Genomic DNA, 121896 nt, shown 5'->3' on the forward strand with positions numbered 1-121896 from the left:
TTATAATACATGTACAATTTCAATCCTTTTATATATGGGATGATAAATCTAAAATTTGTTTTGGAATATAGAAAAACATTTACATTAAAATATTTGTGAGGTGTTGCTAATTGCAGATTACTTATATTAAAACATTTATAGGTATTACTGAGTGCCTTGCTTCTGTAATTGGTCTCCGCTTTGTCAGTCTATTCTTTCCAAGACAGATAATTCATTTTCATAGTTATAACATTTTTTTCAATAAAACATTTATAGACGTTGGATCTGAACATTTGTACTCAAAATTTATTTTATCAAAAAGTTTGATTTAAGTTGCAGATTACTTTACCTTGTAACGTTGCAGATACCGCAGGTGGGTCTTAGGCCTAGGCAGGATCCTCGGGATTAGACATCAGGCTAAACTTTGCATTCGATGTCGATTTGTTTGTAATTGTCGGTACCATTGCCTAAACTTTCTCAGATCACCTTATTTTTTTAAGTGTCATATTTAATTAAGACGGTAACATCAGCTTTTCTTATAACACCACTACTGAACACAAAAAAACTCTTGAAGTAACTATAACACAAGGGAGTGAATTCTCTAAGAGGTGCCACGTGTATAGCTTTGTTGTGATCTTGAGAGGGAAGATGATAATATTTGTACGAGGATATTGCAGTCTGTGGTGCGTTCGTTAGGAATGGACATCCGTTATGATGTAATTAATTTTGTATTACTGAGTTAAACGGAGATCGAAGAAGTGATAACGACGTTCCTTCGATTATCGTTGAATTAGAAGTTTGAAAACATGCTTTACTTTAAGTTTTATTTAAGTACTTTGTTTTCTTTATTTGGCTAAGTTGTTTGCATAGGATTATCTTTTAATGTAGAAATCATATTTCTTTTATATGTTCTGGAGTTTAAAAAAAAAACCTTAAATGTTTGTAGTTAGGAGAATAGGATTTGCCATTCATAAAAGACTTGCTGCGCTACTTGTTGCACGCTTATCCTAATTATTTATAAAACTCGTTATCTTTATCAATAAAATTTCCACTATAAAAAAAAAAAAAAAAAAAAAAAAAAATATATATATATATATATATATATATATATATATATATATATATATATAAATATATATATATATATATATATATTTTTTTATTCAAGTTATAATATACTACAAAAAAAAATTTGAAAATTCTTGCAGAGAGGTTCTCTAACTTAGATAAAAAAATTCTAATGGTTCAGAAATATTTAGTTTTTGCAATCATCTTTTGACAATGATAAAAATTGTCAAACAAGTTGAATTTTTGTAGATATGTTTTTTATAGTTAGTTGATCATATCCACAAAAAATGAGTTTTTAAATCAGCGAGCATAGCCTTTAATGTTTGGGTTTTTTTCACTATTGTTGGTAAATATTTAGGTGCGACTTTAAACCCATCTCGAAAGTTTTATTTAATTTGTGATTTGAATACCTTAATATTATGGTTAGAATACATATATAATTTCAATCATTTTGTATATGGGATGATAGATCTTGAAATTATATAGGAATGAAGAATAATATTTACATTAAAATGTTTGTGAGGTGTTTCTAATTCTCGATTATTTACACAAAACATTTATGGGCATTACTGAATGCCTTGCTTCTGCAGGTGGGTCTTAGGCCTAGGCGGGATCCTCGGGATTTGACATCCGGCTAAACTTTTCATTCGGTGTTAGTTTGTTTCTAATTTCCAAAACCATTGCCAAACCTCTCTCTGATCACCTTACTTCTTTAAGTGTCACAATAAATCAAGACGATAATGCCAGCATCTCTGAAGTTGTTTTACATCAGCTTTTTTTTATAACACCACCATTGAAGAGAACAAAAAGTCTCTTGAAGTAACTATAACTCTAGGGAATTAATTCTCTTAAAGGTGCCACATGTATAACTTTGTTGTGATCTTGAGAGGGAAGATGACAATGTTTGAACGAGAATATTGTAGTCTGTGGTGCGTATGTTAAGAATGGACATCCGATGTAATTAATTTTGTAGTACTAAGTTAAATGGAGATCGAAGAAGAGATGACGACATTCCTTCGATTCCCGTTGAGTTAGAAGTTTGGAAATATGCTTTACTGTAAGTTTTATTTAAGTACTTTGTTTTCTTTATTTGGCTAAGTTGTTCACATGGGATTATCTTTCAATGTAGAAATCATATTTCTTTTATATGTTCTGGAGAAAAAAAATAAATAATAAAAAATAAATAAACATTTTCTTTTTTTCGAAGAGTATAACATACTACAAAAAAAAAATCCTTTTATTCGAAGAGTATAAATATACTTCAAAAAAAATGAGAGAATTCTTATATAGATGTTCTCTAACTTAGATAAAAATTGTTGTTCACTTTTGAAAAAATTTCTAATGGTCTAGAAATGTATAGTTTTTGCAATCATCTTTTGCCAAAGTTAAAAATTGTCAAACCAGTTGAATTTTTGTACAGATGTTCTTTATGGTTAGTTGATCATATCCATAAAAAATGAGGTTTTAAACCAGTGAGCATAGCTTTTAATATCTGGATTTCTTTTCCATAATGTTATTAAATTTTTAGGTGCGACTTTGTACCCCTCTTGAAAGTTTTATTTAATTTGTCATTTGAATACTTTAGGATTATTGTTAGAATACATGTACAATTTCAATCCATTTTGTATATGGGATGATAAATCTTAAAATTGTATTAGATTATAGAAAAACATTTACATTAAAATGTTTGTGAGGTGTTGCTTATTGCCGATTACTTATATTAAAACATTTATAGGTATTACTGAGTGCCTTGCTTCTGTAATTGGTCTCCGCTTTGTCAGTCTATTATTTCCAAGACAGATAATTCATTTACATAGTCATAATGTTTTTTTCAAGAAAACATTTCTAGACGTTGGATCGAACATTTGTACTCAATATTTATTTTATCAAAAAGTATGATTTAAATTGCGGATAACTTTACCATGTAACGTTGCAAATACCGCAGGTGGGTCTTAGGCCTAGGCGGGATCCTTGGGATTAGACATCAGGCTAAACTTTGCATTCAATGTCTGTTTGTTTATAATTGCCAGTACCATTGCTTAACCTTTCTCAGATCACCTTACTTATTTAAGTGTCATAATTAATCAAGACGATAATGCCAGCATCTCTGAAGTTGTTGTACATCAGCTTTTCTTATAACGCCACCACTGGACACAACAAAAAACCTCTTGAAGTAACTATAACTCAAGGGAATGAATTCTCTAAAAGGTGCCACGTGTATAGCTTTGTTATGATCTTGAGAAGGAAGATGACAATGTTTGTACGAGGATATTGCAGTTTGTGGTGCGTATGTTCGAATGGACATCCGATATGATGTAATTAATTTTGTAGTACTGAGTTAAATGGAGATCAAAGAAGAGATAACGACGTTCCTTCGATTCCCATTGAATTGGAAGTTTGGAAACATACTTTATTACAAGTTTTATTTAAGTACTTTGTTTTCTTTATTTGGCTAAGTTGTTCACATAAGATTATCTTTCAATGTAGAAATCATATTTCTTTTATATATTCTGGAGAAAAAAAAAAATAACATTTTCTTTTATTCGAAGAGTATAATATACTACAAAAAATTTTTTTTTTTTTTTTGAGAATTCTTGTAAAGAGGTTCTCTAACTTAGATAAAAATTGTTGTTCACCATTTAAAAAATTTCTAATGGTTCAAAAATGTTTAGTTTTTGCAATCATCTTTTGCAAATGTTAAAAATTGTCACACAAGTTGAAGTACACCACCACTGAAAAGAACAAAAAGACTGTTGAAGTAACTATAACTCTAGGGAATGAATTATCTTAAAGGTGCCACATGTATAGCTTTGTTGTGATCTTGAGAGGGAAGATGGCAATGTTTGAATGAAGATATTACAGTCTGTAGTGCGTGTGGAATAGACATCCGATATAATTGATTTTAAAGTACTAAGGTAAACGGAGATCGAAGAAAAGATGACGACTTTCCTTCTTTATTGTATGTTTTATTTAAGTATTTTGCCTTCTTTATTTGGCCAAGTTGTTCACATAAGATTATCTTTTAATAAAGAAATCATATTTTTTTTTACATGTTCTGGAGGAAAAAAAAAAAAAAATCAAAAAAAGCTCCATTAACGACCATCTTCTTCCTCACAACACCTGCACCACCTCCCATCACCCCCACCACCGTTGGACCAGCACTGCCACCACCACCATCATTCAACTTAAAGAACAGATCTATAACAACATTCACTGTTTACTCGTGCACCTCCCAGCGCCGCACCACTCGTGCAGCTCCTCCCCCCACCCCCTTCCAACAACACTCACTAGTTACTGCCTTCGCCACCACCAATCCCTCATGATTACCTGTTTCTCTCTACCACCACCTCCACCATTTCTTCACCGATCCCCACCGTTCTCCAAATCACACCACACCTCCACTGTTCGGAAACCACTCCAATCCCTCACCATGTATCACCTATGCTAAGAAGTTCCGATCGCCTCACAATCCCACCCCTTCTATCACCATTTGCTCAAACACCCACTCACCACCATCGACATCATCATTCACCCACCACCCATCCCGATTTTCACACCGCCAACACCACTATACCCAATGACCCAACCAACATTCCATGTAACCTGGTATAGACCCCTACCCGCGCCCTTCTACCTTTAGCAGTAGCAGCAACCAACCCCGCAAGCCAAAAGCCAAAAGCCATTTAAAAAAAAAAAAAAAATAAAAAATCCATTCCAGTATATATATTTTAATTCTTTTCCTTACTATTATTATTATTCTTATTATTATTAATTGTTTAGGACCTTTGAATTTTGTGGTATGAGTTTTGGGATTTGTTGAACTGTCGACGGGATTTGGTTGTGCCATTTGGGGATTTGGTTGTGCCGTTTGTATGATGGGATTTGTATGATGGGATCTGGTTTTGCCGATTTGGGGTTTGTTCTAAGGGAGTTGGGATTTGTCGATTTCGGGATTTGGGTTTTGTTCAACTTAATTTTTTGAGTTTTCGACGGGATTTGGCTATGAGAGGGAAGAAAAGTTTTGCCCTCTCGGTTGCTTCTTCTGGGTTCAGTGACCCCGCACCTAAGAAGCGTGTTCACTGTCCTTTTCAGGGTCGTCATGGATGCACTAATGGAGTAAACATCAATGGATTTACGGTTCCCTACATTTTCACACATTTCGATAAACAACACATGGATTGTCAGTTGAGTATCGACAGGGTACGGGATGAACTTAAGGAGGATCGTGAACTTTTTTTGTCACTAGAGGATTCCTTAAAGTCATTAGACAAATGGATTTGTGGCATTTGTCTTTGCATCCACGCATTTGGTATACCATGTCGTCATCCAGATGTTACCATACCACCACCTGTTTTGATGGAGAATGGGGAACCCGAATGTGTCATTGTGGGCATACCACAACCACACCCTAAGCCCAACACTATAGATCTTACACCCATAACAGAGAGGGGTGACGATAATACCCCTAATCCGTTTGTTGCTGCGTCCTCTCTTGATGAGACGTTACTTGATAGGGCATTCCGTATACCTTTTCATACTGTGAAAAGTATACCACGTGCTTGTCGTTTGGCTTTCTCTGGTGCACTGAAATCTGCTCTTTGGGATATTTCGGCGGATCCTGGTTCAATTATGCCTTGGGTTCGTCTCCTTCTTCTGCCACGCTGTACTATGCAAGTTTTTCAACCACAGAATCGTCAGGAACGTCGTTCTGGTACTAGAAAAAACTTTTAGCAGAAACAGGTTCTCCATGCTTTGACAACATGGAAGGAGCCTGGTGGGATGTTTCGTCTCTTGTCTGTAATAGAGCCTCCTTCAATCCAGCCACCACAGAGATCTGTCCCCTCTCAGAATGTGCGCCGATGCTTACAGAAAGTTGCTGATGGACATTTTGCTGCAGCGGTAAAAGTGTTGTCATCATCAGGAGTTGCCTCCAATACTGCGGAGACTATATGTGCATTAAAGGAGAAGCACCCAATGTGACAGCCACCTGTAAGACCATCTGCTCCTTTTGTTGAGCCTCCTTTAGTGGTAGAGAGAGACACCCTAATGTCATGTATCAGGTCATTTCCGAAAGGTACTTCTTGTGGTCATGATGGTCTTCGAGCTCAGCATTTGTTGGATGCCATGAGTGGTGTTGCAGCAGCTATATCGTTTGATTTGCTAGATGCATTGACCCCTGTGGTGAATCTTTGGTTACAGGGACGATGTCCACAGCCGTTAGCGGAATTCATTGCTAGTGCTCCGCTTACTCCACTTCTCAAGCCGGATAATAGTATTCGTCCTATAGTTGTGGGGATGGTTTGGCGTCGCTTGGTCTCCAAGATTGCAATGAAAGGAGTTTCCAAAGATGTGGTAGGGTACTTACAGGATTTTCAACATGGGGTTGGTGTTTCTGGTAGAGCATAAGCGATTTTGCACGCTGTCAACCGTATAGTTTATGCTAACAGGGACAGTACTTCTCTTTCGATGCTACTTGTAGATTTTCAAAATATTTTTAACATGGTTGATCGGACTACCATGTTAAGAGAGGGTCGTATCCATTGCCCAGCTATTGCCCCTTGGGTCGAGTACTTGTATTGTGAACCTGCAAGGTTATATTTAGAGGACGGCTACATATGGTCTGCTACTGGGGTCCAACAAGGCGATCCTTTGGGTCCCCTTCTCTTTGCATTAGTGTTGCATCCCCTGATTCTACGGATCCAGTCCAATTGTCAGTTATTACTACAGGCTTGGTACCTAGATGACGGGACTCTGATCGGAGATACAGAACAGGTGGCGACAGCTTTGGGTATTATTCAGGAAGAAGGACCTTCTTACGGGTTGGTTCTTAATGTGGCTAAAACTGAGATATTTTGGCCATCACCGGATCCACGTCGCTTCACTCCTGGTCTCTTTCCTTCAGATTTGTCTTAGCCTCAGCAGGGGGTCAAGTTGCTTGGAGGTGCGGTCAGCACTGATTCATCCTTTGTCATGGGCCTTGCTCGCAAGCGTGTTGAAAAGGCTATGAGTTTGATGGACCATTTAGCTATTTTGGAAGATCCACAGTGTGAGTTAAGCTCTTCTTAACTTGTCTTTGGGCTTTCTAAGTTGGTCTTTGCAATTCGTACTTGTCCACCAGCTCTTTTCAGATAGGCAGCTAAGACTTTTGATCGGCATCTCCGCAGTGTTCTCCAGGATATTGTGGTTTCTGCTGGTCCTGGCTTCGGTGATTTGCAGTGGCATCTATCGACACTCCCATTACGTCTGGGTGGGTTAGGTATTTATTGTGCCACTGATGTCTCTACTTTTGCTTTTGTGGCCTCTCGTTGTCAGACTTCTGAGCTTCAGAACCACATTCTTAGGAGTTGTGGCACAGTGCCTGTGGATGAGATTCTTGATGTTGCTAGCAGTGCATTGAGTCTCTCTCTACCCGATTTTGATGTTAACTCTCTTGCTGTGAATGCTACCGTCCCCTCAAAACCACAAAAAGTTTTGGCGGAAGTGTTTTACGGTAAGATGGTTGCTAGTCTTGAGAGGGAGTTTGTGTTATCTACTCGTCAAAAAGCAGTTATTGGATGTTTGCAGTCAAAACATGCAAAGGATTTTCTACTGGATATTCCGATGGAGGGACTTGGACAGCGTATGCCGCCGGTGGAGTATCGTTCTATTCTTCGGTACCGTCTCATAATTCCTTTGTACTCTGATGGTGGTCTATGCCCTGTTTGCAAAAAGAGTATACTAGATGCTTTCGGGGACCATGCAGCACATTGTAGGTATTTCCCAGGATTCAAATACCGACATTATCATGTCAGAGATATTTTATGTGATGCATTTTGGAAGGCTGGGGTACAAGTGAAGAAGGAAGCTCCTGTAAATTTTCTCACTGATCCCAATGAGGGAAGATCGACACTTCGGCCTGCAGATGTATTGGTCTACAGTTGGTCTGAGGGAAGGCATGCGTGTGTTGATGTAACTGGAGCCTCTCCGTTGGTAGGGCTTGGGAATGGAGTCTTTGAGGTGGGAGAAGCAGCTAATAGAGCATCGGCAGGGAAAATTGAGAAACACGAGGAGGCTTGTAGAGCTAACCAGCATTGTTTCATTCCTTTCAGTTTTGACACTTTTGGTTTCTTGGCCCAACAGTCTGTTGAGCTCCTTAAGAGATTGCAGAAAGTTATGGACTGCAATGTAATGACAGCTGGTTCCAACGAGTTTGTATTTAGGAAGATAGGATTTGCCATTCAGAAAGGACTTGCGGCGCAGCTTGTTGCACGCTTGTCCTAATTATTTGTAAAACTCGTTATCTTTATCAATAAAATTTCCACTTAAAAAATTTAAAAAAAAAAACTTTTTCTTTTATTCGAAACGTATAATATACCAAAAAAAAAAAAAAAAAGAGGGAATTCGTGTAAAGATTTCTCTAACTTAGATAAAAACTGCTGGCCACATTTAAAAAAAATATTTAATGGTCCAGAAATATCAAGTTTTTGAAATCATCTTTTGCCAATGTTAAAAATTGTCAAACAAATTGAATTTTTGTAGAGATGTTCTTTATGGTTAGTATAACATATCCACAAAAAATGTGGTTTGAAATCACTGGGCATACCCTTTAATGTCTGGATTTTTTTTCACTATTGTTGGTAAATATTTAGGTGCGACTTTAAACCCCTCTTGAAAGTTTTATTTAATTTGTCATTTGTATACCTAAAGATTATGGTTAGAATACATTTATAATTTCAATCTTTTTGTATATGCAATGATAGATCTTGAAATTGTATAGGAATAAAGAAAAATATTTACATTATAGTGTTTGTGAGGTGTTGCTAATTCTCGATTATTTTCGTACACTAAAACATTTGTGGGTATTGTTTAATGCCTTACTTCTGTAATTGGTCTCAACTTTGTCAGTCAATTATTTCCAAGACAAATGATTCATTAACATAGTCATAACGTTTCTTTCAAAGAAGCATTTCTAGATGTTGGATTGGAACATTTGTACTCAATATTTATTTTATCAAAAAGTTTGATTTAAGTTGCGGATAACTTTACCATGTTACGTTGCAAATGCCGCAGGGAAGTATTAGGCTTAGGCGGAATACTTGGGATTAGACATAAGGCTAAACTTTGCATTGAGTGTCAATTTGTTTCTAATTGCCAGTATCATTGCCTAACCTCTCTCATATCACTGTACCTTACTTCTTTAAGTGTCATAATTAACCAAGACGGCAATGTCAGCATCTCTGAAGTTGTTGTACATCAGCTTTTCTTATAACACCACCGTTGAAGACAACAAAAAAACACCTGAAGTAACTATAACTCAAGGGAATGAATTCTCTCAAAGGTGTCCACGTGTATAGCTTTGTTGTGATTTTGAGAGAGAAGATGACAAATATTTGAACGAGGATATTGCAGTCTGTAGTGCGTAAGGAATGGATATCCGATACAATTGATTTTTTAGTACAGAGTTAAACGGAGATCGAACAAGAGATGACTACTTTCCTTCAATTCCCGTTGAATTGGAAATTTTGAAACAAGCTTTACTATATGCTTTATTTAAGAACTTTACCTTCTTTATTTGGCCAAGTTGTTCACATAGGATTATCTTTTAATATAGAAATCATATTTTTTTATATATTCTAGAGAAAAAAAAACATTTTCTTTTATTCGAAGAGTATAATATACTTTAAAATAAATAAAAATAAAAATAAAATCTTGTAGAGATTTTCTTTAACTTAGATAAAAATTGTTGTCGACATTTGAAAAAATATTTAACGGTCCAGAAATGTCAAGTTTTTGAAATTATCTTTTGCCAATGTTAAAAATTGTCAAACAAGTTGAATTTTTGTAGAGATGTTCTTTATGGTTAGTAGATCATATCAACAAAAAATGTGGTTTTAAATCAATGAGCATAGCCTTTAATGTATGGATTTTTTTTTCACAATTGTTGGTAAATATTTAGGTGCGACTTTAAACCCCTCTTAAAAGTTTTATTTAATTTGTCATTTGAATACCTTAAGATTATGGTTAGATTACATGTATAATTTCAATCCTTTTGTATATGGGATGATAGATCTTGAAATTGTAAAGGAATAAAGAAAAATGTTTGTGAGGTGTTGCTAATTATCGATTATTTACACTAAAATATTTATGGGTATTACTGAATGCCTTGCTTCTGTAATTGGTCTCAACTTTTTCAGCCTAATCTTTCCAAGACAAATGATTAATTTACATAGTCATAACGTTTTTTTCAAAGAAGCATTTCTAGACGTTGGATTGGAACATTTGTACTCAATATTTATTTTATCAAAAAGTTTTATTTAAGTTGCGGATAACTTTACCATGTTACATTGCAAATGCCGCAGGTGAGTCTTAGGATTAGGCGGGATCCTTGGGATTAGACATCAGGCTAAACTTTGCATTGGGTGTTAGTTTGTTTCTAATTACCAATATCATTGCCTAATCTCTCTCATATCACCGTACCTTACTTCTTTAAGTGTCATAATTAATAAAGATGGCAATGCTAGCATCTCTGAAGTTGTACATCAGCTTTTCTTATAACACCACCACTGAAGACAACAAAAAAACTCTTGAAGTAACTATAACTCAAGGGAATGAATTCTCTCAAAGGTGCCACCTATATAGCTTTGTTGTGATCTTGGGAGGGAAGATGATAATGTTTGAACGAGGATATTGCAGTCTGTGGTGCGTAAGTTAGGAATGGACATCCGAAGTAACTAATTTTGTAGTACTGAGTTAAACGGAGATTTAATAAGTGACGACGACGTTCCTTCGATTCCTGTTGAATTGGAAGTTTGGAAACAGGATTTATTGTAAGTTTTATTTAAGTACTTTGTTTTCTTTATTTGGCTAAGTTGTTCATATAGATCTTTCAATGTAGAAATCATATTTCTTTTATATGTTATGGAGAAAAAAAAAACTTTTGAGGCTTGCAAACACAGATTTAGTCCCATGCTTGAAAAAGAAAAGTTAAACTTGAAAAAAAAAACAAAAACAAAAACGTTCCCATGAACTTGCTCTGTTTTCAGAGTATACCATTCAGAGCAACCTTAAAGCTTAAATCAAAACCCTGGCTTACTTGTGTGGGTTTTTTCTTTTAGGATTTGATGTGTGGGCTTTGCAGTCATGTCTATAATCTCTAGATTCAAAATTTTACCTAATTCCCATGAAAATTAAGTTACTTTCGCTAAGGTATTATATTATTTAACAATATTGTCTATCTTGAGTATACCTTTAAGCATTCTCATTATAAATGGTTTTCTTCACCTTCAGGCATGACTATATGAATGGTCAACGCTATGGATGAGTTACAAGATATTACCATATACTATCTGCTGATTGACATGGAGAGCTTGGTACGACATTGTTCCAGCGAAGCTTCACTTTTAATGGCCCAACGTACATTGTAATTGAGGCAATCTATGAACTTGAGCAAGTAGTATTATAAGTGAGAGCATAATTAAGGATTGTATATATTGAATTTTATCAAAGTCATGTGACATCACATTGCTAGTGAAATCTCACGCACTCATGGAAGGCCTCCTTCTAATTCACATATTTGATTTTTTTGGTAGAGCAGAATACTTGATTCTCACCACATCATGAAGAAACATGTTAATGTTTGGCAGTTGTTTAGTTTAATTATGGATATAGTTGGTAACTTACTGTGTGTGGACAAAAACGTGTAGTGTACTTTTATTTTGTTGTTAAGGTCTCCGTAGATACAGATTAGTATTGCTAGCTATCGACTTGAGAAGTTGAGAGACACGGGGCTTAAAACCAATAACTAGAATAAAAAAATTTGACTTATCTTAATTTTACTACTATTTTATTTATTTTATTTTCATCGATCAATTTAAATATTGTTTCAGAAATTACTTCAATAGCACTTCGTGCCTTCGGTAATACCTAGAATGTAAATATTGAACATGCAAGTTTTGAACATAGGCCACACATAGAACAACGTATAAATTAATCATTACTTAACCTCTCTCAGATCACCTTACTTCTTGTCTAACCTCTTTCCTTCGACCTTACTTCGATTCTCGTTGAATTAGAAGTTTGGAAACAAGTTTTACTATAAGTTTTATTTAAGTACTTTGTCTTCTTTTTTTGGCTAAGTTGTTCACATAAGATTTCAATGTAGAAATCACATTTCTTTTATATGTTCTGGAAAAAAAAACATTTTCTTTTATTCGAAGAGTATATACCACACCACACACACACACACACACACACATTTTCTTTTATTCAAAGAGTATATACTACTAAATAAAATAAAATAAAATAAAATAAATAAATAAAAACGAAGTTCCATGTACTCGCTCAGCTTTCAGAGTATACCATTCGGAGCAACCTTAAAGCTATTTGGCTTAATTCAAAATCCTAGCTTAGTTGTGTGGATTTTTTCATTTAGGTTTTGATGTGTGGGTTCTGCAGTCATGTCTATAATATCTAGATTCAAAATTTTACCTAATTCACAAGAAAATGCAGTTATCTCGCTAAGGTATTATATAATTTAACAATAAGTCTATCTTTAGTATACTGTTTTGCAGTCATGTTATATAATTTAACATGGAGAGCTCGGTACAACATTGTTCAGCGAAGCTTCACTTTGATGGCCCAACATGCATTGTAATTGAGGCAATCTATGAACTTGAGCAAGTAGTATAATAAGTGAGAGCATAATTAAGGATTGTATATATTGAATTTTATCAAAGCCATGTAACTTCGCATTACTGGTGACATCTTATGCACTCTTGGAAGGCCTCCTTCTAATTCACATATTTAATTTTTTTTGGTAGACCAGAATACTTAATTCTCACCACATCAAGAAAAAACATGTTAATGTTTGGCAATTGTTTAGTTTAATTATTGATATAGTTGGTAACTTATTATGTGTGGACGAAAACGTGTAGTGTACTTTTATTATGTTGTTAGGGTCTCCGTAGATACAGATTAGTACTGCTAGCTATCGACTTGAGAAATTGAGAGACACGGGGCTTAGAACAAATAACTAGAATAAAAAGATTTGACTTATCCTAATTTTATTACTATTTTATTTTATTTTTATTTTCTTTGATCAATTTAAATATTGTTTCAGAAATAACTTCAATTGCACTCCGTGCCTTCAGTAATACCTAGAGTGTAAATATTGAACATGCAAGTTTTGAACATAGGCCACACATACAACAACGTATAAATTAATCATTGCCTAACCTCTTTTCTTAGACTTTCTTTCGATTCTCGTTGAATTGGAAGTTTGGAAACAAGTTTTAGTGTAAGTTTTATTTAAGTACTTTGTCTTCTTTATTTTGCTAAGTTGTTCACATAGGATTATCTTTCAATGTAGAAATCATATTTCTTTTATATGTTCTGGCAAAAAAAAAACATTTTCTTTTATTCGAAGAGTATATAGTACAAAAACACAAAAAAAATACCAATAAAAAAAACACCAACACCAACAACATTTTCTTTTATTCGAAGAGTGTATACTACCAAAAATAAATAAATATATAAAAAATAACGAAGTTGTATGAACTCGCTCAGCTTCCAGAGTATACCATTTGCACCAACCTTAAAGCTATTTGGCTTATTTCAAAATCTTGGCTTAGTTATGTTGGTTTTTTCTTTTAGGTTTTGATGTGTGGGTTTTGCAGTCATGTATATAATATATAGATTCAAACCTTTACCTATTTCACAAGATAATGCAGTTACTTTCGCTAAGGTATTATATTATTTAATAATAAGTATATCTTGAGTATACCTTTAAGCATTCTCATTATAAATGGTTTTCTTAACTTTCAGGCATGGCTATATGAATGATCAACGCTAATGGTGAGTTATAAGATATTGTCATATACTATCTGATGATTGACATGGAGAGCTTGGTACGACATTGTTCCAGCGAAGCTTCACTTTTAATGGCCCAACGTACATTGTAATTGAGGCAATCTATGAACTTGAGCAAGTAGTATTATAAGTGAGAGCATAATTAAGGATTGTATATACTGAATTTTATCAAAGCCATGTAACATCGCATTGCTGGTGAAATCTCACGCACTCTTGGAAGTCCTCCTTCTAATTCACATATTTGATTTTTTTGGTAGACCAGAATACTTGATTCTAACCACATCAAGAAGAAACATGTTAATGTTTGGCAATTGTTTAGTTTAATTATGGATATAGTTGGTAACTTATTGTGTGTGGACAAAAATGTGTAGTGTACTTTTATTTTGTTGTTAGGGTCTCCGTAGATACATATTAGTATTACTAGCTATCGACTTGAGAAGTTGAGAGACACGGGGTTTAAAACCAATAACTAGAATAAAAAGATTTTACTTATCCTAATTTTACTACTATTTTATTTTTTTTATTTTCTTCGATCAAGGTGAGCGCTAAAATTATCTAGGTGAAATATTTAACTTTTAATGAGAGAAAATAGGAAAGAGTTAACTAGAGTTACCCAAAAAAAAAACCAAAGTTAACAAAGGTTGTAGTATGGGACACATGAGTGGTGCAGAGGCACTATGGACGGTTTTGCATCCTAAGCGCTATGGACCGAAGTTTTTCTCTACAACCTACAACACCACATCATTTTTTTGGTCTCATATACATTTCTTATTGATTCATTGAATACATTGACACATAAAACCTAAGAACGAAACTTTTGAATTTTATTATCTTACAAATTTTAACAAAATTATTAATTAAGTACATTAACTAAAGTCAAGATTGAAAACGCCTATTATTTGAACGTAATAATTAATTTATCGCGTATCAATTTAACAAGATTATAAAATAAATAAAGAGTTTAAGAGAACAATCAAACCTGGCCCTCTAGCCCGGCCTTCAAACTAGGCCTTCTGGCCGAGCTCTCAATTCTCTAAAGAGAGGGCTAAGGTTTCACAATTTTAGTATTGGCCCTCATAGGCCTACCCCTCATTACATGAGAGGCCCTGACCTTCAAATCATACAAGTTTTGAGCTCTCAATTCTCTAAAGAGAGGGCTAAGGTTTCCCTAGTCATTTAAAAAATTTTAGTATTGGCCCTCATAGGCCTACCCCTCACAAGTTTTTTTTTTTTAAATGATTAAATGTTGAAAAATAAAGGCCCGACCTTTAAATGGGTTTAAAATACTTAAGTCTAATGTAAATCAACTATTACACATTTTGTAATAAGTTTTTTGAGAATTATGGTAAATGATTTTCTTTATTTCGTATATGTGTATATTACCCATTTTACACCCCTAGTTTCGTGGTTTGAGAGCGGCCCGTTTTACACCCCTAGTTTTTAGCAAGCTAGAAAACCGGATTGTGTTGGAATTTCGAGCTCTCCAACAAAATTAGTGCATCAGTCAATTCGTGTGAGGCAATGAATTGGGCACGACTAACGAGGCTTTGACTCGAGTTTATTGGATTTCAAAGTTGTCAAAAGCTCGACGGCCGGTCAGTTATCATTAAAACAGCCATATTCAGCTTGTGTGACAAGGTTTAAAGTCAACTTCAAATCAACGAATCATGGTATGTTTTTTTGGCAAAATTCTACTAATTCTCAACTGTAGCATTCATTGCACGTACTTCTGCTGCCAATTGGTTCTTGTTTAACCAACTGAATAGTGAATACAAAATTTTAAGGTGCGAGTCCCGTCTGGTGGGACAGGGGATATTTAATTTTACAAACTAGATGCCCAATTGCTGTTAATTTTGGTCATTTTCTAGCAAATGACACGGTAAGGTTCTCACAAAAGAAAATCGGAATCTTATTCCTTCAGCTGGACAAAGGAAATCTTCTTTGTAGATTTTCGGTACAAGCAATATCCTACTTTTCCTTCCTAGGACAAAACCGCGTTGTCTTACTGGAGCAGCTTCTAAAGTTCTAAGTTTGTCAACCTTAATTATTTTCTTGTGGCAGCCAAGATCAAATTGTTGGCTTGTGCTAAAAAGGAAGGAATGTAGGTGGTAGCAGAACTAGGGGAGTAGCTTTTAATTTGTTTCCTTTTCCAAGATGGAAAGATGCACTCATAATGCACAGTGTTTCTGGTAAGCCGTAGAGAGTGAATGGGAAGAAAAACAAGAACTGAGTGTGGAACTGTGGAAGTTGTACACTTGTATTGACTACTGAAATCGTATTTATTCATCAACTAGTCAAACAGAGATGAAAATTGCCAAGAAAGTAAAACTTGAGAGTTTCTAGTACACAACAAAAGAGAAAATTGGTAAGATTGTAAGATCATTTCACGCGTGGTAAAAATATAGAAGAAAATTTTGCGGAATTGGCACATATATTTTGAAAGTTTAGAGGTTCATTCGGTACAAGATATTGAGATTTCACATTGGTGAATATATAGGGCACATTGCAATGCATCTCATCTTGAAATATAACCAAAATGACTCCTACACTTGTTAGGTGCACAAATATTACTTATATCGGGAGATTTTAGATAGCATGCTTATTACACCAAAACTCATGCAATGCACATTGGCCTAATTGATTTTCTGGATGTATATTACGCAAATTGGCCAATATTACACATTTACACATGCAACGCTGCCCTGTTTCTGCATATGTACCTATAAGGCTATAATATTATGAAAAAGGAAACACTGAAAATAAATTGAACAAACTAAAAAGTCCGGGTGACTACAGAATATGTAATTACTGTACTATGGATAAATACTAGAAAATGCATTCAAGAGAGTAAATGGTCTAAAGGAAAATGGCACGTAGCACATTATTGTTGGTAATGCAACCTCTAGTAATTACTGTTCTGTGAAAACAGGTGGAGGCAATTAATAATAAACATTCTGTTCTATATATACCTCCTTCTCACACTATCCTCAACCCTCTTCAAAGTTCAACCTCTCTATCTCCCCTCACTCTTAAGTCATATATTGCCACTGGCAGCTTCACCATGAGTCCAATTTTGTTTGTGTTGATGTTAGTATGGTTGAGTGTTTCAGGTCAAGGCATTGGTGATTTTGCGGTATCACCAGATGCTGGTGCAAGAAGAGAATTAGTTCCAGCTTTATTCATATTTGGAGATTCTCTTATTGACAATGGGAACAACAATAACCTCCCTTCTTTTGCCAAGGCTAATTATTACCCTTATGGTATTGATTTCAATGGTGGTCCGACTGGCCGCTTTTCTAATGGTCTTACCATGGTTGACGGAATTGGTAACTCCCTCTGTCTCATATAATTTCTTAATGTTTTCACACGTACTGTAGTATACATAAACTGATCATGAGGATGATTCAATGTGTTTATAACACTGTTGATTATTTGACATAGTGATGGTCATAGGCAATTAGGCACGTACACTAGACTGTTTCGACATTAAGATTTCTTACCTTCCATTGCCTTTTTGTTTCGACATATGATTGAGGACATCTTTAATATAGGCACTAGAGGCATTGTTAGTTGCTCAGAAAGAAAAAAAAAATAGTTAGAATGGAGATATGAATGATACTGAGTTGCTATACTGCAGCACAACTGCTGGGACTTCCACTCATTCCAGCTCACTCGCAGGCCTCGGGTGATGAAATGCTTCACGGTGTGAATTATGCATCCGCCGCTGCTGGAATCCTTGACATCACTGGGAGAAACTTTGTGAGCACATCACGCTTCTACATACTTCTAATTTCTATATTCTTAATAAACTGTTATTTCTGTTCTTTATTCATAGTTTCCAATTTTTATTCATTTTTTGGATCTGATATAAATCAAATGAAAATGATAAAATGTGGCACGGTATATAGTTGTTGTTGTTATTATCCCGTGACCAACTGATCCAATTTTTCATTACATTCATGATACGTTCATGCCTCCGTGATTTAATGCATTGGAGTCTATTTAAAGCTATTCGCCTATTCCTATATCGGAAAAAATAAAAGAGCCGAATTAAAGCTATGTCTTCGACTTGAATGAGGTCTTAGGGGAATATTGTATTTGCGTGGTCCCTTTTTAATTTAATTTGTTTTATTTTATTTTCTTCTAAAAGGATATTTGCGTACAAAAGAACAAAAAGATATTGGAGTTGACTGATATTAATTAAATGGATATATCTACCTTGTACATGGTAGCCACTGGGTAAATTGGTTTCTGTGTGCGCAAAGATATCCATCGATCGCGTTGTACGAAATTTGGACATATCTTCTGCTAAACGTACCTAAATTGCTAAAATGATCACAAACATACCGACCAATTTAAAATTCAGATCAGATGGTTAGTAGTATATGGCATTTTCTTAGTCTTACCTTCTAGCCTCCAAGTTCGTGGTCCACTTCAAAGTTCCTGATCACATTTATGGATTTGGACCATATTGTTAAAAATTCTACGTTAAGTACTTTGGTTCCTGTTACACATGATTTTGATGCAACAGCATATTTAATAAGCATTTTAAATTTTGGTATGAAATGTGTAGGACTATAAGTAATTGTTTTTTTTTCCCCGATAACTGTATATAGGTAATTTTGTGATAAATTTTCCATTCTGTATATTTTTACTCTATGTTTTTATCAGGTGGGACGCATACCCTTCAATCAACAGATAAAGAACTTTGAGAATACGTTGGATCAAATAACTGATAATCTAGGAGCCGATGATGCGGCACAGGCGATTGCACGGTGCTTATTCTTTATTGGCATGGGCAGCAATGACTACCTCAACAATTACCTTTTGCCAAATTACCCAACTCGCAACCAATACAATGGCCAACAGTACGCTAACCTATTGATTCAACAGTATACTCAGCAACTCACTGTAAGTAGGAACTTGGAAGTAGAACCCCAAGGCACATATATGCAGTAATTTGAGAACTAGGAATTGAAATTAAAATTTAGTCACTACTCACTATAATTAGGTAATTTACATCCAAACCATTTACTTAAGTTTTAGTAATACAAATTTGACCATTTAACATTTCAGAGGCTTTACAATCTTGGAGCTCGAAGATTTATTCTCTCAGGCCTTGGACTAATGGGTTGCATCCCAAGCATCTTAGCGCAGAGTCCTAACAGTCAGTGCTCACAAGAAGTTAATCAGCTTATTCTCCCATTCAATACAAACATCAAAGCAATGATGAACGACCTCAGTACAAGTCTCCCTGGCTCGAAATTCATTTACGTCGATATCTATCGCATGTTCAATGAGGACATTGTCAAGAACCCCGGTGCTTATGGTAAGTGCAATACCTTGTAAATTAGTTCTGGAGTCCCTATGGTCATTGTCTAGAACTAAACTGAGCTAAATCAATCTGGTCTTTATTAAATAGGTCTGCGTGTAATTGATCGAGGATGTTGTGGAATCGGTCGTAACAGTGGCCAGATAACATGTCTTCCCTTCCAAACACCATGCGCAAACCGCAAAGAGTACATGTTTTGGGATGCTTTCCACCCAACAGAAGTTGTTAATCTCGTACTGGCAGGAAAGGCTTTCAGTGGAGGTACAGATGTTGTGTATCCTATGAACATACAACAACTTGCAAGTCTTGATATTGAATCACCCCAGTAGCAAAAAATAAGTAGAGTTTCTTCGCTACTTTGGATATAAGACGTCCCTGTTTGTTTCTCATACTGCTGTGTGCTAGAATCTGCTGGTATTATTCTCGTTATGTAGCTAATATACGATCGATTAAGTACTTTTTGCTCTCCAAAAGCATATATGATTGTTTTGTCTTCATTTTAAGTTTTGAATTAATCTATGAATTCAGGTTTAATCACAGCCATTTGTATGGTTGATAAAATTATTTTTAAGTCATAGGTATGTAACAGATTGGATTATTTTGCAGTAACAACTCTTGGCAAAAGAAGCTACCAACAAGTAACTCGCAAAAGTAGTATAAACTATAAATGACCACAGTGATAGGAACATGTCAGTTTTTATTTTTTGGCAATACATTTTTGTCATGGTCCAAATAGCTAGCTAACTTCTGATCACTTTTTGAGAAATCAAACACAAAGCAGAAAGGGTATTTAGATCTTCTTTGTTGCTCATCCTGATCAGCTAGATTCCTACTGTGACAAACTTGGTTGGATGCCCAGATACAGTTGGCCATGTGATAGTCAATAATTCATATATAGCTCAAAATTATTGGTTGTTACTTCGAACTCAAAGACTAATTAAGTAATTCAAAAATATTTCATTGGCCAACTCAAATTATAACAGTACTAATAAGCTCTCTCCAAGCTGGCTTAGAGAAGTGCTTGCTGATGAATGTTAGTCTGGTACATATCAGATTTTGATTTCGAACTAACTGATACATTTTCCAGTTTGATGTTTGCAACTTCTGTGGGATGAAATGCCATCCCAAAATATGTACTCTTGCCATTAGGTACATGGTCTTTGCAAAGGAAGACAAGATATCTGTTCATTGTTTCTCCCCACCCGAAAGCATTCATTGTCCACCACCTCGAAGCCTGAAGTTATGTACTAATCAGTTATTAATGTGACTGCGGTGAAGATGAAGGCACTTAATTAAGTCTAGCAACATGCACATTAACTATCAAATATCTCAATTAAATAAATTACCATACGAAGCAGCATTCTCTATATGATCTTTGTGACTTTTGTATGTGTTCACATGTACAAACTTTGCTCCAGCGAACTTTCCAACATTGATCGATCTACAAGCTTTGAAGTTTGAAAGGCCTGAATTGATAAGATTAACGGTATCGTTGATTCCTTTACCTCCACCAGTGTATGCAACCAATCGGGCCCACTATAGGGCTGGGAATTCTTATTGGGCATATTGCAGCATCCGCTCTATGACACAATATTATCTTTCTTTGATTAAGGTACTAGGTTATTGGAACAAATGATCTTATATATGCGAATATATTGGAGAAAGATAATGGTAACATAGGAAGTATGTTATGCCATATCAGAATTTTAGTGAACAGGTACTTTGATGTGTTAAAAGTATACCTATTTTTAGGTTAGGGACCTTGTGGATAGTGATCTTGTGTTGCTATTTTAATAATGTAATTTCACCATTATGGTCTCGTACTCTCGTTAAAGGCTATGTGTTTCTAAGTTATGTTTATTTTTTCACATAATAATTGTAACTTTTGACATTAATGAACTTATAGAATGTATGGAAATACTATCTGGTAAAAAAAAAGGCTAAATACTCTGGGGTGATTAACCACAAGGCACAGTACTCAGGTTGAATTCAATGTATTTCCATACAACAAATTATGCCCAACTCCATTTTAAAGCAACTTAATAAATTTACCATTTCGATGTTTTGAACCTTGGTCCCATGAAATCGTGCCCATGACACCCAAAATGAGTGGACCCCGAGTAAGAGCCTCTATAGGTGGCAGTATAACTGTCAAAATCTTCATATTTGAATAAATAATTGGAAATTTTCCGAATTTCAATTTTAAGTGCCCTCAAATTCAGTCGCATCTCCTGTTTATTTGCATTCTTGTTCACAAATTTGACAATTTAGATGCGGATGCAGAGCGACATTGGTAATGTTGCCAATTTTTTTTTTTTTTACTTTGACCAACACTATGCGCTACTCCTAATGTCGCGTGGGGTTTTTTTTTAAAATTTTTGGAATGGTTGTGCGTCATTCCTAATGTCGCGTGGGTTGTTTTGGAATTATACATGCGACACTCTAACTGTCGCGCGCAACCGTGATAATAGTGATAATGTCGCGTGGGTTGTTTTTTGTTAATGAATTTGCGACCACCTAGAATTGGTTGATTTTCATTACCTCATTTACTGGCGAGTAATAATAAAGGGAAAAGATGAAGGGTACATATGGAAAGTCCAAAAATCAATCATTTCACTTCGGGGAAAAAAGAGGGAGGGAAATAACTAAATCTAGAACAGGGAGAAACAAAACCCGCAAAACTCTCTCTCTCTCTCTCCAGTTTTTTTAGGAGAAAAAAAATATAATTTCAATTCAATCCGTAGATGGCGAGGAGAGCGGACGAAGAGTACGATTACTTATTCAAGGTCGTATTAATCGGCGATTCAGGCGTTGGGAAATCGAATCTTCTTTCGAGATTCACTCGTAATGAGTTCTGCTTGGAATCCAAATCAACTATTGGTGTTGAATTTGCCACTCGTACTCTTCAGGTCTTATTTCTCTCTCTCTCATTCATTCAATAATAATAATAAGCTATTTTTTATGTTACAACTCTGCTGTTTAGATCTGACTAATTCCTTGTATACTTTAGATCTGGATTAGTATTATATGTTGAAGAAACTAGCATAGCCTATCTGAAAATGTAGCATAATAGTGTAATTGAACATGGCAAAGTTTTTAGTGGCAGCTGTTTAAGTTGTCTAAGATTGAGTGGTGTGGCATCGTTTGATATCGTTTTCTATTGCAAGATTAGAGTCAGTCCCCCCACCACCACTCTGTGCACTTTGCAGTTGCTTTTAACATATTCGCGAATAGGCTGAAATGTGGGAACAGAAGATGATCAAAGCCACCAATGAGATTTTAAAGTTAGATGCATCAATAATACAGTATGATGTTGGTAGCAATAAAACTCTGCTGAAAGTGGGACTCCATTTGGTTTTAGTGAGCTGAACAATGTCTGGATTTTATAATAATTTATATAGACCCTTTGGTTTTACCATACATTAAGATCTTGTTACGTGAGCACTCAAAAGAAGTTTCAGGTTATGATTATGGAGATCTCACTTGCAAGAAATGATTTTTCACATTGAGCTGAGTATTTTGTAGAAGATTGGTGAGGTATCCAGAAAAGGATTTGGCACTGTATATAGGGACCCACTATTGATTAACTTGAGTTTGTCTAAGCATATATACTTTCAAAACGTATTTTTTAAAGCTGATGATCTTTTTATAGTGTACTCCTTCACTTTCTTCTTGGTTTAGGTTGAGGGAAAAACTATAAAAGCACAAATATGGGATACAGCGGGTCAGGAACGATATAGAGCAATTACCAGTGCATACTATAGGGGTGCACTCGGTGCTCTTCTAGTTTATGATGTGACAAAACCAACAACTTTTGAAAATGTTAGCCGGTGGCTCAAGGAGCTTCGGGACCATGCTGACTCAAACATTGTGATTATGCTCATTGGGAATAAGACTGACCTGAAGCACCTCCGAGGGGTTGCAACAGAAGACGCTCAGAGTTATGCGGAGAAGGAAGGTCTGTCATTCATTGAGACATCTGCTCTTGAAGCGATCAACGTTGAGAAGGCTTTCCAGACTATCCTAGGAGAGATATATCGAATTATTAGTAAGAAGACTCTCTCTTCAGATGAGCCTGCACCGACCAGTATTAAGGAAGGGAAGACACTTGTTGTTGAAGGATCAGAGGCCAACACAAAGAAGCCATGCTGCTCGTCAACTTAAAGGTATTAATATATTGTGTTTTGAGGATTTATAATTTTAAGATATTTGTTTTGTACTCCGTCTCTTTTTTTGGGTTTTTTTTTTATAGATTCTTTGTTTGAGGTATTTACTTTGCTCAACTTCAATGTAACTTTATCTACGGTCTCGTGGATGGAGGAAACCAAGTTTTATAGATCGCCCAGTTGACCACAGATTAATGCTCTGATGCTCCGTTGTTTTGACTACTTGAAAACAGGAACTGAGTGGTTGTATTATATATATCAATATCTGGGTTCATTTCAGATTCATGTCCTTTTGATTTTTTTTTTTGAAAAGTTAAGCTAGGGTTAAGGCTAACCCACACTTGTTTTATTGATAATCAACTTGTTACATATGGAGTTCCTGGGGCATCATCCTCATACATACCTTCCCTAAGAGTATAGTCATTAGAAAGACGTTCGACAAAAACACAAGTTCTAAGGTCTCAAGCTTAACACCAAATCTATTCAAAGTACACCATTACTAGAAGTATCTCATTTCACGTATTTTCCTTTCGAGAATTGTTTTGCCAAGGCTGGATGATCTTTCGAAACATGCTTTTGGGCCTTATCAAACTCTCGGAAGAAGTTTCCACAATGGATGCAAGCAAATGTCTGACCCATTTGTTCATTCCAAATCTCTTTAATATAACCATCAAGATGCTTAACTTTTTTCCTGGCCAAAGAGAACTTTTTTCATCATGGCGAGAGTGGGATCATCAATTTCACCAAGAGATTGTTGAATGTGTTTTTTAGTTTTCTTTTTCTTTTTAATAGTTTTCCATTCATCTCCATTAATCAGAGGTGTTACTACCGAAATTTCAGAAGTAATCTCAACATAATCTCGAGGATGAGTGTCTTCAACTTGGTTTGTAGCAAGAATAATGTGGTTATTGAAAAACTTATTCTCTCTTGATTTGATTGCACTTATCCGTTGCCATATTTCTACTTTCTGTCCATGAAAACAATTATTTGAACTATATTAGAAATAAGACTTCCATCTCTCAAAAGTGACGACAAATTTTCCTGTGTAAAATGGATTTCATGTGTATGAAATTCTTCTTGTGCAGTTCCCTTTTTCTTAAGATGGGGCGGAGAGTGATATTGATTTATATTTAATTAGTTACATAAGACGATGAATTTTCTGTACACACGGAGGTCTTATTCTTCAGTTCTTGAGGAATCCACTTTACCAGGCTTATGGGAGTTCAATCGTATAGAAATTCTTGGCTTTAAAGTAGTGGGATCAATTAGTTGTGCACTATTGACTATTCAATCACAATAAGCAATCATTTTGGCCAACGAATGAGATATTTATAAAATGAATTGAGGGCTGATTATGTGTGAAGATAGTCTTCTCATTATAGAGAATCTTTCCACAAAAAATCAACCCAAACGAAAATGTTTAATTTTTCAAAAAATTGTTTCGAAATTTGAAAAATCTGAACCGTTAGATAATTTTATAACATTGTAAGGAAATTTCGATACGTCTAGATATTTTCAAATATGTTGATTTTTTCTAAAAATGATATATATTGTGGAGAGAATATCTCCACCAAAAATCAACTTCTAATTCATTATTTTTCATGGTGGAGTTTCTTTGGAGTTCATATAATAGATTGGAACTGCAATTGACATAAAGATTGGCGTTACTTCATGGACCAACATGCGTAATGCATGCCTTCAAATTGGCTGCCTAAATCGTATAGATATGTGAAATCAAGTTTATAGGGCCCCTCAGTTGATATATGTTTCGTTACTCAACACACGCATTTTGGAAGTGTTTCAGATTCATCTATATGCTACCATTGAAATCTTAAATTTTGGGGTATTCAAGTAAAGTTTTTTTTTTTTTTTTTTTTCTAGATAAATTGGTTGAGGTCTTATTTAAGTTCTTCGAAATAATGAAGTTTTAATCACGAATTTTCTAAGAAGTTTGTGTTTCAACCTTAGCAATAAATTTTGTTTGTGGTCTAAGGAAATCCTCATGCTAAATTCTCTCCTTTTTTGCTACTCGTTTTTCACTATTCATATTTTTCTGAAATTTCCCTCAATTATTCCCGGGTCTTGGACAACTCTTACAAAACCGTCGGCACCCATTTATACGGAGGACAGTCATTAACTTGCAACCCTGTCGTGGTCCGACATCCAAATTATAAAGGTGTGCTTTGTAAGTCAAGATCCCAAGATCCTCTACCTGATATCATCTTTGCACGAAACAGTAAGTTAAATTTGATCAACTCCGTAATGTCCAAATGTCTCTATAGATTTGCCCAAGAAAATGTCCAAATGCCCTTCTTGTAGTGGAATTGTGGAACAAGGTTGCATGGTGATGATTGAATGAAACACCATACCCAACCTTGTAGGGTTGCATCATCTCATCTTCAAATCCAATATCCAATGCAAAATGGCCAATTCATCTTAGGAAGTAAATTTCATTCATGGTCAGAGATGTCAATGTCGGCCAACAGAGCAGGTTAACCAAGACAATAGCATCAGTGCATCACCAATTCACCATACATCTATCATCTATAGAATTTCCAGATAATTTTTTTAATGAGGCCTTTCCATAAGAAGTAAAAATTGAAAGATGTTGGTCAGGCGTCAAATATCACATCCTATCGTATCAGTTTCTACGAAAATGGATATACAAATCATGAAGTATCAGTGTCATCTTTGCATATTTCAGACCAAGCTAAGGGTGCTTATAATTTTCCCAAAAGCATTTAAGCAGATCATCACTCTAAAACTTCGAAGTCTTCTCAGTTTCTGACAAACATTCTGCCTACCAAAATGTTTACATAAAGATACCCATTTGTCTAAACCTCTGAGTCATACAATGATACAACATAAATTTAAAATGTCCAAAGAAAAGCTAACCACAACAGTCGCTATTCTGCTGAATAGGTTGCTTGTCCCTTCATTTGAACAGTCTTTGCTGGTTTTTTGTTTGAACTTAGGCTGATTTCCCATTCTGCAATAGAAGAATAAATAAAACTAAACATGAGAGGTTATCAACTGCAGAAGAGAGGACATGTTAATGGAAGATAATAAGACTGTTCCGAATCATGAGTGCCTCAACTCATCCCTCGCTAAGACTACCTAATGCAGAACCTCGACACCACCACAATGACCATAGCTGGGATTCGGGGATTGCTTCCCATCTTAATTCTTAAATCAATGATCCAGAGCCTACCATAACGCGGACAGGTAACTTTTTGAATATTCATTGCTGAATGAAAATATCAGGCTTGAAGGAGCTACTCAACTCTTAACACGTCCACCTTTCCCCATGCTGCTCAAACCCCGTACTACACAAAATGATACTCAGGCACAGTTGAACATATAACTGAGTATTCTAATTAATTTAACCAACCACAGTTAAAAACTCAAGTTGGAAGTGGCTTTGAAGAGTACCAACTACCATGGGTTGGAACTTGGAACTAGTACTGGCTCAAGTTCATGAGAGTTTGGGTTGAGTACTAAGTCAAATTGAACTCATGATAACAAGATCCACGCACTGATGGGTGGCCAAGAATTGACAACAAAACCCAAACTGAGACAACGCATCCGGCACAGAGCACTCAGAATAGAGTACCCAATCATTTCAATTACCTTTTCTTAGCCATAGTTAAGAAAGCTTGCTCAGCATTGATAAAGTTTTTCGCACTAGTCTCAAGAAAAGGGATCCCAAGTTCGTCGGCGAACGCCTGCAGTCCATAAACCAAAAGACCAACAAAAATACGCAGATGTAACAATCTTACTTAATCATCAAGATCCAGTAAATTATATGATCAGTAAATTATATTAAAATTTGAAATTGTTTATATTCCATATTAACCAACAATAAATATATATATTTCAACAAACGTCAGAAGGTAGCTCTAGGAATATAAGTTCTATTCACCACAGACGAAGACAACACTAATGCACCAAAACCACAAGAAGTTAACAAGACACAAAAATTCTTCAAGCATGGCTTCTACCTATTGCAAGATCTTACCAATCATTCCTATTTATTTTGTCTGTTTTCTTCTTTTTATTTCTTCTGCTATTAGTCCTGTTTTTGCAAGGTCCATTACTTCAGAAACCAAGGCAAATAATCAAACGTTTCAACCAAGGGACGAGCTTCTCAAGAGAGTAAGAGCTCATCTAAGGAAGATTAACAAGCCTCCAGTCAAGACAATTCAGGTAGGCCTTTTTGTTTCTTAACATCCTTTTTTCTGCTTTGGCTCTAGAGAGTTGATTGATTTGCTGTTGCTGTAGAGTCCTGATGGCGATATAATAGATTGTGTTCTATCTCACCAACAACTAGCTTTTGATCACCCTCAGTTACAAGGACAGAAACCTTTGGTAATGGATATTGGTGCTTGGATTTTCTCTTAATGCAAGAAACATGGAAGAGAACATACTGTTATGAGCCTAAAGTTTTCTTTTATCTCTGTTTTGTAGGATCCACCGGAAAGACCAAATGGCCACAACGCGACGAATGTTAAGGCTGAAAGTTTGCAGTTATGGTCACTTTCTGGTGAATTATGTCCTGAAGGAACAATTCCCATTAGAAGAATAACAGAAGAAGATATATTAAGAGCAAGTTCTGTGCAAAGATTTGGAAGAAAATTAAGAAGGCCCATTAGACGTGATTCATCAAGCAGTGACCATGAGGTTAGTACATAAGAACTCAAGACATAGGAAGAATCTTTCATGAAGGTTTTTCCATGAAATTCAACCAAGCTCAATCACCAAATATGAACTCATGCATATTTTTCTATTTTTTATTTTATCTCTTGCATTATTATGTTCATACATTTCTTTAATTTTCAACCTTCCATTATTATGAGAAATTATTCAACCACTTCAATTAAATTCATTTTTTCTTAATGGCTGGAATGCTTTTGCTCATCAATTTTTAGTAACTTCCCACCCACAATGAAAGTGTACGTATCTCTTAAAAAACGTTTATAGGGTAATCCATTGAATGCAAATGTTCTGACTGAAAAATTGATTGGATAAGTTCCACTATCATATCATGAAATATAAGAAATTAAGCACAAAGATAACAGACACAAACAGAGAGAAAAAGAGAGTATGGTGATTGCTTTTTGAACACGATTACACGGTCATTGTGGTAGTTGAGTCTTCTGTACTTAATTTGTGAAATATTAATACCATTTGTATTTCTGCCAACGTACAAGAACTACAAACTCTCCATTTACAGTTTCAATATGAAGTATTGTGTCTAAGATTAAAGTGCTATTGCATAAGTGGTCTCTCTATCTATGCAAATGAAGCTTCCAACTGTGGCCTTCATTCTTCTGATTGATTTTAGCATGGAATTATATTACACTTACGTTTATGTAACTATGTTCATCTGATAATACAGCATGCAGTTGGGTATGTATTGGGACAACAGTACTACGGAGCAAAAGCAAGCTTAAACGTGTGGACACCACGCGTGGCAAATATGTATGAATTTAGCTTGTCACAAATATGGGTGATTTCGGGTTCATTCGGCAATGATCTTAACACAATCGAAGCTGGTTGGCAGGCATGTAATTTATCCAATTTGATACTACGTTTATCATTCAGTTAAAAGTAAAAAAATTTGAAAATGGAATTGGTACAAATTTTTTACTACTATTATCATGGAACATATCAGATGTATTGCCCTTATTTAAAGCATTTACAACTATTCAACTACCTATCAATTTCATTAATGTCTTTCGTTTATAGATATTAATTGTATTTCATTTAATTTTATCCAGGTGAGCCCAGAGCTCTATGGGGACAGCCACCCTAGGTTCTTTACTTATTGGACTGTAAGTATTTTGATATATTACGACTTCTCCTATGTTTTTAATTCCAATATTGTAATTAAGAAAGACTTACCACAGAATCCTTACAATATTCCGGCACAGCAGCAGTTGACAGTTCAATCTATTTTTTACGTACAGACTGATGCATATCAAGCAACGGGTTGCTATAATTTGCTATGCTCGGGCTTCATTCAAACTAACAACAAAATTGCAATTGGAGCGGCAATCTCCCCAACTTCTTCCTACAATGGTCGGCAATTCGACATCAGCATTTTGGTCTGGAAGGTAACATATATCAATGTATTAAACGCATAGATTTATTAAGTGATCTTTTTCTGTCAAAGTTAAACAAATACACATCTACCGTAGCCCGTAGGTACCCAATTTTGAGTGGTAAATCAGTACTTGAAACGTTCATATTTCAAAAAATTCTCCAGAAGTTTTGACACTTTAATTATATATAAATATATTGTACCAATGTATGTAACGTATATCAGCTTATATTGCAATATATAACTCGGTACTACTTCGCATAGAACTGTAAGAGGATTAATATTCTTCAGTTTCATATCTATGTTAGTGCGCCTGAATCCCGCGCCAGCAGATCCCATTAACTTGCTCGGCCAGCATAAAAAACCGTTAGTTTAGTTGCAAACTTGCAATGCTCGAAGACTAAAGTTAAAAGGTTCTTGTATCCGGAAAGATTTTTAGAATATAAAGTGGCAATAGTACCTTGGTCTTTTTATTTCTTTTCAAAAGATGCTCATGTCATGCGTAAGCCTGACCATCCACTTTTCTTTCTAATCACCTCATCATTACAATATTTTATACCTTACCATATTACCATTTAGTATTTTGTATAGCTCCTACTAATAGTCAAGGTACTCAGGTATATATATACACAATTTAAAAAGAAAATAACTTCATGTACTAAGTCGAAAAAGAAAATATTTTTTTTTTTTTATGTAGGACCCAAAGCGCGGGCATTGGTGGCTTGAATTTGGACATGGACTACTGGTTGGATATTGGCCTTCATTCATATTTAGTCACTTGAGGAACCATGCAAATATGATTCAATTTGGAGGAGAAGTGGTTAACACTCGGCCTTCCGGATTCCATACATATACGCAGATGGGCAGTGGTCAGTTTGCCGGACAAGGATTTGGAAAAGCGTCTTATTTTCGAAATATGCAAGTCGTTGATTGGGATAACAACTTACTTCCTACATCAAATATTCGGTTGTTAGCTGATCACTCGAGCTGCTACGACATTAGAGGAGGAAAAAATAATGCGTGGGGAAATTATTTTTACTATGGAGGTCCTGGAAGAAATGTGAGATGCCCATAGAGAGCCTTATAGGTGATTGGCCGGTATCAATTTTACTTGTGCAGTCCGGTTCCCTTTTTTTTTTTTTTTTTTTCTGTTTTCCTTTTAACAGGTTTATATCCATTAATTATACTGCCTCACAATGGCATTTATATGTAAATTTTGAAAAAAAAATTGAAATATATAGTGGTCGAATATACAATCTCATGTGATTTACTGATTCATACTGATTTTAGTTTTCAATGTGACTTTTGTTTTCATACATCGAAATGGATACGCAAAATGCCTAGAAAGAACTAAGCCAAAAAGTTATTAGCTAAAAAAAAAAACTAAGCAAAAGAGGGTAACCCATGGTCGTTCCAACAGAAGAGAATGGTTATTGAAATTAATTAAAGGTTCTGTCTTTTCTAGCAAATTAGATGTCAGTGATAGATTAAGCTTTAATGATCTAAAGACACCAGCTGTTGGAATCATTTTGGATATTGTATCTCTAACGTGGCGAATTAAAGTTGCAAGACCAGTTTAATTAACAAACTACGTACCCATCACCTTCTATTGCAAATGGGTACATTAATTCGCACAAAACATTGTTAGCTTCAAGGAACCTTTTAACAATAACAGGAGGAAACTAAACAAAGTTTGGAGGAATAATGGCTACAATATACGATGTGTGGTTGGCATGTGCATTAGTCAGAAAAGCCACTGAAGGAGTGGTGTATAGTATTGAGTACAGAGCCACTTTCAAGTGGACCAACTTTAGTGCACACTAGCTCATTGTCCGGCCATAAAGCATCATCTTCATATTCTTTACCAAAAATAAAGTATGGTCAAATAGATATGCTATGTGGAATCACTTTTGAGTTTTGATGAATGCGTTGACCATGGGCAATTCATTCATTTTATTAATTCAATTAATTTCTTATTTTTATTTCTCTTTTTTCTGTTTTTTTTTTTTTCGGTGGTACATATATGCAGTACATAGCTAAATTTGTGGACGGCAAAAATTATGTACGGAAATTATTTGTCAAAAATCCGAAAATTTGGATTTTAATTCGTTTAAAAATTCGGCTAAAAAAAAAAAAAAAAAATAAATATATAATTCGTATTTTATATGGGTATAATACGAAAAAATTCGGTCATATTTTGTTGCATTCATAGTTCGTGATTCCGAACTAAATTTCGGAATTCGGTCTGGAATTTCGGTTTTTCAAAAAAACGGAATTCCAAATACAGAGTCGAAATATCCGAAATTATCTGAAATTCGGAATGTGATAGGGTCGAAATTTAATGAATTTCGGATTTTGAATTTGTCAGAATTCCAAAAATTCTGAAATTCCAAACTATGGTTACATTATAAGTTTAGAAGGTAATATTTTGCCTAAATTGTAGTGTGTTTTTTTCATTTAAAAAAAGGACTTTATTATTCGGCAATTATAAGCCTGGATCATAGAATTTGAGTATTAATTCTTAGGTTTGAAACATTCGCCTTATTATTAGTATTATACGGAAAAACATATAAAACGTGTATAAAACAGAATATTACTAACTATGATACAGTATGCTGCATGTCATTCTCAGTGTAAACGCACCGGCATTCACATTTACATTTGTGCTCCTTAAGATATATATCATTTAGTACCATTTCTCAATGGGAAGGAGCTCGATGCCAGGAGACGGGGCAAGAAAAATCTTTCCTCCATACCCCTTTCTGATAATCATGCTGTCTTGCGCGCGTCTATATATATTATCCTTTTGATCCTACGGTACGCGTATTGAATACTCGATCATCATTACTAAGCCATGCGCATATCATCATATGTGTCTCTTAAGCTTTTTGCTATAGACTATTCTCAACATTTATGTAGTCTTTTTGCAAGTTGTCCGCAGCGAAATGGGACCATTTAATAGTTCGCATCTCGCATTCTCGCCTAGTTTCAATTCAGCAGCCAACTAGAAATAATAAAACCAGAAGTCCAGAACCGTTATGGTAATGCTATTGCAATTGAGTCTGGGCATTGGAGTCAAACCCTTGGTCTGTCCAAAATCCTAACGTGTGCGTGCCAACATATGAAGTTTTAGTGTTTTGCAGAACTTTGTTTTTATTATTGTTTTTTTCTATTTTGCGCCTTGCCAAATGCCAATATTACAATTAATGTCATTTTTATTTTATTTTTATTTTATTTTTTTAAACGGATTAAATTGTATTTTCATATTTATAAATTATTAAAAAAAAACTAAACTATAATCGGTGAAGTCTGCCACTTGGGGAAAAAAAAATTGGAATTTTTTTAAATTAATTACGTGGTGAAGTGGCGAAAACACGTACGCTAGTTGATATATATATTCTCTAATCATTGTGGACATCGGAAATTGTAATATTTATCAAAAAGAACAAAACTGGAAAGCCCAAAATACATGTCAATCTCTGACTCTTATAAAACCCATTAAAATATTTACTCCACGCTTACATGTTCCATAACCCATTAAATGAATACAAGTGTGTGGCACACTGGCACATGCACTTTTGCAAGTAATTTACACATCTTAAGCGTTGTTGAGATCGAAAAAAAAAAATCGTGGGACACTCAATTCCATAGTTAGCCATTACACGAATTTATTGTTTAATTCAGAAAACTTTTAAAAATATTGTATTTTTCAATGATACGGAATTTTTTGTTAATTACTAGCCATTTGGCCCGGCCTATGGCCGGACTTGCTACATAGATAGCTAATGACTCAAAAGCCTAAAGTCCACTTGAATAAATAATATATGTATATTGATAGCTAATGATTCATTGCATACTTTGTTTGCAGGGTTTATGTTTTTCTATTTTTTTTAAGAAATTGCAAGCTCTCAAACCTTGATCTAGTAAGTGTAATGTGTACATTTTTTCTGGATGATGCATAAGCAGTAGCGAAAGACAAATCGATGTCAATTTCAAATCTAGATGAATATCATGATATAGGTGACAATGAATTTTTATTTGTACACCATATTGCACCATTTGCAATATTGAAGTATTGAGACAAATAATAGTTATCACAACAAAAATGTAATTTCTTTAGATTCCCAAGTCAATTTGATTATTCAGGTTACCTGCTTTGGATATTGACATTTGCCCCATCAATTCCTTGTACTTAGGACTACTTCAGAAAACTGTTATACATGACAGTTGAATTCTATAGTCTTTCGAAGTAGATATAACTTTAAGAGCTTGTCCTTGAGGCAGTTATTTACTTATTTTTGAGACCGGGTTGGGCTAAGATAAGTCACATTCGATGTTATTAGCTATTTAGACCCATCATAACAAAAAAATAAAATAAAACAAACTAAACTTGTGAGCAAGCATTTTTTGCAACACTCTAACGACCTAAGCTCTCTGACAAAATGAATAAGATGGTCCTCATCCCATCCAGAGTAGTGCCCTGCATTCCAATCGAGTATACCGACAATATAACAGGAAGAATGCCATGTTTCAACATAAATACAAACTACATCAACGACTCTTAGGTTGGCTTCTTCAACTCAATATCATCAAATTAACCAATCTGGTTTTCTATTACCGACAGCAACACCTAAGTCAATCAGACTTGATAGTGATTATGTTTACCATTTTGATGATCCAATGTTAATGCAACCAATCAATAAAGAGGAAATCAATGTTGTCATTGCTTAAACTTTGTTATACACTAATTTCATTACCGAGTAAAGCCTCGTTAAAAACATTTACTTGGGAAAAAAATTCAAACTATTTTGAACCATCTAATAGCCGTAATCAAATTAAATTAATGACTGATAATTAGCAGTCATAGTTAAATTAATGAATCGATAGCATGCCCTCAAAGCTACAACTTATTCACTATTTTGAGTAGTTGCCCTTCCCTATCCTAAGTAGCTAGATGGTAGCTCTTCTTCTTTCTTGTCAGTCTAATGTAACTCAAGCTAAGATCAAAATGTATGATACGTTTAGAAGTTGGTGTGCTTCCCCTAGTGTCTTCTAGTCTTAGTAGTTTCCTTTCTTTATCCTATCAGCTAAATGGTATTAGCTATTCTTTTAAAAGTTGGTGTGCAAATTAGGGAGCTGGTTTAGAACTTAGTTGGATTTGCTTCCCCTAGTGTTTTCTAGTCCGAGTAGTTACCCTTCCCTATCCTAGCAACTACATGGTAGATTTTCTTTCTTCTTGTCGGTCCTAATGTAACTCTTGGTAGTTGAGTAAGGGTAGAGCAGCATTTCAGTCCCCTTTAAAAATAGGTTTCAATCCAGTGAGAAGAGAACCAATTAAGTGGCTATCCTAGTTTATTAGTCCGAAAGTAAGGCCCTACTTTGTTGCCCGATGAGGCAAGCTTTCTTTAAGCTTCTCCTTCATGTGTACAATATAAGTAAGTAGGATTCTCTTGTAGCTTTCTTCCCATCCCACAATGAAAATCAATATGAAAGTGGATTGATTGAGTGTTCTATTAGAAAAGGCCATTTGGTAGACACAATATCTATCGATTAGACTGTAATCTTGGGAGCGTAAGAAGAGCCAAGTGGCTATCCTAGCTTATTAGTCCGAAAAGTAAACCCCTACTTTGCTGCTCAGTGAGGCGAGTATTCTTTAAATAGCTTATCCTTCAGGTGTACAATATAAGTAAATAGGATTCTCTTGTAGCTTTCTTCCCAGCCCGTCAATGAAGCCCGTCAATGAAAGTGGATTGATTGAATGCTCTATTAGAAAAGGCCATTTGGTAGACCCAATATCTATCAATACTTGCGATATTGGGAGTACCCAGGGAAATCATAAGGCCTCTACATTGAGGAAAACCCTGTTCTCTGTGTCTAGCTCTGTCTATAGGTGCTACTCTTTAGTCTGTCTTGTAATCCCTACTCCTAAGATGGAATAACCTTTAGTCTGTCTTGTGATCCCTACTCCTAGGATGGAATAACTAATGTGGACGAAGGAGGAGCTATACATTATAACTTTTAGCAGTTGGTTTCCATTATATTTATACAATGTCTGATATCTCTTACTGTTTTCAAAGTTTTGAAATTCAATATTGAAATTAATATACGCACAATATAAGTATGAGTTGGTTTAAGGGAAAGACCAAGAGTCTGAAGACTCCACATTTAAAGTTGTGTGCCAATTTATTCATATCCAAAAAGCATAATGACAATACACTACGGGAAAAAAAAAACTGGATATCTATTATAAATGGTTACAGTAAGTTAGTAGGTAACGTGTTTAAATGAAACCAATTTCAGTTCACCAAGGAGCTGCAATGACACGATTAAACTCTCGTTCAGTTTCCAGAATTTCTTCCTCAAGCTCACGAAGTCTCTTTTGTAATGCAGCAATCACAAAGCCTCTGTTCTTCTTTTCCATCTCAACCATTCGTTGTTTCTTGTTAATGTCACTAACGGATTCTTGAAAGACTGTAAGTCTATCACTAATTTCATCTGCTACAGATTTGTTACAATGGTCTGCAATATTGCTATGTGCTTCGAAGCTCTCGGAGCACTTGGCCAAACAAAATGAATGTTGAACTTCTTGGCATTTCATTGATGCTTCAGTCAAGGTGATGTCCATGTTGGATTTGGGTTGTAAGGAGGCTATCAAGGTGAAATTCCTCATACATAATTGATCAAACAAAGTGGCTTCGACTAAAAGGAACTCATAAAAGTTACTTTAACTTCGCGATATCCATCCTAGTGGGAGATGACTCCTCAAAAACACAGTGAAGTTTGCACATCTTCAATAAAGTTGCATGTTTTTTCACCAAGATCTCGGATTCTTTAGCTGTTTGAGTAACATCGATGAATTTCTTAGCATCGAAGCTTTGTGTTTAGGATCTATAGAGTGCCAAACATATCAGCTTATAATCATATTTTGCTTTGATTAGGGAGTAACTAAAGACGGAGTGCAAAAGACTGTTAGGAGATAGATTGGGCATAACAGACACGGAAATCACAAAAATGGTGTCCTTTCAACAATTAGAATTTAACCCAGCATTGGTTAGGCCAGGCATGTTACATGCCAAATTGCCAATGTAAGACTCTGAACTACTACATACCTTTTACTGATGTTCCAGAAACCATTTTTTCGGATAGCCCACCTGTTCTTTCCAAAGTGGTAGTTGCATCTTTTCCGACCTCTTGTTTCTGTTGGTTGATCTCCTGTGTTGATAAAATTTCTGACATAATGAAAAGGTCATTCTGTTAATGAGAAACTTTTAAAAGGACGGAATGACTTACATCACCAACCAAGCTTGTTATCCAATGTGGTGTGTAGTCCAAATCAGGATTCTTTTATTGAGTTGTTCGTGAAGGGCACATTGCTCTCCTCCTTTGATTTTGGAAAGAGATGCAGTGTTAGAGTCAGAAATTTTTAGGACTGTATTTACACATAGGTTTAACATTCATTGGAGATCTTAAACAAACAGGCGATGTACATAAATCAGGACAGTAATTTTCTTTACTCAAATCAAATTCGGACCATCACCACACCCGACCGCATTGATGAAAAAGAATATTTAATCATTGTATCTCCATTATCAAATGCAGCATTGAATTTGATGATTCAATTAGAAGTTATAGTGTACATACACACTTACTGTTTTGGAAGCCGGCCTTAAGCGATTGTTCCTCAGTGTTACTTTCCTCTGCTATCTCTTTGTGGAATGGTTTAAGGAGATGATCAGAAGTATCACCATTGTATCATTCCACTTCATCCTCTGCCATGGTGACCCCCCTTTCTTCCCTCTACCTGGTTCACCATGCCCATCTACACCACCTTCAGTAAAACTGGGTTCATCCTCATCACTTGTCGTTGTCTTTGCCCTCTCCCCTTTATTTATTCCGCTATGGCCATCATCTGTTCACACTCGTGCATCCTCTCAACTGTGAGGGGAAAAGCATTGTGCATTGGTGGGTGAACCATTAATCCCTGCTGAGAATGCGGGTGCTGTTGTTGTTGATGATGAACGTGCATCGGCCCTTGCAAGTCTACAACTCCATAAGAAGAACTCGAAATCAAACTCCCCGTCGATAACTCAATAAACTTAATCACAACACATCTTCCACAATACCCTTTGGCATAAATCTAAAGATTCTGTGTCATTAAACACTTGGATAGTAAAATCTCTAAAATTTCAACTCAACAATAAAAAGGGGCATGCCAAGTCAGTTAATACACCTCACACAAAAGTTTAACTAACAAAATATGGAAACTTTGCTGGCAATAAATAAAAAATCACGCGAATTAACTTATCTGGAATTGATATCTTGACTATGGCGTTGAAGCTAATGCAGACATAAATAAACCCAAAGCTCGCTTCATTGCGAATAACTAACAAAGAATGAGATGAAAACTCACTAAGTAATAAAAGAAATAAAGAAAATGATGAATATCAAACCTGTTCCTTCATCCTGCAGCAACAACAGGTGCCGCTTCATAGTAGCAACTTAAGAATTAAGTGTAGGTCTACGGTAACTCAACTGTGGAAAGACAGAATCAACACTAATATTGGTAAAAATGGCTTCCAATTAGCAGTAAATATGGTTGCTTTCGATTGAGAAAGAATTTTGTTGGAGAGATGTGCGTGAATTTTTAGTCTCAGACTCTCAGTAAGGCTATAGAAGGATTGGCTAATAGTTTTTTTTTTGTCTTTCACGTTTGCTCATGTAATACGTGCGAGAGACACATACAGAAGTAGACACCTAGCTAGTCTTCACTTGAATCAAGACTGTAATTACTTCTTACCTCCTCTTGATGAGCAAGCAACTTTGTAAAGGGGACAAAGAAGGTACAGTCTACCTCTAATTTTAAAGCAGCTGGCCTTCCTAACCCTAACAAACTTGTAGCACTAAAAAGGAAAAGAAATACTTCCTGTCCAAAATTACCAAAGGATTTGGCTCTTGGTGTAGGATTTTACATGCACAACAGGTTTGCCAATCAGAGATGCACTCGATTATCATATAGTATCCAATTTATTTCTAGTACATAACTGAAAATTGATGCAACAGTTAGTAAACAAACGACTTACCCAATAAGTTCAATCAATATACACTGCTCACAAACTCATTGTTCCGTGACAAAAAAAAAAAAAAAAGTTTAATTTGGCTAATAATGAATTTAGAATAATAACATGTCTTAAAACCATGAAAATGGTAAAAAAAAAATCATTTAACATGTCTTAAAAACCATGAAAATGGAAAAAAAAGATTCATTTAAGAGATGGGGCTCGTCTTACAGTGAGTCTAGAAAGGACTTTGAAGGTGCAAACGATTAAATCAGGTTCAGTACATCTTGGATAAACGTTTTTTTAAGAACATTCAACTCATAGCTAAACTACTGCAGGTGTGCAATTTATGTTCATTCGTCTATAAGTCAACTCAAACACTCAAGAATATAAAAAAAAATCAACAAACCTGAAATGTAGGTTCACCATTAGCAGAATTCATGATACTCCAGCCTCCCATGAATGCAAAGAGAAATAACCTTCTCATGATTATTACAGGTAACGAAGTAGATTAATACACACTATCAAAAAGTATAGGCTCAGTGACTTCTGCCTGACTTCAGTCTCTTATGGACGAAATGATATAGAAGAGCAAATGATGGTTGGGGTCTAGAAGAACCTGAATTACTTTCAATGGACTCAGAAAGTACAAACTTCAAATTCGCACACTATGTTTTTTATTAGTCGTTGAAGTTTCAATCATGGTCATCACTCATCACGGCTCTGATACTTATTCTAGTGACGTATGCTATTCCTTTTTTTTTTTGCTTCTCGGACGTGATTGACAGTTCGTCAATTCATCATCTTCGGAAGAGTGAGTGAAGAGGAAATTAATCAAATTGATCTTAATTCTTAAGCCATGAAATCTAGAGGGGTAGGTGTGGTTTTTGCTGTAAGAAGAGGAAATTTAAAGAAGCCAGTCTCAAAGCCTTTGATCTGAAACACGGTACTAAAATGAAAAAGAACTTCTTGTTTTGTTTGGAGATAAGATTTAAGTACGGAGTAAGATAAAATTTAAGAATTGAGATAAGATTTAGGAAAGGTTTTTATCTACTTATCTATGGGCTACGAACAATTGAAATCGCAAAAAAAAGGCGTAAAAATGGGCGTAGAATTCATTTTTTTGGGTAAAATCTGATGTGTCATTCTGAGAGAAAAAAAGGGGGCTGACGTGGGTCACTGGGAGCATTCTCAACTACTCAGTATTAATGGTCTTTGATTAAATAATTAACTCCCGCATTGATTCTATAATTAGCAATTCGTGAATAATTATTTGCGAATTTATCGTATTTTCATTAGAAGTATGTTGTCAAATTTTCTCGTGTATATATATATACACTAGCCTCTTTTAACGTGTCTCCGCCACGTTAACAATTTCTGATTTTATTTTATTTTTCATTAATTTCTAGATGTGAAACTACCATTTTACCTCTGCAAAAGACAAAATAAAAAAAAATAAAACAAAAAAATAACATGAGTTGTAATATTTGTGTTTGGAAAGGGGCAAAATTGGAAAAAAAATTAATAGCGTGATGAATTCACTGTTGAAGCCCTCGTTTTCTTTAAAGAAGTTAGATATATTATTTTTAGCTTCGTATTATATTCGAATTACTTACAAACTGAATTTTTGCCATTTACGTTTTTTTTAATCCGAATTGAAAAAACGAATTCTTATCGAAACTCAAATTTTATTCGAATGCTTTTCTTATCGAATTCTTACTGCATTACGAATTGCTAACTATGCTCTATTCAGTTTATTGAGGGAAAAGTTATCATATATAAAATGCATTGAAAGAGAAAGAATAGATTACTTAGACCAAGTAGAAAGAAAAGGAGGACTAACTTGGGATTAGTATAGCGAACCCATCAGGCCTTTGATGTATTTTTACATCATTACGTCGTAAGAATGTTTAAATCTCAAGCCAAAGGGTTGCCCACTTGCCCACTGCAGGCCGACTCAATCCAAACATCCATTAGTCACTGCCCATTCAGCTCTCTGCACTATAGGCTATGGCACAACACTAATTAAGCTTGGTAGTTGGTTGTGTTATGAATTATGATAGATGCTCAAGGCCCCTAGAACATGACCTACATTATCCCTCTACACAACTGCAATGCCTGCAAGTTTTGGGTACAACACCCATCAGTGTTCATCTCTACACTCTACACTATATGATGTCCGACTCCTCCTAAAGAATAGGCAATTTGTAATTTTCTTATTTATCCAATTTAGAAACACTTTCCTCACTAAAATTAGAACAAGCTCCCCCTTTATTAAGAATTTTGAAGAACCCTTTCAGGTCATTTTAAAAAAATAAATAGAATAGTCTCCCTATATCACTGAAATTAAATAATTAGCCCCCATAGTTTTTATACCACTTCTTGAATTACAATTAGAATCCAAATTAAGAAGTAATGCTACCTATCGATCTCAAAAGACAGGTTTAAAGACTTAACGAAAACCGATGCATATAGTAGCGGAGCCAAGGGGCAGGGTACGTCCTGGCGCACCCTCAAATTTATTTAAAAATATATATACACTTTGCTTCAAACCTTTGCTTTGTTTGGTCAGTGAAAAAAAAGAAAGACCAACATCTATTTTAGCGATGTACAAATATATGTTTAAAACAAAAAAATACAAGAGCTAGCGTCTGAGTGAGAGTTGAGTTGGGCAGACCTGAACTGAACCTAATCGGGCCTCATTTTCTCATTGTGGAAGATGATGGTGACATCATCTTTCTTTAAATCAAGTCTTAAGCCCATTCAAGACTTGCGCCCATATATTTCAATTTCAACTCTTAAGCCAATACATTTGTTAAAATTCATAATTCACCCTACTAGAATGTAATTCCTTCTAGCCCACATAACTTTAAGTCATATTCGGGCCTTATTTCTTTTTGACCGACACTCAAGCCTACTAACTTTCCAACCCATTAACTGGAGTTTAAAAAAAAAACACAAACATACAAAAGAAAAAAGAAAAACAAACTCCAAAGACCAAAGTACAATACAAAATCTCGGCTCACACTTTAAGATTTGTTGGATTGTGAAAACAGAGTAAAATCTATATGTTGTCGATTTGGATTCTATCGTGACATTTACTCCTAGGAAAGTAGTTTTTTGATCTAACACTTCAAAATTTCAAAATTTTGGTACCTAAGCTATACTATAATTTTGATTTTTAAAAGTTGAAAACATATACTAAAAAAATTTGTTTGTTTGTAATTTTGTATAACAGTATTAAAAAAAATAAATAAATAAATAAAACAATAGACTAGACTAACAAATATTAAACTTATGAGAAAAAACAAGAAAAATGCGTGTACACTCTAATTGAGCTTGCACTGAAAACTTATAGAGCTAATCAGCTCACCCTGGAATAAATTGTTTGCTCCGCCTAATCGCCTATATATGCATACCATGATTTGTATAAAAAAAAAGAGAGAAGGTGGTAGCCATTTGCTTGGTTAAATAACTGGTGTAGGTGGGCGATTGAGCCTGTTCAATAAATAGTTATTGGGTTGTTCTTTTTTCCATCAAATTTAAGGCCCAAGCCCATGCCTAACTGAGAAGATATTAGATCAAGTGAATAGTGTTTGTGGTTCTACGTCACGCCCAGGGGTAAAATTGCCATTTTGCAATTTTTTTTATAATTTTAGATCCCTATACTTTATGTAAACTATAGAATAGTTCCTATTATTATAATAATTACGAAACATTCTCTATAACAGTCCCTATACTTGATCTAAATTACAAAATTAAAATTGCCCCTATATATTTTTTTTCAACAATATGTTTTGGTGTGATATTGCCATTTAATTGGCTTTATACTTATTATGTATCCCGTTTCTCTCTCTCCTAATCTATGCGAATAACTATTAATATTTTGGTTTTTGAGAAGAGATCGAATGTACTTTATCGTAATTACATGAAAATATATTGTTTATCAACATTAACCCATATCTAATTATCTTAACTATAGCTCCAAATTCACTGATTTTAGAAGATATATGATGAAATTGAAGATTAGTTTAGAAAAAAAATGATGAAATTGAAGGTGGTAGAGGGAAAATGGATATTATCATTTATCATAAATTTCGTTTTCGTCATCACCATCGATCAATTTCACCTTAACATCTACCATTGTTGCTTCACTTTAACAACCGTCCATTGTTATGTTAAGAAACCCTAAGTATAAACTCTTAAATTTAAGTTAATGGACAGTGATAAGATCTAAAATCGAACAATCAGGACGTATTCAATTGTTTTTAATACCTTGGAAATTTCAATACTATTATTGAAATTCCGACCGGAATTTAGATTTGTTAACATTTTAGAATTCCGCTAATTTCAAAAAAATAACTATATGCATACCATGCTCATATTTGTTATAGATAATAATTAAATATAGATAGTATTTTGTTATTAAATTCGAATGTTAAATTCATCTTACTTGTTTCATAGATTTTGACTTAGCTTCAAATTAAGGATTTTTATCTGATTTATTATCCAACCCTATCGTGATCTGACCTAGGCTGAAAATATCGGCAATATATTTCAGAATTTAGAGTACATGATATGAAAATATTTTGATATATTATATGGATATATTGACATAATTTTGAACCGATATATATATCCGATTTTATGAGATATTGATACATATCGACCGATATATATGATATATATCATTTGACTTTGTTGATTTTAGATCTTTTACCTATTTTTTATTAATATTTTCGATATGCATCATTATATATCAATATATACGATATTTTTTAATATATCGACATACACAAAATAATTTTGACCAATCAACAAAAAGATATGTATCTCAAATATTTCCAAAATATTGTCCAGCTTTGAAATTTTGGGCCTCGATCCGACCTACCAAATTTGACAGTGTCCTCTACCTGATATCGTTTTTGCCTGTAGATTTGCCCAAGAAAATGACCAAATGCCCATGGAACATGGAAGCAAGGTCTCTTACGGTTGGAACTTGCATGGTAATGATTGAGTGAAACACCATACTTAAAAATAAATGCATATATTGATGTAACTAGAGCCTTTCGGTTGGTAGGACATGGGAATGAGGACTTTGAGGTGAGAGAAATAACTAATAGAGCAACGACATAAAAATTGAGAAACATGAAAGAACTTGTAGGGCTAATCAACATTATTTTATTCCATTCAATTTCGCCACTTTCAATTTTTTAGCACAACAGTCAGTTGAACTCTTAAAAGATTGCATAAAGTTATAGATAATAATGTAATAATAGCTTGGTTCACACAAGTTTGTATTAAGGAGAATTGGTTTTGCCATTAAAGGACTTTCCACACAACTTAAAAATCATTATTAATAAAATTCCCACTTGATAAAAAACACACCCAACCAAACCTTGTAGGGTTGTATCATCTGATCATCTCATCTACAAATCCAATAGCCAGTGCAAAATGGCCAATTCATCTTTGGAAGTCATTTATCAATTATCATTCATGGTCTGAGATGTCAATGCCGGCCAATACAGCAGGATAACCAAAACAATGGTATCACCATACATCTATCACCTATGGCCTTTCCAAAAATAGTACAATTGACAGATGTAGGCCAGGCGTCAAATATCAAATATAAACACATCTCGGTCAAATATCATATCACTCTCGTATCAGCTTGTACAAATGGGAACAAAAATGGGTATACAAATCATGATATATCAGTGTCATTTTTGCATATTTCAAACCGGTGTAATTTTCCGAAAAGCATTTAAGCATATCATCACTTTAAAACTTCAGTCTTTTCGTTTCTGACAAGCATTCAGTCTACCAAAATGTTTAACCTAAAGAAACCCAGAAGACTATCACACATTTTCCATTTGTCTGATCCCCTGAGGCTTACAATGATACAACATTATTTAAAATGTCCAAAGAAAAGCTAACCACAACAGTTGCTATTCTGCTGAATAGGTTGCCCCTTCATTTGAACAGTGCTTGCTGGTTTTGTGTTTGAACTAGACTGATTTCCAATTCTGCAATAGAAAAACAAAAATAAAATAAAACTAAACATGACTGGTAATATCAACTGGGGAAGAGAGGAAATGTGAATGAAAGATAATAAGACTGTTCCGAATCATTAGTATCTCAAGAACCCTAGCTTAAATATAAGACTACCTAATGCAGAACCTCGACACCACCACAATGACCATAGCCGGGATTCAGGGATTGCTTCCCATCTTAAATCAATGATCCAGAGCCTACCCTACCGTGGACAGGTAACCTTTTGAATTTTCGTTGCTGAATAAAAATATCAGACTTGAAGGAGCTACTCAATTCTTAGCATGTCCACCTTTCCCCATGCTGCTCAAACCCCATAAATTCTCTACACAAAATGATACTCAGGCACACAGTTGAACATATAACCTGAGCATCCTAAGTAATTCAACCCACCACTGTTAAAAACTTGATTTGGAAGTCACTTGGAGGAGTACCATGGGTTGGAACTAGTACTAGCTCAAGTTCAGGAGAGTTTGGGTTGAGTGCTTAAGTCAAATTGAGCTCATCCAACTCATCCCTGGACTTTGAATAAAGACTGGTAGGATAACAAGATCCACGCACTGATTGGTTGCCAAAAATTGACAAAAAGAAATCAAACTAAGACAACACAGAGCACTCAGAATAGAGTACCCAATCATTTCAATTACCTTTTCTTAATCTCGCCAGCCATGGTCAAGAAAGCTTGCTCAACATTGATAGAGTCTTTCGCACTAGTCTCAAGAAAAGGGATCCCAAGTTCGTCTGCGAACGCCTGCAGTTCATAAAGCAAAAGACCAACAAAAATACGCAGATGTAACAATTTTACTTAATCATCAAGATCCAGTAAATTATATGATAAAAGCTGGATTCATAGTTGTCAAAACAATGATTACCTTTGCAGTTTGAGTGTCCACGACCTTGTTCTCAGCTAAATCGCATTTGTTTCCAACAAGAAGCTTGCACACGCTTTCATTTGCATATCTGTCTATCTCATTCAGCCACTGCTTGACATTGTTAAAGCTCTCCATCTCTGTAACATCATAAACAATCTGTTGCAAATTCAGAAGTCAGAACATCAGTTGACATATTAAATTTTAAAATTGTTAATATTCCATATTAACCAATAAATATATATATTTCAACCAACTGTCAGAAGGTATCTCTAGTCTCTTAAGCAAGAAAGATAACCATGAGAGAAGTACAATTTTTAGTAAGACATCATTATTTGTAACAAGTGAAATGATTCATCTAGAAACTCTGACTTTTTCTAGTCTAATCAATCTGCAGTCTGGGCAAGCGTAAGGAAATAGTGTCTTGGAACAACAACAACAATGACATATTAGCTGCATCAGAGTTTTTTTCTCTTAACACTAGCTTAAAAAGTTATAGGGCCATGTGTGTTGATAAGCTACTCTATTAGCAGATAGACTCCAACAAGAAATCTACTAAGTGGTAGACCATATCAACTATAAACTGCTCTTCTATCTCGCAAATCGCAGGTTGAGAGATTTTTTTTTCATCACCCAAAGGTTTTACCGACTTTGCTAGACTTCACCAATCAAAGAATAAAGATAACAGAAAAGTAAAAGTAAAATAAAAAATTGAGAACATTGATAGAAAGTACATACTCATGATTCAAGTGTATCAGATGAGGTATAATTTCTTACAATGATTCCATGCGCTCCTCGGTAGTAGCTGCTGGTTATTGTCCTGAATCGCTCCTGTCCTGCGGTATCCCACTAACACAAAAATATATATATACACTAGTAAACTGCATAGCAGTGGGGCGTGAGCGGAGAGGGAGAGGGAGATGTTTTGGGCCACCTTACCCCCACCCGGCCCAAGATCGTTCGCTCTGCTCACTTGATTAAATGACACATAAAACTTTTTTATTTTCTAATTTAAAGATTCTTACAATCTGTAGCTTCACTGTCTTTCCATCCAACTCCACAGTCCGAATTTTCTGAAATTAATTGAAAATTCATCTCATTGACTAATAAAAATAACACACACACACAACAACAGAATAATTTAAGTAGGAAAAACTTACGAAATCAACACCGATAGTGCTGACATAGCTATCAACATAAGAATCATCCTGAAATTTTTCCAAACAACAAGTAAATTAATCCATGATTTGACTAATGCCGAACAATTAAAAAAATTGAGACTAACAGCGAATCTGAGAAGAATGCATGATTTTCCAACTGAAGAATCTCCAATTAACAGCAGCTTGAAGAGATAATCACTGCAACATTTTCAAAAAACAAAAAAATGGTCAAGTGCATGTCAATAAGTAAAAATAATGTGAGAGAGAAAGAGAGAGAACTATTCGTTGGTGCTCATTTTGTAAGAGGAAATTTGGAAAGGCTGAGAGAGAGAGAGAGAGAGAGAGAGAGACTGGCTTTAATAGTTCTGTGTTTTTAAAGTCGCAATTGCTCACCACGAGCACTCAAGTAGTCAAAGAGACCAATTAGTCCACTACCTAAAAAAAACACCTAAAAATCGGTTTTCGAAACTAATTGTTCGAGGAACTATATGCGATTAATCGGTTAATTGGTGATTTAATCGGTTATATCAGATATATATATTTAATGTTTTTAAAATATATATTAGTATAATTATATCAAATATTTCTAAACAATAACCCGAGATACAACAAAAAATATCAAATTCTCATAATCACATCTAACTAGCTCAATTTTGGAGTACTACAGATATGTCAAACACAAAAATTACGTTAAATATTTAAAAGAATAAGATAATTGAGAAGCGATAATATTTATTATAGAGATAATATAATAATTTGTATATTTAACTTTCGTTAAAGAGGAGAAAATAAGTAAATTTTTAGCTTTGTGTATTGATTGGGTTATATTATTATTAATACGGTTTAAGAATCTAATTCGTTAATTTTACGTATTTTTTAGATGGGAACCGATATTTTCAATAGTTTTTTTTCTCGGTTTAGCGAGAAATCGGTCATTTCGGCTGATTAATCGGTCAATTCATTAATTAAATCGGTTCGGTGAGAAAAGTAAAAAAAAATCGGTAAAAACTAATCGGTTTACGAGCGATACGGGATTAATCAGCCAATTAATCCGATATTGATAGCATAGCTAAAAACAAACTCATTTCTTTTTAGATTTTATTTTTGGCTATATATTTATATGATTTTTCAATTACTTTAAACATTGTTGCAAAAAAATTATTTAAAATTTGAATTTGTATAAACCCATCAAATGTAGTCAACAAATTAAGAATTTGGTATTTGACAAGTTTAGAAATTTTTTGATTATTTACGATAATGTTTATAATAGTTAGAAAAAAAATTAACATAATCTAAAACTTATAAATACCTTAACGATTTTGAGTTTTTTTTACGTGTTTTCGTAAGATATGTTGTAGAATCTCTCTATTTTTTGTAAACAAAACTAGTATAGTGAACTAGTTACATACTGTGACTCAACTAGCATACTCGAACTTGTGACGAGAATTCATTACGATAGATTTTTACCATAGAACATTATAGAACATTGCAAAACTTTTTGTATCCCAAGTGTGAGAGTCGATTGTTCAATGCTACTTGTGCTTTCCAAACAAGTGTATGCTATTGTTTAGGTAAAAGCTGAACGCAAACAGTTCGAAGAAACCTACAAGCTCAACCAAACACTTCCTAAAAGCATTACTTTATAAAGGTTTTGTAGTGACTGATAATATAAATTTGTAAAAGCAAATACATGGTCCCGTAGCTCAGTTGGTTAGAGCGTTGGTCTTATGAGCCGAAGGTCGCGGGTTCGAGCCCCGCCGGGACCAGTTGAGAACTATAGATGATGAGTCTAATAATTTTTCACTAATTTTGTCAGCCACTAATTGCTTCTTCCCCACCTCTAAATTAATGGAAGCATCAAAGGTCAACCAGGTACAAAAACTGCTTAGTTTCTCCAAGCCCACCATTAGTCAATATTCCCCTACTAACACCCAAAGGTTTTCTCTCTCCTTTCATTTATTCCCCACTCTCTCACCCTATTCTTTTATTTGACATTTTGTTTTTATGTTCTTCCTCTTTCTCAGGTTCTTCTTCTTGGACTCCTTGGAGCACAATAAGAATTTATACAAAAAACATTTTCAAGTTCTCACTGAGGTACTCACTCAACTTTCATTTAGTTACTAGATAACTGCAAGCAGTGGGGCGTGAGCGGAGGTAGAGAAGAGAGAGGGAGAGATGGGTTTGTGGTGGGGAGAGAGAAAGTTGGGTTTGGTTGAGAAGGAAGGAGGGAGAGGGAGAGGGAGAGGGAGAGGGAGAGCGAGAGGAGAAATTGCTCGAGAATGAGGACAGACAGAAACCAACCAAAATACTTTTTGGGCCACATACCCCCTGTCGGCCCGTTCGTTTCCGCTCCGCTATCTTCACTAGTATGGAGCCATGAGCGGAGCTGCTTGGGAGAGAGAGAGTTTGGGTGAAGGGGGAGAGAGATGGGTGGGGAGAATTTGGGCGAAAAAAAAAAGAGAGAAGATGAGGACAGACAGACAAAACCAACCAAGTTGATTTTTGTTTTTCCCCGTTACCCTTCGCTCGATTATTTCATGACTGTAGGATATTTTCATCCAAGCAGTTAATTCACTCGATTATTTTATGATTGTAGGATATTTTCATCCAAGCAGTTAATACTATTGCTGAAAGTTATTTTTCTTTTTATATGAATTTAAGTTCCTAGAGTTCATTATTGATATACTAGAAATGGAAAGTCCGGGTTCAAGAACACTGGAAGGATCAACAATGTTCAAAACAGTTCATAGTTCATGTAGTCAAAGGGTATGTGAATTTATTTTTATATTATGCATTTGATGTTTGTATGTGGAGGCACTTGGTGCTGAGTAAATTAAAATGTACATTTTGTTTTGTAGGGGTGAAACTCTGACATCAATTTCAAGATTGTATGGGATGTCTGTGCACTCAATTGCTGCTGTTAATGAAAAACTATTTGATATCAATCTAGTTTTGGAAGGTCAGCGCCTTAATATTCCATCTTCCGGTGTCAGTAATACCAATAAGGTGAGTGCTTCGTTATGAATGTAATTTGGTTAATCTTGTTTTGCTAGATTTTATGATTGGTTTGGTTACTAGAATTATATTTAACTTACGACGAGTTGAGTTCACAAGAGATAAATTTCAACTGAGCATTTTATGTTATCATTTTGTATTTCTATTATTTTATCCAGTTACAATGCTCTATAAAATAAATCAACTTTTTTGTTAGGATTTGTCGTTCCAATTTTATAGAGGTAGGGGCATTTGACTACATAGCCAAGTAAGGAATTTGGATTGTTCAATCCGGTTGGTAAATGAAATTTTGATTAATTACTTGTTTGTTTGACACTTCGACCAGAACAACCACCCTAAAAATTACTGAAAATGCTTATGATAAAATTTTGGCCGCTTAAATATTTCAGGATTCCATGTGGAGAATTCGGTTGTATTGCATCAAAGCACGAGATAGATACCAGCATTCATTGACCACCTTTGTTGGAGCTGGAACTGGAGCTGGACATGGAAACCATAATGTCTTCACTGTGCTATATCCCCGAAATTTACCACCTGTAAGCACTTCCAAAGAGAATTTTTCTTGTAAAAGCTTTTTATATATCCATGTTGGTTCTTGATAGCTGATTTTTAGTTGGATGTGAAATGTATGAAACTAGCTTACCTACATAGGCCCTTCCTATCTCTTTATCAGGTTAGAACCACTGGTTATATTCTAGTTGTCGTTCCCCTCATAGCATTTTGCATCGGATGCATAATCAATGTGTTTCACCAAAGAGTTGGCGAGTACTTGAAACGTCCAGTTGTAAATAAATCAAATGTGCATCATCCTCGATCCAGGAATATTCACTGGAAGACTGCTCTTAGTGATATAAGGGAAGCAGAAGTTTTGGATGATGAGTCAGGACAAGATTCTCAGGTAAGTACTTCAATTAATGATAATTAGTTGTTTGATAAATAATCAATGCTTTATGTTGGCATTGAAATGATTACAACGTTGTGCAGACTCCTCACGAAGATCCTTCTCCAGTTTCTTTTGAAGATATGTCCCATGCCTACACAAAAATTGAACCCGCGTATCAGAAATTTCTTTCAGAATGTGGTATGAGTGAATCAGGATATTGGCGCGGAGGTTCCCCTGAATAAGTCTCAATGAAAGTTACAGGTGCTAATACATCTCAATAAGTTACTAATTTATCAGTTCCACTGTCCTTGTGCTTAAAATAGTTTATATTATTACTGAATGTATTACAATTGTCATGACTAGATTACTAAATGTATTATAATTGTCATGGCTAGATTCATTCAGAAGATCAATCTCCAGTTCATTTTGAAGAGATATCCCGTGCCTATCCGTAAATTCGACCTGAATAGCAGAATCGTGGAATGAGTGATTGGGTACATTGGCATGGTTCCACTGAATAATGCTTAGTGGAAGTTCAGTGATTTTCATGCATCTGCATAAGATACTACATGACACTAAAGTTGTCGTGTATAGATTCTTAGTGATATCTTCAAGCAGATGCTGTTATACTGTGGTTGACGAATCATTTTGGGGAAATGAACCGAGTTACTCATGTTCTGAAAAGGTCCCATGTTGATGGCTTGAGGCTTTAGAGATTGAAGTATAGCGTATAGATAATCATCCCAGTGGTGTCTGGGACTGCATTAACCTTTAATATGTGAGTCATTCTTTCAGTTTCTGGACCGGTGACTGCTAGTTCTTTTTCGGGAACAATAGAGATACAGTCATACGGACAAGCAGGCTGTCAGCAATGTAATGATATTTGATTGTCTTTGTACAGAAATGACTAACTCGAGAACTATGTACTGTACAGTGGTTTCTGCGAATATATTTCAAGCAACGTAATTTTTTAGATTTTTCATTTAAGGCCGAGGAATATGTAAGCTGCCAAGCCGGTGAGGTGGTTTTCTTACAAGAACGCCTTCCAAGAGTCCTATCACCAGTTTACCACAATTTACACTATTGGTGTGTCATACCATAATTAAAGGAGCAATGTTTAGAGTTGTCATTGATTATTATTATCAAACAAATGTCATGTTCTACAAACGCTATCCCCCCTTCCTAGAGGGAGTGAGTCAGCCTTATTGTCTAACTTGGACTGTGTAATATAAATTGCATGAAAAGTAGCGCATGAGCAGAAAGCAGGAGATAAATAGTAGAAAAGAAATAATGTTCAAGGAGCTACAAGTAGTAGTATTAGAAATTGGAAGTAGGAAATCTTTCAATGTGAACTTGGGTTTGGAGTATCCTTTCCCCTACGTTCCCTAATCCCCAGTGCCATCTGGGCATTTCCGATGCCTTCATCATCTAAGGAAAAAATACACAGAATGCTTGCTGATCATTAAACGTCAATGCGTCCGTATTTGTTACTGAACAAGGAATGCAGAACAATTGAAAATGATAGTTCAGTATTTATAAAAACTTACCAAAGAATTGGGTGAAAACACGAGTAAAAAATCTCAAGTTGCGCTCAACCGTATCTGCTATTTTAGGAGGAACATGTTTCACTAGGGTGTCGACAGTAAAGACTCGCTGGAGAAACTGCAGGAATAATTAAAACTATATATAGCTGAAGCAGAAGGTCAAGACATTGATAACTGAAAAATGAGAGCAACAAAAATTGGGTTTGAAAGGAAAGGAAGAAGACCTCATAATTCCTCTGTAAAGCGTATTGCATGTCTGGGTCGAGTTCGAATATAAATTGGTTATCTTTGGAGGACTTGGAAGAAATAGATGATTTCTTGCTAGGAACGTGCATTGTAGCCATACTACTTCCAGGCTCCTTAGTAACTTTTACCTTGGCATCTTTGAACATCTCAGAACTGTCTTCCTCTTCTACTACTACCCTCCATGGTGCTGAATCCAACAACTTCTTCTTCTTCATTTCTAACTCCCTCTCTCTCGGAATTAATACCTAACCTAAATGAATCTTTTCTCTTCTCAAAAGGAGGATAATTAGGAAACAAGGACTAAGGTGAATTAGGAAACAGGGACTACCAAAAGTTTGGAAACTTGCAAGCCAAGATAAGGGCAGGGTTTAAGGACTACAGTTGAGGCTCTTTGCAACCACACTATAGTACTCTGCTTTGTGGTTGCTACATCAATTTTCATCACCAAAATGCTGCCCAGTCTGCGAGCCACCTTGTTTGATCTCATACCGTGGCTGCAAAGAGCACAAATGATGTGCTAACAAAGCAGTCTACGCCCACTTAATCAGTTAGATTGGACCTAAATTTAAATCGCTTCCAAGCAAATTTGTGAAGGTGATTACATTTGAAATAATAAGATTGGCTATATTTGTTAGAATTTAGAAAACAAACCAAATTAATAATCGAAATTTGAAAACCATCGTTCTTCTTAATAGCTAGAATACCAAAGCAAACACCCGGGTCAAATAGTTCAGCATTCTTGATTCTTCTGTGTTTTCCCAGTGGACCTAAGATTTTATTTCCCCAACCAGCACAATTGAACTTAAGGTTGTAATTGCAGGAAGCTCAATATAACTAAAATATGTTTCCCTTATGGCAGTTCCAAACCTACTTTTGCAGTAGTTTTGCAATTAAACTATCCTGTAATTTCAAGTATTTTGTTTCTCCTCTACTGACAATCATCGCCTACAGAACTATCATAGACCACACAGCAACAGTAACAATGTTTCAATTTTTTAACACAAGTGATAGCAAAGAACATATGCTTCAGGAACTCCAAATGCTAAAGAAAACAAATAAACAAACAAAAGTCTCAACTTAAGAATTCAACAAGTTTTCCTTTTTTCCTTGTCGCACAAGGATTCACTCAGCGGACATTGCGCACTTTTTCTTCTTGTCCTAAACCAAGAGATTTCTGAGCATTTGCAATGCCTTTCTCATCTGCAAAACAACTCACTTCCGTTATACAAAACAGAAATGGAAGAGCCTAAAGTAATGCGCTTTCACATGCATCTGTCTACATCAGCCAGCAAATGCAACAAATAATCTGGCCGGTACATTACAATCCGTGGAAAACATGCATAGAATGCCATAAACACGCAAACAACAACGACAGATTTTATCATACATTAAGTTACTTGCTTCTACTCCGTTATTGCTCAGGGCATTGAGGTAAGACGTTTCTTAGCATTAGGTAAAATGGTTTTTTACGATGAATTAGCATAGTATTAAGTCGCTAGTTTCTAATAGAATTATAGGTGAATAGAATTTGGGTCAGCATATAGTGGGTGGACTATGGAAGTACGGTGGACTATTGGCTTCCTACCTCAAGTAATTAGCTTTGTTCTTGAAAGCTCGGGCTTTAGAGGAGCTAGCATTTGCTACTTCTTAATAGAAGCAACCACTTTGTCTCTTAACAACCATCTTTATTTTAACACTAGCATCCATCCAAGCACAAAGCTACATCCACTATGATTGTGAAGTTTGTCTCCGACTACCATGGAACATCACCTAAGGAACACAATACTACAAGTGGAAACTTAAACCAAACTTACCGAAGAATTGGGTGAAAATGGAAGTGAAGAAGCTCAAATTACGCGAAACATTGTATCCCATAACGGGCGGAAGAGGTTTCACAAGGGTGTCAATGGTAAACACACGTTGCAGAAACTGCAGAAAACAAAATGATTCAATTCTTAAATATTAAAAAGCCAAAATGTAATCCATACTATAATTTATACCAAAAACGGATGCTCCAATACGAAACATTCTGCCTTTTTCGCAACCAATGTAAATAGAATAAAATGAACTAAAAATGATTCAGGGCATTGAAATCCTACATAGTAAAAAACAAACTTTAAGTAGAACTAATAACGTAACTAGGAGAAATATGATTGAGAAAATGTATCAAAAGGAGGGGAGACCTGGTAGTTCCTTTGGAAGCTGTATTTGAGTTCGGGGTCAATTTCAGAGAGAGATTGAGCGTCTTTTTTAGACTTAGAAGAAGAGAGAGATTTATTTCCTGGAACGTACATGGTAGACTTATCACTTCCAGATTCTTTAGTGACTTTCATCTTCGCGTCTTTGAATTTTTCTGAATTGTCTTCTTCGTCTAATCCTCTCCATGGTGCTGATGCCACCAGCTCCTTCTTCTTTTTCATCTCAACTTCTCTTGTTATCTTCAAGATAAGCTCTCAAAACTATATTGTTTGGCCGAATTATGACGATACAGAGTTTTCATCATTTCGGAATTCCGAAAGCTTTCCTAGAATATCAATCAAATTCCGAAATTTTTAAATAATCTGAGCCCAATCTGAGTTTCAAATACTTCAACCCGAGCCCGGGACCAAATCCTAGTCGGTCTTTAAATTTTCAACCAAAATCCTAACCCTACCAATTTGGGTTGGGTCAGGTTATGTCGAGTTGGTCAAATTTTTTTTTTTTTTTTTTTTTTTTTTAAATTATGAGATAAAAAAAACACTAAAATTGAAATCTTCTAATTAAATCGAAGAGATTTGATTGTTTAGAAAGAAACTAACCTTGTTTATTTTCTTTAAAATGGAGATTTTCAAATTTATTTTTTACAATAATAGAATGATTGAAATATATATGGACATATATGCATACGAGTTCGGGCTTTTGATATTCTAACCCCAAGTCTGAACAACGGATCTGACATGTTAACCCAGGACTAACAAAAATCGGGTTTTAGTCCATCGACCTTGCCCTATCCCGACCCAAGTTTTACCTCTGTACTAAGACAATATAAAATAGGGGTGAAACTTGGGTTGGGTTAGCCCAAGCTCAATGGACTAAAACCCGATTTTTATTGTCCCAGGCTAACATGTTAAATCCGTGGTCCGAGTTTGGTTTTGTAAAATCAAAACCCAATTTGATTTTGGGTTGGACTTGGGTTAGAATATCAAAAACCAAAAACCCGATCCCGTGTGCATATATTTACATATATCTTTCAATCATTCTATTATTATAAAAAATATGGTTTATAATATCTATTTTAGAGAATAATCGAGTGAGCGGAGCGAACGATCTTAGTAAAAATGAGGGGTTATGCGAAAAAACCAACTTTTGTCTGTCTATCTGTTCTCATCTCTTATGTTCTTTCTCTTCGTCCCTCTCCCTCTCCCTTTCTCTCTCCCTCTCCACGCACTCTAAATCTCCACTTCTCCACTTCTCCCTCTCCCTCTCCGCTCACGCCCCCATTGCTTAGCAGTATACTAGTGTAATCAACAAGATTATTTTTCCTTTCAAACAATCAAATCTCTTTGATTTCATTAAAACATTTTAATTTTAGTGTTTTTTATCTCATAATTTAAAAAAAAAAAAAAAAAATTTGACCAACTCGACTCAACCTGAATTGGTCGGGCTAGGACTTGGGCTGAAAATTTAAAAACAGAGGGCTTGGTCTCCGGCTCGGATTATCCCTCAACCCGACCCAATCCTCCCGAGTTCCACCCCCAGACCGATGGAAGAAAGAGGTCTTTGAAAAATGAACCCGCGTCTTGTCTAGCCGGCGTGAGAGCTTTGCAGTGAAAAGATAAAGAGAAAAGAAGAAGAGAATGAAGTTTACAGTGAAAGCATTAAGTAACAGTAGCAATGGTAATGGAAGAGCAAGGGTAGGACTTTTACAGCTAGGAAACTGCCCAACACCTGTTGAAACACCATCTCTTCTTCTCTCTACACGCAAAGCTCTTCCAGTTTTCATTGCACATGATCTCCTTCCTTCACTTCCTTCCCCTGATTCTCATCTTCTCCAAGTCAGCCCACTTCACTTGTAAGTCCCTACTCTTTTTTTTTTGTCTACACTCATTTTTTTCAATAAGAAAGATTCAATCTTGAAATATTTTCAGCTTAGAAAGTCCTACTCCAAATGCCATATCAAGTATTGGAGGATTGCATAAAATGGTTGGTTTGCATAAGCACTGCTTTGTTGCTGCTCCAAGGGATTCAATGTTATGTCTACCTGTCTGTGAAAGTTCTAACAAATTTGGTGCCTCTTTCGAGACACCTTGTGGGCGCCGATTGGTAATTATAATTTTTTTTTTTTTTTTTTTGTTCATTGGCATATAGTTTAAATTGTAAATGCTTATATATTTCAAATTGTCATTTTCAGATAAGACCTGCTGAGTACATGGAGATGATTTCGTCTTTGAAACCAAACCTGTGGGCTAGTTTGGCAGATGAAGTGCCTGCTTGGGTATTAGAAAAAAGAAACAAGACTTCGGTGGATCGAACCGTGCGTTGGCTTGATGAATGCCTTGCCTTAAACCCGGTTAGTTACATCTGTATATTATGTTCTTTAATATGTTGTGTATTGGTGTTTGCAATAAATACATAAAAATGTTTAAACTCAATGCATGACACTGATTGAACAAAAGAACATAGATGGATAGCTACTTCAGTACACATATTTTGTGACCAGAGATTGTCACACTCTAATAGTCTGATTTGTACTTTATTTGGGGATTGTATGACATTGTGCATTATTTTTATTTATCTTTATATGTGATTTAGGTAGGTGGTAAATTGGCTTTAGGAGCCATTGTTGGGGGATCAAGTGTAGAAGAGCGCATTCGTTGTGCTCAAGAAGTAGCTAGGCGACATGTATCAGGTTAGCAACTTATCACAGTTTCTTTTTCCCGGGGTTCTTTTCCTAAAAATCTACTTATAGACTATTGATTGGATTATATTGCTAAAGAAAGGGACATCTCTTCATGGTAGAATTCTTAAGACTTAAGATCATCTTGTAGGTTGAGATCATGCCTAGCTAGTCAACTGGGTTAAGAAGTTCCATACTTCCATCTCTTTAGTTCCTAAGAGTAAGCTCACTGCTCGCTCGACCAACCCTTGGGCTTTAATGGAACTACACCTATAAATTAGTAAACAGAAGCTCTTCTAGCTTTATTATATGGCATTGCTTTCGCAACGACTGGTACTATGCTCGGTTTTGACCCTGATGGCTGCTGAGGCCCAACTTTAAACAAACCAAGATTCTTATCTAAATTCCTCAGGTGACTGGCGAAACCAAACTAATATAGCTAACCTTGCACTAATCCTGTATACCTAGTCAACTAGTGTCTGAAGCTGCCTTTTGTGCTTGTCCATTAGGTCTTTTTACCTTTACTATATGTTAGTGGCTAGTTTTAAAATATCTGTTGATTCAAACCTTGTAGTTTAATGCAGGTTATTGGATTGGAGGGTTTGGGCTTGGCGAGAGTACAGAAGAGCGCTCTGCTCTCCTCACTGCAGTAACTGTAAGATGTTAGCCTCCATTTCTAGCTGTCATAGTTCATGGTTGTTATTTCGGATTCCTAATATAGTCACTCATGCTCAGGATGTCTTACCAAAAGAAAAGCCACGTCAAATTTGTGGGCTTGGACTTCCAGGTATGCTAATATGCATGCTTTCTTCTGCTGAACTCATGATCATTTGTTATTATGGAAATGGAAAATAAAGACTCTTACAACTCATATATCCACTTAATCTTCAGTTTGTGTTTTTTTATGAACAAAGTGTGGTCTAGGAATGAATACTATATCTTTGGATGAAACTTCATTGATCCAACAAAAATTTGGAGGAATCAATGGTTACCTCAATATATATCACAGTCGAAGCTTTGGTTTTAATTTTTACAGAGGAAGTCTTGCTGGGTGTTGCTTCTGGTGTCGATCTCTTTGACTCTACGTATGTAATTCAGTGCCCATATGTCTATGCATGCACCATTCCCCTGCTATTTATTATTGAATAAATAGAAGATTGAAACTTTATTACTTTCACAGGTATATTTACCATCTTACTCTTGGAGGCTTTGCGCTTGTATTTCCTCTGAACAGAGATGAGAGACACATTTCTGATTCCCAGTTGAGTGACACAGGGGGTGACTGTACAAAGATAAATCTGCGAGCGACAGTTTATAGGTAAGTAACAACATCGAATTGAATGTATAGATTAAAAATATTGTCATTTTCTATCGCATTAGTTTGACTATTAGTAATTTAGTATAATAGAAAGACCGAGGAGGGTGTTGGCTGCATACTTTAGCTGCATGGGCCAATTGGGTAGTTCTATATTGCATTGTTTAAGTTTTGCATCCTGGTTTCTGTTTGCTTCTTTCTCATTTGTATTTCTTTTTGTTCCTAAATCATGTGTATGTGGCCTCTGACCTACATTCCTCTGTTTCTCTTAGTATAATGTTTTTCATTGTCGATAGAATGACGATCTAATTTCCTTTGTATGAATGTTGTTTTCGTTGCTCTCCAGGAAAGATAAATCGCCAATTGCTGATAACTGTAGATGCTATACTTGCCAGAACCACACACGAGCATACATCAATCACCTTCTCAATGTTCATGAAATGTTGGCTCAGATTCTATTAGAAATGTAAGTGCTTTTCCTTGTGTTTTTTACCTCTAGAGTTCCAGATTCTGTAGCGTCCTTACTGAAGTGAAGCTTTTACTTTGTTTTTCAGACACAATACGCACCATTACCTCGGTTTCTTCCGGACAATAAGGGAAGCTATAAAAAATGGGGAGTTCGACCATTTCTGTCAAAAATTTATTGAAGGTAGGCGTGAGCATCTAGCTGCAGCTGCATGCTCATGAGTCCAATTCAGACAAGCATCCTCACAATACAGAAGGCTACAACAGCGTATACATTGCAGGCGCTCAGTAGATAGGATCACTCATTTGACTGCCTCATAAGGTCTACAACTCCGAATTGCCGGACATGGGGAGTTATTTATTGTAAGCATGAATTAACTATCTGAAGTGTCAGTGGCATGCACGATAGTAGTCAGGTGGGGCAGAATCCGTTAACAATCACTTAATGGTCTCCACTGTCGTACTCTGCGCTTTAAATAGGTTGACCCTATATACAAGCGGCAAGCGAAGTCATCAAATCCCACTCCTTTGGTCTTGCTGTTCGGTGGAATTTCATTGGTCTTTTGCCTCTTTGGTGACTATCAAAGCAGGCTTAAATGTTTGAAGTGGTCTTGAATCAACAATTCCTCTCGCAAATAAATGACTATTTTTTTATTTTTTCCATGTTACAAAATTAAATAATAGGAATTTGTATACACATTCCACTTGAGCGTGTTTTTTTATTTAAAAAAAGAATCCGGTTCCTCTATAACCGGTACAGATATTCATCTCTGTAACTATGTTATTTCACCGTTGGATCATCTTGAAATACACACATTTACCTCGAAATACAAATTTCAACCTCGACATCTATGTGTTGTGTATAATGATGCAATAACACAGTTACAGAGATGAATCTTGATCAACAAGAAATTTCTAATAATGGTGCTAAAACCAACTTATTCCACTTTGCTTAGATTTATAATCCGTTAGTGCCACTTGGACTGGTAGTTGACTGGTTCTAGTCTTCAGCTGGACTGAAGCAAAATCTACATAGTTTTACTAGCTCTGATTAGGGCTGTCAATCGGTTTGAGGTTGGGTTTTGAAAAATCCAATCCTGAACCGATAAAAAAATTGGGAACCCAAAACCAAACCAAACCGAATTGAAACCGATCAGAAATGAAAATTATAAAATCAATTAAATTATAAATGATTAATTTCAGTCACAATAAACATATACAAAATTAATTATAAATATTCAAGTGAACGCTCTCTCTCTTTACGCACTCTCAATCTCCACTCCCTCTCTCTCACGCCCCCACTGTTAACAGTATATTAATATTAAAATGCCAACCAAACCAATATCTTATAATTTCGATTCAATTTCAGTTAGCTAAAAGGCAAACCAAATCACCAAAACCCAAACCGTTTTTTATCAGTTTTTTTCAGGTCAGTTATCGGGTTATGGAAACCATTGACATCTCTAGTTTGCCAATGACGTGCATGCTACTTTGTCAAAATTGAAAATTCAATTCAATCATATGACTTATTATTGCCTCCCTCTGGCGCTCTTCTTGAGTTACAGAAGAAGAGAGAGAAAGAACGTATTTAATTCTATGTTTAGACACCATAATAATAAGTTAATAAGACTTTAAAAGAGTTAACACACACACACACACACAGAGACACTGTGTTTTGGTTTCTTGAATGGTTCATCCGCATTTGTAGGATTCTTTCAGATCCGAAAATCACTCTTTCTCTCTCTTCCCTCAACAATCTGAACAAATCCAGATGTAACCTGATTCCGTTTTTTCATTTTTTTTGAATTTTTTTTGAATTTTTCTTACTTTGTTGTCCAACAAATTAATTATTCAACAAGGCCCCGGGCCCCGGACCACTTTTTTTTTTTTTTTGAGGTCTTGATTCATTTCCTCAGGTTCGTTAATTAATTGATTACATTTAATTATGGTGAGTTGGTTTTATTGATGTTGGTGTTGGTTGGATGGTTCATTATATCTAACTTTGAGGACATTGAATTAATTTCGTTTTTGGAATCAAGAAAGGGTTGATTGGAGAGGATTGCAAGGAGATAAATACAATGTGGTTTAGATATGAGCGTAAAGAACATATTTTTATAGGAAGTGAAGGATTGTGACGAGGGGATTGTGAGTTGGAATGGGCTGCATTTGCTCGAAAGGGACTTCCACAGCTGCAAATGAATATGTGGAGAGCCAGAGAGAGAAGGAATATAAATCTTCCAAACCATTGGTTACTCCCTCCAAGAGAGAGGAAATGATTATTGATTTCGATGGTGGTAGTCGTATGCCAGTTTTGACGCCCCCGACACAAGGGACTGATATCTCCACACTTGTTGCATTGGATGTAGGGGTAAAAGGTGCAGTGGTTAATGTGAATAAGACCCAGCACCAGAGACGAGCGACGGTGGATATTGGGGTGAATGGAGGAGGAGAGCGGACAGCGATATCGAGGATAGTTAGTTTTCCCCATGGTGCTGAGGGAGAACAAGTTGTTGCAGGGTGGCCGTCTTGGCTCACAGCGGTGGCAGGAGAAGCGATTAAAGGTTGGTTACCGAGAAGAGCAGACTCATTTGAGAAATTAGACAAAGTGAGTTTCCCTCTCGTTCATCCACATTCTTTTGATGCCTTGTCTATCTCCTACCACCTTGTACTTTCCATTCGGTATTTAACTTCTTGAACATCTTGATTGGCAAAAGTTATTTAATCATATCAATCTTGTTGCAATCTAATTGTGGACTGGTGGTAGTTGTAATTACGAGTGCAACATACTTGGCGATAAGTCTCCTTACCTTTAGACACAACTTTGACGGGACAAGAAAATTATTTATTAAAAACAATGGAGACGGTGTTTGATGATGCTGAGAATTCTAGGACAGTTTGATTTCGTTTTCATAGGAATGATATTATATTGACCATGCTGACAAAAATCACTTCCATATGTGGAATTTCTATATGGGTTGAATGATAGGGGTCAATGTCAAATTCTCGTTGATCTTCCTACTATGGTTTTGTCTTCTTCTCGACAATGATATACTTTGCAAAATAGACGTGGTTCATTTACTTTGCTTATCATCTTTTAAACTCTCTCAAATGCAGATTGGACAGGGAACCTATAGCAATGTATACAGAGCCCGTGACCTTGAAACTGGCAAAATAGTTGCACTGAAGAAAGTTCGCTTTGTTAATATGGACCCAGAAAGTGTCCGTTTTATGGCCAGAGAAATCTATATCCTGCGTAAGCTTGATCACCCAAATGTTGTCAAGCTCGAGGGTCTGGTTACATCACGGATGTCATGCAGCTTGTACCTTGTATTTGAATACATGGAACATGACCTAGCTGGGCTCGCGGGGTCACCAAATATAAAATTTACTGAAGCACAGGTTTGTTCCCTTACTTAATACTTTAGGGGCTATAGTTTTCCATTTTGGTTCATAATAAGCTGTGTTCATAGGAAAATAATGGCAAAGGAAGAGGTAAACAACCATAGAACATAATTGATGGCACATTATACTAGGTGCATGAATGCAAATATGCGATTTAAAGGTACCTCCAGTTTGACCAATTGATAGAAGTGCCTTTGAGACCTTCATTCACATTAAGTAGGCTAGTGAACCATTAGAGACGTCTAAGAAATTCCAACCACTAGCTCGATGCAGACCACGTATATTTTCTAGGTTCCTCACTGTATCCTCTTTTGCTTCTAAAGAAACAAAATGAATGTCTCACTCATTGTATCTTTTAACATCATTGATGTTCATTTTTCAGATTTTTTTTTCCACTTCTTATTATTGATAACACGGTCTATTTGTCTAGTGATAAGTCTGCGTCAATTAATATAAGGTACCTAAAGAATTTGTCTGGTGATCTATTCTTATATGAATGTGTACGCATTGGGCGCAGATTAAATGCTATATGCAGCAATTATTTTGTGGGTTAGAACACTGTCACAATCGTGGGGTGTTGCATAGAGATATCAAGGGATCGAATCTTCTTATTGACAACAATGGCGTACTCAGGATAGCTGACTTTGGTCTGGCAACCTTTTTCAATCCTGATCAGAAACAGCCGATGACGAGCCGTGTTGTAACTTTGTGGTATCGACCACCTGAGCTTTTGCTTGGTGCCACAGACTACGGAGTTTCTGTGGATCTTTGGAGTGCTGGTTGCATTCTTGCAGAATTGTTTGCTGGAAAGCCTATCATGCCGGGGAGAACAGAGGTAATGTCTGATCTATCATTCATAATCCTATATATGGTTTACATATTCCTAATACAAATGGTTTGAAGGAATCTAATAGTAAATATTCTATATGGTTTGGATTTTCCTGGTGTTCTCAACCTTTCAATATATCTAGGTGGAGCAAATGCATAAGATCTTTAAGCTTTGTGGTTCTCCCTCTGAGGACTACTGGAAAAAATCAAGGTTGCCGCATGCAACTATATTCAAGCCTCAACATCCGTACCAACGGTGTTTAACTGATAGCTTCAAGGACTTTCCTTCTTCTGCTTTGGACCTTGTGGATGTCCTTCTTGCTATAGAACCTGAATCCCGGGGATCATCTACTTCTGCACTTAAAAGTGATGTAAGATAAGATTTTCTTTGAAACTAATGCATATGGTGTTTTTCCATGAGGCTATGCTACTTTAAGCAAAAGTTTAACCATGGTTGGAATTGGATATTTATGTTGACAACACTCGATGGCTTTTCGATAACTAATTTTGTTTGCTTGTCTAACACAAGTTCCTTTTCATGCGTCATAAAGTTTTGCCTCTAACTTGCAAACTCATTCATTGAAGAAGAACCATCTGAATAAATTCTTTCTTTTCTTTTCTATTTTTGCATGAGATACTAAAATCCCTGAATTCTTTTAATTGTTGGCAATTTCCTTCTCATGCTCCTTTAAAAACATAAATGAAGTGTCAATTTTCAATAAATTTCACTTCTTAGTTATGTCCTATGTGGAGCATCTGGTTTGAGAAGTAATGTTTTAATATATACACTTCCTGCTATTTCCTTTTCCTAACTTCAAGATCATTTGTTTGGTCAGTTCTTTACAACAAAGCCATACCCCTGTGATCCATCAACTTTGCCCAAGTATCCACCGAGCAAGGAGTTTGATACTAAACTCCGGGATGAGGAAGCTAGAAGGTATGTAATAATTAATTTATTTCAGCTTATGTCATTCATTTGTTCTGGAAAATGCTATTCAGCCCTATTTTTTTCACTGGAAAAATATGTTCTACTATCCTGAAAAATGTATTATCCCGTGCGAAATTAAATGCTAATTTTTGCGCAGCCATTAAAGATTATTAGTCTTCTCATGAGTGAGAGTCTGTCCATCACAATGTGTGTCGGTTTGGAGTCCATCTCAATATCCCTATCCATTCTGGTGAATTTGACTCAGATTTTGCGGGGACTGAAAAGTTCCTTGCATCTTGAAACTCGTATACGTTTTGCTATAGGATTGGTTGCTGATCTCTATCACTGTACTTCTGGTGTTCCGCCCCAAATGCAATTTAGGGCACTAAGCGGCTATTCTTAAGGTGTTTGGTGAAAGCTATTACTGCCATGGAAAGGCCTTTTTTTTTTTCAGCTAAATTTGTTTAATGTGTCGAGTGAGACTCCCTCATGTTCTTTGTTTTTAGGTGGTAAACCATTTTTCAAAATGTTTTTTCTTGTATTTGGGGCCATTGGGTCCCTTCCATTCTTTGTTTTTCGTTCTTCATATGTTTTCTTAATGTAAATTGAGGTTTTATGTAAACTGTGAGGCTTTTGTAGCATCTCCTATTCTATAGATGGTTTTAGATGGTAGCTAGAAGCTCTTCTGCCCTGTTTTGAATATGAAAATGAAAAGGAAGATCCAGAACACTAATCTGAGGACTGCAACCTCTTCCACAAAAGGCACAAAGTGTTACTATTTTCTTTCTATCATGCAATTATTTTCTCTACCAGCGTACTGAACTGACGATATTTATGCAGGCAAAGAGCAGCTTCTGTTAAAGGCCGTGAATCCGAATATGGGAGGAGGGATTCGAGAAACTCCAACGCTGCAGCAGATCCAAATGTGAATGCTGAGTTACAAATCTCATTACAAGTATGTCCATGTCTTCATACTGTTATTAGAGTTGGCCCTTTTTTTTATATTTGTTTATCAATTTGATTGAAGTCTTCGCCTTATTTTACCTTTCCTTTACCTCTCTCTTGACTTCTATGGCATTTTCAGAAGCGGCAGCCACAGTCAAACCCAAAAAGCAACAGTGAGAAATACAATCCACAAGAGGATGCTGGATCTGGCTTTCCCATTGATCCTCCCAGAGGGCCGAGTGCGTATGGATCTTCATGGAACAAAAAGGGGATGGAGAGTGGACATGTGGGTTTAAGGACTCAGAGATCATACATGCCCATGCCCAATGGAGCTTCTGAACACTCTGGTTTGGCATCAAGAAACAGTGCACGATTCAATAACCCTAGAGAGAGGAACTCACATTCTCAGTGGGTGGATAAGAAACTAAGTTCTAAATACAATGAGCTAGATGATGCCGAACCATCTGGAAAACAGGAATGGAACAACCATTTACTGGATAGGCCCGCCTCTTCCCACAAGAAGGGTGATAAGGTATGTAGCAAGGAACTAGTTGGTAGTCAACTAGATAGACCATTAAATAACTCTGTCTTATTTAAACAACGCAATCTTATTTGCCCGAAAACTTTGTATGTGCTGTAATCATATATGAGTATTTGATTCCTTTATTTGTATTCTTGGATATCCAATTTGTTGGATCATCATATTAGATGAGCATGACTCATAACGAAAGCACTAGGGTTTTTTCTTAGGGTGTCCATTTAATCAGCGACTTTCGATAATTTATCACCAGTGCTTATATTATTTTATTTGGAAACGATATGTTAACAGGATGATAAGATGTGTGATTAGTCATGAAGATATATAATCTGCTCCACTGTTTTATAGAATGGGTGTCTGTCGCATCTGCTGCAATTAGGTAGCTGAGTGAGTTCAATTCAATATTGCATCTCATAGAGTGATGACATGAAAGGTTAAGAACCCTTAAAGAGAATATGGATCTTAACAAATAAGCCATGTTAAAATGTCTCGTACTGTAGCAGCATTGATATTTTATATCAGTATGAAAATATAATTTATTTGTTAAATGTTTGAAATTAACTTGCATTGATTTTTTCAGGGTTATGGCCCACCCAAGAAAAATAGGATCCATTACTCTGGACCTTTAATGCCTCCTGGGGGGAATCTCGACGAAATGCTTAAAGAGCATGAGAGGCAAATTCAACAGGCTGTCCGTAAAGCTCGTCTCGATAAGGTCAAGACCAAGAAGAATATTGGTGATGGCATCCAATCCGAAGCGCTACTTTACTCGGGGAGAAATGGCAGATGATACTTGACACTTGCTGTGGTTTGACTTTTCATCAGTCCTGCAACAATAAAAGCTCAAGCATTGCTATTCTGGTTAACAATTTGCATCAAGTGGAGCTTTTAAGAGAAGAGTTGTTTGGGGTTACCAAGCTGCATTGTGATATGGAAGGCTGATTAAGCTATGGACTCTTTGGTGGCCCAGAGGGTAGATACTGCAGATCTGAATTTTTGACCACCGATTAAGTAAGCTGTTGTGGGAAATTTGTAGTGGTCGCTCCAGCTAATTGTGGCTTAATGTAAATGAAGAAATGCTGCTGCTTACATATTGGTCTGTGTCTTAGATGATGAGATTCCTCTCTTGTACAGTTAAATTGGAGGTGAAGGTGGGATAAGGTTGTGTATGGGAAAGGGTTGGTTACTTGGTTATCTTCATAATACTTACCCTTCCATTACTTGTACGTGCACTCCATTAAAAATGGATATATTGGTCATATATTGTTCTTCCTTGCTATTAAGTTTTGACTTGATATTAATTTCTTAGAAGACTGATTTTTTTCCAACTCCTTCAGAATGTTGTTTTGGTAAAAAGAATATGATGAGCGAATTAGCTACCAGTTATTTTCAATATAAAATGTTTGGATACATTCATACATCTGTTAAGGTGTACTCCTGGATGAAAAAAGATAGTTTCCTGAACGCATTAACTTTTGCTAATGTGGACGCAACCATGCTTTGGTATAGCATATTGTACAGGTACAAAAGAATCAGGTGAGCACTGAGTACTAGCATCAGCAAAACTTACGGAATTTAACAGATCATGCATGTCCAGCATAGTTGACAGGTAAAGGAGTCTAAGATGAGCACTGAGTACTACCATCAGCAGAAGTTACGGAATTTAACAGATCATACACATGAGTGTACTTAAAATGCTTCGGCCAACAATTCTTCACAAGAAAAGTCATTTTAGAGGAAAAAAAGAAAAATCTACAGGTTCAATTACTTTCATTTAGCAGGGAACTTTCATAATTTACCTTTAGAAGGCCGACTCATTAACTAAAACATTCATGTTACTTACAAGAAGCATCACTAGGAGGTCGGACCATAATGATAACAAATTGATCACCTAATGCGCATTATTCTAGCAACTTCCTGTACATTTGGTGGGTTCTGGTCTTCTGGACTTCTGGAACATCTGCATCAGCTATCCTGCTTCGGTTTCTTGCTAATTTCTGCATAGTGACCCCCCATTGACTGCAAAATCTCCTCCCACAGACCTGATGAAGAACCCCCACTGATCAAATTTGCACTACAGGCAGCAACATACCAGTAATCTGATTCAATCTCTTCTTTCAACTGATCTAGCTGCCATCCTGCATATCCAACAAAGAATCTAAAATCTCGAGGCCTAAGCACACCTTTTTTCACCATGGCAGCAGCTTCATCCAAATTGTTTCTAGCACCAAAACACAGGCCAGGAATCACTTGTTCAAAGTCACGAAGCAGTGGGTTTGCTCCAACATTTAACAAGAACATGCTAGCCTCAAGAGGGCCGCCGGAATATAAAGAACAATCTGCAAAAGTAGTGGCCAGATCAAGATTTGTTGGCTTCATGTGTTTGATCTTTTTATGAAGTGGACGATTGATGACAACTCCAAAAGGCCCCTCGTATGGGTGTTTGGTCCCAGATCTGAGGAGAAGGACAACAGTTCTTTCAAAGTTAGGAACGCCATCAAGTTTCTCCGTTGCTACCAAGACACAGCCGGTCTCAGGTACAGAAATTGAGTGAGCCCATTTCTGGCCAAGCGGTTTGGAAATCTCATGGGAGGCTTTGTCATGGAAAGGGTTATCAACATCCACAAGGTGTACCTGGACATGAACATTTTTCTAATAAGATATCATATTGATGTCATTTGATTTATCTGGATAGTTTCTTATACAACCATTAATGATCTGGCAGGATATGCAGTTTAAAAGCTCAACATCCCACAAAAAGTGCCTCCCATAGTTTAGAAATCTTTAGCATTTCTAATGTCTATTACTTTTCAGAAAACAGGACATGTACATGGTATCAAGAATTATCATACGAACATGGAGTGCAGGAGGATTATCTTACAAGCCAATTTAACCCATCATCTTTAGTCCAAACATCTGGATCTACACAAGAAAAATCAGATCACAAAATCTATAGGAAGTGGACTTAAACATTTTCAATATGTATCAAACTCAATGACCAGAGATCAAATTAATATTGCAAAGGCGTCAGTCAAGGAATTTATGGATCAAGTGGATTCAGGGGGAACATATGGGCATCGATGAATATAAAAACACGGATATTTGATAACACCTCTGTTGCATGGGTACGCCCTAATTTCCTCTGTATCGAGTACCCGTGTCCTGCAGACACTGGTACGGACACTGGTACAGACACCCGGACACAAGCAAAACAGACCCTAATTCTCAGATCTCGTGTCCAAATTGTCGTACCCGTGTCCAAACCAGACACTCCGTCCCGTACCCATGCAACACAGGATAACACAGTCATGCATTATAATAACCGTGTGTTAATCTAATGATACACATAGCATGGGATCTACGAGCTTTTCACAGTCCATACAAAATAAATGAGATCTTATGGGATCTAGAATTTGGAAGAAATGTGACCATGTACATGCATGTACCTGTTTCCGAGCTACAAGATTTGCTCTGAACTTTCTCCAGTCATCTCCAATATCACATATGTCTCCGTCTGAAGCAGGCCTACTTCCTTTTGAACCATCTTCCTCAGGAACAGAATGATCATTACTTCCTGTATAAAAATCAAGTCCAGTCTAATATACAAAATTATAAATACAACCTCAAAATCTTATACCTCGTTTTTTTTTGCAATTTGTGTGTTCCATACATGCAATCACATTTTATTACACAATTGGCCCAATATCAAAACCTTTGCAGCTCGAACCACGCAATCATCAAAGAGTTACTGATCTCATTTAAAACAGGCTTGCCAATCAAAAAAAAAAAAAAACGCCCACGATGATTCTATGGTTTCTATTCCTCATAATTTGATTATTAGCTTATTTTTTCACGCTCTAAGCTTAAATGTTGGTTTTTTACTAATTTCTTAATCGAAAATAAAATAAAATAATTGCAGGATATTGAAATTAAATTCCATTACCATGATTCTTCTTTCCAGCAGAAACAACAACAACAACTGATCTATAACTCAAACAAAGCCTCAATTTCGAAACCCCACCTCCTAAAAAACAACTCCTATCATCAACTCTAACCCAACCCAATCTCCCAAAAGATGAGCTATTATTGTTTTGAAAGATTTGAGAAGTGAAACATCCTCCATCACTATGAATAACATTCAAAGACGGAAGATCCATGTAACAAAGGGTAGTGGAGTTAAACGGATATATATGAAAAAAAACAGAGCAGAGAATGAATATGAATATGCTTTTAGTTTATTATTGGCATCTTTGTTCATTGACAAAAGTTTGTTACGAGGTATGGTCCATATATCTTCTGTGCACATGCACACAAAAAAAAAGGTGTACCCAAAATTCATATATTATAATATCTCATAACTGTTCATCAAGAATTTTATTTTTGTTGATCGAACTAGGACTTCATTTGCTTCTAGTATGAACGTAAATTTAAATTCAAGTATGCAACAGTGAACTTAATTAATTGAAAAATGAAAAATGAATATAAGAATATATATAAGATAGATAGGCTTTGTGGATCTGTTTGACTGCAATCAACAATCTTTGGTACGCCCTCCAAACACTAGTACACTTGAGCGAGCCCAATCCACGAAAAGCCCATAGGCAGGATATAGGCTCCGGGCTAATTCTAACAGTGCACGGAAATTGTGATCCAATGGTGCGTCAAAACGCTAACCCACTTACGCTATTAGTATAAGTTTTCCTATCTTTACCGTCAATTTTAACGATATGGGCGCATGTTCTGCATGTCAGAATGAGTGGTGGTCAGATAAATAAATCGAAATAAATTCTACACTTTATGGAAGTGGAAGATATGAGAGAGATGGGAGGGGTAAAATATGTAGGGTGTTAAAAAACAAAATTCTACACGCCAATAGGAGTGGTGGATACATAAACAAAATTGAAGAAAAATCTACATACTAGTAGGAGTGGCGGATGGTGTGGCAAATTTTTTTTTCCTGATCCGGCGGCTAAGATGGGTTGACTTGTTTGGACTTTTTTTGCTGGATGCTTATGCCACTGGCGGGTAAAAAAACTAACCATTGGGTCCATAAACTCTATCGCCCTTACCCACTGCTCTAAAAATCGGTCTAGGTGGTCTCTAGGCGCTAGGTGGTGCCCAACCGATTCGCCTAGGCCCAAGTTATTTAAAAAATCAGTGGACCGACTAGGCGGACTGATTAGGGGGTTAGGTGGCCTCTAGGGGCTCTAGGTAGTCTAGTCAAGTTTTTTTTTTTTTTTGAATGATTAAATGTCAAAAATTAAAGACCCGTGTAGGCTTAAGATTTGAATGAGTTTAAAAGACTAAAGTCTAATGTAAATTATATGTCACTATAACAAAGAGTATGTTTTTATATGAAGTCGATATTTTTCAACTATTATGCATTTTTGTAATAAGTATTTTTATTTGTGTTTATTTTTGAGTTATGATAAATAATTTTTTCATTTCTTGTAGTATAAGTGTGTATTACTATATATATTATTAGAAAAAAAAAAACCGCCTACCGCCTAGTCCGTCTAGACACTATCTAGAGAGCCTAGGCGCTAGCCACTCTCCCCACCGCCCGGAGTTTTTTAGAACACTACGCTTACCCTATCAACTGTGGGCTATTGTGGTCTAGTGTTTTAATTTGCCGCACCAAACCATTGGAATTAAGCCTAAACAAATCATGTTTTATGTAAAATGTGTCACGATCAACCCATGATGATCTTCATTCTTCACTGAACAAAAAAGCAAACAAGTTGCTCATGTAAGGTGTGTGCAATAAGTTTAGTTGTTAGCTAAATTTAGAGAGATTCCAAAAGCTTGACCTATTTGTCGCATAAGCAGTCAGCAAGCACAACGTGTCCATAAGAAACCATGCATGATTATCACTTGGTGTTCCCATATTTGGCACTAAAAGCCACAGTCTTCATTCTTATCACCTTAATTTCCCTAGTGTACAAATTAAACATCAATAACTAGAATCAACCTTAAAGCTCACTTTGCAATCTTACTCTCTTCCCACTCTAGAGACATATTGAGAGTTTTTGACCTTGCAAATGGATCTGTTAAACTCTTTTCTGAATTTGGTGGTACCACCAGCAAGCATGGTCATGGTTGCATTTGCCTGGCCAACTTTGTGTTTCATCAATGCATGTGAGAAAGTTTTCCGCACCTTCTGTAGTGAAAACATGGAAGATAAAGTTGTTATAATTACTGGAGCTTCTTCTGGGATTGGAGAGGTAAGTAATCCAATTCATTATATAAAAGAACTTGGCTTTATTTGAGAACACATCATTCGTCAGCTCACAAACACTAACATAATTCTGTAAGTTCAGTAGGTCGAGTTACATTTTCCCCTACTTGTGTGGGAAACTTCGTTTGAGATATGCACTAATTTTTTGACCATCTAGTTTTTTATTTTTCACATGAAAGCAAGTGAAAATCTCACAACTTAGAGGGGGAGTAGCACTTACTTAGAAAAGTGTCACCATTTATTTGGTTGGAATATAAAATGTGTTGGACTTATTCTAAAAGTTAGGAACCCAAGCCGACCCAAATTCACTTTGGATTTGAGTTTTATTTATACAAATGTTAGTTGCGCTAGTGTTGACTGTTGAGTATATGCATTAATCAATTGATATCCATGCGTATGATCTTATGATTACGTGGTTACATTTGCTAAATTAGAAGAGTGTATGGGGTAATGATAAACTAGGAATTTGTAAGTGCAGCAAATTGCATATGAATATGCGAAGAGGGGGACGAATTTAGTGTTGGTGGCTAGGAGAGAATACAGGTTGTGGGGAATTAGTGAGAACGCAAGACAGTTGGGTGCAAAACATGTCATGGTTATTGCTGCAGATGTTGTCAAGGAAGGTGAATGTAGAAGATTCGTTGAAGAAACTGTCAATTACTATGGTCGAGGTATGTCGGTCTTACCAACTTCTTCCTATATGTTTTACGATTCTTTTTTGCACTATGAGTGTAGGTCATATTCTACAGCTGAGAGTCAAAGACTTGGTTAGCAAACTAGCTGACGATATTGTTCATCTGTCATGCGACCCTATTTTTGGCCTGTTTGCGAATGAATGATTGTGCCAACCATCCGCTTAACACTCATAGTTATTGGCTTAACAAAGTTGTTTGCTGACTCGCTGAGCAATTTATTTTCAGACTGTTGTGTGGACACCAGAGTCCTACAATGCAGACATACTAACTCTTGTTGTTGCTTTGCTATGTCTATCACAGTTGATCATCTTGTGAATACGGCCAGTCTAGGACATACATTCCTATTCGAGGAAACCGCAGATACATCTGTGTTTCCGCATATGATGGTAAAGTTTCAATGAGTGCAACATGATTATATTTTGGCAAATTTTTTTTATGTAATGGTTCCTGATGAAGTACGGCAATTCTACATGTCCATTTTCATTTTGAAATAGTGGATGTTAAATAGAATGGTCTAGTGAAGTCGAACTATTTACATGATTTGTGTTTTCATCATTGCTAGACAAGATACCTCTGTTTCAGGACATTAATTTTTGGGGAAATGTTTATCCTACATATGTCGCTCTTCCTTACCTAAGACAAAGCAATGGCCGCATCATCGTTAATGCATCGGTAGAGAGTTGGTTACCCATGCCAAGAATGAGCTTATATGCTGTGAGTCATGACCACTCTGTTCCTCAGTTTTTCTTTTTTTACATAATACGAGTTTTAATACCTGCTTGCTTCCTCTTATTGCATTGTAGACTGATATATCATTCACTGTCCACAACAGGCAGCAAAGGCAGCTGTCCTGAACTTTTACGAGACCTTAAGATTTGAACTGAGAGATGAAATTGGAATAACTGTTGCAACACATGGTTGGATTGGAACTGAGATGATAGGGGAAAACTAATGCTGGAGGAGGGGGCAGAAATGCAATGGAAGGAAGAAAGAGAAGTAAGTTCTTGCTGTGCCTTCCGATACTTGCAAAGTACGAAACAAACTCTAGGAATAGTGCACATAAATACACATGAAGATTTATTTATCACTTGAAAGGGAAAACTTGTGTTTAGAGAACATTCTCAAATTAACAGTACCTCCAAGGATAACAGGATTGTCTTTATGTTACAATGTGCAGTATTTATGGTTGGGATATCTGGTCATCAAACTTGAATTTCTTTGTTTTCAGGTGCCTGCAAGTGGTGGGCGTATAGAAGAATTTGCGAAGTTGATTGTATCTGGAGCTTGTCGAGGTGATGCATACGTAAAGTACCCTAGCTGGTATGATACATTCATGATGTACAGGGTCTTTACACCAGACATACTGCGTTGGACGTTTCAGTTGCTATTAGCCACTGAAGGTTCAAGAAGGACAACCTCCTATGTTGGAACAGGGAGGCCACTTTTGGAGGCTAGTTCCCCAGGAAAACTTAATAGTGGGCCTCTTAGCTTTGCTCCCCTCTCTCCCCCGAGGCAGAATCAACTAAAGCTTGAATAGAAACCAACATGGCGTCCAGCTATATACTACTTCTCTCATCTTGTTTAGTGTTTGATCGATGTGTTTTTTCGGGATTTTCAGTGTTGGATTTTGTAGGAAACCGTAATAAAACAGCAGATTAAGAGTTACTCAATTGGCCTGTAAATGAACATAATACGAATAAAGCTCGATTGAGGTTTTCTTTTGTGAAAATCTATTCTGAAAACAATTAACATCTATCGAATCTTGTTGTCATTGACATCCTCAGTGTCGTGTATATAACACACTTTTAAGGGATGATTTTAGTTTTGATATTTAGCATTTTTACCACATGGCCGGAAATCAAATTACAAATAATAAAATATGGTGTTGATGAGAAATGCATGTTTATCAATCGAATTACAAATAATAAAATATGGTGGTCCAAACAAATTATTTGGTTGGTTGGTTGGTTTCATCTTCTCCTATTCATCCCTCTCTCATTTTTCTTCACTGCAATGCAGTTTCTCTAGTTCATCCAAGTCTCTCTCTCCTTGACAAAAACTAAGTTGGTTGGTTTAACTGCATGTTTCAACTGCCATTTTTCTTCGCCCCTAATATATAAGTACTAATTATGAAAATGTTACAGCAGTTTGTCCATGCAACTGTAAGATAAGTACTTACATGTACATGTGAACCGCCTGTGATATAATCAAGTGAGGGTCATAGTACCTCTCTTCCCAAGAGACCAAGGTTCAACTCCACGTGTGTACTGTTTTTCCCAATTAATATTGTATTTTACTATATATTGTGTACTATTTTTTTTTCCAATTAATACGGTATTTTACTACTATATAGTGCTTAATCAAGTGAACATTTTGCAGAAGGGGGAGGGTTATCTTGGACAAAAAGTCATTTGGTTTAAATCTGTTTCCTCATCTTTCCCATCCATTTTTTCTCTTCGTCTCTCTCACTCTCCCTCTCCGGACCTCTAAAATCTATCCTTCATCTCTTCCATCTTCCTCTCTTCCCACACCCCCTCTCTCAATCTCTATCCAAAAAGTCATTTGGTTGGTTTCTTTATGTCTGTCTGTCCTTATTCTTCGTTTCTCTCCACACCCTCTCAATCTCTCCCTCTCCGCTCACGCCCCCAGCATATGCTAGTGAAATATCCATATTCTCATATATATCGGAAAAGCCAATATTGAGCTACAAAAGTTCTGATATTTGTCATTGACATTGGGTCGATATATAGAAATGCCATGCATTTCGAAATCAGAATCAATTGGGTGATTGAGAAATAAAGTGACTCCTTGTAAAACAACGAGATAACGTCCATAACTGAAATCAAGTGACGTGGCTAACTAGAAGCCACGCCAGCAACTTTTCTCTCACAGTTGCCACTAGAATGGTTTACTTCAGTTTCCCAGTAAACTAGTTTCTGCTTCTTATGGCCATGGCATTGGGTGTTCTCCATTCTTCTACTCTTCAGTTTAATCCTCTTTTGTCTAATTCCAATTTTCCAAGGAAAAACATACCTGTTTTAGCTCGACTTTCAAGTGAACAACAAGAACAAAGTTCCACTACTACTGGCTCTACATCTTCAAAACAAAAGAGTGCATTTCCAGGTTCTGTCTTATTCTCTTTCTTCTCTTCAGAAACTTGCATTGAGATACTGGCATAATATAGTAGATAGATATTTTCTGTTAGGGGTGTTATGGTTTTGAGTGCATGTACTGTAAAAACAAACAATGTATGTGCAGGAAAGCCAGAGGCGGATGTTGTTGTTATTGGAAGCGGTATTGGTGGACTGTGTTGTGCTGGGCTTCTAGCTAGATATGGGGAAGATGTTCTTTTACTCGAAAGCCATGATATACCAGGTGGTGCTGCTCATTCTTTTGAGATCAAAGACTACAAATTTGATTCAGGTCCATCTCTATTCTCAGGATTTCAATCAAGAGGTCCTCAGGCGAATCCTCTTGCTCAAGTAATTTCATCAGTCATTCTTACTCATCAAGCTAGTCTACAAAATTTAGAATATGGAATGGTCTCTAACTTAGACAGAGTTCACTGCTGCAAACCTGATATTCCAATATGTCTATCCAATTGATGCCGTTTTTGGAGTTCATGCAACAATTCATGTTGATCAGTAGATTTTATGAACACATTGATAAGATTGGTTAATTGAACATACTAATGTTTGAATGAACAAATATTTACTAGATATCTCAGAATGTTTCATTTGCCCATAGAAAATAATCACCTCTGTTACCATTTGAAGGTTCTTGATGCATTGGGAGAGTCAGTACCATGTGCCAGCTACGACTCTTGGATGGTTTACTTACCTGAAGGTGAATTCTTGTCACGCATAGGTCCTACAGAGTTTCTAAAGGTTGAACCATTTTTGAGCTATTTATTTTCCAGCATTCTCAATTTTATACTAATTGAAACAATTTGTCGCTCAGTTTAAGTATAGAGTTGTGTTGTTGACACCTGACAGTTTAAATTTTCAGGACCTTGAGAAGTATGTAAGTTTAGATGCTGTTCGAGAATGGCAGAAACTTCTTGTGAGTATTGGTGATTTCTTGTAGAACAGGCAATCTTTGAACGAATTTATTGATTGTTATGTTAGCATATGCTTCTTCTTGTTGTCTCCTAAGAGATGTTATTCATGTAGGACGCAGTGCTTCCAATGTCTGCTGCTGCAATGGCTCTACCGCCTTTATCCATTCGAGGTGATTTGGGTGTTCTTTCCACGGCCGCTGCTAGATATGCTCCTTCACTCTTGAAATCATTTATCCAAATGGGACCTCAAGGAGCTCTTAGTGCCACAAAACTTCTCAGTCCTTTCTCAGATATTGTTGACTCGTTAGAGTTAAAAAATCCTTTTGTGCGTAACTGGGTGGACCTTTTATGCTTTCTACTCGCAGGGATGAAATCTAATGGTACACTCTCAGCAGAGATGGTAACTATTAATACTTGATTTTTAGACTTAAGAGTTTCTGTTGTTGTTGTCGTCCTCTTCATTGGCATTCTTCTTACCATGGACTATCTAGGGATTCTTTCTGATGTTACTGTACCTAAAATTCTATTGTTGCTGTTGGGCATGCTTGGTACTTTTTTCATTTTGGGCTCATTATCTTGATATGCAATTCATTCTTCCCTTAGGTGCTGAATGCCACATTTCATTCCAATTTCAGGTTTACATGTTTGCAGAATGGTATAAACCTGGTTGTAAACTCGAGTACCCTCTTCATGGAAGTGGGGCAGTTGTTGATTCTCTTGTCAGGGGAATGCAAAAATTTGGTGGAAGGCTCTCTCTAGGAACTCATGTAGAAAATATTGTTGTTGAAAAGGGTCGAGCTGTTGGAGTCAGGTTAAGAAGTGGTCAGGTAATAGAAAAAGCCTTTTTCTGTGGTAAATGAGTACCCTTAACACCCCCAGATGGGAGCAGGCTTAAACCCAACTACCCAAGACCTCTGGGAACAAATTCCCAAGTCTTGACTGGTGGACCAATAGATTAGTTATGTTTCTCTTGTTCTCTTGTAACAGAAAATCCAAACATTTGCGTGCAGTTTGTTCGTGCTAAGAAGGCTGTTGTTAGCAATGCATCTATGTGGGACACCTTGAAGCTACTACCTGAAGAAGCCATCCCAAAGTCATACAAGGACAGGATTGACAAGACTCCACAATGTGAATCTTTCATGCATCTCCATTTGGGTTTTGATGCAGAGGTGAGAATCCCTAGTCCTTTTTTGCCAAGCTCTACCTGGTATACCTTAGTTTATCAGTATTCAGCTTTTGAAGTGGTCTTACTCCCCTTCTTTTCTGCTTCATGATCTCTTCTAGGTCAACTATTTTATCTTTGTACCATTGATTTGTTACTTTTTATTTCTCTAACAAATCCATATGATATTTGACAGGGTATCCCTGAAGACTTGGGAATCCATCACATAGTTGTAAATGATTGGAAGAGAGGAGTTGATGCAGATCAGAATGTCGTGTTGATTTCTGTACCTAGTGTACTAAGTCCGGATCTAGCACCCCCTGGGAAACATGTCTTACATGCTTATACACCCGGAACAGAACCGTTTGGATTGTGGGAAGGACTTGATCGTAGAAGCGCCGAATACAAAAGGCTCAAAGCTGAACGGTCTGAGGTATAAATATGTTTCTTGGGATAGTTTGAGACTTTGAGGCCACGAGGACCTACATTTGTACTTGATTATATTATTTTTGAAACTGATATTGTCTTAGGTAATGTGGAGAGCTGTTGAGCGGGCACTTGGTTCAGGCTTCAGCCGTGAGAAATGTGAGGTGAAGATGGTAGGAACACCATTAACGCATCAGAGGTTTCTTAGGAGGAATAGAGGGACATATGGGCCTGCTATACAGGCTGGTAAGGACACATTTCCTGGACATGCAACTGCAATCCCACAGCTCTACTGCTGTGGCGATTCTACTTTTCCAGGCATCGGAGTTCCTGCAGTAGCTGCTAGTGGTGCCATAGTTGCCAACTCGCTGGTCCCCGTGTCCGCACATTCTCAGCTTCTTGATGCCATTGGAATATAATTACATCGAGATGTTTGGTAGCTTCTTTCTCAAAGTTTTGTCAAACATCAATTTTGTACTACAAATACTTGTAAAATTTACACACAGTTTGTACTACCTATTCTTTGATTGTAAAACATGTTCGGACCTGCACATTTCAGTAAATCTCAAGCTTTTTTAACTCTACCGTTGAAAAACAATGAGGTATCCAGTTTCGCCAATGATGGTCTCAACTTTATAGTGCTGTCTTGAATTGAGGCTTAGATTGTCCATAACAAGTGATGTTAAACAATGGAGTTTCATTGTGACCATTGGCTATGGTCTCAAGTCTCAACTCAACCATAGAATTATAGAAATGGCTGAAGTTTCAACAAATTTCGGTATTTCAAGTATTCGGAAATTTTTGCCCAACACAATCGGTTTCTTAACTTGTTGGAATATATCGAAATTCTTGACCACGGTCTAGAAAAGTTCTCATCCCAATGGTCTAAAAGTTCTCAACCCAATGGTCTAATTTTATACCCGTTATCAATGATATGTTTAGAGATTTATCATCTAAATATCGGGTATTTTTTGACGATATTTATGATATTTGGGGGATATTTGGCGATATTTTGTGTATATAATAATTTTATTTAATATTTACTATTATATTTCAAATAAATAAAATAATGTATCATGATATATCAATAAATATCCACAATATCTACGATATTTGTCGATATTTTGGATATATCCAATGATATTTGCGTGTGAAACAATGTCAAATATTCCCAAAAAAAAGGATATATCCATAATACATTTTGAATATCAAAAATACCTATATCCTAATATTTTGTACTTATGGGGGTGATTACCATTGTTCAAATTTGAAGAATGGTTTCGAGTGTGCAAATATTACAAAACAACTCAAAACAACATTACCATTGTCGTACATTAGGTTGGATTATAAATTCCAAAACAACTCACGGCATTATGGCAACGATTCATTCAAAAAAAAAAACCAACGCGACATTAGTAGCAGTACTACTGGCGCGTGGTGCTGGTCAAAAAAAATTGGGTGACATTTGCAATGTCGCGACATTACCAATTTCACTCCGCATCCAAATTGCCAAATTTGCAAACAAGAATGCGAATAAGTAGATGATGCGACCGGATTTGAGACCACCTGGAGATGGAATTCCGATAAATTTCAAATTTTTCCTTAAAATTTGAAGAAAAACACATGTTATACTGCGACTTCAGGTTATACTGCCACCTAGAGATGCTCTAGTTGGCGGGAATTTCATGAACTTGTTAGCAAACAGCTTCAAAACTTGGGGCAATGGAATTTTATGCCAAAAAAGCAGATCCATTGCCTATTATTATACCAAACCAATGCAAACCCAAATCACAACACCTCATTTTCTTACCTCAATATTGCAAACTTCCATCAATTCGCGATATTTACCCATCGGAAAGATGGCTCATTCATGCATTTTGAAGTCTGGACTTGAATCAAACTTGTTGCTGGTCAACAACCTTCTTCATTTATACACTTCCTGTTTATCTACTTCTGACGCGTGGAAGTTGTTTAATGAAATGCCTGAAAGAGATGTTGTTTCTTGGAACACTATGATTTCTGGTTCTGCTGGAATAGGCTGTTTTAAAGATGGTTTCTCTTATTACTGCCAGATGAAATGTGCAGGAGTTTGTCCGAGCCAGTCGAGCTTTGTTTCTGTTCTCAAAGCTTCGGTAGAGATGGGCAGTCTTGGAATTTGCAGGCAAGTTCATGGTGAAAGTTTCAAGTATGGGTTATCTTGTGATCTTCTTGTAGGAAATGCACTCTTGACAGCGTATGTTAAGCTAGGTGAGACGAAGAAGTCGATGGAAGTATTTGAAGGAATGCATGAGTTTGACGAAATTTCTATTGAGATATTACTAAGAGGGTATCTTCACCAAGGAAATTCAGTCTGTGATGCTTTTGAATTGTTCAGATATTCGTTTGTTTCACAAGTTCCGTTCAGCTGTTATGCTCTTTCTAGTCTTTTGAGCTTATGTTCGAGTGTGGATGGTTTTGATCATGGAGTACAAATTCATGGCTATATTGTTAAGGATGGGCTAAGTACAAATGTTTCTATTGTGAATTCTCTTATTACAATGTATGCAAGGTTGTACTATTTGGATGATGCTGTGTGTTTGTTTGAAGATGTATCATCACGTGATATTGTTACATGGAATTCTCTGATTGCTGGATATGCTTTTAATAGTCGAGGTGAAGACGGATTGGGTCTTCTTGGTTGGTTTATGTCAAGTGGGATGAGACTGAATGAATCTACTTTCTCAAGTTTACTTTCTTGTTGTGCTACTGTGACAAGTCTTGAGAGTGCAAAGGAGGCTCATGCTCTCATTATTAAGCTGAGAGAATCCAAGGATGTAGGAATTGATAACATTATACTGACAATGTACTGTAAACGTATAAGTTTAGATTATGCGTCCCATGTATTTAAAGTTGTAGACGAGCGAGATGCTGTATCATACAACCTTATGACTGGATTGTTCAGAAACCATGGCTGGTACGAAGAATCTATGAGAGTTTTGCACCTTATCCAGTTGGAAGGCTTCAAAGTTGATGAGTTCACGTATTCAAATCTCATTTCTAGCTGCTCACGGTTGGTTGATTTAGAAGTTGGACAGCAGATTCATGGTTGCATTGTGAAAACTGGTTTTGACATGATTTTACCTCTTGGAAACTCTCTTCTGGAGATGTACTCTCAATGTGGACAACTAAAGGACATGGAAAAAATTGTCAGTGAAATTGATGCGCCAGATGTATTCACATGGAATATTATGGTTATGGCATATACCAGTTTTGGTTTTTTTGACAAATCATTCAAATTATGGGGGAAGATGAAAGAGTCGGGTGTAGACCTTAACGAATTCTCTTACTGTGCTATGATAGACACATGTAGTTATGTTGAGGCTCCACTTGTGGGTGAGCAGATCCATGCTAGAATCAAGAAGTTAGGGCTTGGTTCTGACACGACATTGATGAATTCAATGATCACCATGTACTCAACTTGCGAGAAGATGGAGAAGGCTTCTATAATCTTTGAAGAGATTCCTTTAAAAGATTATGTCTCATGGAATGCATTGATTTGTGGTTGTGCACAAAATGGCTTCACCGAAGAAGTGGTCAAGTTCTATGTGCTGATGAATTTCAGTGGTTTTAAACCTAATGACATGACTTTTGCAAGTATTTTCAAGTGTTGTGCCCATCACTCCATGCTTCTGCTAAGTTTGCAGTTTCATGCTGAAGTTATCAAGACAGGTTTTGAATCAGATGTCGCAGTATCCAACTCAATTATCACCATGTATGCAAAGTGTGGAGAATTAGGTGACTCAATAAAGACATTTCAAAACACTATGGACAACAGAGATGTGATAACGTGGAATTCCATGATTAGTGCCTTCTCCCATCACGGCTGTGGAAGACAGGCTCTTGATACAATTGCAGAGATGAAAATTGTGGGAGTAAAACCAAATGCTATAACATTTCTTGGTGCCCTGTCGGCTTGTGGCCATTCTGGTCTCGTATCAGAAGCTTGTGCGTTATTTGACTACATGAGCCAAGAGCATGGCATTGTTCCCAGTGAGGAACATTATGCCTGTATGGTTGACATTTATTGCCGAGCAGGGAGATTACGAGAAGCAAAAGAGTTGATGGAAAGTATGCCATACAAATCTTGCTCTTTTATTTGGAAAACATTTCTTAGTGGTTGTAGGACAAATGAGAATATTGAGCTTGGAGAGGAGGCAGCGAAGAAGCTAATGCAGTTAGAACCACATGATTCATCTGCTTATGTTCTTCTCTCGAACATTTATGCTTCAGCAGAGAAAATGGAAGAAAAGGCTGAGACAAGGAGGAAAATGGGATATAGGAGTTTGAGAAAGGACATTGGACGTAGTTGGATTTCCAGTTGATTAAAGACACGTTGTCAGATCACCCCTCACAACAATATTCTTATGACAATATGTGATGTTGAATGATGAGCAACAGTGCTAGTGTTCTGACTGAGTGACTGCTGCCATATGCTGCCTTGTTTGGATGTCAAATCGAATCTGTAGTAGTAATGAGTTTGTAGTTGTGGAGAAGCTGTACATGGTAGGCCAAAAAGATAGTTGGGATAATGCGCATGCCCTTCCATGAAATGCTTCAGGAAGAGCCAATCATTCTTTTAGGAGAAGTGCAGTAATAAGTTCTTAACTGATTTTTTTTTTAAATTCTTTTGGTAGTTTGTTTTGTATTACTAATCAATGACACATTGGCTCTTCTTATATTCATTAACTAGTTGTACAGTTGTACTACATGAATGTTCTCTGCCCACTTTCAAATTTAGATATTTTTAAGTTCGTTCTGGACTCAATAAAGCAGATCAGTGTCTGATCAGTTCCAATTCCCCAACCAGAGTATTCGTATTCCAATTTGTTTTCAAGGCTAATATATAAGTTTACTGACAAAATAATCGTCAAATGTATGCCTAACTAAATACTCAACAAAATCGAAATAGAGTTGTTTTCACTTTGGCATTGTCTTAGTTCCTGCTGAAAATAAGAGACCAACATAAAGTGATAACTAACAACCAACCTCTTATCCTCATCCTCGAGCTTATTTGCTAATAGTGACTTGACCCGAATGGCAAAACCTATTCAACTTCGAATGTTTGAAAGATTTGTCACCACCAACCCGATTTTTTGCTTTATAACTAATAATCTTTTCTTTGAATTTTTCAAAAAATTGACTCGAAATAATAATAATAATAATAATTAGGTTTAATTTTTTGTTATTTTTTATGTACTTTATGTCAACTCTTACTTTAAGTCTTTATTACAACTTTTTAGACCCCCGAAATTAATGCAGCTCAAAACTTTCTTTTTATGGCTTATAAGCAATATTTAAATCTCGATCATGGTGTGTGTATTTTGAAATTTGAGCGTTAATTTTAATATAAACAAATGAAGAACTACATCTCACCTAATTCAAGTCTCTCCCTTTCATAATATTTACTAACATAATATTAGATATGTTTGTTATGTTGTAAAGAATGACAACTATTATTAATATTTACTAACATAATATTATGAATTTTTGACTTTCGAATTTTTGCAACCAAACATTTAAAACGTGTATTAATTAAACCCGTATAATTGTCGTATTGCGAATTTTTATCGAATATTTGACTGTATCATTTTTTTAATCACTGAATAATTCTCGAATTATTTCCGTTATCCCGAATTGCTAACAAGGATCTGGAGACAGTTTTCTGATTTTCCTCAGTTTTGGTCCGGATCTTTTTATTGCCTCTAGAATTCAAGGTCTACGTCTACTTAATTGGGCTTTGAAATTAGCCGAGCCCATTTATAGCCTTAACTAGGGTCCGTGTAGATTAGGGTTTTGAACATCTACGACTGTTATCTTTCATCTTAACAAAACGAAATCTCAACCGTTGAATTTCTTTTATAATGAAACCGTATCCCTTCTAGTCTTCTCACTTCAGCTGCCTAGTTCAAAAAAAAAAAAACCCAGCAACTCATTTAGTATTTGAGGTAATCTCTAAACATTACATGGTTTCATTTTAGTTTGAGAATAAGAAAAAATGGTTTTGAAAAAAAACAAACTTGATGGAATTTGTCTTCTTTGGTTGATGGTTGAAATGAAGTCCCATAAAAAAATCAGATGAATAATCAAGGCTTGAATCTCAAAAGGGCTCCTTTTGCCATTTGAATCATATTTATTATGTGTTAAAATGGAAAGAAAGAGAATGGAGCCCGAGAATCGACATCTTTGTATGTCGTAGGCCTTTGGTTTGGGAACGTTTCTGATCATCTACTGGAGTTGGCAATTTCATAGGCCTTTATTTTTATTTGCATACATGATTTATAACGTTTAAAAGTTGTCGTTGTTATTGAGTTTGTTTATTCAAGTAAAGTTTTATCATTTACTGAAATTATCCTTTGTGTTTTTTGATTGAAATGCATGTTTAAATTTAACTAATGTGTGTAACCATTAACCAAATGTGTACACACTATTGTATACATAGTACAAAATATTAGGATATGGGTATATCACCCTTTTTGGGGATATTTGATATTGTTTCACATGCATTTATCGTGGATATTGTGGATATTTTTTGATATATCATGATACATTATTTATATTTATTTGAAATATAATGGTAAATATTAAATAAAATTATTATATATACAAAATATCCCCAAATATCACAAATATCATTGAAATATCGTTGATATTTGCAGTCGTATATATTTCTGAACATATCGTGATATCTATATATCTTTCTTTGAAATCTGGATAGATATTTCTAAATATCACGATATATCGGGATATTTTGTACTATGATTGTATATATTTGAACATGAGCCCAAGTGCATTGTGTTTTATTAGTGCAAAGGTGATATATTAGTATCTTACTTATAAACATAGAATTTAGGTTTGCTAATCTTACGCCATCCTAATCTAAGAAAATTTCAATCCGGCAAGGTAAAAACTGCCAACCGAACATTAACATTCCTACTCATGCATTTTGCATAGGTGCTTTATTTTCTCCTGAATTTTTAATATTTTTTTTATTAGTATCTTATATTTGCATGTTTAATGCTTAATGAGGTTTACACTTGGACACAGTTATTCTCCTTTGTTGTATTACAGTACTAGTAGTTTGACCCCTAGAAATTTCATATTAATGTGTATTCTAGTGATTTGATTGTATTATATGCTACCTTGAAATTCATTAGCAATTCATGCGTTAAAAAAAGTTTTGCAGAGTGTGTGCAAGTGATAATAAGCATGTCGCATCGCAAGTTTGAGCACCCAAGGCATGGTTCATTGGGATTTCTTCCCCGAAAGAGAGCTTCCCGTCATAGAGGAAAAGGTTTAATTTTCTCAAGTTTCTATTTATTTGAATGCTGTGTATGACTTATGCTTCTTTCACATGTGTATCATTACATAAATTTATTATTCGTGTAGAAGAAAGTCAAGAAACTGATAACTGTTGCACATGATACTATGCTCCTTGGTCCGTGCATTGTGGCATTTTAGCTATCATTATGAATTTATGATTTCTCTTCCATCTAGCTATAGGGTGTTCAGGAATTAAGATTTGTAGTATTTAGTGATTGTTATCAGAAGGAACAAATGCAATGGTTGTTTCTTATAAAAAATGTTGGTTACTTATTTTTGCTTGATGATTGATTAATGCTGTGGTGAATGGTGATGATGCATGATATTACACTTCCACATCATTGTATGAGATTAGTATCTCTTGCAATTGTTGAAGCACTTGATCAATGGCGTTGGTTAATTGGTTTATGCAGTGAAGGCATTTCCAAGGGATGATCCCACAAAGCCATGTAGGCTAACTGCATTTCTGGGATACAAGGCTGGAATGACACACATTGTGAGAGATGTGGAGAAGCCTGGATCAAGTGAGTTTGTTCCCTTTTCTATTTTGATCCGAAGTGTTCATAATACACTTTTGCATATATTTAGTGATAGACATGTATCCTCATGTTTTGTAAGTTGTTCTCAGCACTATTTACATCTTCACTTCTTATGCAGAGCTTCATAAAAAAGAGGCATGTGAGGCTGTGACCATTGTGGAGGCGCCACCAATGATTGTTGTTGGAGTTGTTGGTTATGTGAAGACACCACGTGGCCTTCGTTCACTCTGCACTGTTTGGGCTCAGCATCTTAATAATGAGGTCAGGAGAAGATTTTATAAACACTGGTGCAAGTCGAAGAAGAAGGCATTCACCAAATATTCCAAAAAGTTTGAAACTGATGAAGGGAAGAAGGATATTCAATCTCAGTTGGAGAAGATGAAGAAATACTGTACTGTTATTCGTGTTTTAGCTCATACTCAGGTACTGATATTAATGTTTTCTTCTGCATATGTATATATATGGTCTCCCCAAATTGTGCTGTTACATTGTATGTGGTCTAATTGAGCTTTTATGAATTTTTGCAGATTACAAAAATGAAAGGATTGAAGCAGAAAAAAGCCCACCTGATGGAAATTCAGGTCAATGGTGGTGATACTGCTAAAAAGGTTGATTTTGCTTACAGCTTTTTTGAGAAGCCTGTCCCAGTTGATGCTGTATTTCAGAAGGATGAGATGATTGATATCATTGGAGTAACCAAGGGCAAGGGCTATGAGGGTGTGGTGACAAGATGGGGTGTTACTCGCCTTCCCCGCAAGACTCATAGAGGTTTGCGTAAGGTTGCATGCATTGGTGCTTGGCATCCAGCTAGAGTTTCCTTCACTGTTGCAAGGGCAGGGCAGAATGGGTATCACCATCGTACAGAGATGAACAAGAAGATATACAAGCTTGGGAAGGCTGATCAGGAGTCTCATACTGCTGACACTGAGTATGATAGGTTAGTGATTTTCTTATTGTGATCTCTTTTTCTATTCTGCCTGTTCAACTTAAAATTGAACTTGACACGGTATCTAATTAGTCAGTAGTGGGATTCTGTATTAACAAGGTATCTTCAACTTGTTTTTGTAGGACTGAGAAGGACATTACTCCGATGGGAGGTTTCCCCCATTATGGAGTGGTCAAGGCAGATTACCTTATGATCAAGGGCTGCTGTGTGGGACCGAAGAAGCGTGTTGTTACTCTGAGACAGTCACTGTTGAAGCAGACCTCAAGGCTCGCCTTGGAGGAAATCAAGCTCAAATTCATAGATACTTCGTCAAAGTTTGGCCATGGTCGGTTCCAAACCATGGAGGAGAAATCCAAGTTCTATGGCCGAGTAAAGGCATAGAAATTCCCTGACTTGCTGCCTAGCGGCAATTCCATTTAGTTTGTTTTTTGTTATTTGCTTGGGCATTGTTGTCCGGTGAACCTCGTTAGTTTTATGTCTCTTTAGTTTTATGTCATATCTGTAAGTTTTGACCTCCTTTTATCTAAACATACTTTATTTGGGTTTAATTTTATTGTCTGAATGCAAAGTCGAGTGTGTAGTGGTAGAAATTAGTTCTCACTCATCAAACATTTCTGTATATATTAGTTCTGTATGATGATACTTGTGATGGGAGAGAGGAAGGGATAGTCTTACACTCCTATGCTACCTGATATCACAAGTCACTCTTCTGGTGTATATGATATGATCAGATTGTCTCTCTCTTAGCTCTTAGCGGGCTCGTTCAAGTTATGCTTATGTTGTCCTATGTCTCAAATTTTGATACATACATGGAGCGGTGCTACCGACCTTCTGTACTCTGGAAATTAAATATCTCATAATAAGAAAAAGGGTTAACTAGTATAGATGAGCCCATTAGGATTTATTAGGACTTACCTCTTACTAGATGGGGAAATTAGGGTTTTTCTTTAAGAAGCCACTATTATTTACCTCTATGTAGACAGTATTTCTCTTCTTTTCCACCGTTTTGGTGAGGCTGTCCCAATGCAAAGGTGAAAAATAATTTTGGATGGGATGTTGGATTTTGTCTGAATGTAAAAAATCGAAAAAACACGCTAGATGAAATATCTAGTCTGAAGTTAAAAAAAACAAAAAATTTTTGAAAACATGGGAGATGGAATCCAACATCTTGTCCGAAAAAAAACCGATTTTTAAAAAAAAAAACACACACGAGATGGAATCCAACATCCCGACTGAAGTTCACAACTCAGCCATTATCTCAGTTGAAGGTTTCACCATCGTTTTGAGTTAAAAAAATAGTCACTTTCATATTCATTTTTGTATTGGGCAAAATGTTTTGAACCATTTAGAAGTGAATATTTTCACATTCCCACTATATCCACCTGCATTGGAAAATCAACTTGAGATATACTTGTGATATTTACCGACGAATGTATCACCCATTCACGCTTGGTGGCATAATTTGGTACGTTGAGCATCTAAAAGTTCAGATATTTTATGACCCAAGTACGTCACGTGTCAAGCCATGAATAAAGGTAACGCAAACGTAGTAATCACGCACCCGGTTCACGTGACAAGGAGTGACAGTGAAAGAAAACAAAGTGGCACACTCGAATTCAGTGTCAGTCTTGAAAAGCTACCTTTTCAGCTCCCCTATATATATATATTCGAAAGGAAAGGCGATTCAGATACGTTTTTTGTCTGATCCTCTTTTCTTCTTTTTCATGGATGCTCTGCTTTGTTCTCACTATTATAATGCAAACCAAACACTCTTCACTTCATCATTAACTCCACTTCCATGTTTTAATCGCTTCTCAATGGGGTGAGTTTTCAATCTCGATATTTATATTGTTTTACTCATTACCAACTTTTATATATATTTGTTTTTTTTTGCAGAATGAGATCAAGTAAATCTAAACATAACAAGTTACTTATTACTCAGGTATGACCAACTATTTTGCTTTGTTGTTGTTTTTAATTTGATTTGAGGATGTGATCTGATTTTTGATTATTAGGTTGAACACAAAGTTTCCAATGCTTATAAAAATGACGTGGCAGGAACTGTGATTCAGGTATTATTTCAACTTTATACATTGTTTGTCTCATAGTACAAAATACCAGGATATGGGTAGTTATCGATATTCAATTTCTGGATATGTATCGTGGATATATCCAAAATATCGACAAATATCGTGGATATTGTGGATATTTTTTGATATATCATGATACATTATTTATATTTATTTGAAATATAATGGTAAATATTAAATAAAATTGTTATATATACAAAATATCACCAAATATCGCAAAATATCATTAAATATCATAAATATTGCAAATATTATCGAAATATAACTGATATTTGTCTATATATTAAACATATCTAATTTAAATATCTTTTTCTGAAATATGGATAGATATCTCCAAATATTCATTCAATATTTTATCATCCTTTGTTCTTAACTTGTCTTTAGTAATGTGTTGCACATTGGAAGATCCAGCATATGCATATTACAATTTGATGTAGTTTTTTATTTTTGCTATTTTTAGGAGGAGCCTCCTCAAATTTATGAGATCAGCCAACCATTTCAAGTCTCTGCAGGCCAAGCTTATCCACTTGGAGCCTCAGAGACAGAAAGCGGGATTAACTTCTCTCTCTTTTCTCAAAATGCATCTATGGTTATACTATGCTTACTGACTTCTGAGAGGTGATGATTCTATTTATTCTATAGTTCTTTATAATTTATGTTTTGACTATTGTATTCATTTAAGAGATCTTGAAATGGCATTAATATGACAGGCCCTGACCTGAGATCTAACCCGCCAAAATTTATTTCAGGATATGGACACTTGTTTTGAAGTCAGGTTCTAAGAGTTTATGATACTTTGAGCTGAATGATTTAAATAAGACTGAATCAGAAAGATTCAAGTTATGTGTGGCATTATTATAATTAGAAATGAGATTTGATCACCTTTTGTTGATCAAATCTTCAGAGTTATTTGTTATTTGTAAAAGCTTTTCTTAAGTTAGTTAACCAATGGTTGATTAGGAGAGTGGAATCCAACCCCAGATCCTTGGTTAATGGTTACACTTTCTTAGATAAAACAGACACTGAGTTGAGGTTACACTTTCTTAGATAAAACAGACACTGAGTTGAGGTTACACTAACACCTAATGTCCATCACGCTTTTTGAATGGCCCAACTCCAAATCTATGGTAAATAGATGATGACCTCCTTAATGTTGGTCAATGTGATAGAAACATTAAGACAATCACTAAAGTTCCAAATCGTGTAGGGCTCTTGCTCTTTGTTTAGCTCAGCTCTTTTCAGTATGTAAGCTTTAAGTTCTTATGGCGCCTACTGCCTATATTAGTTCAACATGATCATATTAGGATGAGGTTGATGTCTGATGGCAATAATTTAATATGGTATCTATGTGGACATCTTATCCGGCTGCTTGTATTCGATCGGGATCGGAATTTGGTAATTACTGGTTTGTGTACTTATGTTATTAATTATGGAGATGTGGTTTTGCGATTCAAACTCTAGATACATAAGTGAAAAAAAATTCATAGTGAAAAGCTGGGGGAGCTAGATAGCAGGATGGTGGAGTTAACTTTGGATCCTAATGTCAATAAGACAGGGGACATATGGCATATATGTCTGGAGGTACTTTTCTCTTTCTTTATTTAACAAATGACAGAGCTTCATCTTTTTGTACTTTGTGCTATATTATAGTCTGATGACATTCCTTATACGGGTGGTAATATATTTTTTTTCTTTACATGTAGGATCTTCCTCGTCGTGGTGTTCTTTATGGCTATCGCATTGATGGACCTAGGGAATGGAAGAAAGGGCACCGTTTCGACAGTAGAACTGTGCTTATAGATCCTTATGCAAAACTAGTTGAGGGCCGGAGATATTTTGGAGATGCTACCCATAAAATGTCTCAATTTCTTGGAACATATGATTTTGCTAGTTTGCCTTTCAATTGGGGAGACAACTACCGTAAGCCAAACATACCCGAGGTGAATGTAATAAGTATCTCTATGGTTTTAGATTCCAATCATGTTATGCAATCCTACTTATTTTATGATGAATTTCAATCATACATATTTGAATCATGTGGTGGGATTTAGTGGGAAGTCCTCATTTGAATTGTAAACCTATTATCCTAATTTTCAGTTTTGTACAATTAATTACTTCACATTTATATATATATGCTAGATTCCTGTTTGAAGACAGTAAAATTAGAAAGTTCTAAGATAGGACTTACAGTGTTTGTATCCTACAGAAAGTAAGATATTTGCTTAATAGATGGACATATAGTGGAATTGTTTTTTGAAATTTGAAAGTCTTACATTCTTAACGTAGAAAGTCAAACTTTTTGGTACGCAATTAGTTTGTAGTTTTCTGGAAGTAAGTTTGGAGACAAACCCAATCACATTTTCACTTTCCTTCTCTGGAAATTTAGAAATGTAACTTTTTGCTGTATATCCAAATGGGAACTATATATGCATAATAGTTAGTTCATCTAAATTCTTAGTTACGACAAACCATATGGAAATAGAACAACTAGTCTTGTATTTCGTTATGCTTTAAAATACTTGTAATTCATTTCTTTTTCTTTCTTTCTTTGTCTTGACTCTCAACTTCTTTTTGATGTCTTAAATCCAGAAAGATCTTATTATTTACGAAATGAATGTTCGTGCATTTACGGCTGACGAGTCAAGTGAGGTTGATTCTAACATACGTGGCAGTTACCTTGGTGTAATTGAAAAGGTGAAAACTCATTCATTGGAACTGAATGCCGAAGTTCTGAGTAATCTACTTTATAAAGGGGAAGCTTAGTTGATATTTGAACCTAATCCTAAGTCTTTTGTTTAGATTTTACTTCTTCAGATATGATGATGATATTTCTTGAAGATTATCTCTTGAAGTCTCCTAGTATATAATCAATCATTGAATATTAAATGTGATAAACACAGAAACTCTTAGTATAAAAGACATTTTTACAATTACGTGGAAAAACTGTGAGACTAAAGGAAAAGGTTTTGGGTTCAATATAGGAGCAAAGATAAAAAAAACAAATTTGTCTTTTATGAATATTTGGCCACATATTTTATACATTAGTTATGGAAGCAAGTTCAACCTGAAAACACCTGTAAATCATCTCCATGTCCATTTATTACTCAACTATTATCAATTATGAGAAAAGTTGAAAAACCTTAGGAATACTCTCTTCTGTCAACATTAGCATGAAAATACTGTGATATTGAGTTAAACTTGATAATTATTTAATACCACTGCCACCATTCAGTCAGGGAATGTTTTTTAAACGTTTACTCTCATCCAACTTCCTGAAAATCCTAGAAAGAGCTTTATCTTTCTCCCTCTGCCACAACAATTGCCGTTGAATCATCATTATTTTGAGAAATCAGGATTTAATCGTTAAGTATTATTTTTCTTTGAACTTTTAGTCTATTGTTTGTGTAGAATGACTTTGCTTGCTGTTCAATTTCCCTATAGTACGCCTGGGGTTTTACAGGAAAAAGTACGGGCTTTATCGATAATGCAACATATCTGATATTGTTTCTTGCTATAGATCCCCCATCTTCTGGAGCTTGGCATAAATGCAGTGGAACTGTTACCTGTTTTTGAGTTTGATGAGTTCGAGTTGCAGAGACACCCAAACCCGCGGGATCACATGGTAATTTTAGTATCGATACCTTAATATGATTGTATATGTATAAAAACATCAGGAGTCGAATTTCAAATAGCAATCATGTTGTCGTATGCGTTTTTTATGATTTTCCTCTTTGTAAGATCTCCTATATCTATCAATATCTCTTATGATTAATTTGTCATGTGTTTTTTTTTTTTTTATTTTGAATTTAGTACAGAAAATCGTAAGAATAAATTATAAATTCAATTATTTATCAATTCTTCCTTGAAATTCTTATTCCTTTTGTAACATGTTGATCTCCAAAGATTAATACGTGGGGCTATTCTACAATAAATTTCTTTGCTCCTATGAGTCGATATGCCAGTGCTGGTGGGGGCCTATGGCTGCTAAGACAGAGTTCAAACAAATGGTGAAAGCGTTGCATGCAGCAGGGATTGAGGTTACTTATTTCCCACGATGTCTTTCAGAGTTCCTGATCAATCTTTTTATACGTGATGCTGACCACATCGAACATGTTACAGGTCATTTTAGATGTTGTATATAACCACACTAATGAAGCTGATGATGTCAATCCATATACCACATCATTCCGTGGCATAGATAATAAGGTGATCTATATTAGTTCGGTCTTTCACGTCTTCCATTTTTTGAGTTGGTAGGCTTGATGGCGTGTGCTACAATGGTGACATTTCATTAGTTTGTTTAGTCTTCCTAATGTGACGTGTATAACTTATCATTAGTGGCCGTCGGCAAGTGCATTTGTTATTGATTATAGATTTCTTTCTTGTTAAATATATTGATGATATACGTTGAGTCTTCTCTGCTTTACATCTGGATTTTCTTATTAAGCTATTTACAGGTTTATTACATGTTGGATGCCAACGGTCAATTGCTTGATTTCTCAGGCTGTGGTAAGTTCAATTTATTTTCATCAAAATTGGTCTGTCCTCTTTTATGGGACAAAATTTTGATTTTCAGTTGGATATCTCTGCTATCCAGGAAACACACTAAATTGCAACCACCCGGTGGTCATGGAACTTATATTAGACAGTTTGAGACACTGGTATGGACAACTAATGCCATTCGGCATGCATTCTCTCTGTTATCCATCATCATGCAATAGTTGATGAAGTCGTGTATTCGCTAATATATTTACTGCTTAGGCAGTTAATCTTAAAATATGATTTATACTTTAATCAAGTTTCTTAGGTAGTCATTGCATTTCTCAGTTGTTAAAGAAATGAATATTCACTTATAAGTTAGCTTACTTCCATTATTTGCTTCCTCAATATAATGTCTTCTTCTGTCTTGACTGTTTTATTTTTATTTATTCTTATTTTTGTTTATTTTGTTTCCCATCGTATCCATTTTAACAAGGCTGGTTGAGTATCATGTGGATGGGTTTCGCTTTGACCTTGCAAGCGTTCTTTGTCGAGGGACAGATGGTTCTCCACTAAATGCTCCCCCCCTTGTCAAAGTAAGTGTTTTTGATGGTCTAGTTTATTGTATGTTCATAACTATGTTACTGGGGAGAAAAATTTATTGATGATTCATCCTTTGAGCAGGCAATTGCGAAGGATAATATTCTGTCAAGGTGCAAAATAATCGCAGAGCCTTGGGATTGTGGGGGTCTTTATCTTGTGGGAAGTTTCCCAAATTGGGATCGGTAACTTTGTTCAACTTCTATTATATATACAACACTTTTTATGCTTGTGTCTTCGCATCTCTGCCTTTTTTGCTTTGCAAACCATATTTAATCGAATTTATATATTGTAGGTGGGCTGAGTGGAATGGAAAGTACCGTGATGATATTAGAAGGTTCATAAAGGTAACAACAGTCATGTGGGTGTTCATAGCAGAGGGTTCACATTGGTTTACAATTCAAAACAGTTTTATGTATGTACTCAGGGACGAAATCCAGAAAGATCCAATATATAAAGTTACATTGTTAAAACTCTCCGTGTAATGAACCGATGGCAAAGAATGTCTTGGAAGCCAAATAAAGCACTTCAAACTTCTGAAATCCATTTTTTTGTTTTGAAAACATCAAACAGTGTTATATCTCATCTTCATTCTTGAAAATTTGCATTTTAATTAACCTGGCATATTGCATCCATATTGTAGGGAGATTCAGGAATGAAGGGTGCTTTTGCAACTCGTGTGGCTGGATCTGCTGATCTGTACAATGTGAGAGTAACCTGTTCATAGCCGTTAGATATGAAAAACATGTCTTTACTCTTTATATCATTGATAGTTCATGAAATTCAACCTTAATGCAAAGAAAAGAAAAGAGAAATGTGGGAAACGGAAAACATGAGGTTGCTCTGTGGTCCCATCATGAATTTGTTTTACAAGGAAAAATATGATTGATGGTAACTAGAATATAGAGGAAACTTCCGCATAATTAGTGCCCACTGTCTTCCCGACAGAATGAGGTTGACACAGCTAGATATGGTTAAGGCACACAAATGAACTAGAGTATCTATTATCGTGGGATAGCATCCAAAAGGATTATTCATTCATACATCTGTGAGGGACTTTTTTTTTTGGTAGTAGTGTGTTTTCCTAACTTATTCTAATTTCTGAATATGAGAGCCATGCTGAAGGATATATGAAAGTTTTGATCACCCAATAATAATGAATGCTGAATCAAAATCTTTCTTACAATTTGAAATGCCATAATTTTTGATCAAAGAGATGCTGAAGACGATGTTTTTACCTGGCATCAATTCGTAATTATATCATCTACTTGGTCATGCATATCCTCATCCAACTATGTTACTGCATTCTTGAACTTGTCTTTGGCTGATGAATTTGTAAGGTCATTATTAAAGGTAGAGCTGGATTTATTCAGAAGGACATGATATGATCTCTGATGTCCAAATATTTAAGTTGGTATAGGTTTGCAGTAGCACACTAACTTGTTGCTGTTCTGTATCATCCAATAATTTGCATTCATTGTCCATGTTGTCCTACTACTATGGTGCCTTGGTCATATGAAATAATGGTGAATTTTATCTATGGAAATCTTGACTTACTTTTGATCATATAGGTAAATAAGCGCAAGCCTTACCACAGTATCAATTTTATTATCGCACACGATGGGTTTACTCTACACGACCTTGTTTCCTACAATTTAAAGGTAATATTATAGTCTCGGAAAATACTTCTTCAAAAACACAAACTAAACTGAATGCGTACACCACATATATAATTGTGTAATTTGTGTTGCTGTTTTGATAGCACAATGATGCTAATGGGGAAGGTGGTAATGATGGATGCAACGACAATTTCAGTTGGAACTGTGGTTATGAAGGTAAACTTGATATTTTTTTGTGGCCTTCTTTTTAGCTGTAAACTTAAATCACATCTGTGCTCAGAAATTGTTTTTGAGCCGAATGGTGTTCTATACATCTAGCTGAAAATGGGGGGTTTATTAATCTCTTTCACTATTCAGAAAAGTGTAGTCACTATTTTAGTTTGTGATGAACAGGAGAAACTGCTGATAGCAATGTTAAAGCTCTACGTGCTCGACAAATGAAAAACTTCCACTTGGCTTTAATGATATCCCAGGTGTGTTTTAGGTATTAGATTTGATGTATAATGCATATCTATCGAATGATGTCACTTATGTGACCATTGAAAAGGTGCACACCATGCAATATGAGATTCCACATATGAGGTTTAGACTACGCGGGATAATGGAACAGCATCTGTGTGCCTGTTTTGTCAAAACAGATTGTGTTCGATTATAATGCTATTTAGTATTTCAAATAAATAAAATAATAACCTTCATATTATTGCTAATTTTTGTGTTCTGTAACTATTGCAACACCAAACATGCCTGTAGATAATAAATGTATTTGCATCAAGAATTTTGAACATGTGGAAGTATTCTCAACTAAATATTTATAAGCATTCACCTGGATGTATTTCTGCATGTTATCATTTACATAGGGAACTCCAATGATACTAATGGGAGATGAGTATGGCCATACGCGCTATGGGAGTAACAACAGTTACGGCCATGATACTGCTATAAACCATTTCCAATGGGGACAGGTATGTTAATTTTATGAGGCCTTGATTTTTATTATGCTCTGACTAATCAAGTATAACTCTCTTCCAAAAACAGCTGAATTCCCGGAAAGATAGTCAATTTAGGTTCTTTGCAGAGATGATGAAGCTTCGTCATAAGCATGCTGTACTTGGGCTTGATAAATTCCTTGGCAAAGTAAATCTCTTCATCCTATTACAGTTGAAAGGAAGAACATTCATCTCTACTTTTTATTTTCAATTATTGCAATTTGTCATCCTTCTGCGTGATAGCATTGTGCCTGGGGTCTAGAGTTTCTTCATGGATATATTTTCCCAGTTCAAATAATATTGACTGCTATTTCCCGTTGATATTATAGTGCCAGTTAAAATTCCACCTGGTACCAGTTTGCGGATATGTGTAAATGTATGAGGACCTCCAGAGAACTTTAGTTGGCACAATGTGATTTTCTTTTTGAAAGACAATTTGGTGATGGTTGGAGCTTCACAATGGAGTTCATCCTCACAATGTTAGGTTGTTAGAATATTTCTAGCTCTGCCAATATGTAATCAATAAAATTTAACCATTTTGATAGGCCTTAATAGGGAAAGCTTTCTCAACACCCGGCTTGATAAATGTATAGAAAACAAAGAAAATAATTTTTAAAAAGATGTCATTGCGCTAGGAAGCCCAAGATTGTCTGCATCTGGGGCCAATTGCTTAGAAAAGGCCTCAACAATAGTATGTGTTAGATCAGTTACTTATGCCCAGGTTCTAGGACAACTTCCTAATCACTGTGACCACTCATGCACTAAGCATCTTTCCAATGTACCCTCCTTGGCATATATATACACAGACACAGAATAATACATCATCCCAGAGTACTACCTGATATGCATTAATGTGACCGTCAGCGATTGTAAACTTCTCTTAACTGTTAAATGGTTCTTTCAAGTTTCAACAGTGACTTACCGTAAGGCTTTGATGTTACAAGCATGTATATGGCCTTTTCTATGATTTCCGTCAGTTATCAGTCATTTTATGCATGTTTGTAAATGTTTGCAGAATGATGTTACTTGGCATGAGGACAACTGGTACAACTATGAGAGCAAATTCCTTGGATTCACGTGAGGACAATCTCTCCCCCCCCCTTTTATTTTCTTAATCTTTTACTTTTATCTACTAATGCTTCTGTCGTATGAGTAGAAAATGTCATAGATATCCAGGTATCTACTCGTAATTGCCCAACAGGATATGGTAGTTAGGGAGAGTCGACAGTCTTGCTTTGCCTTTTTGTATGCTTGAGTTCTTATGTCGATACTTTTGGGAGCTAAAATTGTATTACTTGTTAGTTAGTTACACAGAAGTCACATACTGATGAAACACGTCTTGCAGGCTCCATGATAGTAAAGGAGAGGATATCTACTTGGCTTTCAATGCGCACGACTATTTTGTCAAAACTATAATACCTTCACCTCCATCTGGAAGGCGTTGGTTCCGAGTGGTATGCTTCCCTCCCTTTTTAAGTTTTATGCAATATTCAGTTTCATCTTTCTCCTTCACCTATTCACTAGCAATATCTGCCATCCGGAATGCAGGTAGATACTAATTTTGCATCCCCTGATGATATTGTTCCGGAGGGGGCCCCAGGCATCAGAGACACATACAGTGTTGCGGCCTACTCTTCAATTCTTCTTATAGCAAAGCCATGAAAGTCCAGAAGACCACAAATAGGGAACCGTTCCTGAATCATCATTTGAGTTTTAGGTTCTAATATGCGGATGCTTGTTTCTGTTCTTTTGTTCTCTTTTATACTACTGTTGCATACTGGAGAATGAATTGGAACTTTTGTCCGCTAAGATAATTTCAAAGAAAAACTTGAAATTCTATTAACATTTTTAACCCATAAAATATATATATATATATATATATATATATATAGAAAAACTTGACGTCTGTATTTTAGCAGTTAGTACTCCAAGTAAACTTTGATATATTTTATTTTTGAAAGCCATTTGGAAAGGATAAAAAAAAAAAAAAAAAAAAAAAAAAAAAAAAAAAAAAAAAAAAAAGCCACCAAATGGAACCAAGTATCTTTTAAAATCAGAACAAGATCAATTATGTGTAATCTCATAAAAGAAATGCCTCTAAAATAACATTTAATAATTACTTGATTTTGCAGAGACGGTTTAGTCCAAATATTTTAGCCATTAAATTTCACATGCACAGAGATTCCTGTTTGTCATCTACCAAACAATAGTTGAGCCACTACAGGGGAAACATTTTGAGAATAAGGAGAGCATTTGCTAATTACAACAGGTAAAATCAAAGTCCCAAAAATAGATGTTAACGTAGAATATATGATATTACTGATTATACCCAGCAATTGTTTTCACAGTTCTGATCATTTAGAAGCATGAAATGTGTGAAGTTTACACAAGCTGACTGAGATATTCTTGCTCCGGTAGGAGCGGACAGCCAAAGCTGATAAAGTTGTCAATAGCCGAAAGAATATTCTTGAAGTTCTCCATTTGACAAAGATTTAAACATTCTGCACCACCTGCAATAAACGGTGTAAATGTCAGGGGAGAGAAGAAAATGTGATATATATCAAAGCATCGTACAACATGTACAACATAAGTCACAACTACTCCACATGAACAACTTTGTTTGATTAGACGAGAAGAGAAGATTTTCATGAAACTTTTATTTTTACTTGTGAGTGTTTTGTTTACTCCCCTGTTTCCACCCAGAATTAACCTCATGTCAGCTACATAATAATGACAGGCTAGTATCCACTACTAACAATTATGGTTCTAATGGTGTTGTGGCAGTAGCAACCATTGCTTCTACACTAAAACCAATTCAACAAGATAAACCTGCCTTTGAACACCAGTAACAACAAAATCCTGGTATGCGCACCCCATAAAGTAACACAAAACTCTGGATTTGTGAAGGGAAGAACTTCTATCATAGCAATGAGTTTCAAACATATCAAAAACACTTACACAAATAATGACAGGTTAAAGGAGCTTATTCTTTACCTTTACTCTTGCACTTTCCCATTTACAAGCTGTCCCCGGGTGAAGCAGGAGAAGAGCCAAACATGAAAAACAGTGAAAGATGGGGAGTAGCCATACAACTGATGATACAATGGCCAGCTAACGTTCTGTATCTTTACTATCAGCAAAAGGGATATACAGATTCATTAAACCTTATCTGCCTGTGCCTTGTAGAGATGCAGAGGCAGTGGAAGCTTCAAAAATTAAGGAAACTGGTTGGCGAGCCTGCAGGCAAGCGCCTATTTCAAATGGGAGCAGTTTAGATCCATCGAACAGGAGATTTACCCCTGGCAGAACTACTTTGCTCTCAGCATCGTCTGGTTCAACTTTTGTTGTACTTATAGCTGGTGATTCTTCAATGGGCCTTGTAGCAGCCTCATAGACAGGAGTGAGAGCATACGACCTGCACTCATTGGTCGAGGATTAAGTACTCTTTGAAGGTCAGCCATTGTCAATGTCAAGTGGAAAACTGATACTAATTAGGAGAGGGTGCTACAACTTTAAGGGTACATCCAATTTATGCTCAATCACCACTCACCAGTAAATGGCAAATATTTCCTTTACGAAATAATAATAATAATAAAAAAAAACAACGAAATAAAAAAAAAAAAAAACCATAAAAACAGAATATGAATATATTAGAAGCACGTCAACAAAATGTAGGTACAATAGAAAAGAATACATTACCGGAGAATGTTGCCGTCGAAACTTAAAACCTCAGTGCGGCAACGTTGTCGGTTGGCTAGTTTTAGTCTCTGGTGTTCACTTAAGGCTCCAGTGATTGGGGAAGAAGGGTCTAAAAGTGGATTCCACCTTCCACTGGCATAATTTATCAGTTGACGAGATGATTCCTTTGCATGTTCCCTCTGGTATAGAAGTTTTGCCACAGGACCAGTTGCTTGGTGCTCTGCACAAACTTCATGCAACCTTTTCCTTATAACTTGCATTGCCTCATGATGCTCATTGAGTGAATCTGCTTGAAGCAGTTGCGAAGAAACCACCCTCTTACAAATATCATTGCATAATGTCGGACTGAAAAGTGGAATTCCAAATTCCACACTCAGTGGCACCCATTCATACTTCTCATCATCAGGAGCAAAGCTGTCTGATTCTCTTTCTTTGTAAAGCTTCAATAAGCGTATATAACCTACGGTCCATAAATCTATCTTACTTGACAAATCAGTCAACAGACAGTTTATCTTTAAAATCTCCTCAGTGCATAGTCCCATCTCTTTCCCCACAGGAGCAAATGCACCGTCAGAGTTCTTCAGGGGCAAAGGGATATCCAGAGTAATGATCCTTCCAGATTTATCAAGATCATACTTGCTCAGGGGCTGCACCAAAACAGCTGAGAACTTGAGAAGGGAGTTCAAACAGTGTAAGAGTATATTCCCATTTACCAAATTCCCTTCAAACTTGCCTCCTAATCCTCCAACAGTAGACCCATCCCAAGACCATATAAGGGCTTTCTCACAGCTTGCCAATGGCGCAGGAAGCAAGCGCAAACACTGTCCCTTCATTAGAACAACTGATAAAGGTCCACTAACCACAGATGAATAAAGTACAAGTTTCATCCAAGGTGTCATAGAAGAATAAGAGGGTGGGCCAAAGTGAATAGGGCCTGCAGGTCCAGGTAACACAGAAGAAGAAGGAAGAGGAACCATAGATACCAGAAGATCATAGTCACGAAGAAATAACCGATTTAATGTTTCCGGTGCAAGAGAAGCCAAGCTCTCACAGCGCAGAATATCCACGCGATATCTCCTTTTCCTCTTTGAATTTTCTTCTACAGAAGTTGAAACTTCGGTTGGCAAAAATTTCCCTTTGTTCTGTTCATTAGGGTCTGGATTAGAGTCCTCACCCAAGCTATTTTCCGATAAAGTAGTAGAATCCACCAGATCATCAGTGCTTCTCCTATCAGATTCAACTATAACAGCATTATCCTGAGGTATTTCAGAATTTATTGTATCCTCTCCATTATTCTCAGCTTCTCTTGATATAGAGTTCAGAAATTCCTCATTTATCACATTATCCACTGCAAGGGAAGAGGCCTCTTCACTTGTTGAAGATTGCAGTTCCATTTTACTGCTTGCTTCAACATTTACATTTGCTGAAGATTGCAGTTCAACTTTGTTGATTTCTTCAGCATTTACAATTGTACTTACTCCACCAGACTGTAAACACTGGAGAATCAAGCGGAGGCTAAATGCATGATTGGCAAATTCCTGCAGCTCTCCCTCGAATTTCGTCCCCTCTAATGTGGTAAGATCCTTGCAAAGTTCTGCTATGCTGGCATCACCCAGTTTTCCGGCTTCATATAGTGTCACAGCATGAGATTTCAAACCTGCAAGGACAATGCAAAGCAATATAACAAACGATGATGGGTTCTATCACTGGTATTTGTGGTTGAGATGGAACCTCCCATGTTCCGGGAGGGGGAGGGGTGTTGGTAATTGATCCAGATGAAACCTAATCCTCTAAATATTAACTACTCAATGAAGGCAACATTCAGACAATTTAAGAAAGGGCAAAGGAAAGTATAAAGCACGCAATAAAATAAACAACACCAAACAGCCTAAAGATCCTAATGTGTAAAAGGGCAAAATGCATAACTTCTAACCATGTTCAAAATATCAATGACAAATGTTCCCTCACATAAAATAACCAGCATAAAATTTCTAATCATGTTAAAGGGATTATTTTCTAGACAAATCTGAATCCTAAGGCATGAGAGGAAAAACGCAATCTCTAGCTGTATTAATGCGTGATCTCCAACAAAAGAATAAAAGGATACTCAATTTAAGAAATCACTCAACAACTTCAAAATGGAATTGACACGTAAATAAACCAACATGCAATTGGGTAACCCGGCATTTCTTTTGGTCTTCTGATTTTTCCTTTCTTTTTATGTTTTTGCGTGATACAAATCCCATAAGGGCATCTCCAATGAAGGGTGTAAACCGTATAGAGTGTAAAGTTTACACTCCAAATGTCAAAAAACTCTTTCCAATGGGGGTGGTATACCGTAGATAATAGAGTATTAGTTGATAGAGGAGGTGGGGAATTCCCCATCTCGCTATTAGTTGATAAATAGCTCGGGCGACTCTTTAACCAACATCCAAACAAAAAAAAATTCGACGTCACTTTAAGTAACGTCCCTTTCTAATTCTAAAGTAATTTTTTAACTCGGATGTCACTTAAAGTGGCGTCCCAGTTTAAATTAAAGAAAAACGTCACTTTAAGTGACGTCCCAGTTTAAATTAAAGAGAAACGTCACTTTAAGTGACGCCCGAGTTTAAAATCCAATTTTTATAATACTTCTCCATCGAGGAGTATAGAGTGTGGATATTTATAGGCTATTAGAGTTGTAAAATCTTAATGGCACCTACGTGGAGCCTAGGTGGAGGTGTAATTTTACACCCCCCATTAGAGATGCCCTAATGATATATAAAAAAAGAAAGGAGAAAAGAGAAAACAATTCCCATGAGTATTCTCTTGATCATTTCCTTAGGCATGAATTTACAAGATCAAGTTATAATCATATGAATTCAAAGTTCATGCTACACTGTATCAATGATTCAAGACATGCAATCAACATTTGAAAAATGTACGTTATCTCTAACAGTGACGAACAAACCTGGTGAAACAGAACCCATCATGAGATAGGATGTTATATTGGCATCAACAACAAAAGCAACACGAGCAGTGCCAGTACTTGTTTCCTCAGTCCCTGGAACATCTCGCTGTTGAACAGCACTTCCATCGAGAGACCCATTTGTTAAACTAATATTGCCATGGGAACCATCTTCGTCATCACCGAGAATCATATTAGGGGGCGCGCTAGTAAGCTGATCTTGAAGAACAGAGGCTGGATCGATTAATTTTACCGCCCAACCAAGACGACAGGCAAATGATGCAGCAGCCTGCAGCTGAGAAAGGTCAGCCTGTAACGTTGCAGCCAACTCAGCAACAGTGGCATTCTCACTTGAAACAACAAAAACAGCATACAATAACCTGCAGAATCCGATAGATTAGATTTTCGCATTGCAGCAAGCATGCAATGCAACCATCTATTTAACGTGTGAAGATTATTTTTTCAGCAAAAGTAGTCTAATAATAGAAATAGCAGCAGATTTGTGTTAAAAAGAAAAAGTAAACAAAAAAATAGGAGAAAGAAAGAGACCTTACTCTTCTATAGGATCTTCATACGACTGCTCCCTGTTGGAAACAAATCCTTCCAACCTGGAAACTGAATCAGTATAGTTATCATACCATTCACACCAAAATTTGCAAGAATAATTTACAAATTCTTGTTTTTATTTTTTTACTTTTAATCTGATCAGTAATGCTGTGATGTGAAGCATAGAATCACATTATTAAGATTGAGGGCCCAGCCAATAATCCCCATGTTTCTAGAGTTTCTTCTTTTGCAAGCTAAGTTACATTGACACGGATATGTGTGTCCGTATCTAACACGGATACAAAGTGTCTGACACGGCGAGATATCAAAAAATGAGGTATATCTCATACAATATGTGTCTGTGACGTGTATGACACAATCACATGGATACGTATCCAACACAGGTTATTTTTAAAATATGTCGTGTCCATGTAACATAGTTTGCAAGTATATTACTTTTTTAGGTTATTTCCTAAATGAATAAGGTTTCCTTGTTATCAAGTAACCAAGTTGTTATAAACAAAACCTTTGGCCATAAAGAGATTAGTTTTGACATAACTTGAAATTTTCAGATTGAAAGTTTGTGATTCTATCGGTTTGTAAGTCCTAGTTACTGAGGGTTATTGAGAGTAGTTTGTGAAAAGGATGAATAGACACCCATATTAAAGAAGGAAATAGTAACAAAATACAAGCTTACAAAGGGAAACCTCTTGATATATTAGATGAGAACATTTGAAATTTACCTTTAAACCGGTCATCGGGATACACAGGGACGTCAAAGTATATTAATCCACGACGGAATAGACCTCTTATGATGTCAGGATCAAAAAGAACATAAGAGTTTGCTTCCTCCTTACAAACTTTGTCAATCGTAGCCATTTCTTCTTCAGTGAGTTTCTGGAGGGTAAAAGTAGCATTTAAAGTCAGTCCTACTGAACCATGAGTGCACGATACAGGAATTATACATGAAATCACATGACAAAAGGTACAAAAAATGATTAAAAAAATAAAATCCATGCATGCCTTTAAACAGTTTATTTCATCAGTGAATGCTGTTCAGGTGTACCTTTTGTTTTTGTTTTAGATTTAAACTACTCGCCTCACCTTAAATTCTTCTAGCGTGAAGTTGACTAGACAAACTCCCCACCATGGTTCAGTTGCAAAATCTACAGGTTGTGTGGGTAGCAATTCCTTTGCAATTGACTTGTTCAGCTTCCACATAATTTTCTGGGCAGCTCCAATATCATAGATAGTAGTTAAGACAGGAAAACATGCAATCAATCAAAATCAAAATGGAACCATGGGCTCTTTCACAAAAGTGCTGATAAAATGTAGATTTCAAAGTGATATGAACGTAGAAAAAATACGCTGTGAAATTTTGTGAAACTCGGAAAATCTGTCACTGAAAACATTTGCAGAATTTTCAAAGTTTCGGGTATTTTAGCCACTCAATTAAATATTCCAACATTTTCGTAGGCCTGAAATGGCATTTTGTACTCCGGATATGAATGGGGAGCATTGTGTATGGGAATACAAGTGGGAACAACAAATAATTATACGTAACTAACAATGTATTTGGACTTGGACTGGACAATGTGTAATATCATGATATAAAACAGAAATAGAATTTAAGCATGTGGTAATTCAGAATACTGTTCCGGTAAAATAAATGCAACCATTGATGTACAAGTATGTTGGATGCATGAAGGTATCACACTTTGTAACCCATGCACGGAATAATAGTTTTCCTTTCTGAATTCAAAATGTGTTTAAGAATGTAACATGTGAGTAGACATTAATATCACAGACCAGAGATATGTGTGTATCAAAGTTCGCCCAATACCTTAGACCTGCACTTGTTCATAACATCAATAAATTCATTCCTTCCTATTCCAGTGAGCCTTAAAGCATCAGCAGCACTAAAATTTGGAATGCTGTCATAAGGTTGCTCTGCATGAAAAATCAAATGCAAAAGAATACCAATAAATTCTCTGAAGCAAATAATAGAATCTTCACCAAGCACTAAGATACTTTAAAAAAAAAGGTAAGAAAAGAAACATCGAGTATTAATCAGTAGATAATACAATGTAGACAACCAACAAAACATACAGGTAACCATACTGAATCATTTTGTACTCTAAAGCATCTTGTCCTACTAACTCTTTTCTGAATGGAAATTATTAAACTCTACATTTACTAGTCAAAAACAAAAACAAAAACACTCGTGTCAAAATGACACATTGACCAATAATCAAGAACAAATTTTCGGTGATACTTTGGAACTTTTCTAGCCTTAACACCTGATTTTGTGCAAAAATTCACACTTTAAAGAGAGCGTAAAGACCAGGTTTGGTCACAAATTTTTTTAAGTTACCTTACTTGGTACTTTTCATCCAAAATTCGATCCCACGCACACTAGGACTTTGGTTTGTGATTTACTGTAAGAATAAGCCATTAACTCAGAGACACCTTATTTGTTGGTCCGTTAAAAGGGTGAATGGGGCAACATGAATCTGAAGCAATCCAGTACTTGGGGAAAATTGTAATACAATATTAAGATGAAACACCTAAATATTTTTCACGTTAGAGCACATTAAATAAATATATATTTATATATGGGGATATATGGGAGGAATAGAGCCACATTCTCTTACGCCCACCTTGTGTACACATTCAAAGAAAATGTGGACTTAAAAGATTAATTAAAAGCTGATTTTTTGGGGACATTATCTCCTCACCGTTGAGAACATGCTCCCCAAAAATCAACTCATTCTAAGAAGTCTAACCTTGTCAAAACTAGTTATGAAATCATAAAATTGTAGGCCGTTAGATAAAAGTTCAAGATTGGGCACGATGTTTAGCATAGTTAGACACATTCAGATGAGATGATTTTTCATGAGGATGATCTTCATGTTTAGGAGATCATATCCACAAAAAATTAGCCCTTAATTCATTTTGGAACTCATGGATGTGTGCGGCAATGTGGGTGTTATATATATATATATATATATATATATATATATATAGAGAGAGAGAGAGAGAGAGAGAGACCAGCCGTACAAGAGAAATTGACAACTTATAGCAAGGAACGTTTATTATAGCAAGTCAATTAATGGAATAACCACTTCTATACTGATGCAAAAGCTACAATTGGTAGGATTCATAAAATGTGGACTTTAGAAAATGATTAAATAAACCTATTTGTCAGAAAGCATTAGTTTGTTACCATTTTTCATAACTTCAAAGATCATGTCACAGTAATATCTGAATGGTGATACTCTCATTACTCGGCAAACATGCTCTGCAAGGTGATACGGAAACAGCTGCAGAAAACAAACTGAAAAAATAAACTGCGTGCGATCCTCAATGAAGGAAAGTAAGACTAACCAGTATATATTAAAGATTGGAAAATCTGCAGTGTATGAGCCATAGATTCAGTTTTCCAATAGTTATATACCTACTTAAGCATACAATTACATTACATGGACTACTGATTCAGATTGCAGTTCCAGTCCATCCTAACATTAGAGATGAAACCTAGGTTACATGGACACGCCATATTTTGAAAAAAATCTGTGTCGGATACGTATTCACGTGTCCGTGTCTGTATCCGTGTCAAACACACACGGACACATATTGTATTTAATTTACCTCAAATTTCTGATTTACCATCTAATTTAATAAATTTATCCGTGTCCCCGTGTCGATCTTCAACTGCTCGCCGTATCCGACACCCCGTATCCGTGTTGGACACCGACACGCATGCCCATGTCAATGTAACCTAGGATGAAACTAACTGTAGGCTAAAGCATTTTAATCTTAGTAATAGCACTTTACTGACTAGGAAGTATTAATGTGAATACTCACAGCTAGATTTTTCCGCAAATAGCGCATCATCTCTTCATAATATTCGCCTTCTTTGCATACTTTACGAGCAAAGCAACTATTCCATTGGAGCCTCTTTCTTATACAATGGTCTATTACTCTGGCAATAGAGTTAGCAAACTGTTATCGACATAACTAGAGTATTCAACCAATAAGAAAAAAAAAACAAACCTTCTATGCCATTCGTCTTTCGAAGACAATGTTGCCTGAAGCCTCTTAGGAAGATTTTCCCAATGGCATTCCTCCCTAATTGCCTTTAAAAGAAGCTGTTCCTCAATAGTAGATGGAATGTGCTGCATCCTATCAAACTATTCCCTGAAACAAACAAACAAAATAATTTAGAATCTACAATAGATACTACGAGATCTAGATTAGACAAAAACAACTTTAAACGAAATCGAATCTATATAAGGTATCAGATCTAGAGAATAAGCCGTGGATCTGAGATCGAAATTTTAAGGACGAAGAAAAAAATGTTCACCTGATTTTGAGATGTGAAGAAGAAAATTGGAAATGAGACAAGTGAATAATCAGAGTTTTGGAGTTAACTTTGACCCTTATATAATGCTCGAGTTTCAAATGTTTTGACCCGAGCTCGGATATATCGGTGATTTAATCGGTTATATCGGATATATATATTTCATGTTTTCAAAATATATAATAGTATAATCATACCAAATATTTATAATCAGATCTAACTAGCTCAATTTTGGAATACTACAGATATAAAAATTACGTTAAATATTTAAAGGAATAATGAGATTGAGAAGTGATAATATTTATTAGAGAGATAATATAATAATTTTATATTTAACTTTCGTTAAGGGGGGAAAAAATAAGTAAACTCTTAGCTTTGTGTATTACATGATTGGGTTATATTATTATTAATATGGTTTAAGAATCCAATTTGTTAATTTTACGCATTTTTGGATGGAAAACCGATATTTTCAATAATTTTTTTTCTCGGTTTAGCGAGAAATCGGTCATCTCGGCCGATTAATCGGTCAATTCGGTGAGAAAAAGTTAAAAAACCGGTAAAAACTAATCGGTTTACCAACGATACGCAGATTAATCGGCCGATATATTTGATATTGATAGCATAGTACTAACCTCATTGATTCAATTATTTTATTTAAAATTAATATTCTTAACTTTATTTTTAACAAGAATAAAACTTATAAGGAAACAATATAACAGAATTGAATGAATGAAATATATACGTACATAAATGCAGTCGGGCTCGGGTTTTTCGGTTATTTGATATTCTAATCCGAACCCAACCCAAAACTGAGTCGGTTTTGATTTTACAACACCAAGTCCTAACCATGGATTTGAAATGTTAGCCCAGGCAGGACCAACAAAAATTGGGTTATAGCCTATCGGACTTGGGCTAACCCGACCCAAGTTCACCCCTAGTAAATATATATCGATATAACCTGATGTCCTGATGCTAGGCAACAATATGAGCTACTACGAAAGGTATATTGCAAGTCGACATAATTTAACCAATCCACTCATTCACTTCCTTGAAAGATATGTGTTGCTATTTCTTAAAGATGGAACTAGTATCTTGATTCTCACTGTTAATTAACCAAGCATATATACAACTATAAGAGAAGTAACTATGGGAACAAAAACAACAATAACACCAGCAGAAACAGCAGTAAAAAGAACAAGAACACGAACAGGCCAGAACAAGAACAAAAAAAAAAATACAGAATTGTTTGACATGGATACCCATACCAGCATCCACACCACCACCAACAGCGACAACAACAACATTAACATCAACAACAGTAACAGCAACAACAACAGCAACAACAACTATAGTCGGTGTGTTTTTAGCGGTATGGTTAGGCATGCAACATCAATATCTAGCTAGCTACTTCTTCATCGTGTTATGATTTACCAAAAAAAATCTGTATCAATATAATGCTCACTTTCTTTCAGAAGCAAATTTCTACGTGACAATTGATCCGTTCTCTGGGAATCGTACGAATGGTAGGAAAGAAACTACTTCCCTTAAATTTCCCTTGAGTTCTGATAATAGCTAGTAACTCATAAAAACTACTGTCTTCTTCAATTGTTCGTTAGATGTGGAATCATTTTTAATTACATTGGCTTTTCAGGAGGGGCTTCAATGGTTAAAGAACTGTCCGGATTGGCCGCTGAACTTGGATTGAAGCGATTTCTTCAACGCATATTGAATAAAATGGATGAGTAGATTCCTAATTATCTTCATTGTATACTATATGTAAAACATTAAGGTATCTAAGGGAACGTATTAAATGAACTAATGCAATAATCGAGCTTTATGAATTCTCCATATGTTACACCATGAACTTTCAACTATTCAAACTGCAATTGATGGAATACACACTGTCGCCAAATGATACACAAATTTAAAAACCCTTAACGGTGTACAAGTACTCCTGCTTGAGGTTTATGTCCACATTATCTGATGAATGAGGCGCCACACAATAGACCGTACCTGACCTTAATAGAATTGGCATTTGAGACAGAGAAACCCGAAGTTGTCTATCGAATAAGAACCCCTTCATATGTCTTGAACTGGGACTTCTTGCAACTTCAATACGGAGAACGGGAATGATCAGGTAATACACGCCAATCACACAGTTCCCAGTTCCCTGTTTAAGTAGTCCACAAACATTCTTTTCACACCATTTGCATCCGAAGGAGGTGGTGGACCACTCAAGCTGGACTGCCCTGTCAATTTTATGAATGTTCGTCGCAGGCTTCGAAGCTCTGGCAGGCTGACTGGTCTCTCGATGTTAATGTAGGCTGATCAAGGTCTTCACAACTAATAAACCACATATACGCATGTATGATAACTTTGAATTTTATAAATAGCACTAAGGATCAACTGAAAGGGATAAATGGGTAATGTAGAAAATGGATTAACCGTCATTGCTAAACTGGAAATTTGATTTAAAATGCAAGTCCATGCTTCACCAGAAGATATACTTACAGCATTAGGTTAAATGGTGCACAAAGAAAGAAAATAGAAGAACCATGCTAGCATGCAAAAGCCTTGACAATAGACATTAGAAACTCATAGATAACACACATGCATATAAACATGCAAGTTGTAAGTATCCCTACAAACCTATTTCCTAATATCAGCTAAAACGAAGAAACAATTGAAACGTAAAGTATTTGAGGATATTGTTATCATTTTCTCATCAAGAGAAATCCCATTCACAGGTCCTCCAAGTGCCTGAGATTGTGCTTCCACAATTGCATTGACCACCTCCTGCAAATATATATTAAAAAAAGGGCATTTCAAATCATTAACTAATTAAAAGGAAAACAATGTTATTTACTTTGCTAGCCTGTACTTACCTGTGTTGCTCGGTCCATCACATAAAGAGAATTTGCCTCCGTCATGCGTGCCTGAACACACCTTTTTGTTAGAAATGTAGAATTGACGTGGAGTACAATAGCATGAAGGAAACAAGAACAGTGAACGACCAAACATAGAGGTCCACTGACTAGGTACATGAACCAAAAAAACAAAGCCTACTTGCAAAACTTGGAGAAAAATAAAGAAAAATAAAAGGAAATAAACAAAGCAACTTCGAGTTCGCCATATTACATTCTGAGTGGCAATGGTTGGCTGGAGGACTTTAACGTCTCGTGATTTTGAGTCCACCTTTTTCGTCATATATGACACAGCATCGACAATGGCGGCAGAGGACTGCTGTACTTCATCTGATATAGCAACCAAAATATGCCACATGATAAATAGAATCATTTTATAACAATACATTTAACCTCTATGAGAAACTTGTAGACGAAAGTATTCAAGGAGTAACATCCTTCAGATTAGGAAGGCTACTTTGTTCTCCCATGTAGAACTTCCTAACTATTATTATCACAAAAGTAATTGCTGACCATCTCACAGAATTCTGTGGCTCTCAGAACAAAGTAGTAATAAATATTTGAATTCCAAACACAATATCATGCCGTGGAAGAAACCCCATGATCAAACGACAAATTTGATGTTTTGGAGAAAGTCCGCTTCCACTCTTCAGGTAAGAGACCATGGCATCTACTTCTGGACCAGAATTCAACCCCATATTCACTTTATAGTAAGCAAAGGGATCACCAACATGAATCTTATGTACCAATAAACTCTATCTACATCTATATCTTTTCTCAAAAATGAGACCTGATGCCCAAACTGGCAGATAAAAATGAGAAGAAGCCAGATATGATTGCAAGTCCTCTAGAACATTATAACTATGAAGCCTCTAGCACATTAATGAATCTAAAATCTTTTGTGTTGCTGATTTTCAAGTAAATCCAAGATTCACAACTTATTAATAGAAAATTATTAAAGCAAGTTACCTTTAGATGGCCATAATTCAAAAAGTGGAGAATCCCACCTATTTCGCCTATCTGGAATTTCAAATCTCCTCACCAAGTCTTCAAATCTGTTGAATCAAATGCAACCACGCATCATTTTCCATACTATTTATACAGGAAAAACAGTCGGTTTACAATATGGAATGTCTCGGCTTAGAACTCTAACATTTACAATGAAAACATAGTGTCTATAGAGCAACATGAACTCACATCTTATCATTATATGTTGACTCCCCATTTTCTCCACGCTTCTTGTTCCATTCCCTGCAAAGGTCTTCCTTTACATCACAATAAATCTGTAGAAGTGAAAGAAAATTGATGGCAAAACAGAATTGCATAGAATATACAAGAATTTGTTTACAGTGTATACTACGTCTTAAACCAACACATGATACTCATAAATCATAACATCATTGCATATTTTTATTCCTCCTGCTGTTAACAATAGAAAATCACATATGCATGCATGTGAAATATGTCAATTAACTGGGCTATTAAATCAGTGAGTACTCGCTGCTTAGCCGACCCGACTAACAATTTAATCCCCGATCACAATCGGGCTCAAAAACTCCCCGAGTACTCGGCCGATTAGGCCCGATTAGCTGATTAGCCAAGTAATTGTGTTCACTATTTCAACTATTTCAATGTTAAACATTGAACTCGACATTTCGCCGATTCGACCAACCTTCGATTCTGTAAAGTTCTACACTTTAATCATATTTATTTTAGTTGATTGAGTGTTTTAATTGTTTATTGATTGATTGGGTTCTTAATTGGATTCATTATGTTGGTATTTCAAAGTTAAATATATTTAATAATTATTTGTAAAGAAATATAGTGTTATGAAAAATCGTCCGATTAATCCTGATTAATCCCCGACCGATTACACCTACTCGCTACTCGCTCTTCAAACGAGTAGCGATTTAACTGCACAGGCAATGAACATTCGAAAACAATTATTAAAACACATTATATAGCAGCACGAAATATCGTTTGCTTGGATAGTTAAATGTGTCTTACCACACAGTATCTTATTCCAGCAGCACGAGCAAGACACCATAACTCATATCTGTACCCCTGATTATATAAACTAGCTTGATCATCACGTATGAAAAAACAAACAAGATATAAAACTTTCCACTACGACTCACCTTGATGTTGTTCAAGGAGTCGACTATAATAATGCTATCTTTTGACAAGGACCTATCAACTTCAGATCTTAGCACACCCCTCAAATTCTTTTCTGCAGTATTATCTACAATACAAACGGGAGGGTATGTATGTAATTAAATCAGAAAAACTATGGCAAACTTTAAAATTATTAGTTAGATAGAATGAGTGTGTACCTGCGTAGCTTTGATTTCGATCAAGATGAAAAGAAGATTCATCAATGATCCTGACCGTCGGATTGAGTTCCGAAGCACGTAGAGCTTCGGCAAGACAAATAGCAGCCGTTGATTTTCCACTACAAGGTTGGCCAGAGATTACTACTAACGCCATGAGGTTGGAGAACAAGGAGGCACAACTGTGAAACTGAAACTACTACTAAAGCGGGCCTTACTTGTGGGTCTTGGGCCACCAGTTTATATATCAGCGAACGGGCCGAAAGCCCACCGCTAGTGTTTTCCACTAGTATACTAAGTAGTGGTGCGTGAGCGGAGGGAGAGAAGTGGAGATTGAGAGTGCGTGGAAAGGGAAAGGGAGAGAGATGAAAAGAAAGGGAGAGATGAAGAAAAGAGATGAGGACGGACAGATAGAAACCAACCAAACACAATTTTGTCCGCATTCACCTGATTAGCTGATCCATATCGCGGCCGTTCTAGTTGTATCAAATTCTGTTGAAGACTCATACTAAGATGAGTTCGGGTTTTGAGTACAATGAACAAGTGTACATATATATACATTATTACACTTGAAAAGTTGAAATACAGATAACAATAGTAATTAGAATAGGACTAATGCCAAGTTAAACATTGAGTCACACATGAACTGAATGATGGCTATCCCCTTAATCAATATAACCTGAATGATGACTATTGAGATGTTCTTTTCTAAGGAACAATTCACTATCCCAAATTATTTCATCAACTTTTTCTTATGTAGTTTTTTTTTTTTTTTAATCTCAATTTGCATATTTAACACTTCTTTGTATTCTCATATTTATTACTACTGTGTTTATATTTTTTTTTTTTTTTTTTTTCCATTTCCAATATTTTTGTGTGACCGACTAATAAGGTGATAGGCTCAAATTTGTGTGGATAACGAGGTTCGAATGCATGACCACCAATGAATGCCGAGTTAATCGACCGTCAAATATCTTTTACACGACCACGCATAATTTAATAGCAACAATATTTCCTTTATACTCTACCACCAAATACAATGTTATGAAAATATATACAACTAAAATGTGCAATTTAGTACACCAACTAGATTTTGGACCCAGGCATACGTCCGGGATCTATTAAATATTTTGTGTGCTGAAAAGGCTTTACAAAATATTTCACACAAATTTTCGAATCATAATATATTTTTATTGAAAATAAACCGAAATACGTTAATGAGCAGCAATTATGGTGCATATGTACTTTGAAACTAAGGGATCAAATTGAAATAACATATTCACTTTGTGGTTTAAGATATTAATCTATAATTTTCAAATATAATTATCTTAAATTCGATCTAGCTTGTATAATAGTTTTATTAGATTTATGGTGATTTAGCGGCAAATTTTCAAATAAAAATATATTTTTATTTGAAATAAACCGAAATACGTTAATGAGTAGCGATTATGGTGCATAAGTACTTTGAAACTAAGGGATCAAATTGAAATAGCCTTTCACTTTGTAGTTTAGGATATTAATCCGTAATTTTTAAATGAAATTATCTTAAACTCGATCTAGCTTGTATAATAGTTTCATTAGATTTATAGTGATTTAGCGGTAAATCATCACCGCTCAACTTACGTACTAATGTGTACAAATCACTAAAATAGATTGATTGTTTTCATATCCTCAAAGAATACACTACTCCCACTTGAAAAGATTTATCACATTAACGTGTCCTACGAATGGGTGTCGTTATATTAAATTATTCTAAATAATATTAACAACTATACATAGCTATGAGATATGATAATTATATTAATTACTCATTTAATTTCTTGCACCACTCTCTATAAAAATGAAGCATCAAATCTTGATAAAACTCATCGACTTCTTTTTATTGTTAGGTTTAACAATAGAAATTTGATTAGAGTTTTGTGATAATACCCAATGTGGCGAAGATAATATTGAAGCTACTTGAATAGCAAGACATTCTCAATCACAATAAAAAAATTACAATAAACACTACTTAAAATGCAAAACTATATTTGTCGAAATATTTATTTCCCTACATATAATACAATATATGTTTTAGGGTTATTAGTTCAATTAATGCAATTGCATCAAGTTTATGATTTTTCATTAATTATTATTTGAGGTTAGTTTAATATAGTACGTTGCATCCAGTTTTCAAATTCTCATTAGTTATTCTTTAAGGTTAGTTCAATGCAGTTGCATCAAGTTTTCAATTTCTCATTAATTATTATTTGAGGTTAGTTCAGTGCAATTGCATCCACTTTATGATTTTTCGTTAGTTATTCAGTAAGATTAATTCAGTACAGTTATATCCAGTTTTCGATGTTTCGTTAATTAGTATTTGAGATTAGTTCATTGCATTTGCATCCATATTTCAATCTCCCGTTAATTACTCTTTAAGGTTAGTTCAATACATCTGCATTCAGTTTTTGATTTCTCGTTAATTGTTTTTCTAAGTTAGTTCGATAGTTTATAATTTCTATACAATTTGCATACATGTAAGAGTCTGCTTTTATAAACTCACTTTCGTTTTGGGTTCTTAATTACTCGTAATTACTCGTGTGAAAATGTTAAAAAAGCGGATATTTATGCTTTGATGTTAGTGCGATGCAGTTATATTCGACTTCCGATTTCCAGTTAACTATTTTTTGAGGTTATTTCAATGTATTTGCATATAATTTATAATTTCCAGTTAGTTAATATTTTATTTTAGTTTAATGCAGTTGCATCCAATTTTTGGTTTTCCGTTAATTATTCTTTGATGTTAGTTTAATGTAGTTGCATCCAATTTCCGATTTTATGTTAATTGTTCTTTGAGGTTAGTTCAATGCATTTGTATCAAGTTTCCGATTTATTGTTAATTATTTTTTGATGTTAGTTCAATGCCGTTACATCAAATTTATAATTTCCAGTTAATTATTAATTTAGCTTAGTTCATTGCAGTTTCATCTATTTTTCAATATTTCGTTAATTAGTCTTTGAGATTAGTTTATTGCATTTGGATCCAGTTTCTAATTTTCCATTAATAACTATTTAAGATTAGTTTAATACATCTGTATATAGTTTATGATTATTTATGCTTTGATGTTAGTTCGATGCAATTATATCCGATTTCAGATTTTCCGTTAATTATTCTTTGAGGTTATTTCAATACATTTGCATTTAGTTTCGGATTTCCCACCAATTATTCTATGGGGTTAGTTCAATGCAGTTGCATTCGATTTTTGATTTTACAGTTAAGTATTTTTTTGAGTTTAGTTCAATGCATTTGCATCCAGTTTATGGTTTTCCATTAATTATTATCTAAGGTTTGATTGATGTATTTGTATACCGTTTTCGATTTCCCATTAAATATTTTTTAAGGATTTGTATCCAATTTATAATTTCTCCATTAGTTATTACCTGATGTTAGTTTAATGCAATTGCACTCAGTTATTGATTTATAGTTAATTACTTTTTAAGTTTAGTTTATTGCATTTGTATAAAATTTTCGATTTTCCATTAATTACTCTTTGAGCTCAGTTAAGTATTTGAATCTAATGTCCGATTTCCTTTTAATTATCCAATGTGGTATGTAATACCAACTTCTACTAATCCATATGTAGTGTCATTTTAATTATCCAATGTAGTATGTAGGTTTCAAAGCACTTCGTATTCAATTCAAAAATTCGAGTTTCATCAGAGTCATCATAGAAGGTTTTCTTCACAGCCTTCCAAATATCTTGTTTCTTTTTCTATGATGAAAATTGTCTAGAAATCTCACACTTGTATTCGAATTAGGATTTGTTCTTAAAAACTTAGTATAATATATACGCAATAGTTTTTACATCTTTACATGAACATTTCTGCACGGAGTATCATTGACAGCACATTGTATACATTTTCCAGGTTTCAAATACTGACTTGATCATGTCAGGGATATTTTATGTGATGCATTTTCGAGGGCTGGAGTACAAGTGAAGAAGGAGGTTTTCGTGAATTTTTTTACTGATCCGAATGAGGGAAGATCAACACTTCGGCCTGTAGATGTATTGGTCTACAGTTGGTTTGAGTTGAGGCATGTGTGTGTTGACGTAACTGGAGCCTCTCCGTTGGTAGGGATTGGGAATGGAGTCTTTGAGGTGGGAGAAGCAGCTTAAAGAGTAGCGGCAGGGAAGATTGGGAAACACAAGGAAGCTTGTAAAGCTAACCAGCATTGTTTCCTTCCGTTCAGTTTCAGCACTTTTGGTTCTTGGCAAAACAATTTGATAAGCTCCTTAAGTGATTGTAGAAAGTTATGGGCTGCAACGTTATGACAGTTGGTTGTAACGACTTTATATTTAGGAGGAGAGCATTTGCCGTTCAGAAAGGACTTGCGGCACAGCTTGTTGCACGCTTGTCCTAATTATTTGTAAAACTCGTTATCATTATCAATAAAATTTCCACTTAAAAACAACAACAACAACAACAACAACATTTTCTTTTATTTGAAGATTATAAACTACAAAAAAAAAAAAACAACAATAACAATAATAATTTTCTTTTACTCGAAGAGTATATATACTAAAAAAAAAAAAAAAAAAAAAAAAAAAAAACCAGCAACATTTTTATTTTTTTGAAGAGTATATACTACAAAAAAACCAATACAAAAAAAAAAAAACATTTTAATTTTTTTGAAGAGTATATACTACAAAAAAAAAAACCATTAAAAATATAACAAATAAAAAACTCACAAAACTAAGCTAACATAACTTATTCTACTAAAATACAGTCGTGTGCACTTTTCTATAAGCTCCAAACAGTTTCCACTATTGGGAAACACATGGAAGCGTACAGCTTGTTGCACGCTTGTCCCAATTATTTGTAAAACTCATTATCATTTTTAATAAAATTTCCAATTAAAAAAAAACAACAACAACAACATTTTCTTTTTTTGAAGATTATATATACTACAAAAAAAAAACCATTATCTTTTATTCAAAGAGAGTATACTAAAAAAAAAACAACAAATAACAATAATAATAATAATTTTTTTTTTAAAAACAAAAAAATATACTAGAAAAAAAAAAAAAAAAAACCAACAACATTTTCATTTTTTTTTTTGAAGAGTATATACTACAAAAAACAACTATAATAAAAAAAAAAAAAAAAAAAAACCAACAACATTTTCATTTTTTGAAGAGTATATATACTAAAAAACCATTAAAAAAGAAAACAAATAAAAACTCACAAAAAACTAACTTCATCCTTATTCTAGTAAAATCTGACTTATTCTCTAAAAGTAAAACTATTGAAGTTTGTGCCATCAATTGTTTTCTATACGTGTTGGTCTAACTACTTTGTAATGCATTCTTCCATATGTTCTACCTCTTTACAAAAGATCTTCATCTAGGAAATCTAACGTTAAAGACCGTGCTAAAAAGTGTTCGCATTTATGTCCCATTAGCAATTCCCTATGTTTGTTTGTCTTATCTTTTGCATTATCATATCTTTTCTTTTACAAAGCTTTCATCTAGTAAGAAATGAAAAATTTAGGCAGTTTTATTCTTCCATAAGTTTACTTAGTGACAAAGTCTTTCTACCTCTTTTACAAAGCAAAATATCTTTATCTAACATTCATGGCAATCTCATTGGATGGAGATCATGTTTATTTTATGTGATGTTTTGGAGGGCATTTGTTTTATAATGAGGGAAGATCAACACTTGGCCTGTAGATGTTTAGGAGGAAAGCATTTTTTGAGGTGGGAGAAGCGGCAAAGAATTCAAGATTGCAGGGAAGCTTGTAAAGCTAACCCATTGTTTCTTTCCGATTCGGTTTCAACTGTTTCTTGTCAATTTGTTAACTAATTTGTTTTATGATAAAACTTCGTTATCATTATCAATAAAATTTCCACTTAAAAAAAACAACAACAACATTTTATTTTATTTGAAGATTATAAAAAATTTCCACTTAAAAAACAACAAAACAACAACAAAAATATTAAAACTATAAAAAAAAAATAACAATAATTTTTCTTTTACTTTCGAAGAGTATATACTAAAAAAATAAAAAAAAAAAAAAAAAAACATTTTTTTTTTTTTTGAAGAGTATATACTACAAAAAAACCAATACAAAAAAAAACTAACATTTTAATTTTTTTTGAAGAGTATATACTACAAAAAACCATTAAAAATATATAACAAATAAAAACTCACAAAACTAAGCTAACATAACTTATTCTAAAATCTGAATACGTGTGCACTTGTCTATAAGCTCCAAACAGGTTTCCACTATTGGGAAACACATGGAAGCTACATCTGACTTGTTGCACGCTTGTCCCAATTATTTGTAAAACTCATTATCATTATCAATAAAATTTTCCAATTAAAAAAACAACAACAACAACATTTTCTTTTTTTTTGAAGATTATATATACTACAAAAAAAAAACCATTATCTTTTATTCAAAGAGAGTATACTAAAAAAAAAAAAAACAAAACAATAACAATAACAATAACATTTTCTTTTACTCGAAGAGTATATACTAGAAAAAAAATTAAAAAAAAAAAAAAACCAACAACATTTTCATTTTTTTGAAGAGTATATACTACAAAAACAACTATAATAATAATAAAAAATAAATAAAAAAAAAACCAACAACATTTTCATTTTTTTGAAGAGTATATACTACAAAAAAACAATTAAAAAAAAAAAAAAAAATAAAAACTCACAAAAAAAAAAAAAAAACCATAACGACAACTTATTCTAAAAAATATGTTCGACCTCTTTAAAAAAATCTTCATCTAGAAATAAGCGTTAAAAGCCCTTCTTGAAAAAATTAACTTTTCCACTATACCAAGTAAAAGTGTTGTTTGTCCCATTCGATTGTGCTATCAATTATCTGTTTGTTTTCTTTGATATATTTTCATCTTCCTTTTGACATGTTGTCTTTGGACTCAAACTTTTTGTAATGATTCTTCCATGAATAAGTTCTTAGTGACAAAGTATTGTTTCTTTTCTACAAAGCAAAAAAACTAATATAATATGTATGCCATCTTTTCATGAACATCATCACTGAAAATACTAAAATCTTCCATTTTGTTTGTTTTAGTTGAAATGTGTGTCTTTACAAAAGAAAGATTTAGATTTGAGGTGGGAGAAGTAAAATCTAAATCTAGCGCATTTGGGGTTGTAACGAGTTTATATTTAGGAGGAGAGCATTTGCCGCCTCTTGGCAAATCAATTTGGACTTGATTGGCAAGTTATGGGCAACTTGTTGCACGCTTGTCCTAATTATTTGTAAAACTTCGTTATCATTATCAATAAAATTTCCACTTAAAAACAAAAAACAACAACAACATTTTTTTATTTGAAGATTATAAACTACAAAAAAAAAAAACAATAACAATAATAATTTTTCTTTTACTTTCAAGAGTATATACTAAAAAAAAAAAAAAAAAAAAAAAAAGAACATTTTTATTTTTTTGAAGAGTATATACTACAAAAACCAATACAAAAAAACTAACATTTTAATTTTTTTTTGAGAGTATATACTACAAAAAAACCATTAAAAATATAACAAATAAAAACTCACAAAAACTAAGCTAACAAACTTATTCTACTAAAATACTGGTCGTGTGCACTTTTCTATAAGCTCAAAACAGTTTCCACTATTGGGAAACACATGGAACCGCATCTGACTTGTTGCACGCTTGTCCTAATTATTTGTAAAACTTTTATCATTTTCAATAAAATTTTCAATTAAAAAACAACAACAACAACATTTTCTTTTTTTTTAGATTATATATATACAACAAAAAAAAAAACCATCATTATTTTTTATTCAAAGAGAGTATACTAAAAAAAAAAAACAACAACAATAACAATAACATTTTCTTTTAATCGAAGAGTATATACTAGAAAAAAACTTAAAAAAAAAATAAATAAATAAAAAACCACCAACATTTTCATTTTTTTGAAGAGTATATACTACAAAAACAACTATAATAATAATAAAAAAAAGAAAAAGAAAAAACCAACAACATTTTCATTTTTTTGAAGAGTATATACTACAAAAAAAAAACAAATAAAAAGAAAACAAATAAAAAACTCACAAAAACTAAGCTTAACCCAGAACTTGTTCTAGTAAAATACTGTCGTGTGCACTTCTATAAGCTCGAACGAACTTCCACTATGTAAGTTTGCCATCAATTCAGAATATACGTGTTGGTCTAACTACTTTGTAATGCATTCTTCCATATGTTCTACCTCTTTACAAAGCCAAGATCTTCATCTAG

The 121896-nt window shown here is 35.3% G+C and overlaps 17 protein-coding genes, 1 long non-coding RNA gene, 1 other non-coding gene and 1 pseudogene across 35 annotated transcripts; 14 read left to right on the plus strand and 6 right to left on the minus strand.

Moving 5' to 3' along the window:
• The first annotated feature begins 15314 nt into the window (after positions 1 to 15314).
• On the plus strand, positions 15315 to 19764 carry LOC147500872 (GDSL esterase/lipase At1g71691-like). Of its 3 annotated transcripts, none has more exons than XM_086605865.1 (6): positions 15315 to 15563; positions 17004 to 17219; positions 17531 to 17652; positions 18565 to 18804; positions 18970 to 19222; positions 19316 to 19764. In XM_086605865.1, the coding sequence occupies exons 2-6, from the start codon at positions 17204 to 17206 to the stop codon at positions 19552 to 19554; spliced, it is 870 nt and encodes a 289-aa protein (XP_086461991.1). In that variant the 5' UTR covers positions 15315 to 15563; positions 17004 to 17203; the 3' UTR covers positions 19555 to 19764. The 3 variants fall into 3 exon arrangements, with proteins under 3 accessions (XP_086461991.1, XP_086461992.1, XP_086461990.1); XM_086605866.1 differs by having other exon boundaries at positions 17572 to 17652; XM_086605864.1 differs by lacking the exon at positions 15315 to 15563 and having other exon boundaries at positions 16662 to 17219.
• Positions 19765 to 21836: 2072 nt separating this feature from the next.
• On the plus strand, positions 21837 to 23580 carry RAB11C (RAB GTPase 11C). The gene is made up of 2 exons (XM_086605868.1): positions 21837 to 22134; positions 22907 to 23580. The coding sequence occupies exons 1-2, from the start codon at positions 21970 to 21972 to the stop codon at positions 23387 to 23389; spliced, it is 648 nt and encodes a 215-aa protein (XP_086461994.1). The 5' UTR covers positions 21837 to 21969; the 3' UTR covers positions 23390 to 23580.
• A 3573-nt stretch (positions 23581 to 27153) lies between these two features.
• LOC147500874 (protein neprosin-like) lies at positions 27154 to 30791 on the plus strand. The gene is made up of 7 exons (XM_086605867.1): positions 27154 to 27597; positions 27673 to 27759; positions 27859 to 28071; positions 28790 to 28954; positions 29172 to 29225; positions 29361 to 29507; positions 30192 to 30791. Exons 1-7 carry the CDS (start codon positions 27334 to 27336, stop codon positions 30567 to 30569), a joined length of 1308 nt encoding a protein of 435 aa, XP_086461993.1. The 5' UTR covers positions 27154 to 27333; the 3' UTR covers positions 30570 to 30791.
• A 13508-nt stretch (positions 30792 to 44299) lies between these two features.
• On the minus strand, positions 44300 to 47042 carry LOC147500875 (ras-related protein RABD1-like). Its single transcript, XM_086605869.1, has 8 exons — positions 46910 to 47042; positions 46756 to 46828; positions 46631 to 46678; positions 46496 to 46543; positions 46248 to 46319; positions 45474 to 45629; positions 45249 to 45352; positions 44300 to 44576 (listed from the first exon to the last, which is right to left on the minus strand). Exons 1-8 carry the CDS (start codon positions 46924 to 46926, stop codon positions 44483 to 44485), a joined length of 612 nt encoding a protein of 203 aa, XP_086461995.1. The 5' UTR covers positions 46927 to 47042; the 3' UTR covers positions 44300 to 44482.
• A 1280-nt stretch (positions 47043 to 48322) lies between these two features.
• On the plus strand, positions 48323 to 48396 carry TRNAI-UAU (transfer RNA isoleucine (anticodon UAU)). Its single transcript has one exon. It is a non-coding gene; the product is annotated as a tRNA-Ile (tRNA).
• On the plus strand, positions 48392 to 51515 carry LOC147500877 (uncharacterized). 2 transcript variants are annotated; one of them, XM_086605871.1, is made up of 8 exons: positions 48392 to 48568; positions 48659 to 48724; positions 49320 to 49396; positions 49489 to 49636; positions 50035 to 50181; positions 50319 to 50543; positions 50630 to 50789; positions 50924 to 51515. In XM_086605871.1, exons 1-7 carry the CDS (start codon positions 48479 to 48481, stop codon positions 50768 to 50770), a joined length of 894 nt encoding a protein of 297 aa, XP_086461997.1. In that variant the 5' UTR covers positions 48392 to 48478; the 3' UTR covers positions 50771 to 50789; positions 50924 to 51515. The 2 variants fall into 2 exon arrangements, with proteins under 2 accessions (XP_086461997.1, XP_086461996.1); XM_086605870.1 differs by having other exon boundaries at positions 48396 to 48567; positions 48655 to 48724.
• A 142-nt stretch (positions 51516 to 51657) lies between these two features.
• On the minus strand, positions 51658 to 52867 carry LOC147500878 (uncharacterized). Its single transcript, XM_086605872.1, has 3 exons — positions 52297 to 52867; positions 52076 to 52190; positions 51658 to 51956 (listed from the first exon to the last, which is right to left on the minus strand). The coding sequence occupies exons 1-3, from the start codon at positions 52531 to 52533 to the stop codon at positions 51871 to 51873; spliced, it is 438 nt and encodes a 145-aa protein (XP_086461998.1). The 5' UTR covers positions 52534 to 52867; the 3' UTR covers positions 51658 to 51870.
• Positions 52868 to 53288: 421 nt separating this feature from the next.
• On the minus strand, positions 53289 to 54792 carry LOC147500879 (uncharacterized). Its single transcript, XM_086605873.1, has 3 exons — positions 54502 to 54792; positions 54133 to 54247; positions 53289 to 53518 (listed from the first exon to the last, which is right to left on the minus strand). Exons 1-3 carry the CDS (start codon positions 54736 to 54738, stop codon positions 53445 to 53447), a joined length of 426 nt encoding a protein of 141 aa, XP_086461999.1. The 5' UTR covers positions 54739 to 54792; the 3' UTR covers positions 53289 to 53444.
• Positions 54793 to 55970: 1178 nt separating this feature from the next.
• LOC147500880 (uncharacterized) lies at positions 55971 to 59678 on the plus strand. Of its 4 annotated transcripts, none has more exons than XM_086605874.1 (10): positions 55971 to 56369; positions 56446 to 56620; positions 56709 to 56867; positions 57110 to 57206; positions 57779 to 57849; positions 57930 to 57981; positions 58180 to 58279; positions 58375 to 58512; positions 58856 to 58975; positions 59064 to 59678. In XM_086605874.1, the coding sequence occupies exons 1-10, from the start codon at positions 56155 to 56157 to the stop codon at positions 59194 to 59196; spliced, it is 1260 nt and encodes a 419-aa protein (XP_086462000.1). In that variant the 5' UTR covers positions 55971 to 56154; the 3' UTR covers positions 59197 to 59678. The 4 variants fall into 4 exon arrangements, with proteins under 4 accessions (XP_086462000.1, XP_086462002.1, XP_086462001.1 ...); XM_086605876.1 differs by having other exon boundaries at positions 58231 to 58279; XM_086605875.1 differs by having other exon boundaries at positions 56050 to 56369; positions 56709 to 56831.
• A 698-nt stretch (positions 59679 to 60376) lies between these two features.
• On the plus strand, positions 60377 to 66943 carry LOC147500881 (Protein kinase superfamily protein). The gene is made up of 8 exons (XM_086605878.1): positions 60377 to 61579; positions 62089 to 62373; positions 62894 to 63211; positions 63348 to 63575; positions 64041 to 64141; positions 64973 to 65087; positions 65217 to 65609; positions 66196 to 66943. The coding sequence occupies exons 1-8, from the start codon at positions 61130 to 61132 to the stop codon at positions 66403 to 66405; spliced, it is 2100 nt and encodes a 699-aa protein (XP_086462004.1). The 5' UTR covers positions 60377 to 61129; the 3' UTR covers positions 66406 to 66943.
• Positions 66944 to 67344: 401 nt separating this feature from the next.
• LOC147500882 (electron transporter, putative (DUF179)) lies at positions 67345 to 69999 on the minus strand. Its single transcript, XM_086605884.1, has 3 exons — positions 69559 to 69999; positions 69062 to 69189; positions 67345 to 68249 (listed from the first exon to the last, which is right to left on the minus strand). The coding sequence occupies exons 1-3, from the start codon at positions 69770 to 69772 to the stop codon at positions 67581 to 67583; spliced, it is 1011 nt and encodes a 336-aa protein (XP_086462010.1). The 5' UTR covers positions 69773 to 69999; the 3' UTR covers positions 67345 to 67580.
• A 1550-nt stretch (positions 70000 to 71549) lies between these two features.
• Positions 71550 to 74269, plus strand: HSD5 (hydroxysteroid dehydrogenase 5). Its single transcript, XM_086605883.1, is given in 7 exon segments — positions 71550 to 71839; positions 72332 to 72524; positions 72849 to 72934; positions 73131 to 73262; positions 73381 to 73480; positions 73483 to 73544; positions 73777 to 74269. Coding segments are annotated over 7 exon segments (1065 nt in total). The 5' UTR covers positions 71550 to 71656; the 3' UTR covers positions 74086 to 74269.
• Positions 74270 to 75398: 1129 nt separating this feature from the next.
• LOC147500884 (FAD/NAD(P)-binding oxidoreductase family protein) lies at positions 75399 to 78778 on the plus strand. Of its 3 annotated transcripts, none has more exons than XM_086605880.1 (9): positions 75399 to 75671; positions 75807 to 76030; positions 76325 to 76435; positions 76557 to 76610; positions 76721 to 77008; positions 77244 to 77435; positions 77619 to 77777; positions 77967 to 78203; positions 78301 to 78778. In XM_086605880.1, the coding sequence occupies exons 1-9, from the start codon at positions 75494 to 75496 to the stop codon at positions 78613 to 78615; spliced, it is 1758 nt and encodes a 585-aa protein (XP_086462006.1). In that variant the 5' UTR covers positions 75399 to 75493; the 3' UTR covers positions 78616 to 78778. The 3 variants fall into 3 exon arrangements, with proteins under 3 accessions (XP_086462006.1, XP_086462007.1, XP_086462008.1); XM_086605881.1 differs by having other exon boundaries at positions 75401 to 75671; positions 76325 to 76394; XM_086605882.1 differs by having other exon boundaries at positions 75402 to 75671; positions 75807 to 75971.
• A 1277-nt stretch (positions 78779 to 80055) lies between these two features.
• Positions 80056 to 82557, plus strand: LOC147500885 (pentatricopeptide repeat-containing protein At4g13650-like). The gene has a single exon (XM_086603719.1). It carries the CDS (start codon positions 80056 to 80058, stop codon positions 82555 to 82557), a length of 2502 nt encoding a protein of 833 aa, XP_086459845.1.
• A 1482-nt stretch (positions 82558 to 84039) lies between these two features.
• On the plus strand, positions 84040 to 87588 carry LOC147500886 (large ribosomal subunit protein uL3y). 2 transcript variants are annotated; one of them, XM_086605885.1, is made up of 6 exons: positions 84040 to 84180; positions 85419 to 85526; positions 85969 to 86079; positions 86213 to 86517; positions 86622 to 87031; positions 87163 to 87588. In XM_086605885.1, the coding sequence occupies exons 2-6, from the start codon at positions 85442 to 85444 to the stop codon at positions 87419 to 87421; spliced, it is 1170 nt and encodes a 389-aa protein (XP_086462011.1). In that variant the 5' UTR covers positions 84040 to 84180; positions 85419 to 85441; the 3' UTR covers positions 87422 to 87588. The 2 variants fall into 2 exon arrangements, with proteins under 2 accessions (XP_086462011.1, XP_086462012.1); XM_086605886.1 differs by having other exon boundaries at positions 84153 to 84180; positions 85410 to 85526.
• Positions 87589 to 88648: 1060 nt separating this feature from the next.
• Positions 88649 to 98651, plus strand: LOC147500887 (isoamylase 3, chloroplastic-like). 5 transcript variants are annotated; one of them, XM_086605890.1, is made up of 24 exons: positions 88649 to 88862; positions 88937 to 88982; positions 89056 to 89112; positions 89591 to 89748; positions 90618 to 90711; positions 90834 to 91070; positions 91720 to 91824; positions 92648 to 92752; positions 93034 to 93167; positions 93250 to 93336; positions 93588 to 93639; positions 93728 to 93791; positions 94106 to 94205; positions 94294 to 94394; positions 94505 to 94556; positions 94853 to 94915; positions 95781 to 95870; positions 95972 to 96044; positions 96222 to 96301; positions 96686 to 96790; positions 96864 to 96962; positions 97830 to 97891; positions 98160 to 98268; positions 98363 to 98651. In XM_086605890.1, exons 9-24 carry the CDS (start codon positions 93108 to 93110, stop codon positions 98474 to 98476), a joined length of 1311 nt encoding a protein of 436 aa, XP_086462016.1. In that variant the 5' UTR covers positions 88649 to 88862; positions 88937 to 88982; positions 89056 to 89112; positions 89591 to 89748; positions 90618 to 90711; positions 90834 to 91070; positions 91720 to 91824; positions 92648 to 92752; positions 93034 to 93107; the 3' UTR covers positions 98477 to 98651. The 5 variants fall into 5 exon arrangements, with proteins under 5 accessions (XP_086462016.1, XP_086462020.1, XP_086462017.1 ...); XM_086605894.1 differs by having other exon boundaries at positions 88723 to 88862; positions 93578 to 93639; XM_086605891.1 differs by lacking the exon at positions 89591 to 89748 and having other exon boundaries at positions 88723 to 88862.
• On the plus strand, positions 90646 to 91893 carry LOC147500888 (isoamylase 3, chloroplastic pseudogene; annotated as a pseudogene).
• A 453-nt stretch (positions 98652 to 99104) lies between the features above and the next one.
• On the minus strand, positions 99105 to 108489 carry LOC147500889 (FAM91 carboxy-terminus protein). 3 transcript variants are annotated; one of them, XM_086605887.1, is made up of 12 exons: positions 108373 to 108489; positions 108063 to 108206; positions 107874 to 107991; positions 107233 to 107329; positions 105850 to 105956; positions 105111 to 105233; positions 104750 to 104903; positions 104015 to 104075; positions 103464 to 103840; positions 100514 to 102170; positions 99809 to 100229; positions 99105 to 99324 (listed from the first exon to the last, which is right to left on the minus strand). In XM_086605887.1, the coding sequence occupies exons 2-11, from the start codon at positions 108188 to 108190 to the stop codon at positions 99980 to 99982; spliced, it is 3072 nt and encodes a 1023-aa protein (XP_086462013.1). In that variant the 5' UTR covers positions 108191 to 108206; positions 108373 to 108489; the 3' UTR covers positions 99105 to 99324; positions 99809 to 99979. The 3 variants fall into 3 exon arrangements, with proteins under 3 accessions (XP_086462013.1, XP_086462014.1, XP_086462015.1); XM_086605888.1 differs by having other exon boundaries at positions 108063 to 108191; positions 108373 to 108430; XM_086605889.1 differs by lacking the exon at positions 108373 to 108489 and having other exon boundaries at positions 105111 to 105241; positions 108063 to 108193.
• A 908-nt stretch (positions 108490 to 109397) lies between these two features.
• LOC147500890 (uncharacterized) lies at positions 109398 to 110688 on the plus strand. The gene is made up of 3 exons (XR_015221188.1): positions 109398 to 109738; positions 109842 to 109892; positions 110021 to 110688. It is a non-coding gene; the product is annotated as an uncharacterized LOC147500890 (long non-coding RNA).
• LOC147500891 (KTI12-like, chromatin associated protein) lies at positions 110175 to 113863 on the minus strand. 2 transcript variants are annotated; one of them, XM_086605896.1, is made up of 9 exons: positions 113627 to 113853; positions 113432 to 113535; positions 113301 to 113357; positions 112491 to 112576; positions 112263 to 112348; positions 111508 to 111623; positions 111255 to 111305; positions 111077 to 111165; positions 110175 to 110686 (listed from the first exon to the last, which is right to left on the minus strand). In XM_086605896.1, exons 1-9 carry the CDS (start codon positions 113778 to 113780, stop codon positions 110521 to 110523), a joined length of 909 nt encoding a protein of 302 aa, XP_086462022.1. In that variant the 5' UTR covers positions 113781 to 113853; the 3' UTR covers positions 110175 to 110520. The 2 variants fall into 2 exon arrangements, with proteins under 2 accessions (XP_086462022.1, XP_086462023.1); XM_086605897.1 differs by lacking the exon at positions 113301 to 113357 and having other exon boundaries at positions 113627 to 113863.
• Positions 113864 to 121896: the final 8033 nt, after the last annotated feature.

The sequence above is a fragment of the Coptis chinensis genome, chromosome 4 (genome assembly GCF_015680905.1).
Source record: "Coptis chinensis isolate HL-2020 chromosome 4, ASM1568090v1, whole genome shotgun sequence".
Classification (NCBI taxonomy): Eukaryota; Viridiplantae; Streptophyta; class Magnoliopsida; order Ranunculales; family Ranunculaceae; genus Coptis; species Coptis chinensis.

Excerpts from the sequence above, each read along its gene's own strand:
- LOC147500872 (XM_086605864.1), top strand. The coding sequence starts at position 16,955 with ATGAGTCCAATTTTGTTTGTGTTGATGTTAGTATGGTTGAGTGTTTCA. Across the intron at positions 17,653-18,564 it reads ACATCACTGGGAGAAACTTT|GTGGGACGCATACCCTTCAA; the intron begins GTGAGCACATCA and ends TGTTTTTATCAG. Across the intron at positions 18,805-18,969 it reads AGTATACTCAGCAACTCACT|AGGCTTTACAATCTTGGAGC; the intron begins GTAAGTAGGAAC and ends TTAACATTTCAG.
- RAB11C (XM_086605868.1), top strand. The coding sequence starts at position 21,970 with ATGGCGAGGAGAGCGGACGAAGAGTACGATTACTTATTCAAGGTCGTA. Across the intron at positions 22,135-22,906 it reads TTGCCACTCGTACTCTTCAG|GTTGAGGGAAAAACTATAAA; the intron begins GTCTTATTTCTC and ends TTCTTGGTTTAG.
- LOC147500874 (XM_086605867.1), top strand. The coding sequence starts at position 27,334 with ATGCACCAAAACCACAAGAAGTTAACAAGACACAAAAATTCTTCAAGC. Across the intron at positions 28,955-29,171 it reads CAATCGAAGCTGGTTGGCAG|GTGAGCCCAGAGCTCTATGG; the intron begins GCATGTAATTTA and ends AATTTTATCCAG. Across the intron at positions 29,226-29,360 it reads GGTTCTTTACTTATTGGACT|ACTGATGCATATCAAGCAAC; the intron begins GTAAGTATTTTG and ends TTTTACGTACAG.
- LOC147500875 (XM_086605869.1), bottom strand. Across the intron at positions 46,679-46,755 it reads GCATTCTTCTCAGATTCGCT|GATGATTCTTATGTTGATAG; the intron begins GTTAGTCTCAAT and ends GAAAAATTTCAG. Across the intron at positions 45,630-46,247 it reads GAGGAGCGCATGGAATCATT|ATTGTTTATGATGTTACAGA; the intron begins GTAAGAAATTAT and ends AATTTGCAACAG.
- LOC147500877 (XM_086605870.1), top strand. The coding sequence starts at position 48,479 with ATGGAAGCATCAAAGGTCAACCAGGTACAAAAACTGCTTAGTTTCTCC. Across the intron at positions 49,637-50,034 it reads GTGTCAGTAATACCAATAAG|GATTCCATGTGGAGAATTCG; the intron begins GTGAGTGCTTCG and ends TAAATATTTCAG. Across the intron at positions 50,544-50,629 it reads AGTCAGGACAAGATTCTCAG|ACTCCTCACGAAGATCCTTC; the intron begins GTAAGTACTTCA and ends AACGTTGTGCAG.
- LOC147500878 (XM_086605872.1), bottom strand. The coding sequence starts at position 52,533 with ATGAAGAAGAAGAAGTTGTTGGATTCAGCACCATGGAGGGTAGTAGTA. Across the intron at positions 52,191-52,296 it reads CTTTACAGAGGAATTATGAG|TTTCTCCAGCGAGTCTTTAC; the intron begins GTCTTCTTCCTT and ends TTATTCCTGCAG. Across the intron at positions 51,957-52,075 it reads TGTTTTCACCCAATTCTTTG|ATGATGAAGGCATCGGAAAT; the intron begins GTAAGTTTTTAT and ends TTTTTTCCTTAG.
- LOC147500879 (XM_086605873.1), bottom strand. The coding sequence starts at position 54,738 with ATGAAAAAGAAGAAGGAGCTGGTGGCATCAGCACCATGGAGAGGATTA. Across the intron at positions 54,248-54,501 it reads GCTTCCAAAGGAACTACCAG|TTTCTGCAACGTGTGTTTAC; the intron begins GTCTCCCCTCCT and ends TGTTTTCTGCAG. Across the intron at positions 53,519-54,132 it reads CATTTTCACCCAATTCTTCG|ATGAGAAAGGCATTGCAAAT; the intron begins GTAAGTTTGGTT and ends GTTGTTTTGCAG.
- LOC147500880 (XM_086605874.1), top strand. The coding sequence starts at position 56,155 with ATGAAGTTTACAGTGAAAGCATTAAGTAACAGTAGCAATGGTAATGGA. Across the intron at positions 56,370-56,445 it reads CAAGTCAGCCCACTTCACTT|CTTAGAAAGTCCTACTCCAA; the intron begins GTAAGTCCCTAC and ends AAATATTTTCAG. Across the intron at positions 58,513-58,855 it reads CTGCGAGCGACAGTTTATAG|GAAAGATAAATCGCCAATTG; the intron begins GTAAGTAACAAC and ends GTTGCTCTCCAG.
- LOC147500881 (XM_086605878.1), top strand. The coding sequence starts at position 61,130 with ATGGGCTGCATTTGCTCGAAAGGGACTTCCACAGCTGCAAATGAATAT. Across the intron at positions 62,374-62,893 it reads TAAAATTTACTGAAGCACAG|ATTAAATGCTATATGCAGCA; the intron begins GTTTGTTCCCTT and ends CATTGGGCGCAG. Across the intron at positions 65,610-66,195 it reads CCCACAAGAAGGGTGATAAG|GGTTATGGCCCACCCAAGAA; the intron begins GTATGTAGCAAG and ends TGATTTTTTCAG.
- LOC147500882 (XM_086605884.1), bottom strand. The coding sequence starts at position 69,772 with ATGGATCTTCCGTCTTTGAATGTTATTCATAGTGATGGAGGATGTTTC. Across the intron at positions 69,190-69,558 it reads TGCTGGAAAGAAGAATCATG|GAAGTAATGATCATTCTGTT; the intron begins GTAATGGAATTT and ends ATTTTTATACAG. Across the intron at positions 68,250-69,061 it reads ATCTTGTAGCTCGGAAACAG|GTACACCTTGTGGATGTTGA; the intron begins GTACATGCATGT and ends GTTCATGTCCAG.
- LOC147500884 (XM_086605880.1), top strand. The coding sequence starts at position 75,494 with ATGGCCATGGCATTGGGTGTTCTCCATTCTTCTACTCTTCAGTTTAAT. Across the intron at positions 76,611-76,720 it reads GAGAATGGCAGAAACTTCTT|GACGCAGTGCTTCCAATGTC; the intron begins GTGAGTATTGGT and ends TTATTCATGTAG. Across the intron at positions 77,778-77,966 it reads ATTTGGGTTTTGATGCAGAG|GGTATCCCTGAAGACTTGGG; the intron begins GTGAGAATCCCT and ends GATATTTGACAG.
- LOC147500885 (XM_086603719.1), top strand. The coding sequence starts at position 80,056 with ATGGCTCATTCATGCATTTTGAAGTCTGGACTTGAATCAAACTTGTTG.
- LOC147500886 (XM_086605885.1), top strand. The coding sequence starts at position 85,442 with ATGTCGCATCGCAAGTTTGAGCACCCAAGGCATGGTTCATTGGGATTT. Across the intron at positions 86,518-86,621 it reads GTGTTTTAGCTCATACTCAG|ATTACAAAAATGAAAGGATT; the intron begins GTACTGATATTA and ends GAATTTTTGCAG. Across the intron at positions 87,032-87,162 it reads GCTGACACTGAGTATGATAG|GACTGAGAAGGACATTACTC; the intron begins GTTAGTGATTTT and ends TTGTTTTTGTAG.
- LOC147500887 (XM_086605890.1), top strand. The coding sequence starts at position 93,108 with ATGGCTGCTAAGACAGAGTTCAAACAAATGGTGAAAGCGTTGCATGCA. Across the intron at positions 94,395-94,504 it reads AGTTTCCCAAATTGGGATCG|GTGGGCTGAGTGGAATGGAA; the intron begins GTAACTTTGTTC and ends TATATATTGTAG. Across the intron at positions 94,916-95,780 it reads GATCTGCTGATCTGTACAAT|GTAAATAAGCGCAAGCCTTA; the intron begins GTGAGAGTAACC and ends TTGATCATATAG.
- LOC147500889 (XM_086605887.1), bottom strand. The coding sequence starts at position 108,190 with ATGCAGCACATTCCATCTACTATTGAGGAACAGCTTCTTTTAAAGGCA. Across the intron at positions 105,234-105,849 it reads TGAACAAGTGCAGGTCTAAG|AAAATTATGTGGAAGCTGAA; the intron begins GTATTGGGCGAA and ends GGAGCTGCCCAG. Across the intron at positions 103,841-104,014 it reads TATGAAGATCCTATAGAAGA|GTTATTGTATGCTGTTTTTG; the intron begins GTAAGGTCTCTT and ends CGGATTCTGCAG.
- LOC147500891 (XM_086605896.1), bottom strand. The coding sequence starts at position 113,780 with ATGGCGTTAGTAGTAATCTCTGGCCAACCTTGTAGTGGAAAATCAACG. Across the intron at positions 112,349-112,490 it reads TCAACATATAATGATAAGAT|ATTTGAAGACTTGGTGAGGA; the intron begins GTGAGTTCATGT and ends TTGATTCAACAG. Across the intron at positions 111,624-112,262 it reads TGAATTATGGCCATCTAAAG|ATGAAGTACAGCAGTCCTCT; the intron begins GTAACTTGCTTT and ends TTGCTATATCAG.